Consider the following 144,179-nt stretch of genomic DNA (forward strand, 5'->3'; position numbering starts at 1 on the left):
TTCTATTTTATAAATTTAAATAAAAAATATAAAAGGTACCAAGAATTGAATGGAATAAAAAATAAAATGATAAAAAAATTAATACAAAACAAATGATGCAATAGTCAAGGAGAAGATTGTCTGGAAGGAGAAAATTTTCTTCCCTAGCTTCATATCGCAAATTCTAGAAAACCAATCCCACATGAAAATAGGAAAAATACAGTTTCATATATCTTCTCCATGCTTTTTTGGGTTAGGCGATCTTTCTTGATTTTGTCTTAAAATTTATATAAATTTAAGGGAATAAAAAATATTAAGAAAATATGATATTCTTCCAAGCTCAATTCATCTCTACTCTAACAAAGAGAAGATGTTCCGCTGGATACGGCCACCAAATGGTTGGGTTAGAGTTAATTGCGATGGTTTACAAAATGGTAGCCATGGAGGCTATGGGACACTTGGATGTGACAACGGCGGGCAAACCGCACGATCTTTAAAAAATCGGGCCCCCTCAACATCCTTCAAGAAGAGCATAAAGCTATTGTTGGTTGGCCTCAAAAAGGAAAACGATCCAGATTGATCCGATATGAGTTGGCTAGATGAAGGAGAAGGGGTCATCCTAAAAGTAAATAGTGGATTTGGTACAACAAATTTTGAGCGAGGGAACTTTGTTGCGTTCTTTTAAATATAAATTAGGAGAACGTGGACTTTCCATTGAATTAGGTAAAACTATTTTATTAATTTAATTTTCTCTATTATGACATGATCAAAAAAAATCATGTTTAACCTTTGTTTTTGTTTAAAAATATGAAGTTATTCATCAAAAAAAAAATATATTTTACATTTTTATTAAAATTGGAATATTTTTGTCGAAAAAAGATGCTACCATATTAATTACATTATTAGCTATCAATATCTTTTTTGGTAGAGAATATATATTTTAACATCCTAAGACTGATTACTCATACAATCATTAAATTTAAAAATATAAAAGTACTTTTTTTTGCAAAGAATTTATTTTAGTAAAAAAATAAAATGATACAAAGATTAATACAAAACAAATGATGCAATAGTCAAGGAGAAGATTGTTGCACCAACGACCCCCGATGAGGTTGAGCAAATTTTCTTTCCCTAACTGTGCATACTAGCAAGATTCTAGCAAAACCACATCCCAGATGCAACCAATAGGAAGATGAGGTAGTTCATATATCTTCTCCATCCTTTTTCAAGGAGCCAAAAGTTAGAGCACAACACTTAGAATTCTTGAGATTTGAACTTTGTAAAACAAATAATTTGAGAGTCACATGCCACTATGCCAGGAATGGTTGGATTAGAGACCACCCCGGGTCCCCACAAGGGGAGAATCATTCCCACTAGTGGAGAAGCTATGGTTTGTACACCTGCACTATGTGAATCAACCCCTTGACCTAACCGCCCATTACTTTGCCCATATCCCTCTTTGGAATGAATAGGCTTTAACCCTTCAAAATCCTTAACCTTCACATAGTTGCATGTATGGTCATGAAGTTGAAATGAGAAATAAAGCTCACGATTTGGGGCAACCACTAGAGCCCACCTCATCACCATGATCAAGACCTTTTGACCCATGACCAATGTTATTAAGATGATAACCAATATAAAGGCCTCCTTTACTCATGATACTCATTACCACCCTTACCTCATGGTGTCATTACCACCCTACCTCAAGGGTCCCACACACAAACAAAACAATTAAATAAAAGAAGCGAAAACTAATTTTGGAACTTAATATATACGTGTATAGCTTTTAATAAGAACCTATACCCATGCCTGTGTCACCCGAAGTGAACTTTGAAAACAATGATTCACATTTTCGTTCACACAAGTTATTTCTAAAAAATATCATCATTTCCTCAAAAATTCAATCTTCACCCCCTTTGTCTTTTCCTTTAAGCTCTTTCTGTCGTTATTATTTCAGAAATGATGCTAATGAAAACGAAAATAGTTGAGGGAATTATCATCTTAGGAGAAACCTTTGTTCCTTTTTAAAATAATTTAAAACTAAAGTTATTAATTAAAATCCAAAAATATCCAACAAAAAATTAGGTAAAAAATAAAATTGACATAGATAATTATAGGTATTTCAGAGAAGGGGAACATAAAAAGATTCTAGTAATTTTCATTTGAGACACACAGATTCTGACCAATTCATATTACCAAATAAATTGACACTATGCATTCTCCTTAAGTATTATAAGGTAAATTATGGACAAATTATGATATTTATGATCAAAATACCACAATACCAATATTTGCATACTCCATAATCCACTTGAAAATTTAAAAAGTGGCGTATTGTACCCTCCCATTATTCTAGTTGCGTTAAAGTTTAACACGTGATCATTATATTTTACTAAAATAAAATACACCCTGATTCCTATTTCACCCGATATTCCATTACCTTGAATTGATTGGAACTCAAAGAGCACTTGTGCTATAAGTTTTTTCTTTTTTCCCCTCTTCTAAAATATTCTTAAAACAAATAAGGGATTTTAAATATTAGAACAGGGGAAAGTATTCTTTCACTTATCTGCAAAAATGAACAGGTCCTCTTCATAAATAATCAAAACCAAGTAACCAGTTGATAGAATGGGGAAAATTCTTTGAGATTTGATTTATGGGCTTTTTGAAAGCTGACTCATCTTTCACTATTTGCAATAATTCTAAGACTAATTAATAAAAGTTGAGAATCTCTATGTAAACTAGAAGATGCATAAGGTACCAGTTTTGCTCTACTCTATCAAAAATATCCTTAGCAGATGCATCTAGATTCGATTAATAGTATAACTGACACTAAACTTATTTCTTTATATGACAATACAAATATAAGGACTAAAGAAAATCATAATACCAGTTTTTTCTTAGTTTTTAGATTATTTTGGACTTGTAGTGTTACCTTGAGAGACAAGAAGAAAGGAGAATTGAGGTTAGCACAAGTGAATAGGGGAAAAAAGAGTAAAGAAGAATAATGAAACATAGAAATTCCAGACCCTTCTGGCCTTCTTAGCGTAGGAGATTTTCTTTGTAAAATTTGAACCCTTTCTATGGGGCGGTATGTGTAATTCGTGGTTCTTGAAAGGATGCATGTCAAAGTCTCGCTTGTGGAAAATTCTTAAAAATTTAACGGTCAACGTGATAACAACACAGGAGAGTCGGAGACATTCATTTTATGTTGCTAGAAGAGCCACAGCTTGCAGACACTATTGGCGTTGCTTCTGCATCCTTGAGCTTCTTTGGCTGCTTGAGAACTGAGATCGGCTTTTACTCTTTCTGATGCGTTCAAGCATGCTAAACCATGGCTAGGGTTACACAGTGGTGGAGCCATGGGAGAGCAGTCGTTTTGATTTGGTTAATTTCTGCCGCTCTTTTCTTCCTTGTGTTTCGAATGGCTGTCAACTCTTCGTCTAGGATCTCTTCATCAACTGATTCAGGTAATCTCTCAAAACTAATAGCTCTAATTCTAAATGAAAAAAATAGAAAAACGAAGGTCCCTGGGATCTAGGTTTTCCTTTTTGGCCGGCATTTTAGTTCTGATTTCCGATCTCAGAACCAGAGGTAATGCGTTGTATGGTCTCTGCATGCATTATTTAGATTCGATGCTGAGAATTTACTCTCAGTGTGGTGAATTGTTTAAACTAAGGAGCAGAGAGTTAATCTTTTGTGAAATGGATTCACTAGTCTCTACTGACGAACAATTTCATTACAAAATGTCTTGCACGCAGAGGATTCCGTTGTGAATTCCAATCGACGGACGCAACTGTATGATAAAATGGCGAAAGATTTGGATGAGCACGGCGCTGCTTTTCTCAAAGGTGGGGAAACTTCTCAGTCCTTATCCCTTTCAGATATTTTTACTGTGAAAGATGGGTCTGTCACTCCCGTTCTCAAGGTAAGAAGAGGAGTTTCAGTTGTTTCCATCGTAACCATAGCTTTCAATACATGATATTAATGCTTGCTTTTAATATGTATAGGCCGTGGAGCCTCCTGTTCGAGCTAATGTTTTGTACTTGAGTCCAGAATTCTCAAAGCCCATCTCGTAAGTATCTCTCTCATTTAATCTGTAAGTTGTTTTCTATTTTATGGCTTAATTATTGTGATTTTTCATTATGTTAGATACTGTGACAGCTTTGTTTATTATTTGAATCTCATTACTTAGGTGGTTTTTTTTTGTTTTGGCTATAAAAAAGTAACTTGGTTTTAGATCATGGTTATTTGCTATTTGAATCATGATCATCACTTGTTAATTTCTGAAATAATAATTCAATTTTTGGCTGGGGATATTAGGATTATAAGCTAGTTACTAATGCAACCTTAGCGGCAAATAAATCTTCGATCATGAATGCAGCTGAACATAATCATAATCATACTTTTATTATAGAGAAAAAAGGTTCAGCACGTAATTAGACTTCAACAACATCATTCTTTCCACTAATTCCTCTCCTTTTCTTCTCTCTATCATTTATGGTTTCAATCATGCTGATGAGCGCACCCCCTTGGGAGGATATCTGCTCTATCTCCTCCTCTTCTTTGGATCTCCCTTGGGGTATCGGTGGGGACTTTAACATCGTCCGATTCTCCCATGAGCGTGTCGGAGGCTCTCCTGACCTTGCTGCGATGGATGATTTCAATGCCTGTTTGGATGATGCCGGTATCTCTGATCTCCATTGGTTTGGTCAACCCCTCACTTGGCACAACCGCCGATCTGGAGCTGCCAAAATTGCCTCTAAGCTAGACCGTTTCCTCTGAAATACCCCTTGGCTCTCTTCCTTCCCCGCCTCCAATGCCATTTTCGCCAACTCCAATCTTTTTGCTCACTCACCCTGTTTTGTCCACCTCTCCCCTCCCGTCTCGTTTGGCCCCAAACCTTTTAAATTCTTTGATATGTGGACCTCGAATTCTTCCTTCATCCCTATTGTTAAGGAAGCTTGGTCGAAGCCTGTCCATTGTTCCTCCTTTCCTCTCATCTCCATTGCCCGCAGGCTTCAAAACACTAAAGAAGCTCTCTGTTCTGGAACTCATCCACTTTCGGAAATATCTCCTTTAGTGTTTCATCCTGTCGATCTAACCTTCAGTGAATCCAATCTCTTCTCTAAGATGATCCTTTCAACCCCTCCCTTGTTGAGGATGAGAAGTCCCTCTCCTCTGAGCTTTCTTCCCTCCTCACCTCTGAAGAAAGCTTTCTTCGCCAAAAAGCTAGAATCAAGTGGCTTGAGCTTGGGGACTCTAACTCGGTATATTTTCAATCTGTCCCTTAAAGCTTGAAACAACTTCAATTCTATCCCTGCCCTCCTCACTAGTAGTGGCTCTTGGATTTTCGACCCTGCTAGCATCAAGGCGGAGGTAGTCTCTTTCTTTTTCGATATGTTGGCTCCGGCTTCCCTTCCCGTCCCCCTCTCCCTCCCAACCTCATCAATAAATTCATTGAGCCTTCCTCCGTCTCTTCCCTTTGTGCTATTCCTTCCTCGGAGGAGATTATCCTTGCCATCAATCCCACAAGACCAATAAGGCTTTAGGTCGGATGAGAAGTCCCTCTCCTCGAGCCTCCCTCCTCACCCCAAGAAAGCCTCGCCAAAAGCTAGAATCAAGTGGCTTGAGCTCAGGGATTCTAACTCGGTATATTTTCATCGGTCCCTTAAAGCTCGAAACAACTTCAATTCTATCCCTGCCCTCCTCACTAGCAGGGGCTCTTGGATTTTCGACCTTGCTAGCATCAAGGCGGAGGTAGTCTCTTTCTTTTCTGATATGTTGGCTCTGACTTCCCTTCCCATCCCCCCTCTCCCTCCCAACCTCATCAATAAATTCATTGAGCCTTCCTCCATCTCTTCCCTTTGTGCTATTCCTTCCTTGGAGGAGATTATCCTTGCCATTCGATCCCACAAGACCAATAAGGCTCCGGGTCTTGATGGCTTTAGTATAGGTTTTTTTCTTTGCCTCCTGGGATTTTATTGAGGATGATCTTGTTTAGGCTGTCCGCAACTTCTTTTTCAACCCTTCCCAACTTTTCTCCATCAACCAAACCTTCCTTTGCCTCATTCCCAAGAAGCAAGGGGCCTCCTCACTCTCGGATTTTGCCCTATCTCCCTTTGTAACCTACTCTACGAATTCATCTCTAAAGTCCTAGTGAATAGGCTTAAAAAAGCCTTACCCAACCTTGTAAGCTCGAACCAATCTGCTTTCATATCGGGGTGCAACATTGAGGACAACATCCTCCTCTGCGTGGAAATTGTCCGCGGCTTTGATAGAGCCGACCACTCCCCGGCTGCTCTTCTAAAGGTAGATCTTCACAAAGATTTTGATTCCATTCGATGGGGCTTCATTAGTGACGTCCTCTCTGCCATGGGCTTCCCTCTCCCTTTCATTCATTGGATTGAGATTTGTATCTCTTCGCCCCGCTTCTCCATCATCACCAATGGCTCTCCTGCGGGCTTCTTTTCTTCTTGTGTTGGCATCCGTCAGGGTTGCCCCCTCTCCCCTATCTCTTTTCCTTAGCTTTAGAGGTCCTCTCCCGCATTCTTCAATCCAAAACAGACCAACTCCTCATTTTTCCCATCCCCAAATGCAAATCCATCTACCTTTCCCACCTTGCTTTTGTTGATGACCTAATGATTTTCTCCAAACGGATCATCAATCCATCTCCTCCATCATCTTGACCCTATCGCTTTTTGAATCCCTTTTGGGCCTTCGAGTCAATTTGGATAAGTCCACCCTCTTTCTCTCTGGTATCCCCGATCAGATCCGATCTTATATTCTCCAACTCTCGGGCTTTAAGCTAGGCTCCTTCCCTATTGTCTACCTTGGCCTTCCCCTCAGCCCCGGTAGACTCACCCACCACCACTCTCTCCCCATGCTCGATCATATCTGCAAGAAACTCCAACTCTGGAAGGGCAAATTTCTGTCCTTCGCCGGTAGAGTGGTTCTTATTTGCTTTGTGCTTCAATCCTCGTATCTCTATTGGTGCGGAATCTTCTCCATCCCTAAATCCACCATTCATGCTATAGAATCCCTGTTTTGTGCCTTACTTTGGAAAGGTCGAGAAGCCTCTCATTTTATCCACCCCATCAGTTGGTCAACTATATGTCGCCCAATTTCCGAAGGAGGCCTAAGAATTCACCGGATCAATGATGTGAATCTTGCCTGCCTCCTTAAGCTCATTTGAAAAATCGCCTCAAAACATGATTCCATTTGGGTTAAGTGAGTCCACTCCTACCTACTCCGTGTGGATTCCTTTTGGATTGTTCCTATGCCCTCTAATCCTTTGTGGGTTTGGAGAAAAATCCTCTTACTATGCCCTCGTGCCCTCTTTGCTATTTCTACCACCATCTCTTTCGGCTCTTCTACCTCATTCTAGCTTGATTTGTGGCACCCGATGGGCATTTTCTATAACCATTTTGGCCCCCGAATTGTTTATACCTCCCGTATCCCCAAAAACACCCTCTTGTCAACCTTCATTTCCAATGGTTCTTGGAACCCCTTCCCCCTCCCCCTTATCACTCAGGTTTGGGATTCCCTTCCCCCTCTCGCTAGTTCCTCTAATGATCTCACAGTCTGGCTTCCTTCTCCCACCAAAACCTTCTCCACCTTCTCAGCCTGGAATCTCCTCAGTACCCACAACCCTAAAAGCCCCCGGGTCCCCTTGGTCTGGTTCAAAGGTTTCATCTCGCGCCATTCCCTTACCCTTTGGAGAGCCCTCAACCATGCCCTTCCCACCCAATCCTTCCTTATTAGCCATCATATCCCAGTGAACCCCAATTGCGCCCTTTGTTGGAACGGCAAGGAAAACCTTGAGCACCTTTTCTTCTCCTGCCCTTTTTGGAGATCTGGAGAAAGCCCTAGCTTCCATCTGGCCCCGTTCGAAGCGCTCTTTTGGGTTTGCTCGTGATTGGTCTTGGATTGTGCAAAATTTTTCAGGCTCTTCCATTTGTATTGGATTGGTAAGCTAGTTTTTTGTGCCTCCATTCATCATCGTTGGTGGGAGCGCAATTTCCGGAGATGGACCTCCAAATCTCATTCTATAGACATGATTTGGAATGCCATCTACTTTGATGTTTCTTCTAGATTGTTAGCTTATCCTCACCCCCCCGTTGATGATACCCCAAAAGAACAGATTCATTGTTGTGTCTTGGGGTCTTAGCTCCTCCTTTCGGTCTTCCTCTTAAAGAACTTGTATTTCCTTTTCCCTGTTTTTAATATATTTATTCATTCATCCCAAAAAAAAAAAAACTTAATAACTCAGTTCTCTTCATAACAACTTCAATCCTGGAAGCTATATACTGAAAAACATAAAGACCATGCTTGAAGGGAATGGCTATCACAACATATTGTCCAAAGAAAAAGTGACCAGTTCATCATATTAACTAAACAAATTTCTCTGATGCCTTGATTCTTCACCCACTGGAACAAACTTGTCAAGCTACCATCATCTTGTCTTCATCTGTGGCATCTAAGAAAAGCGTTGCTTCCTCTCTGTTTTTTGTTTAAAAATTTTCTTTTGCAGCCCATCTCCTACAGCCATCAAGGCTAGGAAGCGCATCCATTGCTGCTGGTTTGAGATCTCGATCTTGATAGGGATCTCGGTCCCTCAAAAACTCAGATCTCAGTAGATCTAGCAAGATCTGGTAAGAATCCTTGGTCAACTTGACCCAACTTGAGGGGTCATCTTGGTGGGTATTAGGGCTCAGTTTGGGCTGGAAGTTGGTTCTAAACACAATGGTGGCCTTAGATTTGTGAGAAAACAAGTGTATATGAGTTCCAATTTGACCCTAATTGTGAAATAGATACACTGAATAAGTGAACATGTAGACTTATAAAACACGAAATACACAACCATTACTACCAGCAGCAAAAAGAGGTTCAATCTTCATGAGGGGCATTTTGGTAATTTGGTCAGTCCTAAGCAAGCCCAATGAGGTCTAGTTAGATGCAGAATTTTATCAGGAGTCCAGTCGTATTCTCATTTTGTTATTTGAGTCAGTCTATGCTTAGTTAAGTAGCAGTCTGGTCTACTTAGGAGTTCTACCTAAAATAGAATTCCTTTTTGTTGAAGTCCTATTTAAAGCAGTAATCTTTTTTTTTTTTTTTTATTTTTATACACTAAGTCCTAGTAGGGTCCTTCAATAAAGGTTATAACTACAGTCTAATACATGTAACCAAATCAGTCTAGTGATGAATAAAATTATTGCAAGAGAGTCACAGCCAAGATAGAAGTGTGATTGAGGTGCTAGGGTTTCCAACTCAGAAGAAGTTCTGCAGCAGCTTTTGTGATGTTTCTTGTTTCAGCAATTCTTCAATCCTCAACCTTCAACAAGTGGCCATCCCTACCATTTCTTCACTGACCTCCATTGCATCCATCAAACCCCCCCCTCTCTCAGCACCCTTTCTTCCTCCCCCAACCCAAATTTCTAGATCCCCTCCACCAAATCCCACCCCCTCTGCTTCGTAGAATTTGATCCCTATCATAGCCCCATAACCCTTTAGAAATTGAAAACCCTAATTCTTCAAAAACCCTAGTCATAGGAGTTTGATTCTGAAACTGAAAATAACCTGGATCAGATTTGAGTTCAGGCACCCTACCCCTATACCCTTTGGCCAAACCCTGTATACCTACCCTTGCTACCCTAAAGCCCCCTCAAACCCTAGAAAACCAAGGTTTTAGATGTTTGATTCTGGTCCTCCTTTTTTTGTGTGTGTTGTGTTGTTTGTTGTTGTTTGGGGGGGGGGGGGGGGGGCTGAGGTTGAGGGTAAAGGGAAGATTTACAAACATGCAATAAGATGACTGTTGTATGCATTCCTTTGTTTACATTTTTTTCCTTGGGAGTTGAGTTGGGTAATGTGAAGGATAGACTGTATACAGCTTTTAGAGAACTTCAGATGCTCCTGTTTATTCAGGGTTTACTTTCATCGGATTTATATTTGTGATGGCTATTTTCATTGTATTTTTTGTGCAGTTATTGTTGTTGTAAGTTAACAATAAATGCTTTCATATGTAAAGAAATTAATGTTTCCAGATGAGAAAATATTTTCTTAAACACCTAAATTATCTAGATGATGATCTTCTGATTCAGGATTTACTCACTGTGAAGTTGTCAGAATGGAATGGTGTAATTGTTTTTCCTCTCCTGTCTATTCATGGTTATACTTGCATGCGTGGCTTGCTGCAGGGAGGCTGTAAAGGGTATATCTCTTCCCTACTTTGAGGAAGGTGAGGTGTCATTACCATTTGCCTGCCCCTTTTCTACATTCTTATTGTTTGGGATTTGTTATAGCATATTCAGTGTTAGTTATTAGTTCATTACTACTTAAAAACAACTACATGTTGATAGTTAGTACCTGTATCACTTCTTATCGTTTGTTGACATGTTCTTTTTTCTCTTGGTTAGCTATCTGGTTCCAGAATTCCAGTTTATATCACTTTAGTATGTTTCATGCCTCACACCACGTCACGCCTGTTCCTGCTACCAAAGAGGAGGTATACTTACGTTTGGTTTCAGTTGGATATCCTTCACCGTTTGCTTCTGTGGTTGTTGTCTCTGATGGCACTGAAACCTGTCATGTTTTGCAAGATTGAGGCTGAACAGAATGCAGTTAAAGCTGTTGCAGAGTCTCTTTGCCCTCTGAAAATTATCTTAGATAGAGTTGTTTTGACTTCAACTGGTGTTCTTCTGGGTTGCTGGCAGGTAACTGACCTCTTATCAGTTGTTCATTCTTTGTATCTTCAATACGTGCATTGTTCAATGACTAGGTTTGTTACTCTTCCTGCTTCAACAGTTATGTAGTGTTTGGTACTGCATATGTTTGTTGTATCCTTTGTTTTCTTTTGAAATGATGTTGCACTGACCTGAAGGTTGCATCTCTTGGTCTCCAAAGAGATGAATCCATATGCTCTGCCAAGTATCAAAGATCATTCTCCTTAAAATAGCCCCATAGATTATTCTTCGACTTGGATTCATGTCATATAGACTTTTTTAGGGGATGGGGCCTTTGACAAATTAATGAAGCAAATGTGTTATACTCGAAAAGAAACACATTTTGTTAGCAGGTTTCTTCTCCATCATGCGGCAGCAGAGAAAATTTGATTAATTGAGTAATGCAGTCCCGCATTTTCTGGTTTCTCTGTACCCTGATCTTTCAATCTTTCCTCACTTGTTGGTTTTGTTGATGAGTGTTGGATTCCTAAATTGGGTGGTTATGCTCATGTAGATTGATTCTTAGCTAGAATATCCTTTAAGTGGACATTTAAGTGGATGGACACCATTCTAGGATTTTGCTTCCATGGTCTTTCAGCTTGGTCTTAATAGTTGCCTTTGCATCTCTATATGATTGCACCTGGATGACAAGGATGATTCTTCAGTAGGATATCCTTTTGGTGGTAATTTATTGATACCTAAGATTTTATGACCTCTGACCCCCTGGAGTCCCACATATGTTTTCTGTGACATTTGTAAATGGTAGTTTATATCCCTAAGGTAATGGGTCCTCACATTGGGAAATATTTACCAAATAGATCATATGAGTGATAATATTTCTCTCTTTATGTTGTGAATTCATTCTGATGATCATACTGTAGGTAATCTCTGGCACAGAACCTGTGACCATTCGTGCGAAACTGAGAAGTGCTCTTCCACGCGCACCTGAAAAGCAACTTGTAAGTGTCACTATTGCTTCAATTTCTTCATTATTTTGATAGAAGAATCATAAGTAGTAATCGGCCAAAAGATCATCAGTGATTCAGTATTATAGCCCAGATGGGTTCTGGGAAAATTGAATAGTATCATTCTGAACTGGATGATCCAGGACTGAAAGAATATAATGAAATGATTAGTATCGACAATATCACCTGTCAAGATCAGACTATCCTTGTTTCATACAAATATGGATTATCCATGTAGCATTTGATTTGAAGACCTTATGGAGCAAATCAGTAGTGTGAAAGCGTGACTTATGTGCATATTTTGGGAACCACATCTTGGTTGCACAAGAAATTGATCTAGGATGATCATGAAATGCTATAAATCCGTGATGTAAGCCTGGGGTACAGTGTCCAGTGATAGGATCTTTTCTAGAACCAGCAGGCAATCTAGGGTTGAGAAGCCTGCTGTTCTAGGTCAAAAAACAGAGGGCAGCAGCTAATGATGTACTAAATATCCTATGTTTAAGGCTGGTTTGAGCTTCAAACCTTGGAGTTTTGAGCTTCAAACCTTAGAGTAATGTATAGGAGAGTCTAGGGTTTAAGAGGGGAAGGTCTGAGGGTTCAGCCAGGCTAGATTTAGCTCTGAAGATGAAGAAAAATAATATGTTTTTCACACAATTTGGTAATTGCAAAATTTTCCTTCAAGCTAGGGTTAGGGAATTTAGGTTTTTTGCAATTCTGGGTTTCCTAGGGTTAGGGCTAAAGTTGAAGGTGGAGAGGGATTGCGACATGAAGATCCTCAAGGGGTTTGACGTTTAGTTCAGAGGTTAGGGGAATATTAGGGTTTATTTAGTCTAGGGTTTTCTGAAATTTTGTGTGTTCCTAATGATGCCGCTAGTGGGAGAAGAAGAAGAGAATGAGAGAATGGGGATGGGGGGCATTGAAGGGGGGAATAGAAGAGAAGGGACTAGGGGGAAAGGGGACACAACCGTAGGATCCTAGAGGGGGTGGGATGGGTTTGTGATGGATTAGGGGCTGTGGATGCAGCTAAGTTAGGGTTTGGGGATGGGGGAGGGTGCCACAAGCTAGAGGGAGGAAGGGGAAGGTAGAAAGGGGTAGGAAGGACCTGGGGTTTGAGCTTACTTGATGGAAGAGTGGACTGGTAACTCAGGGGTTACTATAGCTGCTGTCTCCAAGCTGCATCAGGCAATGAAGAAGAAGAATGATGTAAATTCCAGAAAACTTGAAGCACTGAGCCATGGGGATCCTCCTTGGAACCCATGACTCCAATTCTCCTTCATACCAGTGTTTAATTTTATTAATCCAGTCTAACTTGTTACAACTGAGTGGGGCTTTATTTGTACCCTCCTACACAAATGAAATTCTAATAGGACTCAATAGACAAATAAAAGACTACTTAGGATTCCAATTTGAAATTGTATTCCTTCTTAAACTAAAACTCTACTTAAGCAACTAGAAAAATAATTGTAATTATAACTCCTCAAGTACTTGAGGGGCAAGAGTAGACTTCCTACGCAAACAAGAAACCAATTGGGAAGGGGAACGAACTTAGCCCCCAACACACCCCGGGCCCACCCCAAAAACACTCCCAAAAAAAAAAAAAAACCCCCCCCAAAAAAAGGGGGGCCCCCCCCCTCTCCCCGGGGGGGGGGGGGGGGGGGGGGGGCGCCCCCCCCCCCCCCCCCCCCCCGCCCCCCCCCCCTTGCGCTCGGGGGGGGGGGGGGGGGGGGGGGGGGGGCCCGCCCCCCCCCCGTTGCCCCCGGGGCGGGCCCCCCCCGGGGGGGGGGGGGGGGGGGGGGGGGGGGGGGGGTTTCTTTTCCCCCCCCCCCCCCCCCCCCCCCCCCCCCCCCCCCCCCCCCCGGGGAAAAGGGAAGGGGGGGGGGGAGGGAGAGGATCTATGTATAATGTATTTGCTTTAATTTTGACATTTTGTTTACGTTCTTGCCCTTTAATTTTGTCTACGAAGTGTATTTTCTTTGGCGGTTCTCTTTTGTCACCAAGTTTTTCAATGTATTTTTTTGTTGTAGTATGATACCGCTATGCTGCACACTTCATTTGCACGTCTTCTGGGGCCACCAAAATTTTCTGCTGAGGTAATTACTGGGGACACTTCTAAATTTTTTATATTATTCCTTATAATTCTTCTCTCTGCCAAATATCAATTATCAGATATATATGAGTGCAAAAAGCTGGAGACTAGAGGTGCCATTTTAGTTGTATTTATGTTTGGCTGTAGCTGAAATTGGAAATCATACAACCCCTGTTTCAAGACCTCCAGTTTTATACAGTGAGGACTTTAAACAATTAAGTCCATGCAATTTTTTTTTGTGGACCAGGAGCGGGGTGTCTATAAGACACAATACTTGGAAAATACTTAGTTAACCAACTCACCTGAGTATGAGACTTCAATAAGGAATTGATGAAAGAAAGAGAGTTGGGGAAAATAATGACATGTTACTCTAAAGAGCACAACCATGCTTCACCCTACAACTATATGGTATTACACATTTACGCAAGGAGGTCAAAAGCTCACATTGCAACACTCCCCCTCAAGTTAGCATAGATGTCACACATGCCCACCTTAGATTGAAATGTACAAGTTAAATGAATAAAGGCACAACCAATGATCTCATCCCCAACTCAACCCAACTTAAACTCAATCTTGAACAATTGAACCTTGACCCACTCTTCGGGAAGGCTTAGCCCATGTCTTGGTTGGATCAAGGTTGGTTTGGGTTGTCAGGGTGGGTTCGGGCCATTATTGGGGCCAAACTTACACCCTGCTGAGGTTGGGAAGAAGAGAGGAGAATTAGTTATAATTTCCTTCGACAAATAAGATCACTGGAGAATCCATTGATTTGGAATGTCAATAGTGTCGAAGACATCAATAGATAGTATATCTCTAGAATCGGAATTCATAGCAGAGGTAGCAGGGCGAATAGCCGAAGGTTAGAAGCCCCTAATGACTATTTGAAGAATATCAAAGGATTAGGTTTTCTTAATTTACCTTATTTAAATAATATTTTTTCCTTTTAACTAGATAAAGTAAGAAATTGCAAATATACCGCTGATTATTGCAATTCTTTATTTTTTGATTGGGGTTGGAATTCACATCAACCACCCCAGAGATATGTTGAATTCCATTTTCATGCATCAACTTTCAATGTTTATGCACATATTCCTGCTTTCCAATATAATTGACACTTAAACCCAAGTCCTTAGCTATCCCTCCCGGTTACTTACAGCCTGTGAGGATACTTTGGTCATTTTTACTAATGTTTTATGCCCTTCACCAAGGAACCCATATCCTGCAATTCTTCTTCCCTAGACAAGAACACTAGCTCATTTTCCCTGCCGGCATTTGGGTGTCTAGGTGGAGAATATCAGAGGCATGGTGAGGCTCAAAGTTACCTATCTTTTCTGCTTGAAAACTTTTCTTTGTTTTGAAAACCAAAAAAAAAAAACCTCAAGTCCATATTTCTATCTTTATTTTTACCTTGAAAGCCTTTCTGTCTTTTTCTGCATTAGTCCCTTAAAACTCAGGAGGGCGACTCAAGAACAGCAAGAACGATCACAACAAGTAAAAATGAAAGAAAGACGATCCCACGGAGAATATATCCAACTCAATGTAAAAGTAAAATGATTAAAGAAATAACAAGGTGATGGGATTGTCTAACAAAACCAAAGACGGAAAGAAAACAAGGAACTAAAAGTAGAGAGCAATGGAAGAAACTAATGAGTGACAAGTGGTAGGAATCAAGTTCCCTCCCGAATTTATAACACAAAACAAAGCAAACTACAACCCCAAGATAAATCAAGAACTGGAATGAATAGCAAAGGATCCAAACACAAAGCTAGCATCCTAAATCAACACCGCAATCCTATGAAGAATGAATTAAGTATGCAATAAACCCAACCAACAAGATAAGGAGGTAAGGGATCCACCCAACCACTAAAACACAACCAATTAAAGATGAGCAACCACACAACAACAACACCTAGACTCCATAACCAAAATGAAACAAACACATTCAAGAAAGATCATCAAGAACGAAATAGTCAAAAACAGCGAACAAACAATAAAGGGATGCAATAAAACTAAAGAACACAGATAGAAACAAAACCAGGAGGACACACACCCAACACAGCAAGAAAGCCCAAACAGAAAAAGCAAAACCAAGAAGGACAGAGACAGAAAGTAAGAAGAAGAGAAAAAACAAGAAGAAACAAGGCCAAGCCCACAGAGCTCCAGCCCCCAGAAACAGCAACCGCCCCACAAGAGCCCGCGCCCCCCCGCGGCCGGCCAACCCCCTCCGCCCCCCTCCAAAAGCCAACAAGGAGACGGCCAAGGAAGAACCCCCGAGACAAGGGCGAAAACCACAGAACAAGAAAGCACAAGAGCCATGGCAACCAGAAGGATCGAGAAACGCCCGGGAGCAAGCAGAAAACCACAACAAGGAGGACATGTTCATAGAATCCCCAAGCAAGAGAAAGAGAAACATCCATAAAAGAAGGGAAATCATGCAATGTGACAAAATGAACTAAACAAATGCAACAGTTGAGACAAATAGACAACACTAATGTCTTCACTAAAACAAAGACATACTCCTAAATCAAGCCATCTTAAGTTAAGTTATAAATCTTAACTCTATTTCATAGAGTCCACCTGCTCCATCTTTACTCTTCAGATTTGTGGTTGTGTCAAGTGGAGTATCCAAGCATCCCACTCTCTGTTAGAAATGGAAGATTTATTTCCTTCAAGAGAGAAAGATCCCTTTGGAAGACACCAAGCAGCTTTGATTCCAACAAGTATTGCAGCTACCCAAAATCTTTCATCTTGAATTTCTAGTGTAAGTAGGATTTCAATTTGGTATCTCAGTTGTGTCACTCTTAGTAAAGATATATCAACATAGACAATGAGAACAATAATGTGATCACCAAATTGTTTGATGAAATCAACATTACTTTTGTGTTAGGTTTGAAGACTCGATGAAATCTCATTAAGTTTGCTGAAACAAAATGCTGCAAGGTCAGAATCTTGTTGAAAATTTGGGCTAAAGTGCAAATTCCAAGTGTAAAAACACAATGTTTGAAAGGTGTCAGTTGAATTTTTGACAACAATTCATTTGGGTGTGAAATTTCAACAGTGAAGACTACATACATGGATTTTTACACCCCCACCTTGATGCACTTCTCTTCAATTTATTGCGAGACTGACACCAACATAGGGAATCACTTCACTGAAGCCCCCAAAAAACAATCTTCTAGCTTGTTCTTCATTTTCAGATAAACCATGTTCTCTAAAATTATTCTTTTTGAGAAAGAATATGATCAATACATTTTAGATAGTAACGTATTTTATGTGTTGAACACCAAAAGCTGATCTCCAATACATTCTTTTTACTGGTTCAAAAAATGGGTTTTCCTACAATATGACTCTAAACAAAGTTGGGGTTATATGAACTTTCAGATTTCAAGAATGTGTATTACTAGCTTAAATTTCTCATTAGTTATGTTTTATTGTGGTTCAAGAATGTGTACATGTGTTATATTGGCGCACATGGATGTGACTGAAAATACCATGAAGGGTGACTCCTTTTCTCTTTCCGAAACTGACTATTCAAATGTACTTACATGGCTTAAAATAGGATTCCCTGAAGTTTCAAATCTTAATGTTGCTTAAGGGCGGGACAGGCCGGAGACAAACAGAACAAAAAAACAAAAAGGGACACAAAAAAAAAGGGGGGAAGAAGGCCAAAACCAGAGCGGATGAAGGCAAAGGGCTTGAACCCGGCACCGCCCCAAACGACAGGAAAAGGGATAAGCGGGATTCACGGGCGACAGATCGGGAGCATGTCCCGGCCTAAAATCCACTGACATCTCGATATTTCAGTTGTCTCGGTTAGATTGATACATTGAAATGGAATGAGTATTTGAACCATGCTTGTCATATCTGGATACTGCTACTATAACTAACTTGGAAACAACAATTGGCATTTCTTTCTAAATTTTAGTAGCTTTGCTTAGAAGTCTATTGGGGATTACCCTCCAATGACCTTCTTTATCTGGGCATGTGACTAATGGTGGGAAAGCAGGCAATGCTAGCTTAATGAAATTAACCATGGTTGATGATGAAGAATTTTAAATGTAGACTACCGTTAATTCATTTGGTAGACTACTTTCTCTCTTTAAGACCCATGCATATTTGTGATAATCCATATGGCATCCTGTCTTTGTCCATGAAACAGTCTAGTTCCATTCTCCATGAGACTTCAGGTTTTGTACATTTTTTGTTGACTTTGTGCCATGATGTTTGAGACATGCAGGAGTCTCAGAAGTATGCTGACCAACTCGAATTCTTCCATGAGCTGGTGAATCGTGTAAACAACAAACTTCATGGGTTTGAGGTAGTTTCTGGTTCCAATTCCAGAGCATGATGATTACAGTTTTAACTAATATTCATCCTGGTGTAAGTCAAGTAGAACTTTGGACTCTCCAACATGGAGAGGGTGACAAAATTCCATCACCATATGTCAGATCGCATACTTAGGTCACGAAACACCTGTTAAATTCTTCAGTTTCTCTTTCTGTTGAACACAATTTGAGTCTATTTTCTGGTTTCTGGTTTCATGTGTATTATGCTCTATGAATGTGGAGCTATTGACTGGCGACCACAAACTGGTTTTGTGAATTTACTCAAGTAAAGCAAATTTTCTCTATAAGTAGTATCGATTGATTGTTTAATATTATCAGGGAAAGAAGCCTCTCATTTTCGCACATTTCTTGTTTCTAATGATATGTTGTTTCCTTGCTGGCATATGGATTCATCTGCAGCTATTTTCTTTTTCTAATTTACTGAATTACATTCAGGCTGAAGTCTCTGAGCTCTGGTATGTGGAGGAGTTTGATGTGTTGGCACTTGCCTTGGATGGAAGAATTAAGCCACGCAGATTCCATCTTGGCTGCTCGAGAACTTGAAGTTTTGCATAGGAATGCATTGCCATGACAAAACAGTGTACAAGGATTGGTTGGAAACACCATTTCGAGGTCCCCAAATTTGGATTCCATATACTGGAAATCGATCTTATACCATAGTTGTTGATACCATAAATGCATGTTACATCAGAGGAGGTCATCAAAAAATGTTGAAATTGTTTACTTGTGTTCTATGATTCTTGCTCTGCAAATCTTTTAGGGGATAAAAAATAAATAAAATGGAAATGAACTTTATGAGTAAGTATGGACCTGCAAATTCATGTCAGATACGATGGAGATATTCTTGTTGAGTTGTGCCATACAAGTGATCATGTTCTTTTAGGGAGTGCCAATTCAACATTACTTTGATTGTTCTTGAAGCTTCCTGAGAACAGAAGACCATTCTGAATGGGCTTGACATTTTTCAGCACATAGGGTGAGATCAGTTGGTTTTGCTGCTCTGGGATTTTCATTTAGGGTACTCTGGTTGCTGCTTTATCAAAGCTCTTAGAAGTTAGACAGAACTAGCAGATTCTGTAAAAATCTGAGATGACCAGCTGAAGGGTCTCCACTTTCGACCAGGTCCAGAGCTTGGAAAGAAGTTTGTATGTACTAGAAAGAAACCAAGACAAGTAGTACATAGCACATCACTGTTCGATTAGTTGAAAGTTTTCAACCTTGATAAATTAAATAGGTGTTGGGCATCATTTTGTCTTGGTTTCCTGTAGGGTTGTCAATGGGCCAAGTTGGTTTGGCCAGTCTAAACCCAACCCTCCCTTAGGACCTAAACCCTAATCTCAAATCTTACTGAATCCTGCTAGGGTTGAGGACCCCAAACACAAACCTTAACCTGCCAGGGTTCTTCTAAGCCCGGTCTGCCTTGATCTGAACATTGTTTTTTAACCTTGGAAAGAAAACAAGTGTTGGCGTTTGCAAATTGAGCCTTTTGGGTGGTAGTGGAATACTTGGTTAGATAATTATTGAAAGTTAATTTATATATAATTGTAATTTAACTAACTTGCCAAGTCCAACACAGGGTTGGGTTGGATCGGGCCCAGTTGGCCCAAGGGTTAAACCCAAACCCTACCAGATCCTATTATGACTAGTTATTTTGTAATCTAAACCCTCTGGATTAAAAAAGTCAGACTGGGCTTGTCGAGTTAGGGTAAGTTTGGGCCGGTTTAGGTCAATAGAGTTTTATTGAAACCCCTAGTTTCTATCAAAGATCTAGATGTAGGGGTCCATATTCATGATGATGATGTGGGAAGATTTAGATGTCTCACTTGACCATTTTGGGTTCGAATGGGTTTTGGTAACTGGTATAACTAACTAAAATGTCTCACTGTTCTCCTAAATGTTTGGTGGAGAAAGTGAAGTGTCAAGGGGAGAAGAATCTGTTGATAATCTCTATGGAAAGAATATCTAATTTCAATAAGAAGCATGCATTTTCTTAAATTTGGATTGTACATATCTGATACTTTTCATATTACTACAAATATATTATTTGTGAAAATCAATGTCTATATATAATAAATATTTGTAAGAAAATATCTTGTAATTTGACTTGTTTATCCATACATGATAAATAATAAGTATTAGCTTACCCAAAAGAAAAAAGAGAAAAATAATAAGTAATATATGCTATGACAAATTTAATTGAATAATACCATTTCCTACTCCCGTTAAGTTTTTTATTTAATTTATATAAAGAATAAAAATAATATGAAGTTTATCTTCAATAGGCAAATCATTCAAAGCAATTGTCAAAGTGATCAAAATACAATTCTCTAATTGTATGATCCATGAGAACATGCTTAAAGAGTAGCCATCCTATATGACTTGATGTTTCCCAGCCGTTTAATTGTTCTAACAATTGACCAAAATTGTCAAGAGGTAAGTGGCTTGTGATTCAGGCAATCCTCAATTCTAAATAACTAGATCAACAAATGTAGTTTTCTTGCAAAACAGATGAGATCGCCGCGTGCAATTAACAAAAGCAAATAAAACAGATTTTTTTAAAATATTTACTTCTGATAAAATCATTCTAAAATTTTAGCCTCAAAGGGAGGAAATGTAAAATTTTATTTTGAGATAAAATTCTAGGTAATTTTTTTAGTATTAAGAAAATGAAAATACATCCATTGACAACTTCTTAATGACAAAGCAAAATTTAAAAATAAAGAGTTAGGCAATGACAATGATCAATTGCAACATCATTAAATTTTTCTTTGAAAGAATCTCAAAGATCTTTCTATAATGTGGTTAATCAAAAGTTTTTTAAGAAAAGTATGGAACTCTATTTTAAGTCAATTTCAACCAACATATGACTCATCATCCAACTAGTCTCTACAAAAATTAGTTCAAATTGGATTATGTATTATGTGAAATGATGTAATACTTTGGACCAAACTTACAACATAAGTCATGGACTGATAGAACAATATATCAATTGAAATTGTAAGATGTATCTGCCCCCGGATGCTTACATGGAGTGAACAATCATAGAGTTTTTAAAGGGCATGAGAGCATTATTTATTTTGTTTAGCATTGCATTAGTATGGGGACCAACGAAAACAAGTGCTTAAGAGCATCAATTTAGAAGGGATTTTTTATTTCATGAAGAAAGAATGGTAGTTTCGTACACTCTTTGTGTACTTTCATTGAAAACATCTTTGAGAGAGAACCCCAGATTAGGTTTATGGATTGAGACTTAAACAGGTGTTTTTGTCTTAATCTCTCATTTTGAGTTCTACAAGAGAAGTGCTTATTGCTCAAATTGGACTGAAACAAGGAGAGATGATTTTAGAGGTAAAACATGGGAAATTCAGGAAAGGTTCTTAGGGCACAATTTTATAGCTTTATATGGTGGAACTAAAAAGGGTAATCTTGAAAATAGAAAGACCCATGAAAAATATTGATAAACCAACAAGGAAAGGAATGATTTCATTTCATTGGCTGCCAGCCATCTAAGTACCAAGCTGAGTTTTTTATGGGGAAGGAATAACTAGGGTTAGAAATCAGACAAGCCATGAGGATTTGACTCTAAATTCTTATAATTGGATATCAATCTACCATGTAATTCTATAAGGGTATGATTGGTTATATGATACAGAAATTTCAAATCTATAGATTCATAAATGGAAAATTTATACCCGTTTGATATTTTGAATATCTAGATTCATGAAATCTTGGAATTCACATTTTTACACTAAAAACGTGAATCTATAGATTTATAGGTATGAGGTGAAATCCGAAGATTTCATCCTTACAATAAAAGTGCTAAACATTTGTGCATTCACAAAATCACATTAACGAAACTCCCCGAACCACATATTCAGGTTAACCAAATAGTTAATTTTATGAACCATGATTCCAGATATTTGAAATCTCCAGATATTTGAAATCTCAAACTCAAGTAACTAAACAGGCTCTAAAAATATGATTTTCCATTTCTTGACTGCCTAATTAGGATGCTTAAAAGTTAATTTTCTTCTTACCAAAAAATAAAAATTTAATTTTCTTTTTTTTGGAACACAAGAGTTTTATATATTAGGGATTAGGGTGTTATATAGTATATCATTAGGCATAGTTGAATTCATGACCTCTTCACTAAGAAGCATTGGTCTTACCGATTGAGCAATCCTACAATGATCTTAACAATTAAATTTACTTAAACAAAACTATAAATGATCTTCCCATCTTCTTTTGATATTCAAAATTAATGTTATGAGATTGTCATTTTTTTTTGGACAATACCTAGTGTAAAGTTTTGAGCATTAATTTATTTTTGTTTCATATGAGTGTATCATTTAAAAAATGAAACACCAATATTTTTTGAAATATCAGTAATTAAATATACATTCTTTACTCTATTATTATAATTAAGTCCCTTAACCCACCTCCTTATAATATGGTGAAAATGATTTCTATCATGAAAAATTTAGTTCTAGAAACCTAAGGTCTTTTACATGCTGGTAGGAGATAGAAATATAAAATCTCTCAGTGACAAATGGCCTTTCAACTCCTTTAAGAAGTAGTCTAATTTTTAATAATCAAACATTGTCTATGTAATGGGAATAATAAAAAATTATATATTTTATTTTTAAAGAAAAATTACAAATGTGGTAGTCTAGACACTGGAGGGAAAATAAAGACCGACCACTAAATGGTGGAAAACATTCACAAAGATGAAAGAAAGGGATTATTCTCTCTCTTTTTTTTTAATAGTAGATTTATATAAAAAATTGAGAATTATTACATATTGGATTGGTTTTCGAACGGATTCATTTAGATTCAGATGATATTCCAATAGTTAAATTCTTAAAATAGATTTTTTTAAATGGTATGAATGCAAGTTTGAGTACAAATTTATGACTACTTGGTGACATCATTACCATTTTATGTATGTGAATTAAATTTGAAATTTAAGAACTTAGTAACTTTTCTATTTTTTTTTACTCATTTTAGTATTTGGTTTTCTTAAATTTCTTCATTGTTGATTTTTCTTTATAGTTATTTTAGTAGAAAATCTAAAAAAGCATTCACATATCTCAAGTAAAATTTTTATAAAAATAAATTCAAAAAATATTTATAATAATATGAAAAAAAAAGGTATACCATATCTTCATTCTATTGGTAACGGATTTAAATACCAAAAAAATGGATACGAATTGGAATTCAGAAGCGAAATTACCTACCTATCTGCACCCTTATTTTCAAACTATTCAATCCATAACACTGAGTGGATCATCTCCTCTGACGGCTTTTAAAAAAATTCATCACCTTAATCCTGTAGGCCCCCTTGTGGTCAATAGCCATTGGACGACCACCCGGTGGGGGGAGATGATTTGAACTCCTAGAGAGCACAACTATGTTTGTGCCACGCAACACAAGTCCCCACATGGATACTACCCGTATGGATGGGGACAAATCTACACGGTTGGCTCGACAAAGCTGCGTCGTGTGGTATACGCACGGCTTTGCTGTGGATTTAAACAGTAAAGACCAACAAGGAAGCTAGAAGCGCGTGATAAACTCGTGCACATGGATTGGATAGTATTAAAAGGCGGCTGCGCGCCACACGCACCGCGTGGATCGAAAACTCACTCGGCCCACAATTTCTTCTGCAACCTTAGCGCACGATAAGCGACAAACCACCCACCCCAGATATTCAATTTCTTCTGTGATTCTTTCCCTCTTCATCCCATTTGTCACTCTCCATTTACTTCATCAACGCCTTGTTTCTTTGATTTAACCCTTTCTTCATTACTGGAATTCTTTTATTTTGAGTACTTATTTGATTAGTTCTTAATTTGCTCTTCTTGGATGGCTGTTCCTCTCTCCTACTGCAATTTCTGAATCTTTGAAGGTAAGTTTGCTTTAATCATCTACTCTCCTGGATCTGCTGATACATTTTTCGTTAATTTTTCCTGTTCTTTTCCTTGGCAGCTGTTTTCTGTTGTTTTTTTGGTTTGTTTGTTTTACATGTCTTTTCTTCGTGCTTTTGATTCACAATAGCATGTTAAAAGTTGAAATTTTTTGGTACTAGGGTTTGCTGTAGGAACTCAATTTCATATTTGTTAGTTTTTCTCCTCCCTATAATCGAAGTTGTTTCTACATAACCAACTGTAGACCACATATTATTGATCTTGAATGAGAATCTTATTTTTCTTCAGATACTTCAAATCTTATGTTTTGCTTACAAAGAATTTGATTTATTGATCTTAACTTCTTAAGTAAAATTTAATTTTTTTTTCCAGTTTCAAATTTTTATGTTTTTCTTACAAAGAAATTTGATTCAAGTTACGATTTTGAATTGATTTTTGCATTTTTTTTTATGTTTGATTTTAACAGAAAAAGTCGCTGCTTACCTTTGTAGAAGCTGGTGACCTGATATTAGAGCATGGTTGCGGATGCTGCTGTTCCAATGGCTAAGGAAGTCAATGCCATGGGTGATAAACCGGCTGGCAGGTCAGTCTCCTTTACCCGGGGTGCCTTTTCTGGGACCTTCTGGTGTTAAAGATATTCAATTTTTGGGGATATCATCTTAATTAGTAGTTGCATGATTGCTTTGTTGTGTAAGTATTTTTAAACTTATGTGAGGTTTAAGATTAAACAAAACTATCTAATTATCCCTGATGGAGCCCCACCAATGCATGCCAGAAGGCCCATTCAGACATGCTGTCTGATGTAGTACTTCTGTTAGAAAATCTAGATGGTATTAAATGTGAATCGCCCTCATTTGTGGGGAAGGCATGTTCATGATATTTACTATGATAGATAATAACTTGGAATTTAAACGATTCATAGACTGTCTTAAATTATTTGATGTAAAAGCGATCATTTGTGCTTCCAGATATTCTCTTTTACATATATAAGCGAGATCCTCCAAGTAAGACATCAAAATGGCATTCATAGTTCCAGATATTTGCTTTTCACAAGGCTTGAACAATTATGGAACTAGAACTAGAGTTGGGTCTTTGTTAGGCTCTTAACAAGTCCCGAACTGCTTTTGTCATATGATTAGTTTCCATATTGTTAAATGTACACGTTGGAGAAACCTCCACATGCTGATCTTGGTTTCTGGGATGTTGCATTGGTGAAGTTTTCTCAACTGATTTAATAGCTGATTGCATCATTGCTTTATTATCCTGGACAATATTATCTTCCTGTCCCTTGGTCATCTGAATGGTTTTCTTCTTCTGTTGGAGATGTTCTTTTGGAAATTCATTTGGGGCCTTGTGGTTATGAGTTGTGATTTCCTATGTAAAGTTTTCAACTGAGGGGAGGAACCAAAACCTGCATAGGCTGTCATTAAATACTGTAGCACTTATTAGCATCTGTGTTGTTAGCCTCTTGACATACCTTGATTTGATTTTCAGTCCAGTACTTCAGATTTGTAGAAAATGCATTTTGATGTTCTGCAGATGGAGATAAATGATATGTGAGATTCTACTTTGTGCTCATCTATAGCCATAGTCTATGTTAGCTGTACTTTTTGTTTATTATTTATTTTACTTTGTCAGTGTTCACCTGTGAAACTAATTTCAATCCATGAGTTTGATATGGTCACAAAACCTTCCCCACATTTCTCTTTCTGGTGGATTAGTTTGTTAGTTTCATAAATCTATATCTAATTACATAATCTTATATATTTGCATTCTTATTACATAATCTTTATATGTTTGGACTCTTATCACATGATCTTTTATATGTTTGACCGACAGGTCTTGTGTCTATAGTTGTTAGCTAAAAAGTTTCTGTGGTGTAGGTCTACCATCAATAAAAGGAACAATGGAAAAATCCCAAAGAAAATCCACAAGGCCGAGAGAGAGAAGCTTAAACGTGACCATTTGAATGAGCTTTTCCTTGAGTTGGGCAATGCACTTGGTAACTTTTCCTCCCATTTAATATTTTCTTCTGCAGCACATGTAGTTTACATGATGGCTGGTACTCACACATAATGGCCCAAAAGACAATTAGTAGGAACGGTTCTCTTGCAGGTTTAATGTGTAATCTGTTTTTGCTCTATAAGGGTTGGTTTGGCATGCCTTGTAGGGTCTTATATGAGCAGTGTGTTTGACTGGTGGCCTGTAATTTCTTCAGCTTACAGCAGCAAAGCTGAACCTTCTTAAGGGTCTCTGAAGGTGGTGCTTGGTGCATCAATCACACTTGCTAAACGCTTGGCCACCGGTTCAAGTCCTAGAAACAGTCTCTCTGGTAACAGGGGTAAGGCTGCATACATCTGATCCTGCTATACTGGGAGCCTTGTGCACTGGGAACAAGCCTTTAAAAAAAAAAAAAATTTATTTATACCTGGCCCATACTTATTCAAGCTTTGTGAAAAACAAATATCTCCTGAAGTGCCCCTTACCTAATGTGTCGCAATTCTTGATCGATATGCGGTGATCATGATTTGGTTGACCAGAACCTTTTGTAAAAACCTCGCTCTCTTACCAACCATCCGGGAAAAAAATGTCAAATTATTGGAGCATATTATCTTTCTCTCAATTGTTGGGCTCCGTAGAATTTGGGTTACAAGCTGTAAAACTTATGAAAGAACTACTTCTATTTTACAGAATCAGCTCGGCAGAACAGTGGCAAGGCATCTGTATTAGATGAGGCGACTCGGTTCCTCCGTGATATGCTAGCTCAGGTTGAATTTCTCAAAAGGGAAAATGCAGCACTTTTATCTGAATCTAACTATGTGAGCTTCTGAAACCCCATGCTTGGTTTCTTCCTCATTCTTGTGTTCCATGGCAGCAGAATCATTGTCTTTCCATTTTTCATTTTCTTGATGTTTGAACTGAATGGGCTCTTTTCTTCTTATGTTTTCTCCTTGTTTGTTTTGATTTGACAATTATCAATTTTGGTCAGGAAAAGCAAAGCAACATAAAGTTTCATATGATAACAAAACAGAACCTAAAGATCAGGACAAATTAACTCTGATGCTACTACGGCACAACGGGGAAAAAGAAAAAGGATAAATAGAAGGAGATTCTATTATCTACTCCCACCATTAGCTTGTCTTAGCTCCAACTAGAAGAATCGTTTCCACATGTTGAATGAAGCTTCCTTTGCTTATGAGATGGAAATAGTGAAGACAACCAAATTCCTGAACTCAGTCACTTGATGACTAAAGCTGCTTCAGTTTCAACCACTCAATCCAATTACCCACTACAAGAGGATGTCTCTGATTGTTAGATTACCCCTGTCAACTCAGCTAGGACTGACAATTTTCATGATGGGGATTTCTGGATTAACCCATTGCTTAACTTTGAATTGCGTTCTGGAAAATAAATGAGAGACTGGAGGCTCAGTTCACTTTAATCTAGCCTTCAGAATGCAATGAGCTCTTCAACACCCCTCCCCCTTTCTTTTCTTTGGCCTTTTACTATTTCAAACAACACACACAGGATGGTGTAGCAATGCTGCAACCTGAGACCAAACTGTTCATACTAGCAAATTTATTTGATGAATATGAAGTGTGTAATCCTTCCCTTAGCTTCCATTATTTATTTTAACATTTTGCTGGGAAGTAAGGTTTGTGTGTTTGTATTTACTTCACAGTCCATTCTGAACCTTATATCTTACTTGGATGATCAATGAAACAGGTGACTACTGAGAAGAATGAGCTGAAAGACGAGAATTCTGTCCTCGAAGCAGAGATTGAGAAGTTGAGGACTGAGCTACAGGATAGGACTCAGCTAAAACCCACTTGGGATGCAGATTCAGCACCAGTGCAGCACAAGAACATAGGATCACAGTTGTCAGAGGGCTGCCTCACATTGCCCATCATGGACCCTGCACTGCCGCAGTCAGCTGTCGTAAGTCCAGTTTTTGTAATTCCGTTTCACGAGCGTCATGGTTACTCAGAGCCTGAAACTACTAGTACTCCAAAGCCTTCCTCAAACGTGAGCAAGCCACATGCTCGGTATCCTACCCCATCAGATTCATGGCCGTCAAGGCTCCTTCTTAAACAGCCAGCTCCTGAGGATTGACGATTTGAGTAGTAGCATTGGGGCCAAAAGGATTTCCATGTTGGACAATGTGTAGTTTGTAATTATCTCTTGGTGGTTAGTATGAGTGGAAGGCAGGTTGTATTGTCTTACCATGCGTTTTGTTAATCTAATATTTGATCAAATGCTGACTGTATGCCCCTCTCTCTCTCTCTCTTTCACATACACAGCATTCTGTTCTTGCATCAGATATAAGCCAGCCTATTCAGAGCTTCCATTTTCTAATCATAATTTCGGTGGTCATTTTAGTTGGTTCCCTATCTGTATCAATATTGATGCCTCCTTTCAGGGAAATCCTGGGTAAGGCTGGGGTTGCTTTTCCTGGATGAGGATTGTCTATTTTATCATTTTATGCAAGTGTAGGTTCAATGTTTTTCTTCCTTTTTTCCTTTTTTTTCGTAGAATTTTTAATGGTTCTACTATCCAGGATTCATTGTCAACAGCAGGAGGATGATTCACTACTTGTCTCCTCATGCTTGCCCACATTAAGGAGATTATCACACTATCTGCGAAATGAGTAAAGAAGAAGATGAACTTTATTCTATATACCATGTGAAGAGTTGAGTGAAATGTGATTTGAGTTGATCTTCCACTGCTTTTTTCGTCCATGGAAAGATGTGAAAAGACTTATAAATGAAAGATAATAATTTAAGGTAGAAAATAACACCGTCAAGGGCAAATCCAGCCGTACAAGTGTACAAACGACAAAATACATAGATTCTATGACAGCAGACAGCGTACACAAAGTTTCGCGGTCAGGCTGACAAACTGGCACTGGGTGGATGAATCTCGGTTTAATTACGACTTTAAGTGTTGTTTTATATCCTATTAATTATAATTAATCTCTTGCCAAAAAAAATTTATAATTAATCTGTTCTTCATCGTTCGTTGTCGCGGCGGGTAAGAAGAAGTTGCAAGTAGGTGGAAACCAGCTGGCCAATCAATAATTATTAGGGAAATTCACTTTTATCCCTTTATTACCTAATATTAATATGATCTTTTGAATTATTTAATTTATTAATTTAATTCTTAATTATTGATATCATTAATTTTAGTTAATTTTCATTTATATTTTCAGTATTTCCTTACATTCTAACGAGATGATAAAGGACAACAAAAGAATATTTGTATAAAAATAAAAATTATGAAGATGTAAAAATGAAAGAAAAATAATAGCTATAGAAGAAGATGAAGATAAATTGAGCTTAAAATTTTTCATTTAAAGGTATTTATTTAAATTTAATTTGTTTATATTAACCCTTAATTTTAATTTTTTAATGACAAGAGTTGTCAATGACATATATACGTATATTTTCTACAGAAAGTCTAATTGATAAGTTGAAGATAATTTGAATAACTCAAGTTAAGGGTGGCGCTGTAAATTTCAAGTTATTTTTATACAACAATTTACATTTTGGGACCCACTGATTAGCGGGTTCGAAAATCTTGCGTGACACGTTTCACGTATGGCTTTATTGATTATTCCCCAGAATCGAGTCCTTGAAAAAGAGAGAAAAATAAAATTGCTTTTTCACTTTTATTTTTAACTTGTTTTCCCCTTCGGATTCTCTCCACTTTCCTTATCTCTGGTCACAAATTCATTCACACTGGTTTACACTCTTCTAGACTCTGAAAATATCAGTTGTAGAAGTTTCAGATCAGACAGGAAGGTAAGAAATTCTAGGAGATGGGATCTGGAAGTTTTCTCAAGGTGGTGGCAAAGAACTTTGATGTTCTTGCCGGGTATGTTTTCCACATTACATTTCCCGTTTAGAACTCTTGTTCTGAAAAATTTTTGTAAACCCTTTTTCCTGTTTCTCTTGCTTTTGCTGATGAAAAGTCATGGATGCTTGATTTTTTCCCCTTTTGATTATATTATTGCTGGAGAGCAACGCAATGTTTTCGTTTTATAACTTGGTTGTCTGTGTTCGATCCACAGGCCCTTGGTTACTCTGGCGTATCCTCTGTAAGTGGATTTCTTCTCATTTATGTAAAATGCAGGTAGTTTGGTTGCTCAAGTTATGGTTCTGTTGTTTGGTTTGTGAACAGATATGCCTCAATTAGAGCAATTGAGACCAAGTCTCGTGTAGACGACCAGCAATGGCTAACTTACTGGGTTCTATATTCCATGATTACTCTCTTCGAGCTCACCTTTGCTAAACTTATTGAGTGGTAATTTTCTCTAACAAAATTTGTTTTAGGTGGTTTAATAATCTCTAAGATTTTGTTTATATCCTAAATTGACGTCGAGATATTGGTTTGATTATATAATTGATTACACATTTGTAACCTACAAGCCCCTTGGTTTCATGCTTTTTGACCGATTTTAGGAGCAGTGGAGCACTAATTAACAGCAAAAGAAACCTATTATCAATGATGATGTTGTTTTATGTGGAAATTTTTTTGAGGTACAAACTCTTTGAACTTTAGCCTAAACCATGAATTTGACTCAAAAGTATCAGGCTGAAGTCTCTTTTCAGACACGGCTCAACACTAAAGAAAGCTGTGAAGGGCTGAAAGAACTTGATGAACCAAAAGAAGGGAAAAGGGTACTGACTTGTTGATTCAAGTTTTGTTTCAGGGTTAATCGAACTCACTGATTCATTTTCTAGAGCTAGTTTTTAAAAGTTGGAACACTCATTACTTCTTCAACTAGAAGATTGAAGTGTGAAAATTGAGGATATTCATGCTCGCATCTTGTAGCTAGGTTGTTGCTTTTGATGCCATATTGCAAACCAAGTAATGGATGTTTTTCCAATGTAAAAAGTGAAATGCCTCTCGTTTGTTTGAGAACTTACTGAATCTATTGTTGTTACTTTCTTACATTTTATTTTAAAAGTAAATTTATAAAGGAACTGTTGCTTTTATTGATTATAATTATTTGGACTTTTATTGATTATAATTATTTGGACTTTTGGCATGATCTTTCAATCTATGAGATTTAACTACCTATTGATTTTTGTTAGATGTTTCTTTTGAGGCTGGCTTTTGTTGTATCATCCATTTGATGTTTGTTTCTTCATCCCCTGGTTTTTGCTGTATCATCCTTTTGTTTGTTTGTAGTTAGTTGGTTGTACCCCAGTAATTATCCTTTTAGGCTTTTGTGTTGTGTGCTTCTGTTTTCCTTTAATATAACTTAAATTTCTTCATCTCTGAGGCAGGCTTCCGTTTTGGTCTTATGCAAAATTAATTGTCTCCTGCTGGTTGGTTTTGCCATACTTCAGTGGAGCTGCATATGTATATGAGCATTTTGTTAGACCTCTCTATGTGAACCCACGAACTGTAAATATCTGGTACATCCCGCGAAAGAAGGATATTTTCAGTAAACCAGATGACATTTTAACAGCTGCAGAGAAATACATTGAAGAGAATGGGACAGAAGCATTTGAGAAGCTCGTTAGTAAGGTAAGCTCAATGACCATGAATTGATTTGAGACTTTTTCTTCTAGTCGTCTTTGGAAGTAGTTGTAAAATGTGTATAAAGGGCTCTTCTTTAGTATAGGCAGTACTGAATTTAGGAGTCAGTTCCCAATATAAGCTGTAAAGCTAATTCAGAAAGTTCTATTCTCTCTTTGTTTACATTTCTTCATTATTTACTTTTTGTTGTGTGTGCGTGGGTGGGTGTTTGGGTGTTCCCCATGGGCATTTTTTACAGGGTGTTCAAGGAAGAGGGCTTCAGCTGACTTGGAGTTGCCTTATTTTATTTTCCTGTTATTTATGTGTCGTGAGATGGAAATATCCCTCTCAATCTGATGCTATCTAGTGCTAGCATTAGATTGAGAGGTTTCCTAATTGGATATAGGACAACTCTTTTAATTATGTTTTTCATTTTTCATCTTTTCTATTTTGGTTTCCTATTCTTGTTAGACTAGTTTCCTAATAAATAGAGCATTAGTTTTTCTATCCCTACATGTTTTTGTATTCTTTTTCTACTCAGAGTAGGACTTACTCACTGTTAACTATAAATACTCCCCCCATTAGCCCCTATGAATATTTTCTGAGCAACAATCTCTCGAACTTACAACAGTATGTAAGAAAGCGAAGTATGATTTTGACATTTTTCATGTTAAGGTTTTCAGGGGGAAGTTCTTGCTGAGAGTTTTGTTTGGGTGTTCTTTAGAAATCTTCAGTGTATTGTTCTTCCATCATGTGTTGAATCATCTTCAGCTTCACCATGGATCTAACACTTTGGTGTGAATGACTTTAATTCTGTGTCATCCTTGCTTAAATAAATCTTCTTTCTTGCTATTTGCATCAACAATCAACAAATTCTCTATTTGATTATTGATGAAAGGGTCAATGAACTGATAGGCTAGTTATTACTTATGTAATCTTGGAGAGGGGGTGGTGCTGATGTAGATCAAAGCATAAAGGAAAGACAAAATTAGATTTAGGAAAACGAAGTTATTGTTCACATGAACAGTTTTCTGGGTCAAGATTACATCATGTATGCTCCTATTTTAGAAGTCCTTGATGGCAAGAAGCTGCAGGATCAGTAGAACTTTCTAGTAGATTGAAGGCCCAGTTAGCTTCCTTTTAGACATGTATCTAGTTTCTACTTCAGAAACCTTGTGAAAGTAGTTGCTTAGCTCTAGAAGTTTCTTTGTATGGATTCTATAATTAGTAGTTCGCTTTTCTAGGAATCTTTAGTTTCTTACTTAGATTAGGTTTGGGTTGCTTTATTATACGTACGTGTAAGTGGCTGACCAAAAAGGACAAATGTTTCCCATCCTCTTCTCTCACCTCTTCTTTTGTGTTGGGTCCATCTAGCAGGCCCTATGAATTCTGTATAAGGCTAAGTTTGTTGTTATTGTTGTTGTTGATCCTGCTTTAGTCATTCTTCTGCTGGTTCCCTGGTTCAAGGTAGATTTTGCATTAGGTACGTTGGCTTCACAAACTGTTCTGGGTTCCTGATTTTCTGTTTTCAATTTAATTATGCTAAATTGTACTGGTTGAAACTGAGGACAGCAGCACCTGTCAAGATGTGAGACCATGCCGAGAATGTTTGGATGCTGCTGCCTGAACATCAAGTCCCCCAAAACTTTTGAATCCTGTCCCCACTGGAATCCAACCAGAGACTCCATGTTTGAGTCATACACTGGTATATTGGCATTGTTGTGGAGCTTGCCATTGATGGCATACCTGACAACATGCTCTTCATCTTTTAGGACATGATAAGTTGGGATTAAACTCATTACCTTTAACATGAAGCTCTGTTCCATTCAAACTAAAGTTGAATCATGTTTGAAAACATTTTGATGCTTGTTTATTTTAGGTCGTCTTTGTGATGAATATCTGTTTTCCACTAATCTAATCTCTTTGCTTAAAATTCTGAGCATCTGTAATTTTAAGTTTGCTTGCCATTGTGTCAAAACAGAAAGGGTTAACATCTCAGTTCTAACCTTTGGCTGCCTAGTTAGTTAAGGATGTCTTGGTTGTTCCTTAGGTTACATGTTTTCATTTAATGATTTTCAGTCATAAAGCCCTGTCATGTAGCGAAAAGATCACACACCAAACGTTGTCTACGAGTGATTAAAACTCTCTTTTTGGGGTGGGATTGACAAAAGAACTGCAACAAAAGTTGGGCAACGGAATGATACCCCGGTGACCCTAACTTTACATGTTTGCTAGTTGAAGGGGTTTCACACAAATTGGATATGTAGGGACTAATGAGTTTACTCACAGAATCCTCTGGCTTTACTAAACATCACTAGAAGTATACATTAAAATTGGAGCCTGGAGGGTTCCTTCTATTCAATAAACCTCTTTACTTGTCGTAGTTAATTTTGTTATTATCAAAGTTAACTTTGCATGATTTTGCTTTTCAGGCCGATAAAGGGATGGCATCCAGGACTAGGGGTAGCAATTACATGATCTTTGATGGTGATGACTATAGATACTGAACATAGTAATTTTCTTTCTTGTCAACTTTCCTAGCTGAAGCACCACCGTACAGTAGTGTAATATTTCCTGTGGATGTGTGATGTTGTCCTCCTGACTTTGAAATTGGCTTTGCTTTCCTCCTTGTATACAAGTTTGTGGGCTTTTAATGTGATCTTTATTTATACTGTACAAGAGGTGAATATGATGAAGAGAGAACAAACGGCTCTTGAACTTATGAAAAAAGAAAAGAAAAGAAGAAAGCAAAGAGATGCTCGTACCTTTGAGAGTAAGAATTGATAAGTGGTAATTTATATAAAATGCATTTTATCAATTACATTATTAATCATCACAATAAGGCATCATAATGACCACCTCGTAGATTTCATCGTATGCTCTTAGTGTATAAACGCCCATACTTCAAAATAATCTTTGTGTATCTAAGGGAAAGATAATGTAATTAGGTTGCATATGGCATAAAGCTCCGATACAAGATTGTACGAAATGACAGTTGCATCCTCAAGTATTTTTACTTTTTAATTGGGCAAGACATTTATTTTTTGTAGCTCTACATCTATTTATGGAAGTTACACATGAGTAAATAACCTTCTATGCTGTATTTTTTCCTTTCAAAGATTGTTTTAAGATAAATGTACAACAACAATGAAATTTTCACTTTTCAATGGACCACTATAGTATTTATTTATTTTATTGGTAACAATTCATCCAAGATAACTGAAAAGCGAGTTATAGCGGGGCATTTGAGACACAGGGATGTATAGCGATATTTCTTTGCTTTTGGTAAATATGTACAAAGCACACTGTTGATTCGAATGCCTTTTTGTAAATGTACAAAAATCTCTCTATTTTTGGTAACAATTTTATTATTATTATAATAATGGAATTAAGTGACAACTGAACATATATTTTATTTTCGAAATTTCTAGACTGTCCTTATTTATCCTTAAATCCATCTTGACTTTCAAAGATAAATAAAAGAAAAAGAAAAAAAAAAAGTGAAGAGCATCAATGATTGATTTTTAAGTACTTTTAAAATCTTTTTTCTTACTTATAAAAAAATTTGACATGGGCAAATATGTCCTTTTTCATTTTAATGCTTACAGACTTACAGTCTTCCGCATAGGAGGGCAGTTGTAATATGATAAGTTTTAGGAGGTAAAAGTGAATCTTGTGGATGTGTAGGTAATTTATTTTAAATTAAAATAGTTTGAAAGAAAATTCAAAATCAGTATTGCATCATTTGCATGACCGTATTATTTTATTATTTTTTTTTTAATGCATACGAAAAAAAACTCAGATGTTCACAAACCAAAAATCGTCAAATGCCATGATGGAAATATCACATTAAGTTTAAAATAAATCTAAAACCAATTCGGTTGGTGAGGTGGCACTAAAGCTGACGGAAATGGATCATACAAAAAGAAAAACAGTTACAGAAAAGAAAAGACAAGAAAAGAAAGGAAAAGAAAGAGAGAGGGGGAGGGAGAGACATAGGGAGAGGAGAGTGGGGAAGGGAGGAATTGCATGTTAAGGCGTAACTAATATTTACTTCTGCGTTGCGTTTGCAGCTTTCATTTTGATCGAAAGCTGGCAGGCGTTATTTGTCTCAACGCCTTGCGACATCTGCAATATCTTCGAATCAGAACCCGTTAGCTCTTCAATCTTTGGTTTCTCCTCCTTGTTTGAAACTAACCGACCTCAGATTTGTGAAAAATGGTAGATTATTGACCAAGATCCTTTAATGTTTCAAGCAATGTAGGTAAATTGCATTAATCGTCCACATTGATCCTTCCTTAGGCGTTAAATGGTGTTTTCAGGCTGGGCTGGCGAGGATTAAAGATTTCGAAGAGCTTGGGATGGAAAACGTTAAACTTTCTGGTTGGGATCTTGGATGGAGTTCCTGAGTATTTACTTTGAGTTCTTTATCTACATGGAATGAATACAAAATCATTTAACTCAGAAGTTGCTATAAGGTTTTTATGGGGCGTATGTGGACATTGCTTTGTTATCGTCGTGATCACTTGTATCGTTCAAATGGGTTTTGTTCTGTTCGGGGGCAGTTACTGATCTCGAAACGTGAATGGCTGGTTTGCAGAGGAATGGTTTTTCTGAAAGGGATGTAGAGCAGGTACGTGATTTATCATTGTTCATCTAGTTCTTTTCATATGTATAGTTTTAGTGTTAACTCAATGCTTTTATCAGGACTGTGAAGAAGGTTTTTTTAAAAGAAGAGAAAATAAGAAGGAAAAGAAAATTAACGTTCAGTTGAGAAAATTTCATAGCTAGGCTACAATTAGTAAGCTTAGGTTTTCTTTCTCTCTTCTTTATTTATTTTTTTTTAATTTTAATTTGTTTTTAGAATCTTGTTAGCTTGCTTAGTTATTATCCTATTGTTCATAGTGATCGTTTTCAGGTAATAACCCTACCAACTAGAGTTAGGGATACCACTGGACCTTTAAATAGTGTTAGGGGTTTCTGATAGTCTTGTTCAATCCCAAATATGAGACTGGAAATGATTTCCATGTTCATAAATACTGGGTTGTAAATTGCCATAGTTCATTGATGGCCAGCCGTAGTCTTGCTCAAAGCTTTATTGACTAGTTCATGTCAGGTAATGACACATATGTAGGATCAGGAGCTTTGATTGAGTTAAGATGATGGAAGTATCACAAAGCTAAACAATGTAATAATGTGCTAGGGGGAACTTAAGGTCAGGCGTAGTAGGTGATGACTAGGTAAGGCAAGTTTGGGTGAGATTATTTGGCCAACTGGAACGCCAGACATTGCTGCTGTGAGAATGAGTGATGCATTCAGGTTGAAGGACCTAAATGGGTTAGAAAAGGCCTGAAAGGATGTGGGTTGTAATAACATGAGGAACTTAAGTGAATGGTGAAAGAGTACTCCTGTGGCTGAATGCAATGGAACGAGGCTTTATTGCTTAAGTTGCTGTCCAACAAGTGGAATGTATTAACAATTTTCAAATTTGTTAGTTTCCTTATTTCTTTTTTCTTTTCATTTCATTGCCCCCTCCTCCTTAATATCCTATGGATAATGCTAATGATGTGCATCCTGCCTCTATGCTACTTGCAATTAAAGTTGGTTGTCAAGCTTATTATACATTAATAATAGAATTTCTTATCAGATATCATGTAGAGAGGAAGACATCTGACAGCCAGAATGGTATTCTATTCTCTTTTGCACCAAGTATGGTTTGTAATTATCTTGTGAAGCATTAAAGATCTATTCGAAAGTGCTGGAGGTGGACCAGAAGATAATGAATAAACTTGATGAGAAAGAACTAAGGGTAGCATACTATTAATTGTTGACTTATTGATAAACCTGTGTTTTGGTCTAACCTAAGAACGCCATCAATTTGCCGCAGAGACCCAATCTGTAACCTGATTATCACTTATCACCCCCACCCCAAAAGGGAGGTTATCTGCCCCTTCTCCCTCTGCAATTTTGCTTTGACTACCTTTCCTTGTCAATCAAAAATCATCGGGTTTTGAATAATTATGATGGTAGGCATCTTGATGAATGGCAGGCTTCTTAAACCCAATGAACTAAGTGGACATTGATTTTTTTTTTTAATTGAAGTAAAATACATATAAACGCCCCAAAGGGAAGAAAACACAAGAGAGGGGGAGAGAGGGCGGGGGAAGGGGGAAGGGGAGACTAGGCTATATTAGTTTGGGATTGTACCATAAATAGAACTATATAAGCCCCAACTAACAACATATTGTTTGTTCCTTGGTTTATCTACAAGAGCCTTTAAGAGGCTAAAAGGAGAGCTTGGAGGAATGGCCTTCCAAATTTGATCCAAAGATGGAGATCTGGGGGTCCATCGGCGAAGGTTGTACTCCATCCAAATGTGAGAGATGAAAGCCCCGAACATATGTTTCCCTGTGGTTCTGGTGATTGAAGATCCCCTAACATGGAGGCATTCGCTGCTCTGGATAGAAAAGGTCTGGGGGCGCCTAGATCTTGGCTAGATGGAGGAGAGACCAAGAAGCCAAATGGATTTAGAAAAGCTACAGGCAAAGAAGAGGTGGGGATTGGATTCAGTTTTGGTGCAGGAAATGTAGGAAGGATTGGCTTGGATGTTGTAGTGGAGGAGCATGGATTGGGTGGGAGGCAACAGGAGAAGGTTCTCCAGACAGTGAAGGCTTGGCGAGTGACGTGACCTTTGAACCAAGTGACTTTTGCTCAAGGGACTGCCCGGGGGGCGGGGGGTGTTGGGGGTGCTGATGTGGTTCCAAGCAGTGAGCGTTGAATTTTCACCAAAATACATATTAATATTTCAAACCCCACCTAGTGGTATTGGGCCAACCTGACAAGCCGCAATGTGGTCTACAGAACATAGGATTGCATGTCACCATACCATAACCATAGCATTCAATACAATACAATAACATCTAAATATTCTCAAAAGAATAGCGGAAAGCGGAAGCTAATTAAATAATGTTATTACAACCTTTTAAATTTCAAAATTTAAACACTCTATCCCAAAATAGGTATCTTATCCCGAAAGTGTACTGTCAACCTAGAAAGAGTATCTAAGATCTGTAAGCCACTGTCACAAGTGGTTCATAGGGCTCTGTGGTTTCTGCATCATATGCTTCAGCTTGAGGATGTACCTCCAGCTCAATAGCTCCATCATATTCTATAAGATCATCTGAAGAGAGGTCCCTAAAAAGGGCTGAGTTCCAGTTCACTCGACTCATGAGGGGAAACAAAAATATACAAATAGTCAGAATGATATGATATCTTAGTATGCAGACTAGTATGCTAACTGTGCTAGTTTCTATTTAGGTAAACTCACTTTAAAAGCTCATCAGCCTCCTCTGGGTAGGTCCACTCTCTTAAACATTATTATCAATATCATCATCATCCTTATTACAGCCGGGGTTCCAGGGTAGGTCACCTCTCTCTCTAGAGGACCGCAATTAAGGGATCGTTGGTCCATCTCATAAAAGTAAAAGTGCACGACCATTGGTCTGAGACTGGCGTGTGTTAGGGAGATACCTAGCCATGCAAGTGTCTTCTACTTATCATGTTACTCATGGAAACAATGCCATTCCTTAAGTTTGCTGCTCTATTGGTTTGATATCTTTTTTCCATTTTGGGAATGTTGATCCTTGTGGCTCCCAACTGTTTGTTGGATGAACATCCCGCAACCATATAGTCTGTCCATATATGACATACTGATGACACTCGATGTCCCCTCACGGCTCTCAACCATTTGTTGAGAGCCCGCAAGCCCAATCCTATATCATATGCAACCTACACCATGAATGGCACACTGGTAGTACTCTATGTCTCCACACAGCTTTGAACTATTTCTTGGATACCCACAAGTCACCTACCGTCACCGCGTGTTGTTCAACTTCAATTCCCCTGTCGAAAGGGTGGTAACATGTTGGAAACATCCTAACCATGCATCTAATGAACACACATATATGCATAACTATGATTATGCGAGATGCATGAAGAGTCGGAAGCAATGGCCTAAGCCACTACCCTGGTATATGATAATATGAATGTAAGCTAAGATAGTCCATCCCCACATGCCATTATACAAGTATAAAAAGAGATAGGATAAACAGTAAAATAAACATCCTTCCATCATTCCCTCAATGCATGCATGTCCTAAACAACATTACAAAACATACCAGCATTCCACAAGCATGAATTCTGAAGTAAATAAAATATCAGAACAATAAACCCTAAGTCTAGCATCCAGTCCCCTCACCTTGACAGTATTCCAAAAGCCTGAATTGAATTTCCAGCTTCATGAAAAGACACCAAAAGTCTTCCACAGACTCCTAAGAATATGTTGATCAAGTTAGATTTTAAGTTGGAAACAAATTTGGCCCAAAACAAAACTTAGTCCATGACAGCAACCTAGGCGGTTGGTTGCCTGGAGAGTGAGCGGACGGTTGGCAATCGACTGCCCCTGTTGCTGAACAACAATCCAGTTTGAAATTCACACCTTCCTTCCTCAAACCCTAGGGTGCTCTGTGCCAATCGCAGGCATGAATTCTGACACAAAACCATATTCCAACACCCACAAATCAATCGAACGACAAAGTCTACCCTAGATCTTAGATTCAAACCAAATCTTGAAGGATATAACTTGACCTAAAAAATTCTGCAATTGGGAAGATCAACCTCTCATCCCTCTTGCTGAATCTGATCCGAGATGGTTAGAAGACAATGGTTCTCTAATCAGATCTAGATTCCAACATCAAGCCTCCATTAGTAGCATCAAACCCCTTTAAAATTTGATGAAATTGAATAGGATGGAAGGGGAAGAAGAGGCTTACCTTCAAGATCGGTTATTTGACTGAGACTCTAGCGAAATCAAGGCCTCCACTGCAACAATTGTGATTTCCTTCTTCCCAAAACTCTTCTTTGACTCTCTCTAGAACTCTTGGCCACCTAATGAGGAAATAAACTCAGAGATTAGGGTTTAACCACTAATTAGGGGTGAAGGGTCAATAAACCCTGGTTTTCCTGAATCTCCAACTAACCTGGTCCCCCAGGCTATTGGTTGCCAACCGACCACATGGTACCAACTGCCTTGCTTGTCAGTAAACAAAAGGGCCGAATAGTCTGGAGTGGTCTCATACATGAGAGAAAACCTCTGCAAAACACCAGAACTCATACCTTTACTTGGTTATCATCCAAACTCAACTTCTGGAAGCTTGCAATCCATCTTCCCATTCCATCCGAGTGTGAACCCTTCCTTCTATCATTCTCTGATATGACTGGAGAATCTTGATCTCCTCCATTCAATTCCACGGATCTGGATTCTAATCCATGATCTCTAACTGGATGGACTGCAAGTTCCTAGCACTTGATCGATGGGTCTTTAGGCCTAAAATTAGGGTTTCATGTTAGGATCCTAGGGGATATCACAAATATGTTTAAATTAAATTTGATATCACATGCTTTGCAGGTGGAATGAAGTAAAAGATTCATAAAGCAAAACCCTCCCTCTAGGAGAGTAATCACAGTGTATTACCATCATTCTCCCAGTCTATTAGTTATATGTGTGAGTGGGTGGTAACATTCTGTTGTTTGAAGATTTATGGTCATATTGTGGGGGGTAAGGTTCTATTTAAGTCCAATTTCTCTTCATGTTCTCCTCATGTTTTAGCCATTCCATCCTTGTTCTAAACTTTGTCTTTCAAAATCACTGTATTCTCTTGGAATCTTGATTTTCATAATGTTCATAGGGATTTTGAGCTGCAGGAGGCTTCCACGTTCTTGGTCCCTGCATAGGTCGGGTTGTGATGGTTTGGCTCCTAGATACCAAAGACATTTATTCTGATGGATCTTTTCTTTTAACCCTTCTCTACCCTTCTCCTCTCCCCCCCACCCCCGCCCCCCCCCCCCCCACAAAAAAAAAAAAAAAAAAAAAAGAAGAAGAAGAAGAAAGAAATAAAGAAAGAAATAAAAGAAATAAATAGAAAAAAAAGCTGCTGTTGTGAGTACCTTGTTTGTTGTAGAGCCTTCTTTGTTAGGCTTCCCCTAAAGAATGTAAATAGACACATCTGTGACGTTGTTACCATGTGCAGTATCTTCTTCTATCTTGCTGTGTATGGAGATCAAGGAGTTAAATTGTCATGTTTATCCATTATTGTTTTTTCTCTTTGTATGATACCACTTCCTATATTCTGGTGTGATCTGTAAAATTCCAAATGATACAATTGTGAGTGGGGATAATTTCATGTAGATTTGGTTGATGGTTATCATCTTAAGTGTGGGGTGGAGAAAAATGGAAGGATATACTTGACCACCAATGCTCATCATGTCAGGTCTTGGATTTGGTCACTAGGTCTTGTATTTTCTTTCCCCTCCTTACAGGCTTAATAGGAGTCAATTACACCGTGACTGGATGGTAACTAACATCAGGATGCAGATTCATTCTTTCATCTGCTTCATTCCTGTGTTGTAACTTGTAAGTTGGTTTGCCTCCGGAGCATAGTTGTTAAGGTGATGCTAGGTGATAGAGGGCAGCGAAAACCAAGGCAACACCAAGCAAGGCTTCCCCTAGGCGGTAAGGCGACGCCAAATCACCTTAACCCAAAAATGGGCCAAGGTGACAAGGCGGCCTAGGCGGACGCTTTGACAACCTTGCTCCGGAGTGAGGGTCCTCGGAGTTGGAGGTTCTGTTATGTTATTAGAGAGACCTAGTTTTTGTTATCATTGCTGAAAAACTTGTGTTCTTTTATATAAGAGACTGTCTACATGATGCCTTTATAGCTGTAATTATATTTTAGAGGCTGTCACCTTATTTCTATGCTTCTTGTCTTATTCTAAGTTGTTCTTGGAGTTGAGAGTAGAAGTTCTAAATAATTTGAAGATGACATGCACATTTTGTCATTATCGAAAGCTGTCATTGACATTAGCACTTTTTTTAAATATTTAAATACACATGTGAAAATTTGATTCAAGTTACCCTCAATGAAAAAAATATAGAGTAGAAGAAGGGCAGATAAGTAATGTAACAAACTATTTGATTGGCCAGTCATGTAATCTATCGGTATGGATTCTACCCAAGTAGAAAATTCTGTCTGTGGTTGCTACTTTTTCTATTTGTTGTTCCTTCTGGATTCAGATCACATCTATCTTTCTTCTTATTTTAAATAAACTATTGTTTATCAAAAACAGAAATGTGAGAGTTAATCAATTCAAAGGAAGAAGAAAAAGAAAATAAAAATCTGATAGATCATTCGGTACCAAAATGGGTTTTAGTTGTTGGCAGTTCCAAGTGAAGTTTAGTCACTGAACAACCACATTAGATCTGCAGCAGCTTAGGGACTCAATTAAAGCCTAACCTCAAGAACTAAATGGACAACAAAAACCTGTTCTGATCAGTGTCTGTTATCCAAACCAAAATTGGTTGTCTATGGGTCTGTTATGTTACGATTGAATAAAATATCATCTCAATGAAGTCAAACAAAATGGGCTTCAAGAAAATGGACCCTAGGTTCTCACTTGTACCTTGTTCTTTTGATGGATGAGTTATCAGTTATGAATGTACAACAATGACAACAACAACAAGAAGAAGCCCTATCCCAACTAAATGGGGTTGGCTACGCGGGTAATTGCCTTCAAATCAGCTCTAGTTGAGGCCATCCTAAATACAATGCATATCCTTCTCAACATTTCTCTTAAGGTTATTTAAAGTCTGCCCCTAACCCTTCTAGTTTCTTCAACCTGAATTAAATCACTTCTCTGTACAGTAGCGTCTAAAGGCCTTAGTTCAACATGGCTATGCCACCTCAATTGACTTTCTTGTAGCTTATCATTTATCAAAGCTACTCCTGGACCAGCTCGAATATGATCATTCTTTGTCTTATCCTTCTGAGTTTTGCCACTTAACCATCTTAGCATCCTCATTTTTGTTATATTGAGTTTGTTTATTTGATGTTTTTTTAACAGCCAAACACTTTGCATCATACATCATAGCTGGTCGTAAAACGTTCTTATAGAAGTCTCCTTTGAGCTTTAAAGGAATATATCGATCAAACAAGACCGTGACACATCTCTCTACTTCATCCACCTATTTTAATTTATTGGAAAACATCATCCTTGTGCTATCTTCTTTATTTATGATTGGTACCTAAAGTAATCACTTAATGGAATCACCCTCTCATCAAGTTTCACCACCTCATCATCCGTCTAATGACAACCAAAGTTACACACTAGATATTCCGTCTTTGTTCTACTTGCTTTAAAGCCTTTTGATTCCAAAGTTGCTCTCTATGATTCCAGTTTGGTATTTATCCCTACTTGTGTCTCATCTGCCCAACAATTTCATTAGCAAAATGCATATACCAGTGAACCTTATTTTGGAATGTTTTTGGTTTAATCATCCATTATAGGCGTAAATAAATATGAACTTAAAGCTGATCCTTGATGTAGCTCAATTTTAATCAATAACTCACCACTTTTCCCTCCGCTGTTCTTACACTTGTCATTGAGCCATCATACATATCTTTAACTATGTCAACGTATTTATCTACAACATTTTTTTCTCTAGTACTTGCCAAAGTAATGCTCTCGGGCTCTATCACAAACCCTTTGCTAGGTCAATAAAGATTGTATGAAGATCTTTCTTACACTCTCTATGCCTTTCCATAAGTCTCCTAATAAGGTAAATAACTTCCATTTTAGATCTTCTGGCCTAAAACCAAAATGGTTTTCTGTAATATGGTTTCTTTTTTGAAAAGGGTTTTAATTACTCTCTCCCATAATTTTGTAGTATGACCCATCGGTTTATGTTATATGGTTATGCCAACTTTGAGTATCTCCTTTGTTTTTGTAAACTAGGACCACAATGCTTTTTCTCTAGCATTTTTCCTTATGCTCATAATCTTATTAAACAACTTGGTTAACCAAGATAACTTATAGCTTCCTAAGCTCTTCCATACTTTTATTGGGATTTCATCAACACCTTATGTCTTGCCTACTTTCATCTCCTTAGAGCTTCTTTTACTTTGCACATTGTAATTCTTTGTATGTGAACAGCATAATAAGGCAATTGTATAGACAATAAGATTCCAAAATCATGCTGTAGTGATATCAATGTCCCAAAGTTGTATTAATCTTATCGATCAATGCTGGTACACTATATAAATTAATGGTATGATATTGGCATGTCAACTAAAACGCATTTTGGTCAGTCCGTACTCAGTATCGGGAAATGTAGAGCAATGTGTAATATAATTTAGGAGCCCTTTCTCCTAGTTCTCCTGTTTGCTTCCTCAGGATTTTTTTTTTGTTTTCTTTGTACCTTCTATTGTTGTTTGATATGGCAAATTGGAAATTTCATCCTTTTCTCCCTCCCTTTTAGATTTATTTTTGTGTATTCAGTTTGCGTTTCACAATCATTTCAATGACAGGCTATCTCGGTCCTTAAAAAAGGGGCATATCTGCTAAAGTATGGGCGTAGAGGGAAACCTAAGTTTTGCCCGTTCCGCCTTGCTAATGTAAGTTAAGTCCATCTAAAGCACATTATTAGCTTTATTTGTCAATTTGTTACTGGTTTTCTTCACTCATATTGTTTTGGGTGTTATATCATCATTCTTCATGATTGTTACTTAGTTTGGGAAGGATATGATGTGCTTCTAGATCACCTCATGGACAGCTTTCAGCACCCACGGTAAACCTGTATGTTGACCTAAGGAAAAATTTGAAATTGAGGACAAAACTGATTTCAAACAACCAATACATTGGAGTCACTGATAAATCGTATAAAATTTGACCCCTCCCCAAAGCATAGTTTAGAAATCTCGGCGAGATCTCGGAAAACTCAAGATTTCAAGCCTTCTTAAGATGATATTCAATACACAAAAGATGCACAGTTTTGAATAACTTAACCAGAATTTTAAAATTTTAGAGCATCTCCGTGAAAGCTCAAAATTTTTGATAATGTTGGTCTGCTTAGTAAGTAGTAACATAATCCTAATATTGTATTTTTGACAATGGGAGTTGAGACATGAAAGACTGGGGTTGTGTGGTGTCTATGATTCAAGAAATATATATTGTATTGGTGCCTATGTAATATACGATATTAACACTTTACTATATTTTGTTGTTTGTAACAGAGTAAGTCTTTTTCTATAGTAATTATTGTCTTTATATTTATCACATGATTATGTCTCATATACATGGTCGTCAAAGCGTCCACCCATTTTTGGGTCAAGGCGACCTAGTGTTGCCTTGTCGCCTAGGTGATGCTTTGGTTTTCGTCCCTCTATTGCCTCGCCTGGCTGTCGCCTTGTCGGCTTGACAACCATGTCATGTGGTCATAGCACTTAAACAAGGTGTAGAATAGGAATATGCAATTTCAGGGTTCTATGTTTCCTTTTAAAGAAGGATACAAAACCAAAACACCAAATTAGGCCTTTAAAAAAAATAAATGCAATATATACTTAATACGAATATTAAAATAATTCAAGTAAGACAAAAACAAGTGTTCACATTAAGTTTTGGAGGCAACTATGGTCATTTGTCCTCCGAAATGAGAGAAAAATGCACATTGGTGCATAGGTACCTCCATATTAATTGAACCTCCATATTAATTGAAGGATCTTAAAGTAATCCCTTCAGCCAAAGATTCTGCCACAGGTTCTATGGGTCATAGCTTGAAACTCGGTGAAATCTTTTGGTGGCACCAAAATGAAATGCCGCTTTGTTGGTTGGTTTGGTTTATTTGTGGGTTGGTTTAATTATAAGTTGTGGTTCAAGTTATTGTTATTCAGTTGGTTAGTGAAGGTAATTGTGTAATTTTTTATATTTCACATTATTATAAATAGAAAACTTAGAGGTCACATTGATAACCTAAGGATTCGATTATTTCAACATGGCATCAGAGCCAAGTTAAAAACCAAGGTACTTTTTTTCTTTCTTCCGCCTCTTTCTTCCTCGATTTTCTTTTTTTCTCTCTCTCTTTCCGCCATAGCTAGCATTGTCTCCTCTCCTTCTCATTTGTTTCTTCTTCCTATTGGGTTCTGCAACACCAAGAAAAAACTCGATTTTTTTCTGCTTCTCTCTTTCTTCTTTTTTCTTTTTTTCTTCCGCCTCTTTTTTTTTTTCTTTCTTTCTTTCTTCTTCCGCCTTTGCTCTCTTTCTGGCTGTGTTTCTGCCATTAACAGCTTCTTCCTCCTCTCCGTTCTCCTTTGTTTCTGCTATTCTCTTGTCTAATGCAATGCATATTTTTTTTTTGGAGTTTTTACATCTCCAGGGATATTTCAGAACAAGTTTGAAGACAGCAGAACAACAGGTTTTATCAAAAAAAATTTCCAGCAGATTTGATCAGCCCTTCCATCAGGTTTGCTCAGAATTTTTCAGCAGGTTTGATCAGAATTTTTTAGCAGGTTTGATCAAAATTGTTTTTGGTGGTGTTCTTGGTGAATGGACTGAAGATATGACTACACCGGATATTTTTGCAGTTCCGACAAGTCATGAAAATTATCCCAACCTTCCATCACTCTCTGTTAAGTTCAATGGAACCAATTACTTGATCTGATATCGTTCTGCCTATTTGACAATTATTGGAAGAGGTCTAGTCGGTCATATTATGGGCACTACAACCAAACTTTTGACTGCTGGCATTCTTCAGAATAAGTGGATTTCACATGACTCTCTTATCATGTTATCCTCTTGAATTCCATGCATCCAAATCTTGCCAGGGGATATTTATTATTGGATACAACAACCCAGATTTGGAAGGCTACTAAAGATACTTATGGACAACTAGGGATGATGTGCAGATCTATGAGCTACGAAAGAAGCTTCATTACACCACACAGAAAGAGTTGACCGTTGCCCAGTATTATGATGAATTATGCTCTCTCTAGCAAGAGTTAAACCATTAGGGTGACTACCAACCGACTAATCCTGATGGTGTGGTTGCCTACAAGAAATATATTGACAAAATTCAGGTGTATAATTTTTTGGCTGGCTTAAATGTGGAGTATGATCAGATTCGAGTACAGGTTTTGAGTCACTTTCCCTTTCCTACATTGGAACAATCCTATGCACTTGTTCAATGTGAGGAGAGTCGTCGTCTGGCTATGTTACATAATCCGATAGTGACAAAATCTGCTCTTCAGAGTGTGAGTATGGTGTCCCGAACAGAATTCGTCAAAGATATGGTTAAGTGTGAGCATTGCCACAAGCCCTATTATACCAAAACAACATGCTGGAAATTACATGGGAAACCTGCAGATTTTGAACAAAAAAGGGCTCAAAAGAAGGGTAAACTCAAGGCTCATTATTCAGAAACTGTTTCTATCGCACCTACTCAAGATATCGGTTTTTCCTAGGAAGAGTTGCTTGCTCTAAGGCGCATTCTACAGTCGTCTACCACTGCCTCTGCCATTGCCTCTTCCAATGCCTTGTCAACTGCTCATTCGAATTCCTACCTTGCTACTTCAGGTACCGTATTTAACGGCTTCCATGCTTCTTTAATTTCTGCTCCATGGATTATTGATACTGGAGTGACAGACCATATGACAGGTTCTGCTTCTCTTTTCTTGAATTATTTACCTACCTTAGGGAAAGATAAGGTCCGTATAGCTGATGGTTCTTACTCTTCTGTTGTTGGAAAGGGAACAATACAACATTCACCGTCCCTTTTTTTGTCATCAGTTTTATATATTCCATCTTTTTTTACTAACCTTCTTTCCATTAGTAGTCTTACCAATGACTTGAATTGTACGGTAACATTTTTTCCCTCCTATTGTGTCTTTCTGAATCTGATAATAGGAAGGAGATTGGACGTGGTAAACTAGACCACGGACTCTACTTGTTGGAATCGAATGGAGCCTCTTCTTCTGCTATGCTTGCTACTCCTCATTAGGTCAATTTGTCAGCTCGCCACCAGTGGCATCGTAGGATAGGCCATCCCCCTATAGGAACTCTGAGAAAACTTTTCCCTAATTTGGTCTCATCTTGTCATAGGGAATTTTATTGTGAAGCTTGTGTTTTTGCTAAACAGATTCGTTCAAGTTATTTGCCTTCTAATAATAATATAAGTTCTATTCATTTTATGTTAATTCATAGTGATGTGTGGGGGTCTTGTCGCCGTATATCTATTATTGACCATCGTTTTTTTGTTACTTTTATTGATTGTCATTCTCGCTCCACATGGATTTATTTTTTAAAACAAAAAAAATGAAGTTTTTCAATGTTTTCAAGATTTTCATAATATGGTTTAAACTCAATTCAATGCTGATGAAATAGGAATTGAAGTGTTGTATACTTTTGTGTATTATTCAGAACTTTACAATCAATATATACACAGTTGCTATCTATGAAATAGGAAAGAATATCCTACCTAGAAGATTAGAATAAATGAGAAATCTACCTAGAATAGAAGATTACAATAAATGAGAAATCTACCTAGAATAGAAGATTGCAATAAATGAGTAATCTACCTAGAATAGAAAAATACAATAAGAAAAATACCTGTAATAGAATATTACAATCTAATCTACTTAGATTAAAGATACTAATAAAATATTATGATATGATTCTAAGATTTTCCACACTCCCCCTCAAGCTGGTGAATAGGCATTCTCCATTCCCAGCTTGGATATGCATTTTTGAAAGGCTGAGCTGCTCAATCCTTTAGTAAGTACATCAGCAAGTTGACTATGTGTAGACACATATGGCGTACAAATCAGTCCGCTATCCAGCTTCTCTTTGATGAAGTGTCTGTCAATCTCAATGTGCTTGGTTCGGTCATGTTGAACAGGGTTATGTGCTATACTGATTGCTGATTTGTTGTCATAGTAGAGTCTCATTGGTCCACCCCATTCAACCTGTAGGTCTTCTAAGATAATCTTCAACCAAAGTAATTCACATATTCCTTGAGCCATTGCACGAAATTCAGCTTCTGCACTTGACCGGGCCACAACATTCTGCTTCTTGCTCCTCCATGTCACAAGATTGCCACCAAGAAAGGTTCAATATCCTGTGGTTGACCTTCTATCTACTGCTGACCCTGCATAATCAGCATCAGTGTATGCTTCTAGTATCATTCCTTTATTCCTTCTAAATAAAAGGCCTCTCCCTGGCGTCCCTTTTAAATATTGTAGCACACGGTGAGCTGCATGCAAGTGAATTTCCTTTGGACTGTGCATGAATTGGCTGATTACACTAACTGCATATGCAATGTCGGGCCTTGTGTGAGACAAGTAGATTAGTCTTCCTACTAGTCTTTGATACATCTCTCGGTCCACAACAACATCTTCTTCTGCATTCCCAAGTTTACTGTTGGGATCTATTGGAGTGCTTGCTGGTTTACACGCGGCCATTCTTGTTTCTTTAAGGTGATCAGTGATATACTTTTGTTGAGAGATGAAAATGCCTTGTTGAGAGTGAGCAACTTCAATGCCAAGGAAGTATTTTAATCTTCCTAAAGCCTTGATCTCAAATTCCTTAGCCAAGCATTGAGTCAAATTTTGTTTCTCTTTTTCTTCATTTCCTGTCACTATTATGTCATCAACATACACAAGTAGTGCCGTGACTCCCCCTAATGATGAGTGCTTGATGAACAATGTATGGTCTCCTTGACTTTGCTTGTAACCCATACTAATCATGAGTTTAGTAAATCTGCCAAACCATGCCCGCGGTGACTGTTTGAGTCCATATAAGGCCTTTTTTAACTTGCATACAGTATTAGCAGCTAAATCATTCTCATAACCCGGTGGAACCTCCATGTAAATTTCTTCCTTTAGTTCACCATGCAAGAATGCATTTTTAACATCAAATTGTTGCAAGTCCCAACCATAATTTGCTGCCAAGGATAGTAAGATTCTGATAGTATTCATTTTTGCAACCGGAGCAAATGTTTCAAGGTAGTCAATCCCGTAAGTTTGGGTGTAGCCCTTGGCTACCAACCTTGCTTTGTACCTTTCTAAAGATCCATTTGCTCGATACTTCAATGTATAGACCCATTTGCACCCCACAGGTTTCTTCCCTTCTAGTAACCTTACAAGTTCCCAGGTTCCATTGCTTTCTAATGCTTCCATCTCCACATTCATAGCTTGCTTCCACTCCTTATTGGATAAAGCTTCAGATAAGTTGTTAGGAATCGCAATGGTGTTTAAACTTACCAGAAAGGCTCTATGAGATGGGGGAAAATGTTTAAAGAACAAGAATTGGGCAAGAGGGTACATGGGTTTCGTTGTGCATTCTCTAGTGCCTTTCCTAATGGCAATAGGAAGGTCTAGTTCATTACTATCTGTGGGCACATCAGATTCGGTTTGTAGTGAAGGATTAGTCATTTGTACCTCATTTCCAGAATTTGGATTGGAGTCTTGAACTTCCACTGATTCTGGAACAAGATTCTTCTTCCTTGAGAACACTTTTCCTTTGCCAAATCTCACATGCTCAATATCATAAGTAGGCTATTTCATTTCAAAGTTTGACATATGTTCATGTTGTTCACAGTTTGACACAGGTGAGTCTAACACAAGTTTAGGTTGTTCACAGTTTGACTCAGGTGACATAGTGAAGTATTTGGGAGTGAACTCTAAGTCAAGTAAGGAATTCCCATTCTTATCTTCCATTATTGAATGCTCCCCCTGAAGATGAGATGTGGAAAAATAAGACTTATGTTCATGAAAAGTGACATCAATGGAAGCATAGAACCTTTTTGAAGGAGGGTGATAGCACTTATAGCCCTTTTGAGTGGAGGAATATCCTATAAATAAACATTTGAGTGCTCTAGGATCTAATTTACCCCGATGTGGTCCATGAATATGAACAAATGAACACACCCAAAAATTCGAGGAACAAGGTTATTTGTCGTTTGTAGGTTTGGGTAGAACTGGGAAAGGACATCCATTGGACTCTTGAATCCTAAGACTCTCGAAGGCAGCCGATTTATGAGATGAGTTGCTGTGAGGACTGCTTCCCCCCAAAATGACTTAGGCACATTGTGTTGGAATAGGGAGGCTCTAGTTACATCAAGAAGGTGGCCATTTTTCCGTTCAGCTACTCCGTTTTGTTGTGGGGTATTAACGCACGATGACTCATGTATAATTCCCTCCCTTTGAAAGAATGGAGTTAGAATTTGATTGAAATAGTCTCTGGCATTATCAGATCTAAATCTTTTTTTACTAACTCCAAATTGGTTTTTAACCATGGAATGAAAGCTGGGAAGAACACAACTAACGTCGGATTTGTTTTTGAGTAGAAAAATCCATGAGACACGAGTGCAATCATCAATGAATGATACAAACCACCTAGCCCCAGACACATTAGGAACTCTAGAAGGACCCCAAATATCACTATGAATGAGATAAAAGGGGATGGAACTTCTTTTCTTGCTTAAAGGAAGTGGTACATGCTTGTGTTTAGCAAGCTCACACACATCACAATGAAACTCATCAACATATATGCCTTGAAACAAAGAAGGAAACAAAAGACTGATTACCCTAAAGGAAGGATGTCCAAGTCTATGATGGTAAAGCCAGATTTTTTCTTTATTGGTTTGAGAAGGACTACCATTAGTAGCATGTGATTGGCTTGGTGCCTCAAGGTAGTAGAGTCCATCCCTTTCTCTAGCATGTCCAATCGTCCTCCTCGAATCCTTGTCCTGAAATACACAATGACTATGGTGAAAGACTACATTACAATGTAAATCTTGCGTGAGTTTCTTCACAGAAACGAGATTTGTAGATAGTCTAGGAACATGTAGGACATTTTTCAAGGTGAGGGAGTAGTTGAGCTCAATATTTCCAGTTCCAGCCACAGTAGTTAATGAGCCATCAGCAGTAGCTATCTTCCTACTACTTGGACAGGGAGAATATGTGGGGAAAAGATTTGGTGAGTGTGTCATGTGGTCAATTGCACCTGAATCTATGATCCAGGGGCTTGAAAGAGAATTACTAAAGACATTTAATCCAATAGAAAGTGGAAACTCACCTGAATATGCCAAAGAACATGTGCCTGGTTTTTTGTTAAGGTTGCTCAAAAGAGTTTTTATACGTTCTATGTCCTCCTGATTAAGGCTAGCAACCTCTTTATTAGTGGCTTCGGGTTCTTTGTGCGAGATGTAACATGCGCCTGACCATTATTTCCAGATTGCTCTCCTTTGTGCCCCCACTTTCGGCTAGGAGGTTTACCATGAAGTTTCCAGCATCTTTCCCGTGTGTGACGAGCTTTCTTGCAATAGGTACACCATTTATTGTCTCTGTTTTGCTGTTTGGATTGCCCAGTTTTTCCACTTTCAACAGCAAATGCCTTGTCGGTTGTGGGAGTTGAATGCTCTCCTCCTTGAGATACCATTGCTGAACTATCAACACTTGTAGGCTCTAACATCAGTCCTCTTCTGCTCTCTTCCCCTCGAACCAATGCTACAACTTCATTGAAACACGACACATCTGGTTTTCCAAGAATCTGAACCCTTATTTGGTCAAACTCAGGATTTAACCCAACCAAAAAATCATAGACTCTATCTTGCTCAATATCTTGCTTTACTACTGCAGCATCCTCAGAGCATTTCATCTTAATGACTCGGTAATGATCCAACTCTTGCCACAAAGCTTTCAGCTGGTTGGCATATTCTGTAACTGATTTATTTCCTTGTTTGGCTACTACTGTTTTAACCTTGACCTCATAGACTTGGGCCACATCTCTTGCCTTAGAATACGTCTGTTGGATAGCCTCCCAGATGTCTTTGGCAGTTGCCAAGAACATGCATGTATCACTGATTTCTAGAATCATAGAATTCCACATCCATGCCATAATCATAGAATCTTCTTCGTCCCATGCTTCATATTTTGGATCTCCTTGTTTCGGTCCATCTCCAATCAGGTGGCTCATCTTTCCTTTGCCCTTCAGAATGGTCCGAATGATTTGAGACCATTTTAAATAATTTCTTCCATCGAGCCTGTAGGCAGATTGAATATTTTGCAATTCTCCATTCTGCAGATTTTTGATTGTCTGATCAAATGCAGTCCCGGAAGTAACCTCTCTTGGTTCTGACATACTCTTTGTAGGTGCTTAAAAATAGTATGTGAAATAGTAACCAAAGATGTAGTAGAACGACAGACAAGACGGAGAAAGAAAAAATCTGTTTTTCAAGTAAGGAACAAAAAAAAAAAAAAAACAGAACAGAGCTGAATAAAGAATGACGATAAAGGCCAAAGGAAGAATAATCTCTGTGTGGTGGAAACACTAGAGATTAAAGGCAATGAAGGCCTGAAAGCTAAACAGCAATCCCAAGATTGGTTGGCTCTGATGCCATGACGAAATAGGAATTGAAGTGTTGTATTCTTCTGTGTATTATTCAGAACTTTACAATCAATATATACACAGCTGCTATCTATGAAATAGGAAAGAATATCCTACGTAGAAGATTAGAATAAATGAGAAATCTACCTAGAATAAAAGATTACAATAAATGAGAAATCTACCTAGAATAGAAGATTACAATAAATGAGAAATCTACCTAGAATAGAAGATTGCAATAAATGAGTAATCTACCTAGAATAGAAAAATACAATAAGAAAAATACCTGTAATAGAATATTACAATCTAATCTACTTAGATTAAAGATACTAATAAAATATTATGATATGATTCTAAGATTTTCCACAAATGCCACTGTGATGGTCCTTCGCAGGGACAATAGAACTGAGTATAGTGAAAAAGAATTTTAGAGATACCTCTATGATTCTGGCATATTACATCAGACTAGTTGTGTTGCTACTGCGGCAAAAAATGGAGTGGCTGAACGGAAGAATAGGCATCTTTAGAGATTGCTCGTTCTCTTCTAATTGCCATGAATGTCCCTAACCAATATTGGAGTGACGTAGTTCTCACTGCTTCATACCTCATGAATAGGATGCCTAGTAGAATCCTTGACTTCAAATGGCCTAGTGAGGTCCTTCAATGGACATCTTCCTTTATAGTTCCTCTATGGATGTTTGGTTGTGTGTTATGCCAGAATTTCGACCCACAAGAGGAAGTTGGAACCTCGTGGCCTCTGCTGCATTTTTCTTGGGTATTCTGCTACTCAAAAGGGTTACAAATGTTACCATCCTCCTTCGAGGAAGACAATAGTGTCCATGGATGTCATCTTTAATGAGTTTACTCCTTATTATACACTTCCAGGGGGAGACTCAAAGAGCATAGGTGTTTTTTCCCACTTTGGATGTTCCTATCACATGTAGAGACCTACCAAACCTAATTCAGCCCTAGTTAGAGGTTCAGGAAGAGATTCCTGAACAGGGGGAGCATTGAACTAGCATATATGTAAACACCCAATCTTTCCTTTCCCCATCTGAGCCTTGTGAGGATCCTATCTAGGGGGAGACCGCTCCTATAAGGCACACTATTGAGGTCTTTCAAAAGCAAATTGACCAAAGCAAGGATGTGCAAACCTATCAAAGGAAGAAAACCAGTCAGCAACAGCAGGTAAAGAAGGTTGACATGTTACCAAGGAACAACCTTTCGGCGAAATTTTTCCAAATTTTGCCCATTTCGGTAAACGGCAAACCGAAAATGATGCCGAAAACGAAAGTTTCCAAAAATTACCGGAAAATCGGCGGTTTTCGGCAATTTTCCGTTTAAATCGTCGATTTTTCGGAAAATTAGTGAAATATAGCGAAATTGCCATTCGAATCCTCAAGTAAAACTGAAACACTTACCATATTGCAGAGAAACAGTGATGTAGAGAAAAGAAGTGAGTGATTAAGCAGAAAGGCTTGAAGAAAAAAAATGCTACTTCACACTTCACAGTTGCCGGAGATGGAGATGGTGGCCGTCGTCATCCAGATGGCTTCAAGCTTAAAGAATAGAATAACGTGTTCATGTTCTCCGATCAAAACCTTAACCAGCAGAATCGTGACGATGCTTGAGGAGCTCTTATCCTGGAAAGTGACGACAGAGCAAGGTGTTTCTGTCGATGCAACCTCTGCATATGTGAGAAGAAATGAGAAATGAACCTGAAGCTCTAAAGTTCGAATGAATAGTTTTTAAAATAAAATAAAAGTAGGCATCACGTTGAGGTTTGCTGACCACACACATGGTTGTGTGTGGTAATTGGTAAAATAACTAGAGAAGGGTGATGTGCTACTGCTTACTTTACATTAATGGGAACAAGCAATTAATGCTCCTTAATTTTAGGTTTCTGCCTACTCGAGTACCCAGAACAAACTTACGAATTTAATGGCAAGTTTGGCGAAATCTTGCCGACTCACTGGTTTCGGCAACCGGCGAAACGCGACATCTCGCCGAGATGTCGCTCCTTGCATGTTACCACTCCAATCTCCTAATCCAGATTTAGGTTCTGTAAGTATCCCTGAGGTATCTTCTTTTAACCTCCCTATTGTTGTTAGAAAAGGAATCAGATCGTGTACTCAACATCCTATAGCTAAATATGTTTCTTATGATTCTTTGTCTAACTCTTACCAAGCTTTCATATATGCTTTATCTACTGCATTTGTACCAAAGACTTGGCAGGAAGCCTATGCTGATAAAAATTGGAAGGCAGCAATGGTAGAGGAAATGCAGGCTTTGAAGAAGAATGGTACTTGGGAGTTGGTTACTCTTCCTTTAGGGAAACAACGGGTAGGTTGTAAGTGGGTGTTCATGGTAAAACAAAACATGGATGGTTTAGTCAATCGATTGAAGGCTAGACTGGTTGCAAAAGGGTTCACTCAGACTTATGGAATTGATTATCAAGAGACCTTTGCTCCTTTTGCAAAATTGAATGCAATCAGGGTCTTGTTATCAGTAGCTGTGAATCAAGATTGGGATTTACATCAATTAGATGTAAAGAATGCATTTTTGTGTGGAGAATTGAAAGAAGAGGTCTACATGGAAATCCCACATGTATTCTCTGATAGCAAAACAAAAGGGAAGGTTTGTCGGTTGAAGTGGTCAATTTATGGGTTGAAGCAATCTCTCCGGTGTTGGTTTGGACGCCTCCAAAAAGTTGTAACATTGACAAGCAAAGTAATGTTGATCATACTCTCTTTGTGAAAAGGTTAGGAACTCACATCACGCTTCTTATACTTTTATGTAGATGACATTGTCATCACTGGGAATGATGGGACAGAAATACAAAAGCTAAAGAGCTTCCTCGGCAAGGAGTTTGAGGTTAAAGATCTAGGGAACTCAAGTATTTCTTGGGAATTGAGGTCGCTAGATTAGAAAAAGGCATGTATTTGTCCCAATGCAAGTATATCCTAGACTTACTTTCGAAAGTGGGAATGTTGGGATGTAAAGCCATGGATACCCCAATTGAAGCAGGCATTAAGCTTAAAGAGAAAGAGGGAGTACCAGTAGATAAAGGGAATCAGAGGTTGGTTGGAAAACTGATTTATTTGTCTCACACCAGACTTGACATTGCTTTCTCAGTAAGCCTAGTGAGCCAGTTAATGCATGACCCATACTCGAACTCATATGAATGTTGTTATTAGAATACTTCAGTATTTGAAATCCACACGAGGAAAGGGAATACTTTTGTCACCCTTAGAAAATTTGAAAGTGGAAGCTTATACAGATGCTGATTGGGCTAGTTGACCTGATAGAATATCAATATCAGGATACTGTACATTTGTTGGGGTCAATCTAGTAACCTGGAAAAGCAAGAAGCAAAATGTGGTGTCATTGTCTAGTACAAAGGCCGAGTATAGATCCATGGTTTGAGGAGTATGTGAACTTTTATGGCTAAAGAGTTTATTAGAAGATATTGGGTTTCCTGTTACAAGTCCCTTGATGTTATATTGTGATAACAAGGCTACCATCAGTACAGCCAATAATCCAATGCAACATGATCGTATAAAACATATTGAGATAGATAGATTTTTTGTCAAAGGAAAGTTGGAACAAGGGCTGATATGCATGCCTTTTGTGAGATCTAAAGATCAAGTAGCTGATATCTTTACTAAAGGACGGAAGGAAGGAGATTTCTACCCTATTTTGAGCAAGTTGGGCATGATTATATCTATGCCTCAACTTGAAGGGGAGTGTCGGTTGGTTCGGTTTATTTGTGGGTTGGTTTAATTATAAGTTGTGGTTCAAGTTATTATTATTCAGTTGGTTAGTGAGGGTAATTGTGTAACTTTGTATATTTCACATTAAGGGGTCACATTGATAACCTAAGGATTCAATTATTTTAACACGCTTCAAAATGAAAAGCATCATATTTTCGCTGGAATTTTGGTATTCTGGTTCGAAATATCAGAATTTAAAAATTTGGTATTTAAATTTGACCACTCAGGGTGATGTACTAAATCGTCTTTCTTGCACAATATCTATATATTCTGCAAACAGCATCGTATGACTTATATGTTATATCTCATCGGGTTTATTCAGTCTGGTGATCCATATCCTAGGACAGGTACTTACAAACAACGCATGTCAGTTCTACTAAACTTTTACTTAGTACTAAAAACAATTGTATTCATACGTTAAGAATACAAAGTTATGATGTCCTTGAAAATTACTTAATTATTATGAATCTTTGACAATGTATTAATAATTTACTTCATTACTTGTTTAAAACTTTAAATTGCTTGTTACTTGCGTCTTTTAGTACTGAAAATAATTTGTAAATGTGTAATTATACATGAAGATTTGACCAAAAACTATCAATGAAGGGTGCAAATCTAGAATGACAATTTAGGTTATTAATTTTGCAATATGGTTATTTAAAATATGTTAGTTGAGCCTAAAATATGGTTTCCATGAAGTTGTAGGCCTTTGTTAGGCCTAAAGCCAACCAAAATGATGCTTCAAAACTTCGCTGGAGAGTACCACACTTTGATGAAATTTCACCAAAATTTCAATATTTTGGTCTGACTGAAACATCAAAAGGAAACAAAGTTTTATACCTTGATTCTGCTTTAACAATGACCTTGCTACCGCTGCTTTTCGCTTTGCTATGTTACCTAGGTTGCCATCAACATAAATATAGTATCTTAAAATAGATTTCCTATCATCTGGACATCCAGCCCAATCTTAACCTGTATAGACTATATATTCAATTTGAAGTTGGTTAGAGGTGAGACTGAGATTCCTTCATTGGAGCTGCCTTCTAGTATCTCAAAATTTTATGTATAGATCAATATGTGAGTAATAAGGATCATGCATTTACTGAGTAACAAAGATGAAACCAAAGTTATTTATGGTCCAGTATGAGATAGATAAATAAGTTTCCCACCTAAACATTGGGGGCTTCCTTTTTTCTCCAGTTCACCAACTTGACTTTTAAAATGAGAATTAGGCTCAATTGATGTTACACCCCCCCTTAGGCGTATGGGTCTCTGCCTGTGGACCCGAGGGTCTGCTGTACTGAGGCCCCCCTCTTGGACCAAGGATGCAGTACCATAACCATACATCAATTTATAACACAAATCGCAGGCAACAGATAATTTAAAAGAAAGGAAGTTTCAAATATGAGATGCTTGTAGAAGTAAGAGTTCTTACAGTGCCTAAAGTTCTTTAAATGAATAAATCAGAAGAGTTTAGTTATAGTATTTCATGCATCTTTCTCTCTACTTGAATATAAAAGTAAAACTGCTACTAAATACTGCTGCCTCACTACAACACTCGCCCAATCCTGCTCTAGGGATCCATGTGTGTACCATATGGACAGGCATAACAGGCAGATGATGCCGCTTCAACTGATTCAACGACCTCTGAAACACTGTGTACATTACTCGAAAGTGTCTCTTGCTCAACAGATACTTGGATCTCACACTATCATCTAAAAAAATAATTCCCACGGGGATGAGTTCTACTTAACTCGTGAGGGGAAACACACATCCAAAATGCATGAGAAACCTATATGCCATTACAATTTCCATGGATCAATATGCTGGTCTGCTAACTAAGTAAAAATGCTTTAAACGGGAACCAGCCTCACGGTTGGGTCTCCACTCATCATCTAATCGATCAGGGTTAACCACAACTTCTGCAATGGGTTAAGGGTTTAAGTCATCACTCCACACTGCGACTGGTGGTTTAAGTGTTTAGGTCATCACTCCACACCACGACCGGGTAAAGGGGTTTGTGGTCCACCCCTTGCATGACCATGGATCTAGGACTGCCTGCGTGTTAATGATCTCCCCTAACCATGCAATCGTCATCTACTCATTGTGCTACTCAAGGCTAGGGGCCATTAACCCTCAAGTACCCTCACAAGCAGACATATTTCACACATAAGCATGTATACAAGAGTAAACCTAAGTATCCTAGAATCTAGCATCAATTCCCCTCACTTTGTTGTCATGTAGAATTCATGTGAATTGAAGTGCCACCCCTGAAGATATCCTCCCAACCTATTAAGTAGTTTTTAAAGATGACAAACATAGGTTAGTTTACTTGTTTAGGTTGATTCCTCTGTGCTTGGCCCTGTTCTGGTTCTACAACACCAGTTGGTTGATTGACTGGGAACCAGCCAGTCGACTGGCCAACCGACTGCCTGGTTTTGCTGTCCAGAAATCATCTTTGGACTTTGGGGCTTTTCCTTTCCATATCCTATTATCCTAATAGGTCTTCCCCTGCATTAATTCATTAATCCTTAGGTTTCCCCAGTGGTTTTACTCTATCAATTGCACTTAATTACATTGACTTACCCAATCTTTCTATAAGTCCTACATCATTCTCCTAAGCATGGTTCTAACCCATACTTGCTGTTACTACAACAAATTTTTTTTTTTTTTTTTTGGGGGGGGGGGGGGGAGTTTTGTGTTTCTTTGAGCTTCTCTTGATGAGGAGGTTACCCAGCATTCCTCAGATTCCAAAACCCCTCTAATTATCCCCCTTTTTAATCCCAAATCCAACTGACAACATTTGTAATTTTTACCAAACTTAACAAAAGTTACAAATAGAGGTAGAGGACTGAAAGATACACCTTATTTGAAGGTTTATTGCAGTGTTCCCAGCAGTTTTGGTGCTCTAACAGCTTGAATTCAGCTCCCTTTGCCTCTGGCCTCCATTTCTCCCTTCTTTAAGCCTCCAAATGCCTCTAAGAGATATAAACGGTTTTAAGTGGGGCTTTAGGGAAACCGCTGAGGGCATGTGAGTCCTTCTGGGTCAGTTTCACGCATAAATTTCAATTCAGTAACCAGCCAGTTGATTGGCAATCATCCGCCCCTAATCGACTCCCCCCTGTTTGAAAGCAGTGGAATTTAATCCCTGCTCACTGTTTGGACCATAAATCCTTTGATACTGATCCAATTGCCTTGAATTTTTTTGCATTGTTTTCTAGACTTAAAGAGTTTCATTTCATCTGAAGAGTACTTGGTCTAATTCCATCTCTAGCCTCCCCTAATCCGGGTTGGAAGTCGGCTGTTAAGCTGCCAGCAGGGTATTTGAACTCTGCCCACGTTTTGGAGCATAGCTCCATGGTATTAGTCCAATTAACTTGATTCGTTTATGCATTGCTCTGCACACTTAGGCTCTTTTTGGTATCAATTCTCATTTTCTATTATGCCTATTTAAAAGAAATAAGTACAAGAATTCATTATTGGTCAAGAATGAAAAATAGTTTGGTGAATTTTGTCGAAAATAAATTATGGAATGAAAAATAAGTTTGGTATGTCAAAATAAAAAATTGTTAGAAAATAATAGTGAGCAAGTGAAAAAAGAGAAAAGAGAGAAAAAAAAGTATGGTTTTTTATAAAAGAATGTGTATTGACTATTTTACCCTCATATTAACTACAAAATTTTAAGTAAACCTTTGCATAAATGAAGAGAATGAAATTCTCACCATAATCCATAATAGACAAAAAGTTCATTATGGATTTCGGAAGTTTTTCGATTATTTTAAATAAAAATAAAACTAATAATAGATGCCAAACAACTTAAAATAATGAAAAAAACCTCATAATTGAGAATGATAATTGATACCAAAAAGAGCCTTAAATAGCTTTGTTTCATGTGAAGAACACTTGGTCTAATTCCCTCTATAACCTTCCCTAATCTGGGTTGGAACTTGACTGTTGTGTTGCCATATCTTCTTGTGTTTTCAACTATACCTGTCGTTGAATAATCACCACCAGCTTACTGCATTAATTGCAAATGGTCAATATGATCAACATTCCATTCATCAAAAGTGACTTGTAATTCAGGATTTATTTAGTTTTGGAGGATATTTTTATGGCTTTGCAAGAGAAAGAACTTATAGAGATTGAAGTATGAGAAAAACAATCATTTAAGAGTCTAATTTGGTTTCAATCATGAATGAACAAGTGAAGCCATAATCTCTGGGCAAGAGTCCTGATCATGGCTTGTCTGGCCATTCGATGGCTTGGTACATCTTATGCAGGTAAAATGAAAAATGGATAATAGTCTAATTTGTTTTCCAACTTTTGCCTTATTAATACGTGTTAGATTGCTTTTTCCCATCATCTTAAGCTGATGTGCTGACTTTTCAGGATGAGTCTCTACTTATATGGTATTCTGGCAAGGATGAGAAGCAGCTTAAGCTAAGTCATGTATCAAGGATTATACCTGGGCAGCGTACTGTAAGTTCATTGATCAATTTCTTAGGATGTAAGACTAGTGGGTGGTTACATTGAGCCAGTAACTGCAGGTTTCAGGCAGTTCTATTTACGGTTATTCAAAGTTCTCCAAATTCCTATACTGATATACTTCATCCGCTACCTTTATTGAAAGGGAAATGGCTCTCTCTTATAATGGTTTGGGTTCTTATTAAGCGAGGAAAAGAAATTGATCAAAAGAAGAAAGCTTTCATTGTCCTTGGCAATCAGAGAGAATTCTTATTTAATTTCTAATAATTGATGGTTGATTTCCACATGGATCAGCTCTGCTTAAGCTACAAACACATAGATCTCAATGAGTTAGTGTGTGTGTTTGTTGGCTCCAAAGCTTTAACAGAAGCTTGTTTTAGGCTTGGAAAACCTAATTGAATCTTCAGTTTGTTTAAAACAACAAACAAATTAGTGTTTTGAATTTTCACCCTTGGTTGTTAGTAAATGTTGAACCCTTAATGTAACATTTGCCTATTCTAGAAGTAGTTTGAGTGCTATGGGACATGATTTTAGTAAACAATGAACCCTTAATTTTTACAACTTAAGGTTGTAGATTGGTCTCCAGCGTTTGACATATAAGAAATCCATCCCTATTCCCTATATAATAATTATTTGTTATAATATTTTTTCAAAAAACATTTTTTGGGAATAGTAACTAATGTACATCCAAACTAGGTCCAATTTAGCCCAAAGTAAACCCATAGCAGAATTAGAAAGCAAGGTTAGGAATTAGAAAGTTATGTTCTTGGCAAAGCCAGCCTTTTAATTGTTTCAATTTCTGTTTGAATAAGCATGAATGATGGAGAATATGTGCTGAAACTGTTGGATTTTTTTTTTTTGGATGAATAAATAATTATATTAAAAGAACGAAAACAACGATACAAGGCCTTTAAGAGAAAGGCCGAAAAGAAGAGCTGAGGCCCCAGGAGACAACAATGAATCTGTTCCTTGGGGTATCATCAATAGGGGGATGGGGGGGGGGGGGGGTAGCTAATAGCCTAGAGGAAACATCAAAATAGATGGCTTTCCAAATCAAGTCAATAGAACGGGATTTGGACATCCATCTCCTGAGATTACGCTCCCACCAAATGTGGTGGATAGAGGCACAGAAAACGAGCTTCCCAATCCGATCACAAATGGAAGATCCTGAAAAGTTTCTCACCATCCAAGACCAATCACGCGCAAACCCATAGGAGTGCCTCGAACGAGGCCAAATAGAAGCAAGGGCTTTTCTCCAAATAGATCTAGAGAAAGGGCAAGAGAAGAAGAGGTGGTCAGTGTTTTCCATGTCATTCCAGCAGAGGATGCAGTTGGGGGAGACTGGGACATGGCGGCTAATGAGGAAAGATTGGGTGGGGATAGCTTGGTTGAGAGCTCTCCAAAGGGTAAGGGAGTGGCGAGGGATGGAACCTTTGAACCAGACCAAGGAAACCCAGGGGGTTTGGGGTTATGGGTACGAAAGTGATGCCATGCAGAGGAGGTGGAAAAGTTTCTGGTGGGGGAAGGGAGCCAAACAGTGAGGTCATGGGTAGAGCTAACGAGAGGGGGAAGAGAATCTCAAACCTGTGTGAGAAGGGGAAGGGGAGCGGGGTTTCAGGAGCCATCAGAGATGAAAGCAGACAACGGGGTATCTTTAGGGATTCGGGAGTCATAAACAGTACGGGACCAAAATGAGTGTAAAGAATGCCCATCGGATGCCACAGGTCTAGCCAAAAGGAGGTGGAAGATCTAGAGGAGATGATGGTAGAAATAGCAGTGAGAGCTAGAGGACGAAGGGAGAGGAGTTTCCTTCAGACCCAAGAAGGATTGGAGGGCAAGGGAGAAGTCCAGAAGGAGTCAAAGCGAAGAAGATGAGAATGAACCCAATTAACCCAAATGGAATCTTGCTTAGAGGCAATTTTCCAAATGAGTTTGAGAAGACAAGCGAGGTTGACATCAGAGATCCTACGGATGCCAAGGCCTCCCTCACAGGTTGGGCGGCAGATGGTCGACTAACAGACAGGATGGATGAAACGGGTGGCCTCCCTCCCTTTCCAAAGGAAGCCACAAAACAGGGATTCCATATCATGGACGATAGATTTGGGGATGGAGAAGCACACCAGTAGAGGTAAGAGGATTGAAGCACATAGCGAATAAGAACCACTCTATCGGCAAAGGACAACAGCTTACCCTTCCAAAGTTGGAGCTTCTTATGGATTATGATCAAGCATTGGAAGGCAATGGTGGCGGGTAAGCCTGCTAGGGATGAGAGGAAGGCCAAGATAGACGACGGGAAAGGAGCCAGGCTTAAAGCCTGAGAGTAGAAGGAGAGAGGAACGAAGCTGATCAGAAACCCCAGAGAGGAAGAGAGTGGATTTATCAAGGTTTACACGAAGGCTAGAGAGAGATTCAAAAAGAGAGAGGGCAGAAAGAATGAAAGAAATGGATTGATGATCCGCTTTGGAGAAGATCATAAGATCATCCGCAAAGGCAAGATGGGTAAGATTAATGGACCTACACTTGGGGATGGGGGAGATGAGGAGCTGATCGGTTTTGGATTGAAGGATGCGGGAGAGAACTTCTAAAGCTAAAGTAAAGAGGTAGGGGGAGAGAGGGCAGCCTTGGCGAATGCCAACGCGAGAAGAAGCCAGCAGTTGATGAGAATGGAGAAGCGGGGCAAAGAGATACAAATTTCAATCCAGTGAATGAAGGGGGGAGGGAAGCCCATGGAAGAGAGAACATCACTAATGAAGTCCCAGAGAATAGAATCAAAGGCTTTATGAAGATCAACCTTTAAAAGAGCAGCCGGGGAGTGAGCAGATCTTTCGAAGCCACGGACAACTTCAGCACAAAGGAGGATGTTGTCCGCAATACTTTATGTATCCATTTGTTCCATTTGGGCTCTGTTCAGCTTGGCTATTTTGTAATTAAGCTTTTGGTTCTTTTTGATTAGTTTATTTTTATGCATTATTAGATTATTTGAGAAAAGTGTGTCCATAGGTTGTGCTTAAATTGGAAACATGACTAGGGTTTAGGTTGGGCAGTCCTTATCATATGGTCAGCATTAGGTTCACCTAGTCATAGTGGAGAGAAGGTACAAATGCGAGTACACATGCCTGCATGTATTGGCGAAGAATTTTATTTTGTTGATTCCCTCAAGTTCTTTTACCAGTCGAGTGTGAGGGATAGACATGTGTAACATTAACCGTAAACTTAAGGGGACACCTGTAACTTGGAACATTTATTCTTTAGTTTGTCAATAATCAAAGTTCAAGCAAACCTAAGCTGATGGTATTGGAATAAGCAAAGGTCATTGGTGAAAGTGTCACTTGGCACATACTTTCTCTCTAGTGCAGGTGATATTAGGCTTTTGAAACATAGTAATCAACTAAATCATAAATCTGCACTAGAGATTTTTGAAATTATTCGTGATAAATTATTTTTAATTAAAAGATTAATTTATTATGTTTTAAATTGGGGTGGGCCTTAGCGCAATGGTTGGTGGACCACAGTTACAGCCTTGAGGTCAAGGCATTGAAACAACCACTTAGCAAAAATTGTTGGGGTAATCGCTCCTCCCTGCATACTCTGCCTATAAATAAGCCTTTGGCACCATAATCGCTCTCTTATAATTATGTTTTAAATGTTTAATCATCTTTGAATTTGGTTTATGCACTTGAGCTTTCATGTTTGGGTCCATTATGCATGTAGGGGGTCATTAGTAACTAATTACATGCCCAGCGTTATATATCGTTAATATTGGAAAGTGAAGGGTCTTATGTAATTACTTAATTGCATAGTGAGTTTAATGGGATTTGAAAATAGATGTTGTTAATTAATTTTGTGCATTTAGGTCCTCTTTAGCATAGTTTATATTTACGTTTATAAATCTATTTGTGTTTAATTATGATAATTGGTTATGGGTTATAAACAATAATGACTTGGTCATTACTTGACATGATAGACTATATAGTTGAATATATTGTGTAGGGGTGGGCCTTGGCTACAACTGTTGGTGGACCACAGTTGTAGCCTTAGGTCAAGGAATCGAAACAGCCTCCCAACAAAAATTGTTGGGAAAAGACTGCGTGGGAAAACTGCCTTCGGGCTTTGCTTGTGCGGAAGCCTTTGGCATTGGGTTCGCCCTTTTATAGTTGAATATATTATGTATTATTGGTTGGTTTTGGTTAATTTCAGTTTACCTTGCAAATATATTTAGATGTATGAAGAAAAAGTGTACTTTTAATGAACTCAGGTTGGTTATGCTTTTTATTGGATTACATTGGTTTGATCCAATATTTTAAGTTCTTCTGAGTTTTGGCTTTGGTGCAGTACAGTTTGGCTTTGGTTTAGAAAATCTTTATCTGAAACATGATCCAATAAGTTCCTAATGGATTGTTTTTTATGTTTGACCGAATTTTGGCTGGTTCACCTCATTTTTTGGTCAATTTGGTTTTATTTTATTGGTTCGGGTTAGTTTTGATGCCCAAAATGTGATAAAAAGAAGATGAGAGCAGAATGGGAGTTCAATTGAGCTAATTTTTGTTTCCTTTACCATTTTATCCCTACTTATATTCCAAATTTGCACATGTTCATTACTTGTACCTGCATAAATAAAAAATAACAATTAATGGTGATAAATCATAAAACGCCCCTCTATATATTTATGTATTTATTTTTATTTATTTTAATGAGAAATAGGGGTAATAAGTCATTCCAAAGATGTCTATTATGTTTGTATATATCAAATAAATGTAAATTTAAATCTTTCCAATGAGAGCCTTAATAAATTCATTTAATTATTACTTTACCTTGTAAATTCTGCTTCTTGCTATTTGAATTAGTCTAGGGTTTTGAACTTGAACTAGACATGAAGATAGGCTGAGATTGACAATGGAGGTCTAACTTGTTGGCAGCCAGTAAGCACATGCAGGGGAGGCACGACCGAGGCTGCTCCCCTACGATTTGGATTCTCTCTCTCTGACTCTCTCCTCTCCTCTCCTCTCTCCTGCAATTTGGTTTTGAGACCCTTTGTGGTTTGGTGCTTCGTGTTTGGTTTGAAGAATGTAGTTGCACACTTGTGGATTCAAGGAAAGGATTAGTGTGATTCAAGTAGAGGAAGAAACCACCATTTAGACGAGCAAAACTTGAGGCTCTTTAGGATTACAATCCTTATCTTCTTTAAAAGCTTATATGTAATATCCCTAAATTTTACTAGGAGTATTTTGGTAATTTAATTCATATAATAACTAGTAACTATATTTTATGTCTAATTGTCATGATGAGTGTAATATAATGTGGTTATATTATTACTATTATTATTTCTTTTAAACATTTAAAAAGAAAGGGATTGAAGAAACAAAACAAGAAAAGTACGAATAAAAGTTATTTGTTATTATCTGAAATTTAGAGAGAAAAAGAAGAAGATGAGTCGGCTTAGAGTAAGGAATCATGAGCTCTCCTCAAAGTAAATTCACTATATGTAGGCTGTTGCAATTTGAATTTGTATAGGAAACAAAGTAAAACTCAAATAGGAGAAGAACTCCCAAGGTTGACTGCACTTGTTGCTAATTGCTGCCTCCTATTATTATCGAGAGTTAGCACATGACGCTAACTCTTGATGGTCTTTTTCTTTCCCAAAATGCCCTTCCTAACATTCCCCGTCAAGCTAGAGCATATATATTACTCATATGTGACATGTGCCATAGCACTATTCTCAGATCCTGCACTTGACCTTGCTACCATAGTTTGTTTCTTACTCTTCCACAACACAAGGTTTCCTCCAACAAATGTACAATAGCTTGTAGTTGATCTTCTATCAATAGGTGATCCAACCTAGTCAACATCAAAGAATCCTTCAACATCCTTATACCATGATTAGTATAAAGAAGTCCATGTTCTAATGCTTTCTTAAGTTATCTTAAAATACAAAAAAAACCCCCCATGTGGGGGGTGGGGGGGGGAGAAAACAAAAACACCACAACAAAAAAAAAAAAAAAAAAAAAGGGGGGGCGGCTATTTTAAATTACTCCCCCCCCCCGCGCTTGCTTTTTTGGTTGGGGCGTCATGTCTCCTTCCCTCCTTTTTCCTTTGTTGGTGGGGGGGGGGGGGGGGGTGCCGGTCCCCCCCCTCAAATAACAAAACAAAAAACAATTCCCCTCCTCCCCCCCCCCCCCCCCCCCCCCCCCCCCCCCCCCCCCCCCCCCCCCCCCCCCCCCCCCCCCCCCCCCCCCCCCCCCCCCCCCCCCCACCCCCCCCCCCCCCCCCCCCCCCCCCCCCCCCCCCCCCAGTAGAATGGCTTATTGATCCATGATCTCAAGCCCTTTATTTATAATTAAGTGGAAAGTAGAATATTACAAGGAATAGAATTCTATATGAATACAAACTCTAACTTAACTCCTATACAAACTCTTATTAGACTCCTAATAGAATCCAACACTCCCCCTCAGTTGAGGCATAGATATTACTCATGCCTAACTGCCTACAATAGGAAGGAAATCTCTTTCTTTCAATCCCTTAGTGAAAACATCGCTAATTGGTCTTGAGATCTTACAAAAGGCATGCAGATAAGCCCTTGTTCCAACTTTCCTTTGACAAAAAACGTCAATTTCAATGTGCTTAGTTCGATCATGTTGCCTGGATTATTAGCAATACTAATAGCAGCCTTGTTGTCACAATATAACATCATGGGGTTTGGAACTTGGACTCCAATATCTTGCGCAAGCCTTTCAACCATAGTAGCTCACAAACTCCACGAACCATAGCCCTATATTCAGCCATACTAGATAAAGCTACCACATTCTGTTTCTTACTTCTCCAAGTAACTAGATTACCTCCAATAAAGGTACGGTAACCTGAAATTGACTTCGGGAGATCCACCCGATCGCATCGGTGTATGCTTCTACTTTTAGATTATCGGTGGGTGACAAAAGTATTCCTTTTCAGGAGTTCCCTTCAAAACTGTAGTATTCGATAACGACCTTCATATGAGCTAAATATGGGTCATGCATGAATTGACTCACTATACCTACAGCATAAGCAATGTCGGCTGGTGTGAGACAAGTAGATAAGCTTCCCTACCAGCCTTTGGTATCTTCCTTTGTCCCTGGTTCTCCCTCTTTTTCTTTAAGTTTAGCTCCACTTCAATAGGGGTATCAACTACTTTACACCCCAACATTCCCACTCGATAATAGATCTAGGACATACTTTCTTTGGGATAGGAATATACCTTTATTTGTCGAGCCACCTCGTCCAGAAATCGAACTTCCCTAGATCTTTAATTTCAAACTCTTTGCAAGATAGTCCTTCAACTTTTGAATTTCTTCACCATCATTCCGTGATGACAATATCGTCTACATAGACAATGAGAAGTGTGATGTTAGTACTTGACTTCTTGACAAATAGTGTATGATCAGCATTGCTTTGCTTGTACCCAATAGAAGTCATTGCCTTCGAAGGCGTCCAAACCAGCATCTAGGAGACTGTTTTAACCCATATATTGACCTCTTCACCGAGGACTTTCTGCGGATTGTCATCGGAAAAACCAGTGGGATTTCCATATAGACCTCTTCTGCTAACTCCCCAGTAGAAGGCATTCTTTACGCTAGTTGGTGCAAGTTCCGGTGTTGTTCACGGCTACGGACAACGGAACTCGCGGATTTAGTTGGCCGGGGCAAAGGTCTCCGATAATCAATCCCATAGGTGCAGGTAAACCCCTTTGCCTGTCTAGCTTTCAACTTGTTGGTGATCCATCCATATTTTGTTTAACCACAAATACCCATTGCGCCGGTTTCGGAGGAAGTGTAACCGCTCCCAGTGTCATTTTCTTCATTGCTGCATTCCTCTCCATAGCTTCCTTCCATCTCTTATCGGCTAGGCTTCGCCAACTTTTAGGGCAGATCGGATGCGGAGAGGATATAAAAGCACGGTAGGAGTCGGACAAAGAGTTATAAGAAACATATTTAGCTATGGGATGTTGAGTACAGATCGACCCCTTTTCTATGCATAGGAAGATCGGAAGAAGATACCTCGGTAGAATCGATTCGGAGGGGAGGGCGAAGTGGTAACGTATCCCTTTCTCCACCGCTTTGCCGGTTGTATTTCTTCCTCGATAAGATGCACCTCTTTATTTTGGTCATCTGGTTTTGAAAGACCCCAACGGTGTGTCTCGAAGGAGTGGTCTCCCCTTGGCTGGGTTCTTCCGTGGTTCGGAAATTGAAGGGGGAGGATTAGAGTCCTCGGGTATCGGCGAAGTCTCCCCACGGTGGGAAACTCTTACGGGACTCTTAAGTTGTGTTGGTGTGTGAAAGGAAGATCTAGAGTCGGAAAGAACACCTCTCCTCTAGGACTCTCCCCCTGGAGAGGTGTATAGTAAGGGCAAAACTCATGAAAAAGTACATCCATGGATACAATGGTTTTCTTGGAGGGAGGATGATAACATTTGTACCCTTTACGAGTAGCGAGAATACCCCAAAAATATGCGCGTAGGCTGCGGGAATAACACTCGGTGGGCTGTGATTCGGCATAACACACGCATCCAAAAACCTTTGGGGAAATAACAAAGAAGAGGCTCCTTGAAGAATCTCGTTAGGACATTTAAAACCAAGTATCCCTTGGGCATCCTATTCATAAGGTAAGAAGCGGTGAGAATAGCATCACTCGTCTTGGTCGGGTACATTCATGCAATCATAATAGAACGGGCTATCTACAGAGATGCCGATTCTTCCTTTCGGCCACCCCATTTTGGGCAGCCGTATCAACGCAACTAGTCGATGTATTATGCGAGTCGGAGAGATATCTTTGAAATTCACCATCAATATACCTGTGCCATTGTCAACTGCGAAGGATCTTCACGGTGGCATTGAGCTGAGTTTTAATCATATTATGAAAATCACGAAAACATCGGAAAACTTCATTTTTTTGTTTTAAAAGATAAATCCATGTAGAGCGAGAGTGACAATCAATAAAAGTAACAAAGTACCTATGGCCGATGATAGACACACGTCGGCGGGGACCCCACACATCGGTATGAATTAACATAAAAGGAATATTTTTTCTATTATGAAGAGAAGGTAAATAAGTAGAGCAGTGCGCCGCAAAATGCGGGCTTCACAAAAAAATCATCCTCATTACAGAAGAAACTAAATCGGGAAATATTTTCTTAAGAGTTCCTAGAGGGGGTGACCTAGCCTACGGTGCCAGCTGATGAAGGTGCGATATTACCGAATGGACTGATTAGAAGATGTAGTCGAGCGAAGTAGATCCTTCGATCGGCTCGAGCAAATAAAGTCCATTGTCTAGTTTACCACGTCCAATCTCCTTCCCCGTTACCGGATCTGAAAGACACGATAAGATGGGAAAAATGTCACTTTACAATTTAAGTCATGTGTAAGGCTGGCGATAGAGAGCAAGTTAGTAGAGAAAGAGGGAACATGTAAAACTTTAGACAAAGACGAGGGATGGAGAATGTTGAATGGTCCCTTTTCCAGCAATGGAAGAATAGGAGCCATCGGCAATTCGAACTTTATCCTTTCCGGAAGTTGGAGAATATTGTAAGAGAAAAAGAGGATAAACACGTCATATGATCTGTGGCTCCGGTATCAATAATCCAAGGAGTAGAAGCGAAGAAACTTGGAAGCTTGTAAAAGTTTTACTGAAGTAGCAAGGTAGGAGTTGGTTTGATTAGTAGAGGAAGCGAGGTGGTAGAGGCTGTACCGCGGTAGAAGATTGCGAGAATACGTCGCAAAGAAGTTAACTCCTCTGTGAGAGACCAACATCGCGAGAGGTCTGTGGAAAGCGTCTCGAGAGATATGAGCTTTCGATTTTCCTTTTTTGTGCTCTTTTTCTCAAAATCAGCGGGCTTCCCATGGAGTTTCCAACAATTTTCCTTAGTATGATAGGGTTTGTGACGGTGCTCACACTGACAATCTCCTTAGCCGGATCAGATTTAGTGCGACAATGTAAAGCTGATTTCTCCAAAATAGGAGTATGAAGCATGGCTAATCGACGACTTTCCTCACTGAACAAGAGCATAAGCGTTCAGTGTAGGAAAGGGAGAACGACTTAAGACTTGACTCGATCGATCGTACTCACGTTCAAACGCCAAGAAGTCATATACTCGAATCTTATCAATGTGTTCTTATAAGTCGCCACATCATCGGATTAGTGGGGTGATAATCCCATAATGATCCAACTCTTGCCAAAGAGATCGCACTCGGCATAATAGTGGGCCCGTCGGTTCCTTTTGGGTAGTCTCATGAAGCTTCTTTCGTAGCTCATAAACTTGTGCATCATTCCCCAGTCCATATGTTTGGAGTAGCCTTCGATTTGGGCAGCGGTATCAAGTAATAGATATCCACGGGCAATATTTGGAATCATGGAATTCAAGAGAAATGACATAATAAGAGAGTCATTCGAGATCCATTTTCTGGGAAAGCGCTGTGGTAGAAGGTTTGATAGTGGTGCCCGTAATGTATCCAACAAGTCCTCTTCAGCAATAGTTAAGTAAGCGGATCGTGACCAAATCAAATAATTGTCCCATCAAATCTACCGAAAGAGGATGAAAATTTGGGTAATGTTCGGGGCGGTGGGAGCGAGAGTACCATCGATAGTTGCCATGTTGAAAAAATTGTCTGCAGTTCTTGATCACCTTGTGAAAAAAACTAAAGCGCGCACAATGCAATAGCCAAACAATGATATGATCAAATCTCCTTTTCCTCTTCTTTTTTGAACCAAAGAAAAATTCTGGTCGGTCTAATAGAACCAGAGACAAAAAAAACGAAAAATATGGTTCGGTCTAGTCTATTTTGGACAATGAACCAAGAATTGAACCAAACAATGAACTAAAGAACCAAATCGAAGTTGAACCCAAAAAACCAACCAAATAACAATCGATATCTTCTTCCACACACCTGAAAAATCAAAGATTTATGTTGCGCACGATTGGGAAGATGATGCAGCAGCGCAGTAAGGTGAAGGCGATGGCGATGGTGGCTTCTTTCTTCTTTCTTTTCTTGGCCTAGCCCACTGTGATTCAGTTTACCTAATCGCAGAAGCAGCAGGTTGTGGCTGCGATCGTTTCTAATCGCAGAAGCAGCAGCAGGTTGTGGTTCTTCTTCTCTTCTTCTTTCCCTTTTTCCCGGCCTAGGTGGAACGAAAAATAGGCAGCGGTCGGTCGATGGGTTTGAAAAGGGAAAAATTCGCAAACGATGGGCAGAATTAGGTTGTTGAAGACCAAGAAAAAACTGCGAAGGGTTTTGGAGAAAAAACCGTGGGTTTATAGGTTTGAAGACACAGAAAAAAATGAAGAACAACTAATCGAACTAGGCCGATGCCATGTGAAAGAAACGATTGAGTAGAATGGCTATTGATCCAGATCTCAAGCCCTTTATTTATAATTAAGTGGAAAGTAGAATATTACAAGGAATAGAATTCTATATGAATACAAACTCTAACTTAACTCCTATACCCCCCCCCGGCCCCGGGGCCCGCCCGCGCGGGCGGGGGGGGGGGGGGGCCCCCCCCCCCTCGACCATCTCCCCTACTCGGAATTACCAAGCCCACTCCCCAAAATTTGCTTGCATGGTCATCCCTCAAGCTTGTAGCTCAACCCCTCCTGATCTCGATTTGGATCCTCCCCTCTCTCCCCCATCGCATGTCCTTGACCACGCTGAGTGTCGAAGGAGCAATCACCTTGCTAAAGAGCACAACCCTTTTGGAGATGACTTCTTGGTGGATCTTAGGTCCTCAAAAAAAAAAAAAAAAAAAAAAAAAAAAGAAAGAACAAGAAGAAATCTGCAAAATAGTTGTTTCGGCCCTATTCGGCCTTTCCCAATTTACTCGGATTTGTTGGTTTGTTAGTGTTCTTTAGCCTTTTCCCTTTGTTTGCGATGTTGTAAGTGCGTTGTTGTTTTTAATATTTATTTATTCACCTAAAAAAAAGAAGATACCTTTTGTTGATTGAGTGACTTCAACTCTTAGAAAGTATTTTAGTTTGCCGAAGACTTTGGTCTGAAATTTCTCTTGTAAATAAGTCTTCAACCTGTTAATTCCTGAAGTGTCATCTCTTGTAATGACAATATCATCAACATAAACCACAAGAAAAATTCTGCTAGCATCAGAGTGTCTGAACAACACATAATGATCACTCTCACCTTGTGTCATCTCAAATCCTAACACAACGGAAGTGAATTGTCCAAACCATGCTTGAGGTGATTGATTAAGGCCATATAATGACTTGCAGAGATGACATACCATACCTTTCTGCCTTTGAGCAACAAACCCAGGTGGTTGTTCCATATACACTTCCTTATGAAAATCCCCGTGAAGGAAGGCATTCTTCACATCCAACTGAAACAAGGACCATTGATAGGTAGTAGCTAAATAGATCAAGATACGAATTGACGTAAGTTTGGCAACTGACAAAAAATATCTAAACAATCTACTGGATACACTTGACCATATCCCTTTGCCATAAGACGGGCTTTTGAGTGGGATAAAGAACCATTACGACTAACTTCATAGTGAATATCTGTCAACAACCAATAGCAGTCTTCCCTGAGGGTAGAGACACAAGATCCCATGTCTGATTGTCTTTTAAGGCCTATAATTCATCTTTTATTGCACTAGCCCACTTAGGATTAGACAAAGCTTCAAGAACAATTTTAGGAATTGGATAAGTCTCAACAGGAGATAGGGTAATAGAAAAGCCAGAGGATACAACAGAATAAGAAAGAAAGTTAGAGATAGGATATTGAACACGACTATAAGTACCTTTCCGAAGAGCAATAGGAATATCAAAATCAGATGTGGGAGTGACAACCTCAAGAGAAGTAGACAAATTCGGCAAAGAGGTAGAAACTGCAGGTGCAGGGAGGGGGGGATCAAATGTTCTTGGGTGGTGCACATAAACCTTGGTGATGGCCGGCGGAGTTAGTGGTGAAGGAATTGTTCCCTGTGGAAGAACACTTTGAATAACAAAGACTAATATATTCAGTGGAACAAGGAATGACTCAAAAAATGATACATTTGTACTAACAAAATATTTACGTGAGTCAAAAAAATAACATCCATACCCCTTTTAAGTCCTAAAGTACCCAACAAACATACAGTTGAGAGCATGAGGGTCAAGTTTAGATGTTCTAGGACAATGATCACAAATGTAACAAAACACTACTAAACGCATGAGGAGGCAAAGTACATAAGTGAGATGAAGGGAATAACAGGGAATAAGGGATGCCACCTTGTAACATAGAAGAAAGCATCTTGTTAATAAGATAACAAGCAGTCAAACAACATCAACCCAAAAGGATTTGGGTACCGTCATCTCAAGTAAAAGAGGACGTGTGACCTCCTGTTAAGTGTCTATTTTTTCTTTATACAACTCAATTTTGTTGAGTAGTGTCAGCATAGGAAGATTGATAAAGAATTTCATTAGAACCAATAAAATTATAAAAGGGGTTAGAAAAATATTCTTAAGCATTATTACTACAAAAAGTGTGGATAGAGACACCAAAGTGAGTATGAATTTCAATAACAAAATCACAAAATATGTCAAATAAATCTAAATGCTTTTTCATCAAATAAAGCCAAGTAACTCTTGCGAAGTCATCCGCAAATGTAACAAAACATCGAAAACCTAAAACAGAAGTAATAGGACAAGGACGACACGCATTAGAGTGAACCAAAGAAAAAGGTTGGTCAAATCTGTTGTTTGTACCGGGGGGGGGGGAACTCACACGATGAAGTTTTTGAAATTAACAAGACTCACAATCTGAAGTAGAAAGGGAATGAAAGTGTTTATTTAATAATAATAAGCTTTCTAAGGAGGGATGCCCTAGTCGGCAGTGTATTTGGTGGGGGGGGGGGAATAGAGATGCTGGAACAAGTATTAGTGGATATTTCCTTGAACAAATACACCCCCCTAACACACGGCCTTTACCAAACGTCTTCTTTGTCATAAGATCCTAAAATTAACAATAGCCAAAAAAGAATTTCATAAAATATTTATTAGTGGAAGTAAATTTATGAAGGGATAATAAATTAAAAGGCAAATCAAGTATGTAGAGAATTAAGGGTAGGGTAATGGATGGAGTGAGTCACTGAGTTGAACAATACTTGTTCCTTTAACATTGGTATGGGAACCATTATCAAGTGTAACTAAAGAGGATGATGGAATAAAAGAGGAAAATATAGTTGTAGCCCCAATTATATGATCGAAGCTTTGAATCAATGATCCAAGGGAGAGATGTGGTCAAAAGGCATGTGGTAGCATTACCTATCTGAATGAGGGTGGTAGTAGCAGATTGTGGTTAAGTGGCCTGGAATTGAGTAAAACAAACAGTCTTCTTCGGCATCTTTACAATCTTACCTTCAGGTTGAACTTTAGTGGCTGTAGAGGTTTGTTTAGTAGTGGTGGCTGCATTAGCAATGTGTGGGGGCTTCCCTGAAGTTTCCAATGGAACCATTGAATATGTCCTGGACATCCACAATGATGGCAAGTCGGAACTTGTCTTGTACTATCAGAAGAGTTGTATGAACCTGAGTTTTTTCCAACAGTATTTCCTCTATTTTGTCTTGTACTTTGTCCACCAAGGGTCTATCCTCTAGAAGTGCTATGGAAAACAGTTGCCAAAGCTGAATTTTCTATAGAGTTATTGGGACTCTCTCTTGCAACCCAATGAACTCTCAAAAAGGTGTTAGTTAAAGTGGGTACATGATCACTACCAAGAATTTGTGCTCTAACTGCCTCAACTCCTTTCCAAGACTTCCTAGGAAACTCATAATAAATAATTGCTATCTTTGATTTTGCATGGTTTTGACATGAGAAGAGATAGGAAGAATAGAGTTTAGTTCTTCATACATTCTTTTAAAATCTGCAAAATATTGAGTAGTATCTCTACCTTTCCCATCTACTTGATAAAAATCCTAGGACAATTAATAGATTCTAGCCAGATTATTCTGACTAGAATACAACACATTCAAATACTCTCATAAGTCCTTCATAGTCTGCAAGTGAGTAGCCAAATCAACAATGTTATTTGCTAAAGAATTAAACATCTGCCCAAGTATAACGGGCATCCGTAATTGCCCAAGTATCATCATCTTCAGGTGCAGTCTTAGTCAAATGATTTATTTGTCCCCGTCTAGTAAGAACACTCCTATAACTCTCGATTGGTAAAATTTTACACACTCTCCAGTTTCTTTTCAGTCAATCAATGCGAAGATGATGAAATAGTCATGGTATTTTTATTGTTGCCCTTACTAGATGAGGTTTCTCTCATTACCAACAAAAAGTTATTAAAAAAAAGAAGGATTTTTTCCTTTTTTTTTTAATTTAAGAATATTCCTCAATAAAAAACTGAATCAGAAAACAAAATCAAGAATTGAACCAGGAAACCAAATCAGAAAATAACAATCAATAATCAAACCAGAAGCTGAATCAGAAAACTGAATAAGAAATCGCACCAGAAACTGAATCAGGATTTAGACAGAAACAGAACCAGACCTTATCAACAGAACTGAAGCAACCAATCCTAAAAGCTACCCAAAGTCGATAGCAGTTGCACAACTTCAAGGTTTTCCAAGATACAAAAAGCTTCAAAAAAGAGACGTTCGAGGCTGCAACGATGGATTCAGCCAACAAAAAACAACTCCAAACAAGATTAAATCGATGCTACAGGATCAATATTCCAGCAATGAAAGCTTAAAGGAAGGCATTCAAATCTGAAACAGGGTACTAACCTCTCAAAGATCAAAAACCAGAAGTTGTGCAACCATTCTTCAAAAAACAGAAGCTACAAGTGCTTCATTATCTCATTGAGTCTTCAATTCAGAGAATTGTAGCATCAGGTGATGCTGCCCCTACAAATTGAGACCTAGAAGCCGTTCAAACTTGCAGCTATGGCTCTTTTAAGATAATAGGTATGTTTCTGAACTTCAAAAGCTTTGAACCGAAGGTCTTCTAGAGAACCTACGGCTTTGATACCATGAAATTTAGAGAGAAAAAGAAGAAGGTGAGTTGCAGGTATGGTGTCGAGGCTCAGACTGAGAATCATGAGCGCTCCTCAAAATAAGTCTACTATATATAGGTTGTTTACAATTTGGATTTATACAGGAAACAAAGTTAAACTCCAATAGGAGAAGAACTCCCAAAGATTGATTGGACTTAAACTCCTAATTGTTGCCTCCTATTCTTATCAAAAGTTAGCACAAGGTGCTGACTCTCGGTCGTGTTTTACTTTTCCAAAATACCCTTCCTAACGTTATTGAATCCACTAATATTTAAACAATATAGATGTATTAAATTAGAAGCATTAAATTAATACTTAAAAATCAGTTAACTAAACTCTATGTGATTAGTATATAATTAGTTAATACTTATAATTCTTATATTAATATTAATCTTATTAATTAAATCTTCAACTAACATACATTTGTTACATATCATTTTTGTATATAAAGAGGGGGATGGGTTTGATCTCTTACAAAGAGACTAAAAAGAAAAAGAGGGTTCTTCTTGATTAATAAGATTTCTCTTGAATTCATTCTCTTAAATTAGTCATATAATTTGAGATTTGGTCATCTTGAACATCGATGTATAGGGTGTATTGGGTTGTTCAAGACATTGTGATTCTAAAATTTATCTTAAAGGCAAGTGAAAATTTCGCATTATATCTGCAAGTTTGCATCATTGTGTTTCTATAATCTAAATTAATCTACATTTTCTCAAATGTTATGCAAATTTGATTTAGAAAATGTTGACATGATACATGTTAGATATACATATGAACAAATGATGTTCTTATTGTTTTGCCATTAAATGCTTATGAATTTTTTATATGAATATCAAGAGTGAACATGATACTGCATGAATTTCATATTTGATGAATTTTCCTCGTGTTATGGTCCAATAATGAATTGAATGGGTTAATAACACCATAAAAACGCACGTAGGCAACAAATAGCATCAACGTGGATCAACTTACACCCCCTCATATTGGAAAAACCTATGAGGATGATAAAGGGAGTACACATATCAGGCTATGTAGCTCGCATGGCCATGTTACGACAATCAGATAGTGTGTATTGAACCCAATGAAATTGGTGAAATTGACATCAAGGAGCAATATGTATCTCAAGGTTGTGTAACGCGCACAGGCCATGTAACAGGCATTGTATTGGGGTCCAAATAAAATAGAAGAATAAAACTTTCCATGAATAGTATTGTTCATTACTTTCTAAATCTAGTTGTCTCTCTTATACTATTTTAAGACATTGTTTCAAACTTATGATATTTTTTTTGGATTTGATCTGGCTAAGTTTGTCGAAAGTTACCTCAATACTTTCCCCTATTGATGAGTGTAAGGAGCATGATCTTAAGGGATTGGGTTATAAGATATTCTAAACATGAACCTCGCTCATTTATTATTTGTTAAGACTTTAGGTAATGTTTCTTATTTATTCTCAAATAATGTGTAATTGTTTATCTAATGTTAATAAAATATAATACTTTAACTTATAGTTTTTTTGGAAAATTTAGAACAATGAAAATGTTTTAGTTTATTAATGTGTAGAAAAGGCTCCTATTGATTAATACTGTTGAATGGTCTAAGAAATCCTGACTTATGTCAGAGTGACATAGCCAGTCTTTATTTATGATAATGACATGACAAACAAAATGAGATATTCCGATCGCTGAACTATTATAGAAAATATCATAGAGACAATTCTACCCTTAATATTAACTGTATTACAACACTCCTTAAGTTGTGCATAGATATTTATCATGGCAAACTTGCTAGTAATATTTCTGAAGGCTTGAGTACTCAAATTCTTTGTAAGCACGTCAGTCCTCTACTTGTCAGATGACTCGAAGGAAATATGGATTAGTCCACACTCAAGCTTTTCCTTGATGAAGTGCTTATCAATCTCCACACACTTGATTTTGTTACACTAAACTAGATGGTGAACTATACTGATTGCTAACTTGTCCGAATACGACTGTATAGGTTTCTAAGAATCTGGTCCAATGTCTTGAAGTAGTCCCTTTAACCATAGCACCTCACAAATTCCTTGTGCCATTGCTTTGAACTCAGCTTCAGCACTAGACCTAGTAACCATTGCTTTCTTTTTACTCCTCCAAGTTAGTAGTTTTCCTCCCACATGGATGCAGTACCTAGAGGTAGATCTTCTATCGTCAGGACATCCTAGCCAATCTGCATCTGTATATGCCTTAATCTTTAGGTGCCCATGAGGGGAAATCAAAATTCCTTTTCTTGGAGTAGCTTTCAAGTACCTCAAGATTTGGTGGATAGTATCTAGGTGTGAAGAATAGGATCATGCATGTACTGGCTCACTAGACTAACAACAAAGGTGATATCTAATCCAATGTGAGACAGGTAAATCAATTCCCAACTAACTTCTAATAGCTGGTCTTATCTACTTGGTCTCCTTTTGTCTAAACTGCAAATTGGGCATTAATGGGAGTTTCGGCTGGTTTGCACCCTAAAATCTCAGTTTCAGTCAACAAATCTGGAGTGTACTTTCTTTGAGAAAGGGAAATACCAGCCAAATATGCTAGTTCAAGGCATATGAACTATCTGAGTCTTCCCATATCCTTGATTTCAAACTCAGCTCCCAAAAAATTCTTTAGGGCTGAAATCTCTTCTTCACTACTTCCTATGTTAACAATATCATCTACATACACCAACAATACAGTTGTATGGGAATCCTTTTGCTTGATGAACAAAGTATGGCTAGCATTGCTCTGTTTATAGTTGTTGTAAGTGTTAAGTAATAGGGGTAGTTTGGTTTGTTAGAGTGATTTTATTATTTATGTTTTTTAAGTCCTACATGGGGTATCATTGTACAATTGTACTTATTCTTACATTCTACTATCATAAATAAAAGGCCTGCTATGTCACACGGGCATAAGTTAGGATTCATTCAAGATTTTACCATGCTATTAGAGCCATGTCAATCTAGGGCATTAACCCCAATTGTAGACATCAAAAAACACTAGAAAAACTTTCACCATCTCTAAACCTTCTTCCCTACCATCTTGATACCTCCAGCACCTTCCACCACCTTAGCCACTCAAACTCACCTTAGCTCTAGAAGAGTCACAACTCTCCAGTGACTCCTCTAGGGCCATCGAGACCCTTTGCCCTCCCCTTCTACCTGCTGCGATCTACCCTAGAAGTATTGCCAACACCCTGTGATACTCCTAGGGTGATTGAAACCCTTCTTCCCCTCCTTTCCATCATCTCCTGTAGTTCCTAGAAGAACCGCAAGCCTCTAGTGACTCTTCTAGGCCTATCACCTAGCCTTCCTAGCTCCATTCGATGGTCTTAGAACCACCAATCTCCTCAGATAGTGCTTCTGGGGCCATCGTCTCTCTGTTCCCATGATCTGAAAAAAAATTTCTCTCCTAAAAAATTCTGGTTATGACATACTTGAAGTAGTAAGTAGCTTTTCTCATACAATAATTTTCTTCTTCATCTTTACTTAATCCCTCGTCCCTGTGATGGTTGAAAATACACCTATAGGAACAGGTTCCCTTTTTTCCCCTACTCTTCTTTAAGAGGAGAGTATTTTTTGAAGAAGCTCTGGTGTTCCTTGAAATTCCTCCTTAAGTTTCTACTGTTGAATCTCCTTTGGCAGATTTTCCATGGAAGATGGAGTGACTGGACAAGAACAATTGGTGAATGATGTGCATGGAGAGTCTAGACCTCCTCTGGTGGATGGTTGTGTAGGGGGAGTCTAGACCTCCTCTGAAGACCTACCAAAGGAAGCTGAAAATTCCCCCCTCTGTGCCACAACAATTGGAAGCACCGGATCCTCGTCTTGAAACAACTACTCCTCTTGATTAGTTTGTCTTTGATCTTAATTTGCCTATTGCATTAAGAAAACAACAACATATTTGCACCAAGCATCCTATTTCTATCCATGTGTCATATTAGTCTCTATCCCCAGAATTTCAAAGCTTTATTTCCTCTTTGTCTTCCACCTCTATCCCTAACCCATAGTAGGAGGCAGTGTCTCACTCAAATGGGAAGAAAACTATAGACGATGAAATGTAAGCCCTGGGAATAAATAAGACATGGGATACGATATCTTTGTATGCAGGGAAGAAGACTGTTGGGGTGAAAATGGGTGTTTGTAATAAAACACAAAGCAGATGGAACCACTGAGAGGTATAAGGCATGATTGGTAGCCAAGGGCTTTACTCAATTTTATGGTATTGACTACCAGGAGACGTTTACCCTTGTTGCCAAGATGAATACTGTTCGGGCTGCTGTCTCGTGTGCTATAAATCAAAGATGGAGTCTTTAGCAATTAGATGTGCAGAATGCTTTCCTACATGGAGAGCTTCAGGAAGTAGTGTATATGGATGTGCTCACTAGCTATTCTAGTCCAGAGACCCATGATAAAGTATGTAGATTAATTAGAGCCTAATATGGTATAAAGCAGTCCCTTAGGGCTTGGTTTGGAAGATTTCACAAGGCAATGGTCTCTTATGGCTGCATGCAAAGTAATGCAGACCATACCCTATTTATCAAGTGGGATGGATCTCATACTATAGTACTCCTTGTGTATGTGGACAAATTGTCATCACAAGAAGCAGTTAGGAGGAAACTACAGCCTTAAAGACCTTCTTAGGGATAGAGTTTGAGATAAAAGATATGGGCAAGCTTAGGTACTTTCTCGGGTTGGAGTTGACTTACTTTGCTAATGGTGCCTCTCTCTTAGAGAAAGTACACCTTGGACCTATTGGAAGAGATTGAAATGCTAAGGTGTAGAGTTGCGAAGACCCTAATGGAACCTAATCAATGCTTGAAAGCTAAAGGAGAATCAGTTGACAAAACTAGCGACCAAAAACTAGTTGGGCAGTTGATTTATTTGTCACACACATGGCCGGTTATCACTTTTGCAGTTGACCTTGTCAGTCAATATATGCATGATCCTTACTCTTCACATTTTGATGTAGTATACCGCATCTTAAGGTAGTTGAAGGCATCTCCAGGGAAAGGTATCCTAATTTCTTCTCAGGGACATCAAAGAGTTGAAGCATACACAAATGTAGATTGGACAGGGTATCCGGATGACAAGAGATCTACCTCTGGCTTTTGTGCTTATGTGGAAGGTAACTTGGTGTCATGGAGGAGCAAAAAATAGGCTGTGGTGGCTCAGTCAAGTGTTGAAGCAGAGTTTAGAGTTTTAGCTCAAGGCATTTGTGAAGTTTTATGATTGAAGGGCCTTCTTCAAGAACTTGGGGCAGATCTAGAAGCTCCTATAAGGCTGTATTTTGACAGAAAATCAGCCCTCAGCATAACCTATAATCCAGTTCAGCATGACAAGACCAAACATGTGGAAATTGATATGCATTTTATCAAAGAAAAGGTTGAGCTTGGGCTGGTTCGGTTTTCTTTTGTCACATATGACGATCAACGTGCTAATGTGTTCACAAAGAGTTTGTGTCAAGTTATTTAGTAGTATTGTCAGCAAGTTGTGCATGATAGATATCTATGTGCCAACTTGAGGGGGAGTGTTGTAAGTCAAGAGTTAAGTAAGAGTGGCAGTTTGATCTGCTAGAGTGATTTTATTATTTATGTTTTTTCAGTCCCACATCGGGTATCATTGTACTCATTGTTACGTTCTACTAAGGAATAAATTTTCCTCAAAATTGTCAAAATTTCAAGCGAAATTCTTGCACATTTTCAAATCGAAACGAAATAAAAAGAAATTTGTCGACAACAGTACAAATTCAGTTGAAATTACTCGAAATTTTGGTACGGACCAAAATGATTCATTCCAGGTTATAAATCTTCTCTGTTTCGTGCGGAACCTGAGAAATAATGCAGGTTCCGCCATTTTCGACCCATTATGCCTCTTCAAGTTTTGTGCCTAAACAAATTTTCCCCCACTTCTCTTAGATTCTACCCCTGTTTCACCTCATTTTAGCAACTTCTTTTGCATTCTTTCTCCACTCTTGCACCTCTATTGTTGGGTTTTTTTTGTTTTGTTTATGGCCCAAATCAACTTAGATTGTTTCTTCACCCACCCAAAAAAAAAAAAAACTTAGATTGTTTTCAAATTAAAGTATGTTTAGTCTAGAATGTTGATTTATGGTTTTGTAAAGTTAAATTAATTTTTGCATATTGTTGCTATTTTTTTATTTTTCTATATTTAAAAATAATTTTCTCAAATATGTATATTCCTAAAATACACATGTATACACTCATGTATGAGCTTCAAATTGATGAATGCGAGACACCATCGCTTTATCTATGCAGTGATGGTGGTGAATCATATTTTTTGTTGCTAATTATTAATTATAAATTGTTTAAAAAATATTAAAATATTTTCAAAAGTTATTTAAATAATAACAAATATTAATTAATTTTTGTTATATATTTAAAAATAAGAGATTATTATAGTAGCATGTATGTAATTTTTTGAGCTTATTGTAATGCTTTTTAAGATACTTGGTGTGTATTTTTTAAGATACTATATGAAGCAAATATCATGGGACGTGTATGATCATTTGTATGGGGTGCAGAGGAAGATGCATACATGTATTAGGCAGACTTGTACTTGGTAATATTCTCGATTCTTCTCATATATACTATATACTTGATTGTTACATTTTCAATGGTTTTTTTTTTTTGATAAACTAGTAGTTCCATTGTGTTTATTATGCTTAAAATAGGTAGGATGCAAGAATCCAAATTATTTTGTGTCCATATAAGGCTCCAAACTGAAGGTCGAAACCTTAGAGCATGTTTGGTTATCTGAATCCATAGATTTCAAATCCCTGGATTCATAAATCGGAGATTTATACCTGTTTGGTTTTAAAACATCCCTGGATTCATGAAATCCAAGGATTTCACTTTATTGCCTAACAACCTGAATTAATTTTAAGCCATTCTTGGGTACTAGATGAAATCCATGGATTCCACTATTAGTATAAAATTGATGAAATTTGCGAATTGAGGCGGAGTAACCCAACGGAACTCTATGAACTTTGATAGATTTGAGGCTAACCAATTAGTTAATTTTTTGAACCATGAATTTGTAGATTTGAAATCCCTAGATTCATGTAACCAAATAGGCCCTTAGGAAAGAAATCATTGGTTTCGACCGAAATTTCGGTCAAAACTTGGAAATCTCACACTTCCCCTGGGTTGAAATCTAGGTTTTGACTGAAATTTCTTCCTTGCATTCTACTATAATAAATAAAAGGCTTGCTATGTCACAATCATAAGTCAGGATTCATCCAAGATTTTAACAATAGCCAATAGATACTAGAGCTTTGTGGAATCTGCCAAACTAAGACCTCGAGGACTGCTTCAATCCATATAAGGCTCTCTTCAACTTACACACCTTCCCATGGGATTCATTAGTGGTGTATACTGGTGGTATGTCCATATATACCTCTTCTTGAATTTATTCGTGAAGGAAGGCATTTTTACATCAAGTTGTTGGAGGCTCCAACCTTGATTTACTGCACATGAGACTACAACTCATACTATATCCATTCTCACAACTAGAGCAAATGTCTCCTAATAGTTAATCTCGTAACTCTGAGTGAGCTACCAATCTTACTTTATATCTCTCCACAGTTCCAGCTGCCTTGTGTTTAATGACAAACATCCACTTGCATATTTGCATCCAACAACCCTTCTCCATGTAGGTAAGGTCACCAGATCCCACGTCTTGTTTTTTATAGAGCTCTCTCATTCTTCATCCATTGGTTCCTTCCAATTGAGTGAGTTAATGCATCTTACCATGTGTTAGGATTAGAAGTAAAGGACAAAGAAGAAACAATGTTTTGAAAGTCGGGGGATAAAGACTGATATGTAATAGAATTGGAAATTGGGTGCTTGGTGCATATCCATGGCTATTTTTCACAATGCAATTGATAAGTCTATAGAAGGATCAGAAGCAGGGTGGAATTTGACTTACCAAAAGTAGTCTCTTCAGGACTTGGAGGAGCTTCCAATGGGCTAGGCACAATAAGGGACCTTCTCTTGCTGATTTTCTTTGATAAGTTTTGAAAGGTGATTTTGAGGTTAGTTGTTGCTCCCCCTGCATATCTTTGTCTTGGTTCATTAATAGTTGGCAATGGTTTTCTATTTTATACAATAACAACTTAGCCTTATCTAGCATAGATATTTTACACTATACCCCAGTTTTTTAGGGTTGCAATATGATAAGCATAGAATAACGGAAAGTGATGAAGAAAAGACGGCTTTTCGTACACATAATGGGCATTACGAGTTCCTGGTGATGCCATTTGGGCTCTCGAATGCTCCAGCCACATTTCAATCACTCATGCATGAGGTATTTCGAGAATGTTAGAAAACAAGCTTAAAACAATAAAAATAGAAGTTGAACTTGAATAGAGAAAAGAGAGAAGAAGAAGAAGAAGAAGAGAAGAGAGATGAAGAACCAGTAGAAAAGACATGTGATTCTTAGCTAAAGAGTTTAGAATCACATAGCACTTTTATTTGTAGCTTCTAATGAATCTAATACAACTTGAGAGACAAGTAATTGTCCTCTAGAAGAAGGAAACAAAATATTACAGCTTTAGTAACTTCCTGACTCCTAAAATAGAAAGTTCTGAAAATAGAAACTACCACCAAAATAGAAATTATGCTTTCTAAAAACTCCCAAAACTTATGTAGCAAGATTCTCACATTAGAAATAGAAAATATAATCAAAACAATAGCATAATACCGTTCACGTGAACAGTAAAATCACAAATTTACGTATACTTCAACACTCCCCCTCAAGCTGGAGCATACAAATCTCCCATGCCCAGCTTGCAACAGATAGACTGAAAACTTGGTCTGAACAGAGCTTTGGTGAACAAATCAGCTAGTTGGTCAGTAGAGCTCACAAAAGGAGTTGCTATAAGCTTCTTCTTCACTGCATCACGCACAAAGTGACAATCTACCTCTATATGCTTCGTTCTCTCATGGAACACTAGATTACTAGCAATGTAAGTGGCTGCCTGATTATCACAAAACATTTTCATAGGGGTAGAAACTGGAAATCCTATTTCCTTTAACAATGAACGAAGCCACATCAATTCAGCAGCGGTGTGGGCCATAGCCCTATACTTAGCTTCAGCACTAGATCGAGCAATGGTGGACTGTTTCTTACTCTTCCAAGTCACAAGATTTCCACCAAGAAAAGTACAATAACCTGTGGTTGACCGGCGATCAATGATGGATCCAGCCCAATCTGCATCAGAAAAGGCAACCAAGTCCATACTCCGATTTGGTCGATAGATGAGCCCTTTTCCGGGCGCACTCTTGAGGTACCGAAGCACTCTCATCGCTGCATCCCAATGAGCCTTCCTAGGAGACTGCATAAACTGACTCAACACACCAACAGAATAAGAAATATCGGGACGAGTAATGATAAGATAAATAAGTTTCCCAATAAGACTCCTGTAACGATGGACATCATCTAACAAGTCACCATCATCACGTCCTAACTTCAACTGAGGATCCATGGGAATGTCGCTAGGTTTAGAAGCAAGCATGCCAGTCTCAGTCAAAAGATCTAACACATACTTTCTTTGTGACAAACTTACTCCTTTTTTTATTGCGAATCACTTCAATTCCCAAGAAATATTGTAGATCACCTAAATCTTTGGTTTGGAAAGATTTTTGTAAGTGTGCCTTAACTGTATGGATTGCATCAACATCATTGCCTGAAAGAACAATATTATCAACATAAACTGCCATAATGACAACACAATCACCCTGCCGTCTAACAAACATAGAGTGATTAGAATAACACTGTACAAAACCAAAAGACTCCACAGTCTTGCTAAATTTCTCAAACCAAGCCCATGGAGACTATTTGAGTCCATAAATCGCTTTATGAAGCCTGCAAACACTAACACTGTCCTCCCCCTGAGCAACATACCCTGGAGGTTGCTCCATGTAAACTTCTTCATGAAGATCACCATATAAGAATACATTTTTTATGTCAAGCTGAAAAAGAGTCCAATCATAATTCACAGCCAAAGATATCAAGACATGGATAGAATTAAGTCTTGCCACAGGAGAAAAAGTCTTAAAATAATCTACACCATATGTTTGTGTATAGCCCTTAGCCACCAAGTGGGCCTTAAGCCTTTCAACCGTACCATCAGAATGGTACTTAATAGTATACACCCACCGACAGCGGACCACATCTTTCCCAGGAGGTAAGTTGACTAAAGACCATGTATGATGAGAATGTAAAGCATCCATTTCCACATCCATAGCGGCTTTCCAGCCAGGAATTTTAAGAGCTTCGGTATGATGGGTTGGAATATGAATGGCAGACATAGACAAAGCAAGGCAACGAAAGCTAGGAGGGAGATGAGAGGTAGAAACAAAATTGGAAACAGGATAAACAATGTTAGAGTGTAAAGTGCAAGTACGAGTACCTTTCCTTAAAGCAATTGGTAAGTCATCTGAAGGTAGAGTGGGATCTCCACTAAAAGAATCCGCCGGTGGAGAGGATGAAGAAGGAACATCCGTAGGGCCAGCTTCAGGCTCCACTAAAGGAGAGCCGCTAATATTTGTAGGAGGAACTCTACTATCCACAATATGTTTTGGCAACTTATGTCTTCGTTGATAAACCTGTAGAGGAACATTGCTAGTGGAAGGAACTAAAGAGGGAATAGGAGGAGTATCATCCAAAACACAGTTTTCAACAGACACAAATTGACTTAGATAATAAGGAGTGTCTTCAAAAAAGGTCACATCCGCACTTGTAAATTGTTTGCGAAGAACCGGATCATAACAGCAAAAACCTTTTTGAGTGCGTGAGTACCCAAGAAAAATACACTTAATAGAACGGGGGGAAAGTTTATCCAAAGGATGTGGTATGTGAACAAAACACACACAACCAAAAATTTTGGGTGGAACTGAAAACGGTTCTCTATTGGGAAAAACAATTGAAAAAGGAGATTTTTCAGAAAGCAAAGGCATAGGCATGCGGTTAATTAAATGACCAGCAGTCAAAATTGCATCACACCAGTAACTCTTTGGAACATTCATCTGAATCAAAATAGCGCGTGCAACCTCCAAGGGGTGACGATTTTTGCGTTCAGCCACTCCATTTTGTTGGGGAGTGAATGAACAATTGGTTTGATGAATCATTCCAAGAGAATCACACAAGTTAGATATATCATGTTGCACATATTCTAAAGCATTATCAGACCGAAAAATTTTAATAGGAAGAGAAAATTGAGTTCAAATTTTATGAATAAAACTTTTAAATGTAGTTAAGAACTCTGTCCGATCCTTTAAAAGATACAACCATGTAAGACGGGAGAAATTGTCCATAAAAGTAACAAAATATCGTAAACCATGCCTATTACTAATTCTACAAGGGCCCCAAATATCGGAATGAACAAGAGAAAATAAGGACTCACTACGAGAGATAGAGCGTGGAGGATAGGTGGCACGATGATGCTTCCCTAACTCACACGCTTCACAATTTAATCTAGACACTGATTTAAAAGAAGGAAATAAAATTTTTAATCTAGGTAAAGACAGATGGCCTAAACGACAGTGCCACTGGAGAGATCTACACAATCATCAGAAAGAGCCGCAATAGGGGTAGCATAGTCCAGATAGTAGAGTCCATTCCTTTCACACCCTCCACCAATTGTCTTCTTCGTGTGAAGGTCCTGGAAAACACAATAAGTGGGAGTAAAAGTCACAGAGCAGTTTAGTGCTTTAGTTAATTGACTAACATATAATAAGTTAAAAGGAAAGTTAGCAACATAAAGTGCGGATGATAAAGTAAGAGAAGGTGTAGGAGAAACACTTCCAGAGCCTAGAATAGGTGTGGAAGTCCCATTAGCTATGACAACAGAATTTTTAGTGGTAGATTTAGAAAAAGAGCTAAAAAGTGATGACTTACCAGTCATATAGGAAGAGGCCCCTGAATCGATGATCCAAGGGGTGGGAGTATAAGTGAGAAGTGCTGTGTTACTTGCATGAGAAAGTGTGGCAGCAGAAGTACTAGTGGATGTGGAAGCACCAGTTTCAATATTTTGCAATCGGCGAAGGATTTGGCTTACATCATCTCTTAGAGTCTTAGACAAGTCCCCTGAAGAAGATCTAGAACCACTATCGTTGTTTGCTACAGTATCAGTACCACCATCAGAAACGACATGATTGGCAAGGTGCTTGGCCCAACAAGCTTCCACTAAGTGCCTTGTTTTACCGCAATGAGTACAAAGTCGAGATGTCTTATCAGACAGTTGAACACCACGACCTCCAGAAGACCTACTAACTCCCCCTGAACCACGACCACGTCCCCTTCCATAAGAGGTAGTGAAGGCTAAATTTTCTCCTTTAGAACTGTTTTTTTGGAAAACTCCCTTCAGGCAAGGCAATACGTTGAAGTCTAGAATATGCTTCACTAAGATTAGGGACATGCTCACCAGCAAGAAGATGTCCTTTGACAGATTTTAGTTCAGGGTTCAATCCTGCAAGAAACTTAGACACAAAAAATTCATTTCGTTGGGCCTTAAGCTTCTCTATATCAGTGGTGAGAGGTTGAAAGACATTCAACTCCTCCATCATGCCTTTAAAGGAGTTGTAATAATCCTGCAGAGACTTGTCAGCTTGCTGAAATTGAAATAGCTTTTCATAAATACTAAAAATCCGAGTCATATTTTTAGCTTAGGAATAAGTCTCTTGCAAATCATCCCATATTCCCTTTGCAGTCTTATGGAACATAACATTCGCTGCAATATCAGGTTCCATACTATTCCACATCCAAATTTTGATGATTGCATCATCTTGTATCCAACTATAATAAGATTTGTCAGTCTCAGCAGGAGGTTCATCCTCAATGAACTTAAGCTTACCTTTTGCAAGTATGTACACCCGAACCGCTTGTGACCACAACAACTAATTATAACTACCTTTGAGCTTGATAGATGTAATTTGAACGTTTACATGATCTCCTTGAGATCCTTTTGATTCAGCCGTACTCATGATTGAGTCACGTGTAAGTGAAGACATTAAACTGAGGTAGATATCACTCAAATCAGTTTTCCAAAACTTGAAGTAGAAAGAACACAAAAGAAAATTCTGCAACCTTAGAACAGAATAGGAGAAAAAAAGAGGTAACAAAGGTATTCAAGTTCTGGAACGTGTAAGAGTAAGGTAATAGGTAGAGAAGATCAGTTCACATGAATATCTGATCTAATAGTCCATAATATACAGCATTAGGTGGTTGCACATCAAGGAAATAGAAGAAAAAAAAAATCAGAAGAGAATATTGAGAACAACACTATTTTGATTAAAAAAAGCTCTGATACCATGTTAGAAAACAAGCTTTAAACAATCAAAATAGCAGTTGAACTTGAACAGAGAAAAGAGAGAAGAAGAAGAAGAGAAGAGAGATGAAGAACCAGTAGAAAAGACCTGTGATTCTTAGCTAAAGAGTCTAGAATCACATAGCACTTTTATTTATAGCTTCTAATGAATCTAATACAACTTGAGAGACAAGTAATTGTCCTCTAGAAGAAGGAAACAAAATATTACAGCTTTAGTAACTTCCTGACTCCTAAAATAGAAAGTTCTGAAAATAGAAACTACCACCAAAATAAAAACTATGCTTTCTAAAAACTCCCAAAACTTATGTAGCAAGATTCCCACATTAGAAATAGAAAATATAATCAAAACAATAGCATAATATTGTTCACGTGAACAGTAATATGAATAGTAAAATCACAAATTTACGTATACTTCAACAGAGAACACTTGCGAAAATTTATTTTGGTGTTCTTTGACTATATTTTGGTGCATAGTTGTCATGGCGACGAGGCGATACAAGGCGGTTTAGGCTAGTTGAGGTGATGAGTCGATGAGGCGCCCTCCGAGGCGCCAGGCGTTAAGTGAAATAGTGTACACTCATTCACTCCAATCCATTATAAATCTATCATATCTATATAATAAAAAATCTAATATTAGCCTACCTCAAGTCACAACATACTACAAACCACACATAGTAGGTCCTAAATAAAAGTCGCGGGAAGACCAAGAGAAGAAGCGCGCACGGCCAATGCGCCGGAGTGCGTCGCGGGAACGAAGAGAAGAAGGAGGAAAGAGAAAGAGAAGGATTAGAGGAGAGGAGAGGGAGACGAGTCAGAACTATTCTCTTTGATTTTGTTTGTTTTTATTTTTTATTTTGATCACATATAGCGCATATAAATATGCAATAGGTTCAAACAAAGATACTACAATCGGAATCTAAAAGTAATCAATATATGCCACAATTGGCATCTTCGTGATTTAAAAAGGAAAAAGCGGACGCCAAGGTATAGGGGTCCGGGCGCCAGGGACGCCCTAGGCGGCGCCTGCCTAAAAATAAGGCGACGCTGGTTTGAGGCTCTCCGAAGGCACCCGGACGCCTAGGCAACGATTAAGCGACGCCTAGGCGACGCCTTGACAACTATGTTTTGGTGTATAGCAGGAACATGTGGGCCATTTGCGAACCACCTTTATACTCCTCACACAGCACCACCTCGTCGTCAACCGAAAAAAATGCATATTTGGGGTTTCTACACTGGAGTATTTAGGGCATATCATATCTAAAGACGGAGTCACGGCGGATCCATGGAAGATTAAGTGCATGGTGGAATGGCCCCAACCCGCAAATCTTAAAGCCTTGCGAGGGTTTTTACGGTTAACCGGGTATTACCGCAGATTCGTCCGAAATTATGGTAAGATTGCCGCTCCGCTCACGAACTTATTGAAGAAAGGTGCATTTCAGTGGGGTAACAAGGCAACGACGGCGTTTAACGCCCTCAAGACAGCCATGACAACCATTCCAGTATTGGTGACGCCAGATTTCACGAAGGAGTTTTTGGTAGAGACTGATGCTTCAGGTTTTGGGCTGGGTGCGGTTTTGATGCAAGAGGGCTAGCCCATTGCTTACTGGAGCCAAGTGTTGTCCCCTCGCGCACAAACCAAGTTTGTCTATGAGAAAGAACTAATGGCAATAATACTTGCCATCCAGAAATGGCGTCATTACTTGATGGTGAGACATTTCAAAGTACAAACAGATCAGAAAAGTCTGAAATATTTGTTGGAACAACGCATTGTGGCTACTGATCAACAAAAGTGGGTCTTGAAACTTTTGGGATTTGATTTTGAGATATTGTATCGTCCGGGCAGCGAAAACAAGGCCGCCGATGCTCTCTCACGACGGTCGCAGGATGATAAGCAGCTTTACTCGATGACAACAGCAACTTGGCAGGAAAGTGAGGGACTAGATACAATGGTACATGCCTCGGACCGTTACCAGAAGATCGTTCAAGCCTTGCTGAAGGGATCCCTAGACTACCCCGGCTACCATCTTCAAAAGGGCACCTTACTCTATAAGAATCGGTTAGTCATCCCCCATGGTTCACCATTAATTCCCAAATTACTTTCAGAGTATCATTCTACCCCATTCGGTGGGCATTCAGGGTTTTTGAGGACTTACAGGCGATTAGCCCTTGTGGTATATCCGGGTAGGAATGAAGGCTGCTGGCCGCGAATTTGTGGCTAGTTGTGATGCTTGTCAGCGCAGTAAATATCAAGCCATGAAACCCGCTGGACTCCTTCAACCACTCCCAATTCCAGATCGCATTTGGGAAGACATTAGCATGGATTTTATTGGTGGGTTACCCAGGACTAAGGGTGGAGATACCGTGCTTGTTGTAGTTGACCGGCTATCCAAGTACGTGCATTTCATTGCTCTTTCACACCCTTATTCCGCCAAGGATGTGGCTATCTCATTCAGCAAGGAGGTTATCTGCTTGCATGTGTTCCCTCGAACCGTTGTCTCCGATCGAGATCGCGTCTTCCTTAGTAATTTTTGGATGGAGCTTTTCAAATTAGCGGGCACCAACCTCAAGTTCAGCAGTGCCTACCATCCTCAAACGGAGGTGGTAAATCGCAGCCTTGAAATTTACCTACGATGCTTTTGCGCTTGCCAACCGAAGGACTGGATTAATTGGTTGCCGTGGGCCGAATATTGGTACAATACGACGTTTTCATTCAGCCACAAAAATGACTCCCTTTCAGGTTGTGTATGGGCGAGACCCCCCTCTCTTCTGTGTTGGGAGGATGGTCGATCTAAAGTGGATGAGGTTGATGTGTTTCTTCGAGAGCGCAATCGGGTGTTGGAGGATCTCAAAACAAATCTGCGGGTGGCCCAAGATAGGATGTGCACCACCGCGGATTCAAAGCGTAGGGAAGTGCATTATCAAGTGGGGGATGAAGTTTTTCTTAAGCTACAACCTTATCGCTTCCAGAAACTCGCCAAATGGCCCAATAAGAAACTCAGCCATCGCTACTATGGGGCGTACCAGATCATTGAGCCAATGGGACCAATTGCCTATCGTCTACGTTTACCTGATAATTCAAGGATCCACCCGGTGTTTCACGTTTCACAGTTGAAGCAGGCACTGGGGCAGCACGTTACTCCGCAGCCGCTTCCAACTTGTTTGCAGGGAAACGGCGAGTTGCAACTCACACCCGAAGCCTTGCTCAACATTCGTTTCTCTACTCAAGGGTTGCTGGAGGTTTTGATTCAATGGAAAGGACTGCTGCCTTGTGAAAATACTTGGGAATCTTATGCTAAAATGCAGTCCCACTTTCCAGATTTTCACCTTGAGGACAAGGTGAAACTTTTGGAGGGGAGTATTGATAAGCCCCTGATATCAAGAGTCTATATTCAACAGGGAAAGCAATCCCAAGGAAACGATTGACAGTTTGAAGAGTGAAGAGAGTCCTGTCGCTTTCCCTTTCCTCTTTATCTCCTCTTTTTTCTACCCCCTTGGCCCACCAATCTTAAGGCCGCTATAATGGGCCTCTTGGCCCACATCCTTCTTAATCCTTCTAAGTTCCTCCTCCGTATCCACATTGGATCTGACCCAACTATCTCCCCCCAGCCCATGTCCCTTGTCCCAGCTCCTCTAGTGGCCCATCTCTTCCTTCTCCTCTCCTCTCCGCTCTCCAATTTTTGAGGCCTAACCCTTCCTTGTGCAGTGCCTCTTGGCTGCTTTTCTAAGCATGAGGACTCTTCCTCTTTTGTAGCCCCTTCCCTAGCCCACCATGACTATCGTTGAAGTAGTAGGTCTACTAGAGGACGCCACCATCTTGATCAAGATTTTGTTGTGGAGATCTGTCCCCAAATAAGAAGAAAATCTGAAAACACTAGTCTCTTCTTGTGTTGTCTCGGCTTGCTGACCTTAGATTTTTTGTTATTATTGATCCCTTGTGTTGTTTGTTTGTGCCGTTTGGCCTTGTAGTTCCTTGCCTTTGGCTATTTTATCGCCCCCCCCCCCCCAAATTCTTTTGCTCTTAGGTTGTTGCTAGGCTTGTTGCCTCTTTGTTGCTTGTTAGATGAGCCCTGTGGCTCGTGTTGCGTGGGATTTGCCCTTTGTGCTCTTGTATCTTTTCACGTTGGATAATGAATTTATTTATTCATAAAAAATAAAAATAAAAACATTTATAGCCTTTTTAGGTAGCAGAATAACCAAGAAATATGCACTGGAATCCACGTGGATCAAGCTTACCAGGAAGATGATTTCTGGCAAAGGCAGCACATCTAAATACTTTAGGAGGAATAGTAAAGGCTGCTGTACTTATAGGACTTCAAGGGGATAGTAGTGTTGTAAAACCCTAGATGGCATTCTATTAATAAGATAGGCTGCAATAAGGATGGCATCTTTCCAAAACCAAGGTGGTACATGCATGGTGCAAGAAATAAATTTTGACCGAAATTGAAGTTTTGACCAAGAGAAAATGCAAGATATTTAGGTTTCGACCGAACTTTTGGTTGAAACCAATGACTTTTTTTCTTCTAAAGTTTCGAACTTCAATTTCGAGCCTTATATGGATTCAAAATGATCTAGATTCTTGCATCCTACCTATTTCAAACATAATAAACATAATAACTAGTTTACCCAAAAAAAATTGACAAGGTAACATTCAAGTATATAGTATAAATGAAAAGAACCGAGAATGTTACAAAGTACAAGTCTGCCTAATACATGTCTCCATCTTCCCTCTGCACCCTATGCAAATGACAATACATGTCCCATAATGTTTGCTTTATATTGTTGTTGACAACTGCACTTCTGTATGTGGCCTCATCCATATGGCTAAGATATCCTGATCGTGGGAAGTTGGAAACATCCAGATACTGAGCTGATGGAAGGGCTGGTGGTGACTCTGGTATAAAGTGAAAGATCTGCTCAACAAACGAGGAACCACCTTGGTCCTTGACAGGGGCAGGGACACTATAAGCTCCATAAGGACCATAACCATAATAAGGTTATAGTGGCTGACTCCGGTAGGTGACAGTGGAAGTTACACCATAAGCTCAATGACCATAAGGCTCCACTGGTGGTTGACTATGAATCGGATAGGTAGGAAGGACACCATAAGGTCCATAACCATAAGCTCCATAAGTCGACACAGTAGAACTAACACTCTCCACATCAGTATCATATGAGAACTTTGCGGGCCTATGCCTTCCGGATCCTCTAAAGGTGGAGTCTCTGAAATCATTTATGTTCATCGATCTCGTAGAGCCTACCAAGCTCTCCGCTTCAGCCAGATGGTAAGACCCATATGATGGCATGTTCTCCGTGCCATATCCGTGCCGTCTCCCCTTCCCCTTCCTCAACTATGTTGACAAAACATTTTTGCCTTGAGATGCAGCTCCACTATGGTTTGAATCATGTGTCGTATGGGTGAACTGACTCTCACATGTGAATCTCGGTGGTTGTCCTCCCCCTCCTTTACTCTCATGTACTGCTAGGTGGTGGTCTGTCCATAAGATCAACTAAATCCTGATTATGAGGTCCAACACCCTCCTTATCCCCTCCATCATCATCATCATCATCATTATTGTCGTCGTCGTCGTTAGGGAATGCCTAAGTCTCATCATCCTCGATGTCGGACCAGGTAATCAAATCCTTATTATGGGTGGATGCATTAGGGTGTGGCACGAAGGGAGGGGTGAACGTTGCATGTGCATTCTCCCCCTAGGCCATGAAGTCCGCCACATCAACCCCCATCTCCTCTGGCAACTGTCTAATGGGACGACCTCCCTCCTCATCCAACAAGGGCTTTTCAGTATCCTTGCTATAGTCAACTACTGGGTTATCATCATTATCCATCTCAAATATGTCGGCCAACCCGATCACATTACTCTCTTTATCTGTCCCTTGTCGAATATGATCCTCCCTTAGTCTCATATTATAGTGTAAGTCAACGAGGTCCTCTTAACGATTCACACCCAATCGGTTGCGCCTCTTTTAGTGGATGGGGATGAAGGTGCTCCAATTTCGCTCACAACCAGTGGTAGAACATGCCGCCTGGGAGAGCACTTTGTATGCAATTATACTCAAGCGGGGTGAGTCACGGCCAAATTGCAACCACCATTCAGCTGCAACAAACATACACTCCAAGTTATTTCAATAATTAAGTAACTAACTGAAAAGTAATTAAATATTAAATAAATTGACTTACCCCCAGGGGTGGATCCTGTCTCAATATGGCCATGGAATGACCGAAACTCCTAGTGGCATCCCTAAATGCTTTCATCTAATTTATAAAGAAAAAAACAATTATTAGGTTAATACTTATTAACTTGGTATAAAACTATGAAATTGTGAATATCAAATCACAACCTCACCTCCATAAGGATGACTGCTTGTTTAGATGGATCCAGTTCCAACCTCTCCACTATAGTTTGGATGGCATCTATCAAATCTTACCTCATCCCAAGCATGTCTTTGTAATGGTACTTGGGATTTAGGTAGTATGTTGTGTAAGAAAAAACATGAATAAGGGGGAATAGTCAATATTTATTAGTGTGATCATATAATGAAAAGTAAATTGAATAATAGATTTAACAACTCACCAGACTTATGTAGTGGATGCTGCAACATAGACTCCCATCTAATTTGGATGATGTTAAGGAATTTTTTTATTGCATTGTGGGTAAACCTGAGCAACTTGCTGCTTCATCATGTCTACTACAGCCTATATGTGTGGTAGAGTAGGTATTCTTTGCTGATCTATCATCCTCAACACATGCACCACAGGCTCATGCATCTTCACCACTATCCTCACAGTTTTCCATAAATTGTCGTTGAGTATGGTCAATCATGCTCTCCTTCCTCCTATGGATGAAGAACCCTCCCAGTTAACCACTACTCTAATGGAAACATGCTTTTAAGGCTAGTCTTCCTACTCTCAAAGCTCTGTAGTACTATCCAGTTGGTATCTAACCTGGTTATGCCTGGCCTCACTAAGTCACCCAGACACTTGTCCCTCATCATCTTTAATGCATAGGCGTGGTTATAGATGGAGGTGCTAACTTGTCAGGCTTGCTTCAGGGTCTTCTTCACAAGCTTGACCTTCTCTATGTCTTTTAGCATTAGATCAATGTAGCAGGCATCATATGGAGTCCAAAAGAGCTTATATTTATCAATCAAGGCATCAATATGAAATCATAAAGTGTATATGTAATGTAATATGTTTTTAAAAATTAAAATGAGTACTAAAAGTATAAGCATGTTTTGATACCTAGAGTTCTCCATCATCTTTAACTCAGCTTTCTTGTAGTTGGAGCCATTATCAGTCACAATTTGGATCATAGTTTCCACTCCAACCTCCTTCACCACTTGCTTCAATAATTTGTAAATGTATTTTGCATCTTTCTTCATACTGGATGCATCTGCTAACTTGAGGAATACTGTCCTCCCATCATAATTCAACATAAAATTGATGGTGAACTGTCTGGTGGGACCAGTCCAACCATCAGCCATCATAGCCACTCCATAATAATCCCACGTGGGCTTCAATCCATTAATGTACTCATTCAAGTCTTCTTTATGCTTCGATAAATACATGTTATATATCTCATGGGGGTGGGCCCTTGTACACCACTCCAGCCTTGCCTATCTCCTCAATTAATATCCCTATAGTAGGGCCCTTTGGCTGTATGTGTTGAAATACTATAGTACATAGCTCATCTGGAGAAAGCCGTCCCCACTTTTTCTTTCACACTCCCTCACAAGTGCTTCAACTTTCACTGCTTTTGCTCTGGCCTCCTATATGGGGCTAGATCATTACAAAGAATCTCAAGATCTAAATTTGTAGGATGTGCTGATAAAGCTCGACCCTTGTTGGGGCCCATGGGATAGGAATCTCCTCCCTCACACTCTTAACTCCTCCTCATAGGGAGTTAGGAGCTACGTGTGCCTCCCATACTTGTTGGTCTCTAGAGGACCCGCAACCCATAGCCCTCTGCTACCTCCTTATGTCATCAATAGTCACCTGCTCCCTACTCATCATCATCGCGCTCCTCATCTGTGTGGAATCTAGGTCAGGGTCACATCTATACTCTTTTGGCTCTGGAAGGTCATCTAAGCATGCATTCTCAAACTCGTCCCATGTGTTCTTTTCTCTTTCCTCTTTTGCTTTCCCTCGGCCAAGTATGAAACCATTGGCTTCTTGACCTTTGAGGGCACCCTTGGCATCCTACAACATCCCTACTTCCCTTAGCTAAATGCACCTTCAATCTAGTGGCCCCACCTTCTCCTATTTGTTTCTTGTGATAATTGCACTTACTTTTCTTCCTATCGATTGTCAATGGCTTCCATATTGCCATGTTATATTTGACATCTTTCAAAAAGTGTCTAATACAAAAAATATACACTAAGTATCTTAAAAAACATTACAATAAGCTAAAAAAATTACATACATGCTACTATAAATATTCTCCTATTTTTAAATATATAAAAAAATTAATTAGTAATTATTTTAATTTTTAAATATATATTTTAATTTTTTAAATATTTTTCAAACAATTAAAATTAATAATTAACAACAAAAAGGCTGTTCCAACACCATCACAGCATAGATGAAGTGATGGTGTCTCACATTCATCAATTTGAAGCTCATACATGAGTGTATACATGTGAATTTTAGGAATATACATATTTTAGAAAATAATTTTTGAATATAGGAAAATAAAACAAAATAGCAATATGCAAAAATTAATTTTAACTTCACATAATCATAGGTCAACACTCTAAACTATAACATACTTTAATTTGAAAGCAATCTAAGTTGATTTGAGCCATAAACAAAACGAAAATAAAAAATGGAGAACTTTGTTAAGTCACTTTGTTTGATTCTCAAAAACCCAAGAATGGAGGAGCAAGAGTAGAGTAGGAATGCAAAAGAGTTGCTAAAATGAGGGTAGAATCCAAGAGAAATGAGGAAAAAAATAGTTTAGGCTAGAAACTTGAAGAGGCGGAATGGGTCAAATTGGCGGAACTTGTGAAATAGTTCCGCTTGAAACAAAGAGGTTTTATAACATAAATGGTCATGTTTCGTAACAGCACAAAATTTCGTGTCGAAACAATTGAATCTGACGAAATTTTCTGCATTTTGTTTCTATTTGAAAAAATGCAATAATTTCGCTTGAAATATCAACAATTTCACGTGAAATTGATTCTATGGCATGGTGAACATTAGGGATTGAGCTATTTCAAGAATGTTAGAAAACAAGCATTAAATAATCAAAACAGCAGCTAAACTTGAACAAAGAAAAGAGAGAAGAAGAAGAAGAGAAGAGAGATGAAGAACTAGTAGAAGAGGCTTGTGATTCTTGCTTGAGAGTCTAGAATCACAGAGCCCTTTTATTTATAGCTTCTAATGAATCTAATACAACTTGAAAGACAAGTAATTGTCCTCTAGAAAAAGGAAACAAAAAATTACAACTTTAGTAACTTCCTAGTTTCTAAAATAGAAAATTCTGAAAATAGAAACTACCAACAAAATAGAAACTATGCTTTCTAAAAACTCCCAAAACTTATGTAGCAAGACTCCTACATTAGAAATAGAAACTATGCAGTTTTTACTGTTCACGTGAATGGTAACACAGTTTTTACTGTTCACGTGATCAGTAAATACTGTTCACGTAAACAGTAACATGAACAGTAAAATAGTCCAAACTTGCATATACTTCAACACTCCCCCTCAAGCTAGAGTGTACACAAAGAAAACTTCAGCTTGCACAATAAGAATAAACTTGAAAAGTAGCACCAATATTGAATCGTGTAGCAATGGCAGACGTCAATAAACACTGAGAAAACTTCACCTAGGAGATAATCAACACCAACTTAAAAAAAACTTTAATTCTTCATGTCAATAGAACCATCCAATAATAAGAACAATCGACGATGTTGAAGACAAACAAAGTCCATAAGTATAACAGGGTCAGAGATACTATCCATATAATACCGGTAGTAGGAGAAATATCCACACTAAATCTTCAAAATTGCAACTCCAATGTCCATAAGTATAGCAGGATCAAAGACACCATCCACATAATGCCGGTAGCAGGGAGAAATATCCATACTAAATCTTCAAAATTACAACTCCAATGTCCATATAAATGCTTCACAAGAAGGCAAGTAATAGGCAAAGTATAGGTAGGTAAAAGGCAATATTGATTACTGTGGACCAAGTAGGTAAGGTAGTATGGGTTACTATGGACCAAATAGATAAGGTAAAAGACATTATGCGTTACTGCGGACCAAGTAGGTAAGGTAAAAGACAATATGGGTTACTACAGACCAAGTAGGTAAGGTAGTATGGGTTACTACAGATAAGTAGTTAGGTAAAGGATAATATAGTAGGTAAAACAGTATAGGTTACTGCGGACCAAGTAGGTAAGGTAGTATGGGTTACTACAGACCAAGTAGTTAGGTAAAGGACAATATAGGTAAAGACATGTAATGATATCGTTGTAGAATGCCATAAGTTGAGGACAAAGATCTTCACAAATAATATCCATCAGCACATCTTGAGTAGATATAGAATAAGGTACCAGATGACCAGTGACAAGCATCTTAAAGTATGAACACAAAAGAAACCCAAGAAGGAAAAGTAGCAGCCACAGAGCAGTGTATTATTCACCAATAAAGTTGATCAAGCAGCAGAAAATCGTCTCACAGGACAAAGTGGGAAAAAAATTCTGGACCACCGCTAACCCTCAGGCAGGAGCAAATTAGATTAGGAAAAAAAATATATTGAACCAGCTTGGAATCTCAAAGTAGTCGTTGCAGCAATCCACTCAGAAGAAGTGCAATAACAATTGCTGCAGTAGCAGAGAATATCAAATCTCGGACCATAGCAGCAAACTTCTACTAGATTTGAAACTCTAACAGATCTCGATATGAAAGAAAAGTAGTCCTCTAGGTCTTTGTAGAAGTATTAGATAAAAAGAAGGCCAAACTTGATTTTAGGTCTTGCAATCCGAATTATGGGCATATCTTTGCAAGAATCAAGAGGAATCCCAAGACATCAGTATAGTGCAAATTGAACTTCAGATTTGCATACAAAAAAAGGGTAGTAGCAGCCTCAGTTGAATCAAATAGGTAGACATATCCCCAAAAAGCTTAGGGCCTTTTTGTAGTATTAATACATAGATACTTGGTGCTTCAAAAGTTAAAGAAGGACAGCCATGCACAATTATTGCAGCGAAGGTTGGGGCTGCCCTAGATAAGAAAAAGGGAAAAAAAGGAAGAAGAAAAAAATTGGGCAGCCAAGAGAGAGAAAACAGTCCCTAGGTTGATTAAACCTTCTCTGATGCCATGTTAGAAAACAAGCATTAAATAATTAAAACAGTAGCTAAACTTGAACAAAGAAAAGAGAGAAGAAGAAGAAGAGAAGAGAGATGAAGAACTAGTAGAAGAGGCTTGTGATTGTGATTCTTGCTTGAGAATCTAGAATCACAGAGCCCTTTTATTTATAGCTTCTAATGAATCTAATACAACTTAAGAGACAAGTAATTGTCCTCTAGAAAAAGGAAACAATAAATTAAAACTTTAGTAACTTCCTAGCTCCTAAAATAGAGAATTTTGAAAATAGAAACTACCACCAAAATAGAAACTATGCTTTCTAAAAACTCCCAAAACTTATGTAGCAAGACTCCTACATTAAAAATAGAAACTATGCAGTTTTTACTGTTCACATGAATAGTAACATAGTTTTTACTGTTCACATGAACAGTAACATGAACAATAAAATAGTCCAGACTTGCATATACTTCAACAAAGAAGATGCCTTTTTTTGCGCTCACTACTCCATTTTGAGGTGGAGTGTCAACACAACTAGTTTGGTGAATAATCCCATGATTTGCTAGATAAGATGGAAATTCCCCACCCATATACTCAGTCCCATTATCGGGATGAAGGATTTTCACAGTGGCCCTAAACTGGGTAATAACCATTTTATGAAAAATTTTAAAAGAAGAGAAAACATCACTTTTCTGGTGAAGCAAAAAAACCCATGTGGTTCTAGTGCAACAATCAATGGAAGTGACAAACTAGTGATGTACAAAAGTAGAAACAAGACGAGAAGGGCCCCAAGCATCCGAATTAATAGATAACGGAGTATTATTACGATTATCATAAATGGGGTAAACATTGTCTACTTTGCGTTGTCAAAAAATGCAAGCATCAAAATGGAAATCATTAAATTTCAATGCTTAATCAAATCTGAAAAAAAATTTAGCTAAAGCCGGTACGGGTATTGACCTAAACGATGATGCCATTAGAGTAAAGTAAATAGAGCAAGAGAATTGGAATTGGAGACCGTAAAAAAAAAAAAAAATCATCCATCGAGTTGTCCAAGGAAAAATTCCCAGGTTTTGATTGAGATGGTCGAAATTTTGACCTCGTCTCAGTTTTGATGCTGGTGAAACCGGCCTCAAAACCGAGATTTAGATCCTTGCTTGTCAATAATTCTTGTAGAAGAGGAGGACACAACCTCCATAACAACTGAACTTTTCTCCATATCACCCATTATAAAGAAAATAAAATTTCAAGATATGAGCAGAAACTTTCCTAGAAAAATCAGGACAAGATCAAAGTTTCCACAATACAATCAGCCAAAATTATTGACAACAGTGACAAGTTGATCAATCATCAGAAAAATCCTCCTGAGATCCTTATCACCATACTAAAATTGGCATGCTCAATCACCAGAAAAACCGCGAACAATTTGCTTTAATTGTTAAGAGTAGATATACACCATCACAATCACTCCAACAAATCGCAAACAAGAAAACCGGGATGAAAAATCTCCCTTTCTTCTGAAGTTGTGAGCTCTAGATGGAGACATCGAGTACATACTAAGGTTTCAAAAAGGAAAGAAGTAAAGAAGGAAATGGGACTGATAATCAAGGAAGATAGGCGTACGGAGTAATCCATATCAAGATGGCTCTGAAGGTTATAAATCAATTAATAAAGAATAGAGAAAGAGAGAGAGAAATGAGAAAAGAAGAATGCTGCTAGAAGAGATGCTTTGTTTATTGATTCAAAGTATTAGACAAGCCTACAAATATATAAGGAAATCCATAAGATTAAATACCTAGGAAGAGATCCAAAGAGATCTCAGGAATGGCTCTAATTAGTGCCACCACTAATCCCAAGATCCTAAGGATCTCGGGAATAACAGCTGCAATCATCAAAATAGTAACACATCTAAACTCCTATACCCCACGTATAAAGTCTTCATGAAATCTGATCTGGTCCCATGTATCTTCTAGGAATATTCCTAGTAAGTCAAATATGAGGCTCCAACAATGTTCTAGTAAGCATTGTCAAAAAAACATTGGTGTGTTTTGGCTTCTTTCCTTAGCCCATCTGGAAGACTTATTTGGCTGGTTAGTTGTCCTGTTCCAGGGTTGGTCCATATGGGTCTGGTCTAGTGGCCTTACTTCTTCTTCTTCCCCTACCAGCCTTTGGTTCTGCATTGGTAGCCAAATCTTCTATAGTAAGCAACAATTGATCTCTATATAGTGACATGGCAAAAAAACTAAATTAAAGTAAGGATCCAAGCTTTTCTCCCTTTTTACTAGGTCCAAAACCGTGAGACTATCAAGTTCTTTTGAAATTTCGAAGTATGGGTTGAGTTGCTACCTATTTATAAGGTGGTTTGTCCAATTTGGCAAGATTTTGGATGAGTTTTTTGAAACAATATTAATTTGAGATCTCTCAGTCTCGAGCAGCTTTAGATTTTTTGCAAATTCTGTGTGTTGTCACCAAGATCCTCCTAGCTTTTTAAACTATTCTTATAACATCTCCTAAAATCACTGCTTCCCAGGCAAGGTCTCTCAAATTTTTATTTTTTTTGGTTGGGGGTGAAGGGCGTAAAATCTAAAGCAAGTAAAATAAATTGATCAAAAAGATGAAAGAAGCCTTTCATCATCCTTTGCAGACCAAAGGACCCTTAATTAGATTATGATAGTTAATGCATGGAGCTCGGCTTCAACTCGCTTGCACGCATGCACGAACCCATATTTTTAACTCCATTATAACTTGATCTATTGCTTCCAAGCTAGAATGATTCTTAGTCAATGAAGCTTGTCTCTCTCACTTCCCTTCCTCTTATGCCTCCTCCCCACCCCCCTGAGTTGCTCTGATTATTCTCCTCATCTTCTCCGAATCCTCTTTCCATCCTTCTTCTATCCTAAGCCCTTCAAGTTCTTTGACATGTGAACCTCAAGTTCTTTGACATGTGAACCTCTTACTTTTCCTTCCTCTCCATTGCCAAAGAAGAATGGGACAAGCATGTGCACTTCTTCTCCCTTCCCTTCATTGCCTTCGCCTGTAAACTTCAGAACACAAAGGAGGCCCTTCATTCTTGGAATTCCTCCACTTTCATCGATGTTTCTTCTCAGGTCTCCCTCTACTGTTTTAACCTCTTAAGGGTCCAATTAGTCCTCCAATCCGACCTTCCTTGGCTGAGGACAAAAAATCTCTCTCCTCAGACTTTTCTGCTTTCGTCTCTAAAAAAGAGAGCTTCCTCCTTCAGAAATCGAGGATCAAGTGGCTTGAGGCTTGGGGATTCCAACATTGCTTATATCCACCGCTCCCTCAAGGCTTGCCTCAATTACAACTCCATCCTTATTCACCTTTTAAGTAATGGTTCCTAGATTTTGAAACCCCCAAGTATCAAATAGGAAGTGGTCTCTTTCTTATCTAGCCTATACCCCCTGGTTCTTCCCTCCCTCTCTCCTTAATAAAAAAATTTGTTAATCCTGTTTTCCTCGATTCCCTCTGGGGCATCCCCTGCTCTTTTGAGGTCCTTACCAACATCCTTTCCCCCAAAGTCAACAGGACCATTGGCTATGATTGTTTTAGTAATTTTTGGATTTTATCGAAGAGGACTTTATCTAAGCTGTCCAAAGCTTCTTCTTTAATCCTTCCCAACATTCCTCTATTAATCAAACCTTTCTTTGTCTTATTCCCAAAAATCCTGAGGCCTCATCTTTTTCAGATTTTTGCCCCATCTCCCTTTATGATCTCCTCTACAAATTCGTCTCCAAATTTTGGATAATAGGCTCATTAAGGTCACGCCCTCCCTTGTTAGCCCAAACCAATTTGCCTTCGTCTTTGGGCGTAGCATAAAAGATAACATTTTTCTCTATTGGAGATTGTTTGTGGTTTTGATAGAGCCAAGCACTCTCCTGCAGCCCTCCTAAAGGTGAACCTCCACATAGCCTTTGACTCCCTTCGTTGGGATTTTATCACTGAGGTCCTATTGGCCATGGGTTTTCCCCCTTCTTTCATCTATTGGGTCAAATTTTGCATTTCCACCCCCCAGTTCTCCATCATAGCCAATGGTTTCCCCCAACATGATATTTCCCAAGGCTGCCACCTTTCCCCCTACTCTTATTGCTTGCTTTGGAGGTCCTTTCCCATATCCTTCAACCCAAGACTTACTAGCTTCTCATCTCCCCTCTCCCTAATTGCAAAACTATTAACCTTATCCATATTGCCTTTGCAGATGACCTTATGATTTTCTCCAAGGCCTCCCATGCCTCTATCTCCTTTATTCTCTCCACTCTTACTCTTTTCAAGTCCCTCTCTGGTCTTCGTTTTAATTAGCAAGTCTACCCTCTTTCTCTCGGGTGTTTTGGATCAGTTCATGCCTCCCTCCATCAGCTTAAGGTTTTCTCCCTTGGTATCTTTCTTGTGACCTACCCTGGTCTCCCCCTCATCCTTAGTAGGCTCACCAAACACCATTGTGCTCCAATGCTAGACAAGATTCATAAAAATCTCCAACTATGGAAAGGTAAGCTTCTCTCCTTTACCCATAGACATGTGTGTTGAGAAACACGATATTGGTAGAATGGCTTATTGATCAATGATCTCAAGTTCTCTTTTTATAATTAAGTAGAAAGTACACTATTACAAGGAATAGAATTTTACATGAATACAAACTTTAATTAAACTCCTAGTAGAATCCAACACTCCCCCTTAAGTTGAGGCATAGATATTAGTCATGCCCAACTTGCCTACAATAGGAAGGAAATCTCTTTCTTTTAAACCCTTAGTGAAAACATTTGCTACTTGGTCTCCAGATCTTACAAAAGGCATGCAGATAAGCCCTTGTTCCAACTTTCCTTTGACAAAAAACCTGTTAATTCCAATGTGCTTAGTTCGATCATGTTGCACCGGATTATTAGCAATACTAATAGCAGTCTTGTTGTCACAATATAACATCATAGGGTTTGGAACTTGGACTCCAAGATCTTGTAGCAAGCCTTTCAACCATAGTAGCTCACAAACTCCACGAACTATAGCTCTATATTCAGCTTTTGTACTAGATAAAGCTACCACATTCTGTTTCTTACTTCTCCAAGTAACTAGATTACCTTCAACAAAGGTACAGTAACCTGAAAATGACTTCCTGTCTGGAGATCCAGCCCAATCTGCATCAGTGTATGCTTCTACTTTTAGATAACCAGTGGGTGACAAAAGTATTCCTTTTCCAGGAGTTCCCTTCAAATATTGTAGTATTCTCGTAACAGCCTTCATATAAGCTAAATATGGATCATGCATGAATTTGCTCATTATCCCTACAGCATAAGCGATGTCTGGCCTGGTGTGGGATAAGTAAATAAGCTTCCCTACCAGCCTTTAATATCTTCCTTTGTCCACTGGTTCTCCCTCTTTCTTTTTAAGTTTAGCTCCAGCTTTAATAGGGGTATCAACTGCTTTACACCCCAACATTCCCCTTTGTCCACTGGTTCTCCCTCTTTTTCTTTAAGTTTAGCTCCAGCTTCAATAGGGGTATCAACTGCTTTACACCCCAACATTCCCACTTCTAATAATAAATCTAGGACATACTTTCTTTGGAATAGGAATATACCTTTCTTTAATCGAGCCACCTCAATCCTTAAGAAATCTTGGTAACTTCCTAGATCTTTAATTTCAAACTCTCTGCCAAGAAAGTCCTTCAACTTTTGAATTTCTTCACCATCATTCCCTGTGATGACAATATCGTCTACATAGACAATAAGAAGTGTGATGTTAGTACTTGACTTCTTGACAAATAGTGTATGATCAGCATTACTTTGCTTGTACCCAATAGAAGTCATTGCCTTCAGGAGGCATCCAAACCAACATCTAAAAGATTGTTTTAACCCATAAATTGACCTCTTCAACCGACAAACTTTCCCTGCAGTATTGTCATCGGAGAAACCATGTGGGATTTCCATATAGACTTCTTCCACTAACTCCCCATGTAAGAAGGCATTCTTTACGTCTAGTTGGTGCAAGTTCCAGTCTTTGTTCACAGCTACAGACAACAAGAACTCGACAGTGTTTAGTTTTGCAACAGGAGCAAAAGTCTCATGATAATCAATCCCATAGGTCTGGGTAAACCCCTTTGCAACTAGTCTAGCTTTCAACTTGTTGATTGATCCATCCATATTTTGTTTAACCACAAATACCCATTTGCAGCCCATTGGTTTTTTTTCCTGGAGGAAGTGTAACCAGCTTCTAAGTGTCATTTTTCTTCATTGCCTTGCATTTCCTCTACCATAGCTGCCTTCCATCTCTTATTAGCATAGGCTTCCTGCCAACTTTTAGGAACAGACACAGATGACAAAGAGGATATAAAAGCATGGCAAGAGTCAGACAAAGAGTTATAAGAAACATATTTAGCTATAGGATGTTGAGTACAAGATCTGACTCCTTTCCTAACAGCAATAGGAAGATCAGAAGAAAATACCTTTAGGGGAACAGTAGAATCTGATTGTGGAGTAGGAGACTGAAGTGGTAACGTATCACCTTTCTCCACTTGCTTTTTCTGGTTGTAATTCTTCCTCTGATTAGTCTGCACCTCCTTATTCTGGTCAATCTGGTTTTGAAAAACATCAACAGTTTGTCTCACAGGAGTGGTCTCCCCCTGACTAGGTTCTTCACATGGTTTAGAAAACGAAGAGGGAGGATTAGAGTCCTCAGGTATACTTGGCGGAAGTCTCCCCCGGTCAGGAAAATCTTCTTGAACTCTTAAGTTGTGTTGGTGTGTGATAGGAAGATCTAGAGTCGGAAAGAAAACCTCTCCTCTAGGACTCTCCCCCTGGAGAGGTGTATAGTAAGGGCAAGACTCATTAAAAATTACATCCATGGATACAATGGTTTTCCTGGACGGAGGATGATAACATTTATACCTTTTCTAAGTAGCAGAATACCCCAAAAATATTTGGGGGAATAATAAAAAAGGAGGCACCCTGGAGAATCGCATTAGGATATTTAAAACCAAGTATCCTACTGGGCATCCTATTAATAAGGTCAGAAGCAATGAGTATAGCATCACTCTAGTATTGGTCAGGTACATTAATAACAATCATAATGGAATGGGCTATCTCTAAGAGATGCTGATTATTCCTTTCGGCAACCCCATTTTGGGCAACCGTATCAACACAACTGGTTTGGTGTATTATGCCAGAGTCAGAGAGATATCTCTGAAATTCACCATCAATATACTTTGTGCCATTATCACTGCGAAGGATCTTCACAGTGGCATTGAACTAAGTTTTAATCATATTATCAAAATCACAAAAGCATCGGAGAACCTCATTTTTTTTTGTTTTAAAAGATAAATCCATTTAGAACGAGAGTGACAATCAATAAAAGTAACAAAGTACCTATGGCCAGTAATATACACATGTCGGCAGGGACCCCACACATCAGTATGAATTAGCATAAAAGGAATAGTTTTTCTATTATGAAGAGAAGGTAAATAAGTAGAACGAGTCTGCTTCGCAAAAATGTAGGCTTCACAAAAAAAATTATCCTCATTACAAGAAGAAACTAAATTAGGAAATATTTTCTTAAGAGTTCCTAGAGGGGGGTGACCTAGCCTACGGTGCCATTGATGAAGGTATAATATTACTGAATGGACCTGATTAGAAGATGTAGTCAGAGCAGAAGTAGATCCCAATCAGCTCGAGCAAATAATGTCCATTGTCTAGTTTACCACGTCCAATCTCCTTTCCCGTTACCAAATCCTGGAAGACAGTAAGATGGGAAAAATGTCACTTTACAATTCAAGTCATGTGTAAGACTACTGGTGGAGAGCAAGTTAGTAGAGAAAGAGGGAACATGTAAAACTTTAGACAAAGGAAGTGATGGAGAATGTTAAATGGTCCATTTTCCAGCAATGGAAGAATAGGAGCCATCAGCAATTCGGACTTTATCCTTTCTAGATGTTGGTGAATATTGTAAGAAAAAAGAGGATAAACCTGTCATATGATCTGTGGCTCCTGTATCAATAATCCAAGGAGTAGAAACTGAAGAAACTTGGAAGCTTGTAAAAATTGTACCTGAAGTAGCAAGGTAGGAGTTGGTTTGGTTAGTAGAGGAAGCAGTGGTAAAGGTTGTACCAGCAGTAGAAGACTGCAGAAGATGTCGCAGACTAGCTAACTCCTCCTGTGAAGACCAACGTCTGTAGAGGGTGTTGTGGAAACTGTCTCAGAAATATGATCTTTCGGTTTTCCTCTTTTTTGTGCTCTTTTTTGCTCAAAATCAACAGGCTTCCCATGGAGCTTCCAACAATTGGCTTGGTATGATATGGTTTGTGACAGTGTTCACACTTGACAATCTCCTTAGTTGAAACAGATTTAGTGCTAACAGACTGTAAGGCTGATTTCTCCACAATGGGAGCATGAAGCATGGTTAATCGACGACTTTCCTCACATTGAACAAGTGCATAAAACTGTTCTAGTGTAGGAAAGGGAGAACGACTTAATACTTGCACTCTGATCTGATCATACTCCACATTCAAACCTGCCAAGAAGTCATATACCCGAATCTTATGAATGTGCTTCCTATAAGTAGTCACAGCATCTGGATTAGTGGGGTGATAATCACCATAATGATCTAATTCTGTCAAAGAGAGCGCAACTCAGCATAATATTGGGCTACAGTCAGTTCCTTTTGGGTAGTCTTATGAAGCTTCTTTCGTAGCTCATAAACTTGTGCATCATTCCCCAACTGTCCATAGGTTTCAATAGTAGCCTTCCAGATTTGGGCTGCAGTATCAAGTAATAGGTAACCTCGGGCAATATTTGGATGCATGGAATTCAAAAGAAATGACATAATAAGAGAGTCATTTGATATCCATTTATTCTGTAAAACACCTGCGGTAGTAGGTTTGATAGTGGTGCCCGTAATGTGTCCAACTAGTCCTCTTCCAGCAATAATTAGGTAAGCAGATCGAGACCAGATCAAATAATTTGTGCCATCAAATCTTACCGAAAGAGGATGAAGAGTGGCGTAATGTTCGGATCCAGTGGGAGCAGTAGTACCATCGATGGTTGCTATGTTGAAAGAATTGTCTGCAGTTCTTCAGTCTTTACCCCTTCAAAGTAATTGAAATGTCGCAGAATGCAATAGCCAAACCACCCAAAAAAACCTTTAAATACCCCTCTCTCTCTTTTCTTTTTCTTTTTTCTCTCGAAAACTATGAAAGAAATTACAAATAAACCAACCCTTGAAACATCAATAAACCAATAAAACCAGAGACGACCAAATATGGTTCGGCCAAAGGATGGATGGTCTGTGGTTCAGCCTAAGGATGGATGGTCTGACCTGGGCTGGTCCATGCTATGGGTTTAATAGGATTAGGACTTCAGAAGCATCGAGGTTTACCTGGGATTCTCTAAACTTCCTTTTCCCTTTGCGCTGGATGAACAGAGATGGTCACACTGCCGCCGCTGCAATCGATGGATAAAAAAGTGCAACTGACAACGGAATTTCAATCCTTGGTTCTTGAGTTCTGAAGAATTTCAGTCGCCACTCGCCGCCAACCAGTCTAAAAAAAAAATGACAACGGAGACGGAGAAGATGGAGACTAGGTGTGGTACAAAGATGGCTGCGAAAGATCTGGAATCAAGATCATAATAGGTTTTCCGCCACGAGCTTTGATTTCAGAAGCGTAAAGAGCTAAAAAAACAGCTTCGAAGCCAACAAGCAAGGGAAGGGGTTGTGTTGTCAATACCATAAGGGTTTTTGTGCAAAGAGAGTTCAAAGAAAGAGCGATGGTGATGGCGATGGTGATGGAAGCAGAGATATGTCGATGGTGATGGCGATGGCAATGGGTTTGAAGAACTGCCAGAAGTTTCGATGGGTCTTCGATACTCTTTCTGCGATAGTGACAGCGAGAGAGAGGCGAGGAGGTAGGTTCGACACTCCCCCTTTTTTCTCACTTCCCTAATCGAATTTAGGCTGTGATACATGTTGAGAAACACGATATTGGTAGAATGGCTTATTGATCAATGATCTCAAGCCCTCTATTTATAATTAAGTAGAAAATACACTATTATAAGGAATAGAATTTTACATGAATACAAACTCTAATTGAACTCCTAGTAGAATCCAACAGTGTGCTAATTCGATCTTGTCCTCTAAGCCTCTTATCTCTTCTGGTGTGACATTTTCTACTTAAATCCACCATCTGTGATATGGAAGCCCTCTTCTGTGCCTTCCTCTAGAAAGGCCAATAATCCTCCTGCTTCCTCCATCCAATCAGATGGTCTCATATCCGTCGCTCAAAATCAGAATTAGGTTTAGGTATTCGCCGAATTCAAGATGGTAATGTGGAAAGTCTCATGAAACTCATTTGGAAGATTGCTTCTAAGCATGACTCCATTTGGGTTAATTAGGTTTACTCTTACCTCCTCTAATATGACTCCTTTTGGAGAACCTCTCTCCCCTCTAATCCCTCTTGGGTTTGGAGGAAGCTTCTTTAATTGAGAACGCTCGCCCTCCCAGCTATTTCCACCCACATCTCCTTTGGTTCCTCAATTTCCTTCTAGCTGAACCCATAGCATCCGATGGGCAACCTTTTTAATCTCCTTGGCTCCCACTTTATATATGAGACCCGTATCCCCAAATTGGCCCCCCTCTCTGCATTCATCTTTAATGGCTCCTGGTTCCCCCTTCCCCACCGAAGTCTCACACATGTTTGGACCTACCTTCCCTCGCTTTTGGACATTCCGCGTGACCTTACCATTTGGCTCCCCTCCCCTTCCAAAACCTTCTCCACTTCTTTGGCTTGGAACCTCTTCCGCTCCCCCCATCACTTGGGTTCCCTTGGTTTGGCTTATAGGGCACATTCCACGCCACTTCCTCACCCTCTGAAAGCTCTCAATCTTGGCCTCCCCACCCAAGTTTTCCTCATCAGCCGCCACATCCTTGCTAACTCCTGTTGTATCCTTTGATGGAAGGGTTCAGAGGACATTGACTATCTCTTCTTCACTTGCTTGGTTGCCAGATCCCTTTGGGTGAAATCCTTAGCGTCTATTCGGTCTCGCTCTAGACGCTCCTACGGCTTTGCACGAGATTGGTCTTGGATCTTGAGGAATTTCTCAGGCTCCTCCATTTGTGATTGGGTTGGCGGGTTGGTTTTTGGTGCTACCCTTCATCACTTGTAGTGGGAATGTAACCTTAGGAGATGGACTCCCAATTCTCGCTCTTTAGACATGATTTTGGAAGGCTATCTGCGTTGATGTCTTAGCTAGGCTCCAGCTCGTTCCCCACTCCATTGTTGCAGACCCACCAAGGAACAGGCTCATTGTTGTCACCTGGTGTCTTGGCTTTACCCTTCAGCCTCCTACCTGAGGGTTGGTTCCCCCCCCCCTTTTTTTCTCATTCTCGTGTACATCCTTTTCTTCCTTTTGGGGCTCTTAAAATAGTTCTTTATTCATCAAAATAAAAGAAATAAAAAAGAAACTTCATCATCTTATCCTTTTCTTTGTTATGAAATTTGATTTGTTTTTGGGCATCATTTCAGGCAATATTTCAGCGATATCCAAGGCCTGATAAGGAATACCAATCTTTTTCCCTAATATACAGTGATAGATCCTTGGATTTGGTGAGTTTTTTGTTTTCCGCACAAATGATCTATTTAGGGATCAGTAGAAATTGTGCCTCCCCCCCACCAGTGCAGTTAAGCTGTTTCCTATAAGCATATAATTTTATAAAATTTAGGGATTAAGTTTGTTGCTGTCTTATACACCTAATTGTTCTGTTTTACATCTTGATCATATGACAGATTTGTAAGGATAAGGATGAAGCTGATGTCTGGTTTGTTGCCCTTAAGGCATTGATTACTAATGGTAGCTACCGCAAATGGAAAACTGAACCAAGGAGCGATAGAATTTCAGTTGATAGTCCAACCTCCCAATCTCGAAGAAACTCCCCTTTTGGACTAAGTAGCAATAACGATTTTTTCCATAAGGTCTTTAAAGTTCAATAACTACTATTTTTGTGAAACTCATGTCTATTATTATTGTTATTATGGTTTTCTTATTTACATTGTCCTGTGATTTCCTTATAAAAACTTATAACAGGATCCTGGAGAAACCCAACGAATTCTGATTCCTTGTGAGAGCCTTTCACAGATTGGTTTAGGGAAGGCGTTCTCTGATGTGATAGCATATACTGCTGGTGGCAAGAGTCCCACCCTTTCAGAGTCCATTGCCAATTCTTTGAGCTCATTTTCATATGGTGCTGATAATTCCAATGGTCGAGGTTCTACAGTAGATAATGTTAGAGTTAGTTTATCTAGTGCAGTTAGCTCATCTAGCCATGGATCTGGTCGTGAAGATTTTGATTCTTTAGGTGATGTTTTCATCTGGGGAGAAGGCCTTGGGGATGGGATCCTTGGTGGTGGTACTCAAAGGGTTGGAAGTTCATCTGTCACCAAGATGGATGCACTATTTCCAAAGGTACTTGAATCATCAGTGGTACTTGATGCCCATAATATTGCCTGTGGTAGTAAGCATGCTGTTTTGGTCACTAAACATGGGGAAATCTTTAGTTGGGGAGAGGAATTAGGAGGCAGGCTTGGGCATGGAGTAGAAGCTGATGTTTCCCAACCAAAGCTCATTAATGCTCTTAGTGGCATGAACATTGACCAAGTCACTTGTGGGGAGTATCACACTTGTGCTGTTACATTGTCTGGAGATCTTTATACATGGGGCGATGGTAGTTACAGTTCTGGCCTTCTTGGTCATGGGAGTGAGTCCAGTCACTGGATCCCTAAAAAAGTAAGTGGTCAAATGGAAGGGATACATGTCTCATCTGTCTCTTGTGGACCTTGGCATACTGCAGCTATAACATCTTCAGGCCAACTTTTTACATTTGGGGATGGAACTTTTGGTGCCTTGGGCCATGGAGATCGTAGCAGTGCTAGTATGCCAAGAGAAGTTGAGGTTTTACAAGGATTTCGGACAATAGGAGTAGCTTGTGGTGTTTGGCACACTGCTGCAATTGTGGAAGTCATGGATGAGTCATCTGGTTCTGCTAACTCTGCACCTGGAAGGCTCTTTACCTGGGGAGATGGTGATAAAGGCCGACTTGGGCATGGTGATGATGAGCCTAGGCTAATTCCAGGATGTGTTGCGGCTTTGGTTGATGAAAGTTTGTCTCAAGTAGCCTGTGGGCATGACATCACAGTTGTTCTTACATCCTCAGGACGAGTATATACAATGGGAAGTACTGTTTATGGGCAGCTGGGAAATACTGAGGCCGATGGAAAGCTTCCCACTTGCATTGAAGGCAAGCTCAGCAACTGTTTTGTAGAAGAAATAGCTTGTGGTTCTCATCATATTGCTGTTTTGACATCTAAACCTGAAGTTTATACTTGGGGAAAGGGGGCAAATGGTCAACTAGGACATGGAGACAATAATGTCAGACATATACCTACACTTGTTGAAGCTTTGAAGGATAAACAAGTTAAGAGTGTAGTTTGTGGTTCGAACTTCACAGCTATCATCTGTCTCCATAAATGGGTCCCAAATGCTGACAACTCATTATGCTCTGGTTGTCATAACCAATTCGGCTTCAGGAGAAAACGCCATAATTGTTATAACTGTGGGCTAGTCTTTTGCAAAGCATGCAGTAGTAGGAAGTCATTAAAAGCTTCATTGGCTCCAAATATTAACAAGCCCTACCGTGTATGCGACGATTGTTTTCATAAACTCAAGAAGGTTGTGGAAACCAGATCAGTCTCTCCCTTATCAAAAGTTCAAGGTGGAATCTTGCAGAATAGTTCCAGTGAGGTGGCAGAAAAAGAGAGCCTGGATTTCAGATTAAATGGTCAAACCATGCGGCTCTCCTCAGTTGAATCTTTCAAGCAGATTGAAGTCAGACAGTCCAAACACAACAAGAAATCAGAAACAAATAACAACCGTTTCTCACCCTTTGTGAAAGGAAACTCTCTATGGGGGAATCTTTCGCTTCCGACATCAACAAGCTCCATGTTTGGAGTAATTCCCGCAACTGCTTTTGATTCAAAGGTGGCTTCTCGGTCAACATCTCCCATATCGTCTAGTCCACTTTATTGTGCAGCATCTTCACTAACAGTAACACCATCACCTGAAATTACTGCTGATGATCCAAACCATACAAGTGACAGCATCAACCAAGAAATTATAAAGTTGAGGGCACAGGTAACTGCTTCTTTAATGCAATTTCTTATGGCATTGTTAAATTTCATAACTAGATTATAGTTATGCATGTTGCTTCACATTGCATTTTGAAGGTATTGGCTTGCTAATATGTCTATTACAGCAATGTTTTCTTAAAAGATACAACAGAAAGTCTGGTGATTGCTTTCTTCTGTGGTTTTACTAAATCTTGGTCTACTTCTAATCTATTTCTCTAGTTGTGTATTTATCTAATGATTCTCATGAAAAGCCTATTGTTCTTGGACTGTTCAAAAGTATCATGTCATCAAAATTTTATTAGTATATTTGAAGGGACACATTTTGAACAGTTCCTAAAGAAGAAAGGCTGTACCCAGTCCATCATGCTCCCGTCTTTAGCAGGGTCTGGGGTGGATCAAATGTATGCAGCCTTGCAGTTGTGTATTACTATTATGCTACATGTGCAAATCCTTAGGAGCAAGTCGATAGTGCTATAGCTACTGGCTTTTCAGTAAAACTTTTGTGGTATACTTATTTTTTGCTTGATTCTTTTTACAAATTGGCTGAAACCATACATGTAAACTGATACTTTTCATAGTTCATACCCTCCATGAAAGATTTGAGTATTTAACCAACACCTCAATGCATGCAAAACATGATGTAGCTAAATCACCCAGCCGAAATTATTTTATTGAAAATAAGCTTTAGGTAAGGTTATCTTGTTGTTGGGTTAGGTCTTTGATGCAATTTTTTTACTTTTACATTTATTTGTTTTGTGTGGGTAAAATGGGCCACTTTGATGAGCCTTTAATAAGGGTAGAGGATTAGTTCTAACCACGGTTATCAAGGCAACAAGGCGACTGAAGCAGTTGGGGCATGGCAAAGATCCAGTGGCAATAGCAATGGGTATTTTGGTCTTTTTGTTTTAGATAACTAATAGGGTTTATTTGCTGTTATTAGTCTGCCGTATTATTGTATTAATAGTAGCGGCAGATCTGTAATATCTTTCTTTCCTTTTTTATTTCAGAAGGTAATAAAAACAGGGCCTGTGATTAGGAGAAGCATCAATCTCTAACCACAGGCCTCTTCTTGCTTGCATACAGTCTTCTTCTCCTCTTCTCTCTCAATTTCTTCTCCCTTCTCAACAATCTGGTTAGATACAGATTTCTGGGGTTCTAGCATGACATCAGAGCCACTATAACTAACCCAGGTTGTTCAACTTCCTCTCTGCTGATTTCAAGACTTAGAGCTCTCATTTCTGGTGTGCAGCCACCTGCTGCAGCAAGTATGTAATTGGTTCCCTTCTTCAACAATTCAGAAGGACCTTAAGTAATGCTGCACTAACCCAGGATGCAGTCTATGCAAGGTTGTTTTTTCTCTGATTGAACTCTATTCTTATAATGGTGTTCCACGCAATTTCGGGATATGGTTTAAGGTTTGATCTTTCTATTGTAAAAATCCTTGGCTGATGTTCCCTTTATTCTTCACTATTTGATGTGAGATATACATGTTTTGGCTGTTTTGTGGTGCTGTGAACTGCTTCTGCTCTGTGCTGGTATGATTTAATGTCCCTAATTTTTTTTCTTTGGAACCATATTGCATCCTTGCTGCCTTCAGTATCCTTTTTGGGTGCTACACAGGCTTGGAATTCTTTTTGAATGGAGCTGCTAGTCTAATTATCAGAATCGACTCCAACTCCTTTGCCGTGGTTATAGTTGCTGCTTGTTGAATTTATAATTATGGCCACTGAGATTACTGCTGTGCCTCTTCAGAAAATCCTCTTGCTACCTCTTCTTCAGACCATCTAAATATTCAGATTACCTCAATTAAACTTGAGGGTAGTTCCAATCATCTTTGTGGGACCAAACTGTTCGTGTTTACATCTTAGCAAAAGGAAAATTATCAATTATTGAGAATTTTGCACTATCTACTAAGGACAAGGATTATCATAGTTGGTCTAGGGATAATGCAATCATTATGATTTGGTTATGGAATAGTATGAAACCAGTATTGTGGTTAATGTTATGTTTCATTCGATCGCCAAGGGAATATGGAATGATTTGAAAGAAACATATTCCAGGAGAAAAATATGAGTTGTGTCTATGAAAAACTTTTCCAGTTCCAACTCATCGGAGAATCTCTGCAAGACTATTATATTTCTTTTAACGGAATGATGGAAGAATTGAACATGTTTCAGCCTATCACCACAGACCTTGAGAGACTTGAAACCCAACACAATGAGTTCTTTGTGTCAAAATTTCTTGCTGGCTTGGACCCTGACCTTAAGCAGATAAATGACCATTTATTATCTGGGGAAGGTGTGCCCACTTTGAGTGAAGTTGTGGGTTGAGTTTCTCAACAGAAGTCTTCTCCTGTCTCCTGCACATTGTTTCTTCTGGTGCCTCCACTTCATCAACCACTTCTAGGGGTAGTAGTTCCGCATTTACTTCTTCCCATGGCCGTGTCATGGTTCAGGGAGAGGTCGTTCATCTAGTGGTCGTGGGATTCGGGCTTCCCGTCAGTTTACTTTGTGTGGTAAATCTGGACATTTGGTGGATACTTGTTGGGCTAAGAATAGAAAACCAGAATGAGCTCAACAATTAGCCAATCATGTGGTGTCTGATGGTGGTTCTGACACAGTTCATCCTACTGATATTACCACCACTACCCCTTCAGGAGATCAATCCAAATGTTTACATGATGATGTGAGCCAGCTTGTGTGTCGCTTACAAAACCTTAAGGCATCTACTTCCACTTCCCATGGTTCTTCTACATCCATTGCTATATTATCCCGTGTAGGTACTTCTGCCTTCTTAACCACTACATCTTCACCCTGGATTATTGATTCCAGTGCTTCTGCTCAGTAAGTGTTGAAAGAGTTGAAGGAATCCTGATTTATGTTAGCGTGACATAATAGGGCTTTATTTATAATAATAGTTATGCATCAGCAAGTACAATGATACCCGATGTGGGACTAAAAACATAAACTATAAAAACTCTTTAATAGACCAAACTACCCCGTGGACTTAACTTGTGACTTACAACACTCCCCCTCGAGTTGGTGCATAGATATCTATCATGCACAATTTGCTAAAATACTACTAAATAACTTGACGCCCAATTTTTTTGTGAATATGTCGGCACGCTGGTTGTTGGAGGTAACAAAAGAAATCCGAACCAGCCCAGACTTAACCTTTTCTCTACTAAAATGCCTATTAATTTCCACATGTTTGGTCATGTCATGCTGAACTGGATTATGGGCAATGCTAATGGCTGATTTGCTGTCAGAATACAACCTTATAAGATCTTCTATATCTGCTCCAAGTTCTTGAAGAAGACCCTTCAACACAATAGCCAGAGGTAGATCTCTTGTCATCTAGACATCTAGCCCAATTTGCATCTATGTATGCTTCAACTCTAAGACTTCCCTGAGAAGAAATTAAGATACCTTTCCATGGAGATGCCTTCAAATGCCTCAAGATAGGGTATACTGCATCAAGATGTGAAGAATAAGGATCATACATGTACTGACTAACAAGGCTGACTGAAAAAGTGATATCTAGCCTAGGGTGTGACAAATAAACCAACTTCCTGACTAATTTTTGGTTGCTGGTTTTGTTAACTGGTTATCCTTCCTTAGCTTTCAAGTGTTGATTAGGCTTCATTAGGGTCTCTGCAGGTTTACACTCTAGCATTCAATCTCTTTTAATAGGTCGAAGGTGTGCTTTCTCTCAGAGAGAGAGAGAGAGAGATACGTTGTTAGTAGAGTAAGCCAACTCTAACCTGAGAAAGTACCTAAGTCTACTCATATCTTTTATCTCAAACTCTATCCCCAAGAAGAGGCTATAATTTCCTCCTCACTGCTTCCTATGATGACAATATCATCCATATATACAAGGACTATTGTAGTTTGTGATCCATCCTACTTGATAAACAGGATATGGTCTGCATTACTTTGCTTGTAGCCATAGGAGATCACTGCCTTGTGAAATCTTCCAAACTATACCCTAAGGGACTGCTTTAGACCATATATAGCTCTTATTATTTTGCCTACTTTTCCACGGCTCTCCGAACTAGAATAACTAGGGGGCACATCCATATATACTTGTTCCTGCAGCTCTCTATGTAGGAAATCATTCTTCACATCTAATTTTTGAAGACTACACCCTAGGTTTACAGCACATGAGAGAACAAACCGAACATATTCATCTTAGCAACAGGGGCAAGCATGCCTTCTCTTCACACCTCTGCCTCCATTTCTGCCTCTTATGTTGTTAGGTGGGTCTCCTGGTAGTCAATGCCATAGGTTTGAGTAAAACCCTTGGTTACCAGTCTTGCCTTATATCTCTCAATGGTTCCATCTGCTTTGTGTTTTATTACGAACACCTATTTGCACCCAACAATCTTCTTCCTTGCAGGCAAAGATATGGAATCCCATGTCTTATTTTTTTTCACAGGGCTTGCATTTCCTCATCCATAGCTTTCTTCCAACCTGAGTGAGACATGGCCTCCCACGATGAGTTAGGGATAGAGGTGGAAGACAAACCGAAAAGAAAGCTTTGAAATTTTGGGGATGGGGAATGATATGACACATAGTTAGAAATAGAGTGTTTGGTGTAAGTACATGGCTGCTTTCTAAATACAATGGGCACATCAAGATCAGAGATAGACTCATTGGGAGGAATGGTTATTTGAGGACTAGGATTTGGTGCTTCCGATTGTCGTGGCTCAACTGCTTCCTTTAGTAGATCTTTAGAGGAGGTCTAGACTCTCCCTGCACATCATTCACCTATCTAGTCACTCCATCTACTAATGGAAAATCTGCCAAAAGAGACTCAATACTAGGAACCTCAGGAGGAATCTCAAGGAACACCGGAGCTTCTTCACTAAGACTCCACCCCTGAAGAAGAGGGGGGAAAAGTGAAACCTGTTCCTGAAAAACAACATCCATAGACACAAAAAATCTACGACATCTAGGATGGTAACATTTATAACCTTTTTTTGTAGGGGGTTAGCCCAAGAATATACACCATAATCCTCTAAGATCAAGCTTACCATGACTATGATGGTTGCAAACAAATGCAACACATCCAAAGACCTTAGGGGGCATAGTGAAATTGGTTGTTCCTAAGAGAACCTTAAGAGGACAATGCTGGTCTAAGACATAGGAAGGCAGTTTTAACTGCATCACTCCAAAATTGAGGAAGCACATGCATAGTAAACATAAGGGATCATGCCACCTCCAAGAGATGCCTATTCTTGCGTTAGGGAACCCCATTTTGGGGAGGTGTATCAACACAACTGGTTTGATGGATAATCCCATGGGCATAATAATAAGGGGGAAAGCAACCACTGAATTTCAGTCCCATTAGGATTTTAATTACAGCACCAAATTGGGGTCTTAACTATATTGTGAAATTTCTAGAAACAAGAAAACACATCACTTTTTTTATATAAGAGATAAACCTAAGTAGTTCTAGTGCAACAATCAATGAATGTAATAAACCAATGATAGTTAGAGATAGACACAATCCGAGAGGGACCCCACACATCAGAATGAATAACAAAAAATGAAACTTTAGTTTTTTTATCTGAAATTGGATAAACATGTATAGTTTGCTTGGCCAAAATACAAACATCAAAATGAAAATCATTCAAGTTACACCTTTTAACTAAATCAAGAAATAGTCCAGATAAAACGGACAAAGGAATGTGGCCAAGATGATTATGCCATTGTAACAAAGACATTAATGCATGAGAAGATGAAGTAGAAACTATAGAAAGAGTGGATGGAGACTCAGAACCGTCTAATAGGTAGAGCCCCCCCCCCCCCTCTTCTCTTTGCCACTTCTAATTGTATGCCCCATCTCCAGGTCTTAAAAAATACAATGAGATGGAAAGAAGGTTATTTTGCAGTTCATATCACGGGTTAGGCTACTAATGGATAATAAATTAGCTAAAAATTTAGGAACATGCAAAATAGAGGAAAGGGTGAGGTTAGGTGAATAGATAATGGAGCCCTTTCCAGAAATAGGAGACAAGGATCCATCACTTGTTTAAACATTCTGAGCAAATGGAATAGGAGAATAAGGGTGGAATACAGAAGATGAACCTATCATATGGTAGGTTGCCTAAGAGTCAATTATCCAGGAGAGATAAATAGAATTGACACTGTGACAACCAAAAATACTTGTAGTAGGCTAGGAACTAGAGGTAAAGGCAACAGTAGATGCAACACTCGCACTGGAGTTTACCCGAAAGAGGACCCATTAAGCCTAGTCATCAGCTGACGAAAGAGATTTTGTATCACGTCTAAGGAAATAGGTGTTCAAGTACTGTGGATGCTTGGAATAGCCTGATTTGTAAATGCATGATTGTTGCCTCTACTTCCACTCTTACCTCCCCCACGGGAACTGGCCAGATGTTCATGTGATTTCCAACATTTATCCTTTGTATGGTGTTCCTTCTTACAATATTCACACTTCACAGGAGGCCGAGAGTCACCAAAACTAGGCTTAGGATTACCAGTACCAAGAGTTAATGCAAACCTATCAAGAGTCTGTGTATGCACTATAGCTATCCGTCGATTGTCCTTTGTATCCACCATGGAATAAACTTGCTCCAAAGAGGGAAAAGGCTCATGGGATAGGATATGTGCATGAATCTGATCATATTCTATATCTAGTCCTACCAGAAAGTCATAAACCTGAAGCTTGCCCTCCCACTATTAATAAGTAATAGCATCTTTAGTGTTCCTGGGTGTAAATTCTCTATAGAAATGCAAGGTCTAGTAATATCCTCGAAGTGTATTATAATACTGAGAAAGAGTAAGGTCTTTCTATTACAACTAATGAATTTTTTGTCTAGTTTCAAGCATTATGCATCATTACCTACTTTGGAGTATGTATCTTGAGCAACTTTCCAAATAGTAGCAGCATCTGGGAGAAGAAGATAGCTCTCTACTATGCTTGGTTCGATGCAATTAAGAAGAAATCTCACTACCAAAATTCACCTGTATACCATTGGTAAGTTATGGACTAGGAAATGAAGGTTTAGTGGAAGTCCCATCAAAATGGCCATTAAGACCACGAGCACCAATTGGAAGAGAAACAGAACGTGACCACCGTAGATAATTGGTCCCATTCAGTTTGACAATAGTAATTGAAGCAGAGAAAACTCACAATCTCGAGGAATACATGAAATTGGAAAATCATTAGATATACTAGAGGAGTTAGGTGTAGTTTGACCAGGCATCATAGGAATCTAGGATTAGTTAAGAATGAAAAAAAAAAAAAAATTCAGTACGAAGAAAAAAATCACCACATCACCACCATAAATAGGCTTGCGTCTCTTATTATTATTTTTTTATTAAGGGTAAAATCAACATCTGATGCATCGGGGCTGGTTGGGTTTTCTCTAGTTCAGGTTTAGGCATTTATGGAACAAAGGCGGATGGTTCAAGAAGAAGATGCAAAGAAAGAATGAGGTAGATTTACCCCTAATATGTGAGAAACAATCCTTATTTATCCAGGTTACAGAAGACAAAAGAAAGGGAAACAAAAAGAGGCGATTCAGTTTTGCAAGTCGTGATGGTGGCAAAAGGTGAGGGGGGTTCCAAGTTGCGATTGGAAAAAAGGATGGTTTCTAGTGAGGTGCAGAGGTTACGCGATTTAGTTTTGTAGGCTACGATTGGAAGATGGAGTTGCGATAGGTTCTGGTTCTAGTCAGGCAATAGGTTCTCGTTTGGTGGTGTTGCGATGGCTAGCTTTGGTGATTTGTTGGTGTTGCGATGGCTGCAGAGGTGAAGGCGTTGTGAAGAAGGAGAAAAAGCAGACTCTGTTGATGGTTTTTTTTTTTTTTGGTGCTCTGCGATTGGAAGAAAGGAGAGAAAGGTTTGTTGGATTCTACTCGGAGTTCAATTAGAGTTTATATTCATGTAAAATTCTATTTTTTGTTACCCAAGTAAGGGTATTCATGTAATAGTGTACTTTCCACTTAATTATAGATAGAGGGCTTAAGATCATTGATCAATAAGCCATTTTACCAATATCGTGTTTCTCAACATATATCAGAGCCTAAGTTCAATTAGGGAAGGGAAGAGAAGAAAAAAATCTCGCTAAGGAAGACCTACCTCCAATGCCAAGACGTCTCTCCAGAAGACATCACCTCTACTTCCGATTAGGGTTGAAACGGAGCTGTACGAGTTCAATTCGTTTGTTTTTTAGTTTGCGAGTTACAACGAGCATAGCTTTCTCAGATTCCATCTTCTTCAATCCCAAAAACCTTCAACTTCCGCCATCGACCATGATCGACTCTGCTTCCATTGCCATCGCCAGACTCTGCTTCCATCACCATTGCCATCGTCCCTCACAGGTAAACCTTTTAAGGACGATGCTTATGAAATCCTATTAAACCCATCGCATGGAGTAGACCAGAGCAGAACCATATTTTGTTTTTTTTATCTTTGGCTCTATTAGCCAAAAACCAAAAACATAAATATATATATTGGCTCTATTAGCCAAAAACCAAAAACATAAATGTGTGTGTGTATATATATATATATATATATATATATATATATATATATATATATATATAAATATATTTATTTATTTATTTATTGATGTTTCAAGGGTTGGTTTATTTGTAATTTCTTTCATAGTTTTCGCACGTTAAAAAAAAAAAAAAGGTGTTCCTTATATGTATTTTTTGAATTGTTTGGGCTGTTCGGCTATTGCATTATGCGACGTTTCTGTTACTTCGAAAGGGTGAAGACAAAAGAACAACAGACAATTTTGTCAACATGACAACTATTGATGGTACTCCTGCTCCCACTGGCTACGAACATTACCCCACTCTTCATCCTCTTTCGGTGAGATTTGATGGAACAAATTATTTGATCTGGTCTCGCTTTGCTTTCCTAACTATTGCCGGAAGAGGACTTGTTGGACACATTACGGGCGCCACTATCAACCCTACTACCATAAGTGTTTTACAAGATAAATGGATCTCAAATGATTCTCTTATTATGTCATTTCTTTTGAATTCCATAATTCCAAATATTGCCCGTGGATATCTATTACTTGATACTGCAACCCAAATCTGGAAGGTTACTACTGAAACATATGGACAATTAAGGAATGATGAACAGATTTATGAGCTCCGCAAAAAGCTTCATGAGACTACCCAAAAGGAACTGACTGTAGCCCACTATTATGCTGAGTTGAGATCTCTTTGGTAGGAGTTGGATCATTATGGGGATTATCACCCCACTAATCCAGATGATGTGACTACTTATAAGAAGCACATTGATAAGATTCAAGTATATGACTTCTTGGCAGGTTTGAATGTGGAGTACAATCAGATCTGAGTGCAAGTACTAAGTCGTTCTCCCTTTCCTACACTTGAACAGTCTTATACCCTTGTTCAGTGTGAGAAAAGTTGTCGTTTAGCCATTCTTCATGCTCTATTGTGGAGAAATCAGCCTTACAGACTATTAGCACTAAATTTGATTCTGCTAAGGAGATTATAACATGTGAGCACTTTTGCAAACCATATCATACCAAGGCCAATTGTTGGAAGCTCCATGGGAAACCTACTGATTTTGAGGGAAAAAAAGCACAAAGAAAGGGAAAACCAAAAGCTAATTTTTTTGAGACGGTTTCCACAACAACCTCTACAGACATTGGTTTTTCACAGGAGGAATTAGCTACTCTATGACGTATTTTGCAGTCTCCTACTGCCAGTATAGCATCCACTACTGCTTCCTCTACTACCCATCCCAATTCCTACCTTACTACTTCAGGTAACACTTTTACAGGCTTCCATGTTTCTTCAGTTGCTGCTCCCTGGATCATTGATACAAGAGCCACAGATCATATAACAAGTTCATCCTCTTTTTTTTTTTACATTATGCCCCAATTTCTAGAAAAGATAAACTTCGAATTGCTGATGGTTCCTATTCTTCCCTTGCTGGAAAAAGGCACCATTCAGCATTCTCCATCACTTTCTTTGTCTAAAGTTTTACACGTTCTCTCTTTCTCTACTAACTTGCTCTCTATCAGTAGTCTTACACATGCCTTGAATTGTACAGTGACTTTTTTTCCCATCTTACTGTGTCTTTTAGGATCTGATCACGGGGAAGGAGATTGGACGTGGTAAACTAGATAATGGACTTTATCTATTGGAGCCAATTGGAGGATCTACTTCTGCTCTGATTGCATCTCCTAATAAGGACCATTCGGTCCTATCAGACCTTCATAAGTGGCATCGTAGACTAGGTCACCCCCCTCTAGGAACTCTTAAGAAAGTATTTTCTGATTTAGTTTCTTCTTGTAAAACGGATGATTTTTTTTGTGAAGCCAGCATTTTTGCAAAGCAAACTCGTTCTACTTATTACCGTCTCTTCGTAATAGAAAAACTATTCCTTTTGGGCTAATTCATACTGATGTGTGGGGCCCCTGCCGACGAGTGTCTACTACTGGCCATAGGTACTTTATTACTTTTATTGATTGTCACTCTCGTTCTACATAGATTTATCTTTTAAAACATAAAAATGAGGTTTTCCGTTGTTTTGTGATTTTCATAATATGATTCAAACTCAGTTCAATGCAACTGTGAAGATCCTTCGCAATGACAATGGCACAGAGTATATTGATGGTGAATTTCAGAAATATCTCGTTGAGTTTGGTATAATACATTAGACCAGTTGTGTTAATACAGTTGCCCAAAATGTGGTTTCCGAAAGGAAGAATCGGCATCTTTTAGAGATAACCCGTTCAATTATGATTGCTATGAATGTCCCTGACCAATACTAGAGTGATGCTATACTCACTGCTTCTTATCTTATGAATAGGATGCCCAGTGGGATACTTGATTTTAAATGTCCTAATGTGATTCTCCAGGGGGTCTCCTCTTTTGTTATTCCCCCAAAGATTTTTGGATGTGTGTTATGCTAGAATCACAGCCCACCAGAGTAAGCTGGCTCCCCGCGGCCTACACTGCATATTTTTGGGGTATTTTGCTACTCATAAAGGGTACAAATGTTATCATCCTTCTTCTAGGAAAACCATTGTCTCCATGGATGTAATTTTTCATGAGTCTTGCCCTTACTATACACCTCTCCAAGGGGATTGTCCTAGAGGAGAGGTGTTTTTTCCAACTCTAGACCTTTCTATCACACCACCACAACACAACTTAGGAGTTGAAGAAGTGTTTTTTGACCAAGGGGAGACTTTGGCCAGTATACTTGAGGACTCCAATTCTCCACCTCCGTTTTCTGAACCATGTGAAGAACCTAGTTAGGGGGAGACCACTCCTGTGAGGCACACTATTGAGGTCTTTCAAAATTAAGATTGACCAGGATAAGGAGGTACAGACTTATCAGAGGAAGAATTACAACCAGCCAGGTGGAGAAATGTGACATGTTACCACTTCAGTCTCCTGCTCCAGAATCAGATTCTATTGTTCCCTTTAAGGAATCTTCTTTTGATCTTCCTATTGTTGTTAGAAAAGGAGTCAGATCTTGTACTCAACATCCTATAGCTCATTATGTTTCTTATACCTCTTTGTCTGACTCCTACTGTGCTTTTATATCCTCTTTGTCATCTGTATATGTTCTTAAAAGTTGGCAGGAAGCCTATGCTGATAAGAGATGGAAGACAGCTATGGTAGAGGAAATGCAGACAATGAAGAAAAATGACACTTGGGAGCTGGTTACACTTCCTCCAGGAATAAAACTAGTGGGCTGCAAATGGGTGCTTGTGGTTAAACAAAATATGGATGGACCAGTCAACAAGTTGAAAGCTAGATTAGTTGCAAAGGGGTTTACCCAGACCTATGGGATTGATTATCATTAGACTTTTGCCCCTGTTGCAAAACTAAACACGGTCAGAGTTCTGTTGTCTGTAGCTGTGAACAAAGATTGGAACTTGCACCAACTAGATGTAAAGAATGCCTTATTACATGGGGGAATTAGCGGAAGAAGTCTATATGGAAATCCCACATGGTTTCTCCAATGACAATACTGCAGGGAAAGTTTGTCGGTTAAGAGGTCAATTTATGAGTTAAAACAATCTCTTAGATGTTGGTTTGGACGCTTCCTGAGGGCAATGACTTCTATTGGGTACAAGCAAAGCAATGCTGATCGTACACTATTTCTCAAGAAGTCAGGTTTTAACATCACATTTCTCATTGTTTATATAGACAATATTGTCATCACAAGGAATGATGGTGAAGAAATTCAAAGGTTGAAGGACTTTCTTGGCAAAGAGTTTGAGATTAAAGACCTAGGGAAGTTATAGTATTTCTTAGGGATTGAGGTGGCTCGAGAAAAGGAGGGTATATTCCTATCCCAAAGAAAGTATGTCCTAGATTTATTATCAGAAGTGGGAATGTTGGGGTGTAAAGCAGTTGATACCCCTATTGAAGCTGGAGCTAAACTTAAAGAAACAGAAGGGAGAACTAGTGGACAAAGGAAGATACCAAAGGCTGGTAGGGAAGCTTATTTACTTGTCCCACACCAAGCCAAACATCGTTTATGCCGTGGGGATAGTGTGCCAATTCATGCATGATCCATATTTAGCTCATATGAAGGTTGTTACCAGAATACTATAGTATTTGAAGGGAACTCCTGGAAAAGGAATACTTTTTTCACCCATTGATAATCTAAAAGTATAAGCATACACTGATGCTGATTGGGCTGGATCTCCAAACAGGAAGTCAATTTCAGGTTACTGTACCTTTGTTGGAGGTAATCTAGTTACTTGGAGAAGTAAGAAATAGAATGTGGTAGCTTTATCTAGTACCAAAGCTGAATATAGAGCTATGGTTCATGGAGTTTGTGAGCTACTATGGTTGAAAGGCTTGCTGCAAGATATTGGAATCTAAGTTCCAAACCCTATGATGTTATATTGTGACAACAAGGCTGCTATTAGTATTGCTAATAGTCCGGTGCAACATGATCGAACTAAGCACATTGAATTGACAGGTTTTTTGTCAAAGGAAAGCTGGAACAAGGGCTTATCTGCATGCCTTTTGTGAGGTCTGAAGACCAAGTAGCAGATGTTTTCACTAAGGGTTTGAAAGAAAGAGATTTCCTTCCTATTGTGGGCAAGTTGGGCATGACTAATATCTATGCCTCAACTTTAGGGGGAGTGTTGGATTCTACTAGGAGTTCAATTAGAGTTTGTATTCATTTAAAATTCTATTTCTTGTTTCCCAAGTAAGGGTATTTATGCAATAGTGTACTTTCCACTTAATTATAAATAGAGGGCTTGAAATCATTGATTGATAAGCCATTCTACCAGTATTGTGTTTCTCAACAAGGTTGGTGCTCACTGATGGATCAGAGATGGCTTTGATGCCATGTTGAAAGAGTTGAAGGAATCCTGAGTTATATTAGTGTGACATAGCAGGGCTTTATTTATAATAGTAGTCATGCATTACCAAGTACAATAATACCCGATGTGGGACTCAAAACATAAACAATAAAAACTCTATAACAGACCAAACTACCCTTTGGACTTAACTTATGACCTACAACATTAAGTCATCATTGTTTGCTTCCTTTTTTGCATCTACCCATCCCTCATCTGTCATTATAGCCAACGGAAATTCCACCCCAATTTTAGGAACTGGTAATGTATCACCCACATCTTTTCTTACTTTGTCATCTATTTTACATGTTGATCAGTTTACATTTAATCTTGTATCTGTTAGTCATCTAACTGAGTTCTTAAACTGTGTTGTGACCTTTACTCTTACATCCTGTATTTTTCAAGACCTTCAAACAAAGAGGACGATTGGTGGAGGGCAAGAGAAGGACGGCTTGTACTACCTGGACTACACCAATCCTGCTTGTTCCATTGTTGCTATTTCTACTAGAGAAGTCTCTGCTTTTCATTGGCACTTGAGACTAGGACACGTATCCCCAAGGTTTAAAGTATCCCACGATACGATACGATACTAGCCGATACGTATCCATATTTGATCCAATCAATACGATACATCTCGATATGTCTCTCTATTAAATTACACTAAAATACATTAGCCAGAGCGGATACAATACTCGATACAGGAGGATACATCTCTTAAAATCACCTGACCGATACGATACTCGATACCGATACTTTAAACCTTGCGTAGCCCTTCCCCGTTTACAACTATTATTTCCTTCTTTTAAATCTTTGTCTAGGCAGAACTTTGTCTATGATGAGTATCAGATAATGCAACTAATGATGTTCTAGCACTTGTTGATTGGTTTTCAGTCCAGACATGTGAGAAACCAAGACTGAATGCAAGATTTTACTCTTGGTTGATAGTTCTTCTTCATTTTTCCATTAGAATAGAAGTTGAATTGGGTTTGTGAATGGTTTTTTTCATGGTATTGGAATGAATTGAGATGTTCAGAGCCATATTGGGTAATGCATGTCGATATATATTTATGCATCCTCAGATTCCTTATTTCCTTTTACTGAGTGTTAGCTTTTTTAGTCCATATTAGACAACACAGATCATATTGATACATATAAATATCCTTAATGCACCCAGAGTACCCTAGTTGAATGTATGGACGGTATCAATATGCGTCAGGGTATAGTATTGTATCAGCCAATATGTTTTGATACCATCGGATACAAGCCATGTGTAATTCTCGTTAGGATTTGACCGTATATGCCAATCAAGGGTGTGAATCCAATATACTAATTTGGTTAACAACTTTTGTATATGATCATTCATTCATATATATATATAGGCTAGACTAGGTATTCCATGAAGTTTGCTAAGAAGATCCAGTAAAACTTGGCAGGAAAAAACCACATTTCGGCAAAACTTTGGTATTTCGATCTGCCGAAAACACTAAAATGCGACAAGATTTTAAACCTTGGTAATAGCACTGTTTGGATAATTGAACAAAGTAAATTTCTTGCATCCATGACCTGAGTCCTACTCCGATAAACTGTACTTAATTATGCACACTGTCAGATGGTCATGGTCATACAAACTCTTTAAGTTTTTGGTCTATGGTCCCCCTCAACCTGCAAGAGGTTTCCATTTTGTAAAACAGTGAGCATCAGCAGACTATGCACTCTTGGTCTTGGATATGAAAGTAGTGTCTACGATTTTTTTTTTTCTTTTCTTCTTTCCCAAAGTAAGACACGAGAAAAATGTTTCTTTCACATAAGTGCTAATACCTATAAATAATATTGACTACAGCCAAAAAAAAATGTCATTATTAAGCTTAGTTGATTTAGATGTTGGCTTATGGAAGTGATGAAGGGCAGGGCAGTACTAGATGACATCCAGGATGCTGATATTTGATTTTCTGGGATTCTTTTTCGTAGGTAGAGAAACTTACCCTCAAGTCCCGACTTTTGGAAGCTGAGTTAGAGATCACATCAAGTCAATTGAAGGAGGCCATGTCAACAGCAGGGAATGAAACTGCTAAATGCAAGGCTGCAAAAGAAGTAATTAAATCCTTAACAGCACAGGTGAGTGTGTGTTTATTTTTTTTGTCTAAGATGTCATGCGCTTTATTACAGTTATTAAGATTGTAAAATTATCAATGGTTAGTTATTTTGGTGGCCCTTTGAATAATTAGTGGGAGCCTCCTTGGTGGAAGGATAACAAATACTAATAATCTAGCCATAAGAATCATATAATGGAAAATACCTGATCCTTTCCCTTGGAAGGGGTTCCCATGATGAATATAGAAGTGTGCTCCCCCTCCTGAATATGCTGTCACACTGGATCCTGAATCTTGTATGATGCTGAATATGAAATTGCATGATCCGCAGATCAACAACTGGGTACACCATGGTCCCTCTTGACCCCTTATATTCAGTTATCATCCCTGTTTATGTTATAATTTTGAAGGGTTGTATTAAGCCAAAATAGGTGGATAATACCCACTAATAGCATTTCTAATGTGAACTAACTAACAAACTATATATTTATATAGTCATTCTTCTAGTTGAGGAATTCACTCAACCATTTGCTTTGTATGTTGCTTACAAATAGAATGGATATGCTCCAAGCCTGCTTCTCAATTTCACTTAAGGAGGTTTCCTGTGGCTTGAACTGAGACATTTGATTACATGGAAATGTGTCAACCAGTGAAGCTGATAACTCCATTTGATTACATGGAAGTGTGTCAACCAGTGAAGCTGATAACTCCCTAAATTTATGGCATGAAGCACTGTTCTTTATTTCTTTTGTTTTCCCTGATTCTGTATCTTGCTTCCATGCTTAACCTTCAACTGTCGGGCAGAAATAGTTTGTCTAACAGCTCAGACCCAGCCAAACTGGGCCTATTGCTGTCAATGAATCAGATCTAATTTGGATCCTACTCTATAAATGACAATCGATGATTAAATGGATCAAATCAGAATCTACTCTTATTTGATCCAATGACAGTCTATGAAATCATATATGCATAGGTAATAATTATATTCGTTGATTTATTTTTGTCAACAGGTCTGCCTTCTGGGGTGGGTTGTAAACACCTTTCTATAATTTTTTCCTTTTGATTTGTAAAACAAAAAAATTGTATTTTTATCTAATGTAATTGTTTTAGAAATCTAGACAGATAATAGTTTCATACATAAACAGATTGGATTGGATCATAGTTGTCGAGGTGTTGCCTAGGCATCCAGGCTCCCTCTACTGCCGCCGGCCCCTTTATTCTCCTTCTTTGTTTTCTTTTTATCTTCTAGGCAGCATCTATGAGGTAGTTCTTTTAGAATTGATTCTGTCCCTCATCCTACCTCTATGAAACCATTAAAATTTTATTTGGGTGCCAATTTACTTCAATTCTGCAACATTTCAGCTACTTTGGAAGGTTGAAGATTGAAGAACAGCAGGTTCTAAAAAAAACTTTTCTGGTTATTTGGGTGGTTAGACTGAAGATATGGCACAACCGGATATTGCCGTTGTTCCCATAGGTTCAAAGACTTACCCTACTCTATCCCCACTTTTTGTTAGATTCGATGGAACAAATTATTTGATCTAGTCTCATTCTGCATATCCAACCATTGTTGGTAAAGGACTTGTTGGACGTATTATAGGCACCACAGTCAAGCCCACCACCACAGTGCTTCTCTTGTTATGTCGTTTCCTCTTAATTCCATGAATCAAAATCTCGTTCGTGGATATCTATTGCTTGATACTGCAGCCCAGATCTGGAAGGCTACTGCAAAGATGTATGGACAATTGGAGAATAATGATGCACAGGTTTATGAGCTATAGAAGAAGCTCTATGAGACTACCCAAAAGGAATTGACTGTAGCTCAATACTATGCTGAACTGCAATCTCTATGGAAGAAGTTGGATCATTATGGGGACTATCATCCCACGTATCCTAATGATGTGGCTACTTATAAGAAGCATGTTGACAAAATTTGAGTATATGACTTCTTGGCTGGTCTAAATGTGGAATGCGATCAAATCAAGGTGCAAGTTTTTAGCTATTCTCCCTTTCCTACGCTAGAACAATCTTATGCTCTTGTTTAGCGTGAGGAAAGTCATCTTTTGGCTATGCTGATATGCTTCATGCTCCTATTATGGAGAAATGAATACTTTACTCTGTTAGCACCAGATCGGATTTGACAAAGGAGATAATCAAGTGTGAGCACTATCACAAAACGTATCATACTGTTAAAAAGGGCAATTTAGGAAAGGATTGATCCATCGAGAGTTAGTGCTTTGTGCTAACTCTCGATAGGAAATAGTGGTAGGAATTAAGAGTTTTATACCAATTGAAATTGATTTATGCTTTCCTATATAGAATAGACTTGTACATTAACCTATAAATAGTAAAGTTACTTTGAGGAGTGCTAATAAGAAAAATCAGAGCCTCCACAACTAAGTCGTGGCTTCCATCCTCTCCTCTCCCTCATTCCTCACCCTATTCTTTCTCAAATTAACATGGTATCAGAGCAAACAGTTGATTCTATAGAAAGGAGAGAAACTGTACCTAGTGTGAGAGTCGTTTCCTCCTATCTACTGAGATTTTCCATTTTCTTTTGTCAACAATTTGAGTGGTATACGGTAACAAATCTTATAACAAGAGAATTTGTATGAAAGGACAGTTCAGTAAAAAGTAGATTTGTAAAGAAATACCAGAATGATGAATGCATATGTTTATCCAAATTTTTACCCATTTTAAGAATGTAGACTAACTGCTATTCTGAATATGTAAATAGAAAGAAGAAAAATGAAGGTCCATGTCTTTCCATTTAGGCAAAGCAACAAAGCCTCCCATCTTGATCATCATCTGTGTGATTGTTGTGGTGGGTAACACCAATTCTGTAGTTTCCTTACTATCCCTACCCTTTTCATCTGTCATCCTACACAAAGCACATGTTTGTGAAGAAAGGAACTAGGTCAAAGAAGAACAACTTCTGGAAAAACTGTTGATAATTTGAAAAGGTCATTCCAATTAACCAGTTCTTTTGCACTTTGTTATAGTTCCCAGTTATACTCACATTCTTATGGTTATCCTGGCAGTTGAAGGAAATGGCTGAAAGGGTATCTGAAGGATCTACTGCCAACAGCGGACCAGGTTCAATTGACATGCAGACAGCCAGCATTCCAGGTTCTGTTATGAAGGAGAGTAATTTGAGCAGCCTAAACTCCCCAACGCTGGAGTCCAATGGTCTCTCTGTAAATCCCGTCTCACGCAACAGAACCAAGAGCCAAACTGATCCAGCAGAATGGGTAATCCAAGATGAACCAGGCGTGTACTTGACTCTTTCTTCCTTGCCAGGGGGTGGTAAAGAACTCAAGCGGGTACGCTTCAGGTATGAACAAAATACATATATTATGTCTTGTTTCAACTTATATGCAATTAATTGCTCTATTTATCCAAAAAAGTTGAATGAGGGATCTTGGACATGGCATATGACAAAGTGAGTTCGATCTTAGAGTTGATTATTTCTGTATCTGTTCTTGGAGCTGAATATATCTGCATCCTCCAATGAGGTATGGGTCGAAATCAGAGCCACTTAAAGTGGGACAGGTCTTGGTCTGATTTATGAATATCATAGTTGTCAATAAGTAGCCTAGGTATCCAGTAGATTGCTATTTCAGTAAATATAAATATATAATTATCTACTATTTTTACTCTTGTGGTCCAGGATTTTGATTTGTACTCATTTTGATTTTGGGAAATGACATATCAATTCTCTTGTAGGCAACTAAATGCGACATTCCCCTCTTAGCTTGATAATGATCTTTCTAACATTTTTAATATAATTGCTTGGTTACTTGGAACTAATTGGAATTAGTTAATTGCTTTTTCCTTTATTTTATATTAGGGAAATGTGTTCTATAGTTCCATATCAGTGGCTGAGAAGTCAAAATTCGAGTTGATTAATAGGTGCTTCCTACAATTACCAAAAAAAAATAGGTGCTTCCTACAACAAAAACAAAAGTAAGCCTTGTCCCAACTAAATGGGGTCGGCTACATGGATTCTTGCCTTCTAATCATCTCTGTTTGAGGTCATGCTAGATACAAGGCCTAAGCTATGCACATCCTTTCTCACACTTCTTTTAAGATTATCTTAGGTCTACCCCTAGCTCCTTTAGTTCCTTCAATCTGGAATATATCACTTCTCCGTACAGGGGCATTTATAGGTCTCCGTTAAACATGGCCCCTCAAATTCCCGAAGCTTATCAGTTATGGGAGCTACTCCCAAACCAACTCTAATATGATCATTCATTATCTTATCCTTCCTAGTTTTGCCACTCATCCATCTTAGCATCCTCATTTTTGCTACACTGAGTTTATCTATATGATTCTTTTTAACAACCCAACACTCTGCATCGTACATCATAACTAGTCGAACGACGGTCCTATAGAATTTTCCTTTAAGTTTAAATGGAATACGTCAATCCCACAAGACCCCGAACGCGCCTTATCCACTTCATCCACCCTATTTTAATTCTTTGGGAAACATAATCCTCTATATCACCTCTTTTATTTATGATTGAACCTAATTACCTAAAAGCATCACTCTGAGTAATCTACTTATCATCAAGTTTCACCACCTCATCGTCTGCCCGATCATGACTAAAGTTACAAACTAGATATGTTGTCTTCGTTTTTTACTTAATTTAAAGCCTCTTGATTCCAAAGCTGATCTCCATGATTCTATCTTGGTATTAATTCCCACTTGAGTCTCATCTATCCTTCAACCTGTTGACGGATCCATCCATATTTTGTTTAACCACAAACAAACATTTACAGCCCACGGGTTTTTTTCCTGGAAGAAGTGTAATTAACTCCCAAGTATCATTTTTCTTCATTGCCTGCATTTCCGCTCCATAGCTACCTTCCATCTCTTATTAGCATAGGCTTACTGCCAATTTTTCAAAACAAAAACAGATAATGGAGAGAATATAAAAGCACAGTAAAAGTCAAACAAAGAGTTATAAGAACGTATTTAGTTATGGGATGCTGAGTACAAGATCAAACTCCTTTTCTAATAGCAATAGGAAGATCAGAAGATACTTGGGGGGTACAATACCTGAGGGGGTACAATACCTGAGGGGTTACAATGGAATCTGATTTTGGAGCAAAGGACTGAAGTGGTACCATGTCACTTTTCTCCACCTGCTTTGGCCGATTGTAATTCTTCCTCTGATAAGTTTGCACCTCCTTATTATTGTCAATCTTTTTTTGAAAGACCTCAATAGTGTGTCTCACAGGAGTGGTCTTCCCCTGACCAGGTTCTTCACATGGTTCAAAAAATGGAGGGGGAGAATTAGAGTCCTCAGGTACTGGCCGAATTCTCCCCCTAGTCAAGAAACTCTTCTTGAACTCTGAAGTTGTGTTGTGGTGGTGTGTGGGAGTCATTGTGTGTGATAGGAAGGTTTAAAGTTGGAAAGAACACCTCTCCTCTAGGACTCTCCCCCTGGAGAGGTGTATAGTAAAGGCAAAACTCATTAAAAATTACATTCATAGACACAATAGTCTTTCTGGAAGGAGGATGATAACATTTATACCCCTTTTTAGTAGTAGAATACCACAGAAATATGCAACGTAGGCAGCTGGGAGCCAGCTTACTCTAGTGGGCTGTGATTCTGGCATAACACACACAACCAAAAACCTTTGGGGGAAGAACAAAATAAGAGGCTTATTGGAGAATCTCATTAGAACATTTAAAACCAAGTATCCTATTCGGCATCCTATTCATAAGGTAAAAGGCAGCAAGTATAGCATCACTCCAATATTGGTCAGGGACATTCATAGCAATCATAATTAAATGGGCTATCTCTAAAAGATGCTGATTATTCCTTTCGACAACCCCATTTTAAGCAACCGTATCAACACAACTAGTCTAGTGTATTATGCCAGAGTAAAAGAGATATCTCTGAAATTCACCATCAATTTACTCGGTGTCATTGTCACTGCGAAGGATCTTCACAGTGGCATTGAATTGAGTTTTAATCATATTATAATTATCACGAAAACATCGAAAAACCTCATGTTTTTGTTTAAAAAGATAAATTCATGTAGAACGAGAGTGACAATCAATAAAAGTAACAAAGTACCTATGGCCAGTAATAGACACATGTTGGCAAGGGCCCCACAAATCAGTATGAATTAGCAAAAAAGGAATAGAATTTATGTTATGAAGAGAAGGTAATAAGTAAAACGAGTTTGCTTCGCAAAAATGCAGGGTTCACAAAAAAATTCATCCTTGTTACAAAAAGAAACTAAATTAGGAAATACTTTCTTAAGAGTTCCTAGAGGGGGGTGACCTAGCCTACGGTGTCATTGATGAAGGTATGATATTACCAAATGGACCTGATTAGAAGATGCAGTCAAAGTAGAAGTAAATCCTCCAATCGGCTCCAGCAAATAAAGTCCATTGTCTAGTTAACCACGTCCAATATCCTTCCCCATTACCAGATCTTGAAGACATAGTAAGATGGGGAAAATGTCACTTTACAATTCAAGTCATGTGTAAGACTACTGATAGACAGCAACTTAGTCGAGAAAGAGGGAACATATAAAACTTTAGATAAAGAAAGTGATGGAGAATGTTGAATGGTCCCTTTTCCAGCAATGGAAGACTAGGAGCCATCAGCAATTTAAACATTATCTTTTTCAGAAGTTGGAGAATAATGTAAGAAAAAGGAGGATGAAACTATCATATGATCTATGGCTCCTGTATCAATGATCCAAGGAGCAGAAACTGAAGAAACCCGGTAAAAGTTTTACTCAAGTAGCAAGGTAGGAATTGGTATGGGTAGTGGAGGAAGTAGTAGCCGAGGATGTACAGGCAGTAGAAGACTGCAGAATACGTCGCAGAGTAGCTAACTCCTGTGAAAAACCAACGTCTACAGAGGATGTTGTGGAAACCATCTCAGAAAGATTAGCCTTCGGTTTTCCTCCTCTTTATTCCCTTTTTCTGCTCAAAATCAGTAGCTTCCCATGGAGCTTCCAACTATTGGCCTTGTTATGATATGGTTTGTGACAGTGCTCACACTTGACAATCTCCTTGGCCGAATTAGATTTAGTGCTAACAGACCGTAAGGCTGATTTCTCCACAATAAGAGTATGGAGCATAGCTGATCGACGGCTTTCCTCACGCTGAACAAGGGCATAGGATTGTTCTAGCGTATGAAAGGGAGAATAACTCAATACTTGCACTCTGATATGATTATATTCCATATTCAAACCCGTCAAGAATTCATATACCCGAATCTTATCAACATACTTCCTATAAGTGGCCACATCATCTGGATTAGTGGGGTGATAATCCCCATGGTGATCCAACTCTTACTAAAGAGATCGCAACTCTACATAATATTGGGCCACAGTCAGTTCATTTTGGGTAGTCTCATGAAGCTTCTTCCATAGCTTATAAATCTGTGCATCATTCCCCAACTGTCTATGTGTTTCAGTAGTAGCCTTCCAGATTTGAGATGTAGTATCAAGTAATAGGTATCCACGGGCAATATTTGGAGTCATGGAATTCAAAAGGAATGACATAATAAGAGAGTAATTCGAGATCCATTTATCTTGTGAAACACCTGTGGTCGGAGGTTTGATGGTGGGGCCCATAAGGTGTCCAACGAGTCCTCTTCTAGCAATAGTCAGGTAGGCAGATCCTGACCATATCAAATAATTTGTTCCATCAAATCTTACCAAAATAGGATGAAGAGTGGCGTAATGTTCAAAGCCAACGGAGGCAGTAGTACCATTGGTGGTTGCCATGCCAAAAAAACTGTCTGAAGTTCTTCAATCTTCACCCTTTTAAAACAACAGAAACGTCGCAAATTGGAATAGCAAAACCACCAACCAAATCTAGGGAGTTATAGGATTCATAGGACTCAAAAGGTGCATAGGTTAAGTAACACCATTTCTTTCTTTCTTCTTCTTCTTCTTCTTCTTCTTCTTCTTCTTCTTTTTTTTCTGAAGTTATGGAAAATCACAAACAAGCACCTGAAGTTATGTGAAATCACAAACAGATTCTGGAGCAAGCAACAAGTGAAGTATGCGTAAAGCCTCTACAAGACTACAAGAGTCTTCTTCGTCATAAGATCCCGGAAGAGACAAAGGTCAAGAAAAAGGTAACTAAACAGATATATGGTGGTCAAACTATAACAAACAATAAATTGAAAAGGAAACTAGCAATTTAAAGAACATTAGGATAAGGTGAGGGAATTAGTAAGGTTTAAGGTTGACAGTGCCCATTCCCTTGACGTTGGTACAGTAACCATCAACAAATGTAATAGTAAAAGAAGATAACAAAAAGAAGAAAAAATACTTGTGGCCTTGGGCATGTGATTAGATGCTTCTAAATCAATGATCCAAGGGCGGGTTGTGGATGAAAGGCAGGCTATAGCATCACCTGTCTAAACAAGAGCAGATGTGAAGGGCTGCGACTGAGTAGCCTGAAATTGGGTAAAGCAAACATAATCTTCGTCTAACATGTTTACCATCTTACCCTAGGTTGAACTATAATGGTTGAAGGGGATTCTTAAGTGGCAAAATTAGCAATACGTGGGGGTTTTCCATGAAGCTTCCAACAAAAATGCTAAATGTGTCTAGGATGTCCACAATGATGACATGTCCTAGTCTGGCCAAAAGAATCAATTGGGTTTTGAGAACCAGAATATTTTCCAAGATTATTTCTACAACTCTGTCTTGAATTACGTCCCCCTGAGGTACTATGGGAAATGGTGGCAACTGGCAAGAGCAGAGCTATATTTGTGTGATGGCTTTCCTTGGCAACCTGCAATACTCTTGAAAAGGTGTCAACTAGGGTAGGAACCTGATCACTGCCAAGGATCTGAGCTCAAATGGCATCAAACTCTTTTTCCGGTCCTGCCAGGAAACTCATCACAGCAAGTTTTTCTCTTTGGTTTTCACTGCCTTTACATCAGAGAAAATAGGTCGAATCAAATTTAACTCTTCATACATTCTCTTGAAGTCTGCAAAATACTGAGTGAAATCTCTACCTATTCTACCAACCCGATAAAACTCCTTTGATAGATCATATATTCTGGATAGATTGTTCTAGCTAGAATTCAACACGTTTAAATACTCCCATAGCTCCCTAACAGTCTGCAAGTGGGTTGGAAGGTCAACAATATTGTCTCCCATAGAATTAAACATCTGGCCAAGTATCCGTGCATCAGTAACCTTCCAATTATCGTCACCTTTATGGGCTGATTTGCTCGAGTGATCTAGTTGTCCTAGACTCCTAGTCCAGGGAGAACTGATTTTACTACAGCTCTGCATTGATGAAACTTTGATATTCCTAATTTTCTTTTCAGTCAACCGATGGGAAGATGAGGAAGTAATTTCAGTCACAATACTCTTATTGGGTGTAGACTCAATTTCCCCTGTAAGTTAAACAAAATAATTCCAAACCTCAAAAAAAGAGACTTATAGAGACAACTTCAACAGATATTTAATTCCCAATTGCAGGCCACTGAAAAATAATAGATACTTCAAGTCAGCTTCTTGGAAACCACTCCTTAAACAAGGACAGCAAAGTAAGAAGCCCAAACCCAACAGCAGACAATATATAATTTTTCAAGCCAATATAAAATTTCTCAGAAAAGGGGCCAGCAGAATTCTCTTTGATCAACCAAAAAAGTGACAGAAATAGTTCTCAACAGCAGATAACATATTCAGAAGAAAAAAGAAAAAGGACCAGCAGTATTATCTTCAATCAACCGAACAAGCTGACAGAAAGAATCCCCAACTGCAGCGTGTGTATCCTTCTCTAAAACATAGAGAGGGAGACTAGAAGAAGGATCTCTCGATAAACCAAAAACTAATCCAACTGTAGTTCTAAAAACACCATAAATCAAGGGTATACAGCTGCCTCAAAAACATGCGAACAGAAGGTCTAGATCTTGTTACTTAATCCGTAAATCAATCGCACCAAACACTGCAGCAACGTGGTGCTGCACCCTAACCAAAAGCAGAGGAGATCACCAGAAGTTTGCAGCAGAGACTTACCACAAAGGAGGAGATGATTTGAGGAAGAAAAACTTGATGGAGACTCCTTTAGAACACATTCTGATGAGCTGGCTCTGATACCATGTGAATTAAAGAGAAAGATGATGAAGGAGATGAGAAAGAATCCACGATCTAAACTGAAGCTTCACTCTATCATTGTGAAGGCCTCAAGGCTGCAATGTCTTATTCATACAATAAAAAAAAACTGCTGAATACAGTCAGAAACTAAGTCTACTGTAGATTAGGATTCTAATTTTCAAAGTCCTAATCTAAATGGGACTTAAACAAAGCTAGCAGACCTATGTGCTAATTCTCGATGGTCCTTCTTGGACCAAAATGCCCTTCTTACATTTGTAATACTATATACCATCTTTACCACCACTTTATGGGATTATAAATCAAGCTTATTATATTAAAAGAAAAAAATACGATGGACCTTGATTCAATGGCCAGCTTGCTCCACTGTGACCAACTGGTCAAAATTCAAGTCTCTGGAGACAGCCCTCTCTATGAAGCAGGGGTTAGGCTGTGGACTTACCAACCCCACAGTGGTAGGAGCCTTCTGTATTTGGTACGCCTTTTGTACGATAAAGCCGAATAAACTGACCTACATTGTACTGTATCGGACTGCCACCAGCATGTTATGGAGTTCCAAGCTTGCATGGCGTCCACTGGGGATTAAACTGATCCCACTAGTTCAATGCAACTACATCAGTAACCATATCTACCATCATATAACAGAAAAATTACCTTAAGTTGTTATCTTACAATACCAGGGTACCAACTTATATAGAGTAAATTACTTGGATACAATCTAGGGAACATGGACTTGTGCTTCTTATAATTGCTATAGTATGCGCTAACTCTAACGGTGTTAAAATGGACATATTAATGGGGGACAAAACAGAGAAGAAAAAAGGATAAAGAAGAAAGGGGGAAGAAGGATAAATCTGAGAAGAATCAGACTTGAAGGGGAAGAAGGAGAAGAACACCATAAGAAGAAGAGAAGAGGAAAGAGAGAGAAGGGGGCTGCAAACACACAAAGCGAAAGCTATAATTTTTTTTTTTTTTCAATTGCATCCTCAATAAGCTGATCACAATGGTTTAAATAATTTATAAAATAAATAAATAATAAAAAACATTCTTCACTACAAAAACAACTATAGCAGGACTCTTGATAATTTAGAACTAACAAAAATCCTGATCGTACTAGGAATCGTAGGAATTTAAAACTAACTAAAACTGATCCTAGATATCCTACCTAGATTAAAAATCTGATTACATAATTATCCCAATAAATAAATAACAAAATCCTAAATTATCTCTAAAACTCCTACGAAAACCATTCCTATTTTATCTCTCCTCCATCTTCTTGGAGTCTCCATCCTCTCTCTGAAGTCTGAACTATGCCTTCATCAGTTGTTTCCAGTGTCTTTGGCACTCACACTACCACCTTCCATCTCCTCTCGGACTCTCTCTAGCACTTAGCGTTGGATCCAGCACTACCGTTTGTTCATGAGTATATTCTTCCCATCTTCACTTAACCCTGCCTCATCTCCCTCTTTTTCTTCACTTCTGCTTCATTCTTTAGAATCTTCTACAATTCACCAGTATTGGTCAACACCCTTCTAATCAAGAAGAAATACAACCACATTTTTGTTGCTCCAATACCCTTCAAAACAAAAGAAGAAAACAAACTTCAATTCAAGAAGAAAAACAAAGAGAAGAATGAGAGCCAGATCCAAACAACTTCAACTGCAAATTCA

At 38.7% G+C, this 144,179-nt stretch overlaps 4 protein-coding genes and 1 long non-coding RNA gene across 6 annotated transcripts; all 5 read left to right on the forward strand.

Moving 5' to 3' along the window:
- Positions 1 to 2,951: 2,951 nt before the first annotated feature.
- LOC149006735 (uncharacterized) lies at positions 2,952 to 19,522 on the forward strand. Its single transcript, XM_089166393.1, has 10 exons — positions 2,952 to 3,449; positions 3,741 to 3,907; positions 3,990 to 4,054; positions 10,176 to 10,216; positions 10,395 to 10,483; positions 10,578 to 10,691; positions 11,582 to 11,659; positions 13,693 to 13,758; positions 17,992 to 18,072; positions 18,536 to 19,522. Exons 1-10 carry the CDS (start codon positions 3,314 to 3,316, stop codon positions 18,641 to 18,643), a joined length of 945 nt encoding a protein of 314 aa, XP_089022519.1. The 5' UTR covers positions 2,952 to 3,313; the 3' UTR covers positions 18,644 to 19,522.
- A 4,197-nt stretch (positions 19,523 to 23,719) lies between these two features.
- On the forward strand, positions 23,720 to 28,847 carry LOC149006736 (transcription factor bHLH47-like). Of its 2 annotated transcripts, none has more exons than XM_089166690.1 (5): positions 23,720 to 24,008; positions 24,519 to 24,610; positions 25,911 to 26,029; positions 26,719 to 26,846; positions 27,754 to 28,847. In XM_089166690.1, the coding sequence occupies exons 2-5, from the start codon at positions 24,543 to 24,545 to the stop codon at positions 28,138 to 28,140; spliced, it is 702 nt and encodes a 233-aa protein (XP_089022816.1). In that variant the 5' UTR covers positions 23,720 to 24,008; positions 24,519 to 24,542; the 3' UTR covers positions 28,141 to 28,847. The 2 variants fall into 2 exon arrangements, with proteins under 2 accessions (XP_089022816.1, XP_089022814.1); XM_089166688.1 differs by having other exon boundaries at positions 24,494 to 24,610; positions 27,754 to 28,846.
- An 865-nt stretch (positions 28,848 to 29,712) lies between these two features.
- Positions 29,713 to 34,318, forward strand: HVA22A (HVA22 homolog A). The gene is made up of 5 exons (XM_089166787.1): positions 29,713 to 29,901; positions 30,098 to 30,124; positions 30,208 to 30,330; positions 31,320 to 31,563; positions 33,987 to 34,318. Exons 1-5 carry the CDS (start codon positions 29,846 to 29,848, stop codon positions 34,059 to 34,061), a joined length of 525 nt encoding a protein of 174 aa, XP_089022913.1. The 5' UTR covers positions 29,713 to 29,845; the 3' UTR covers positions 34,062 to 34,318.
- A 1,241-nt stretch (positions 34,319 to 35,559) lies between these two features.
- On the forward strand, positions 35,560 to 117,058 carry LOC149006738 (PH, RCC1 and FYVE domains-containing protein 1-like). The gene is given in 8 exon segments (XM_089165715.1): positions 35,560 to 35,775; positions 35,877 to 36,187; positions 44,976 to 45,062; positions 61,986 to 62,075; positions 114,290 to 114,370; positions 114,551 to 114,736; positions 114,849 to 117,000; positions 117,003 to 117,058. Coding segments are annotated over 7 exon segments (2,700 nt in total). The 5' UTR covers positions 35,560 to 35,775; positions 35,877 to 36,139.
- LOC149006739 (uncharacterized) lies at positions 100,558 to 102,654 on the forward strand. The gene is made up of 2 exons (XR_016175186.1): positions 100,558 to 101,758; positions 101,847 to 102,654. It is a non-coding gene; the product is annotated as an uncharacterized LOC149006739 (long non-coding RNA).
- Positions 117,059 to 144,179: the final 27,121 nt, after the last annotated feature.

This window comes from Hakea prostrata, chromosome 8 (assembly GCF_041222555.1).
Source record: "Hakea prostrata isolate BN-2017 chromosome 8, UWA_Hpros_2, whole genome shotgun sequence".
NCBI lineage: Eukaryota > Viridiplantae > Streptophyta > Magnoliopsida > Proteales > Proteaceae > Hakea > Hakea prostrata.

What these genes read in the sequence shown, in the direction of transcription:
- HVA22A (XM_089166787.1), top strand. Translation starts at nt 29,846, where the DNA reads ATGGGATCTGGAAGTTTTCTCAAGGTGGTGGCAAAGAACTTTGATGTT. An exon ending in GTTACTCTGGCGTATCCTCT is followed by an intron (nt 30,125 to 30,207) that starts GTAAGTGGATTT and finishes GTTTGTGAACAG; the next exon opens with ATATGCCTCAATTAGAGCAA. An exon ending in TTGAGAAGCTCGTTAGTAAG is followed by an intron (nt 31,564 to 33,986) that starts GTAAGCTCAATG and finishes TTTGCTTTTCAG; the next exon opens with GCCGATAAAGGGATGGCATC.
- LOC149006735 (XM_089166393.1), top strand. Translation starts at nt 3,314, where the DNA reads ATGGCTAGGGTTACACAGTGGTGGAGCCATGGGAGAGCAGTCGTTTTG. An exon ending in CTCTTCATCAACTGATTCAG is followed by an intron (nt 3,450 to 3,740) that starts GTAATCTCTCAA and finishes TCTTGCACGCAG; the next exon opens with AGGATTCCGTTGTGAATTCC. An exon ending in ACAAACTTCATGGGTTTGAG is followed by an intron (nt 18,073 to 18,535) that starts GTAGTTTCTGGT and finishes AATTACATTCAG; the next exon opens with GCTGAAGTCTCTGAGCTCTG.
- LOC149006736 (XM_089166690.1), top strand. Translation starts at nt 24,543, where the DNA reads ATGGTTGCGGATGCTGCTGTTCCAATGGCTAAGGAAGTCAATGCCATG. An exon ending in GGTGATAAACCGGCTGGCAG is followed by an intron (nt 24,611 to 25,910) that starts GTCAGTCTCCTT and finishes TCTGTGGTGTAG; the next exon opens with GTCTACCATCAATAAAAGGA. An exon ending in TGAGTTGGGCAATGCACTTG is followed by an intron (nt 26,030 to 26,718) that starts GTAACTTTTCCT and finishes TCTATTTTACAG; the next exon opens with AATCAGCTCGGCAGAACAGT.